This window comes from Camelus ferus, chromosome 11, assembly GCF_009834535.1.
Source record: "Camelus ferus isolate YT-003-E chromosome 11, BCGSAC_Cfer_1.0, whole genome shotgun sequence".
NCBI lineage: Eukaryota > Metazoa > Chordata > Mammalia > Artiodactyla > Camelidae > Camelus > Camelus ferus.
In genome coordinates, this window is record NC_045706.1 from 29892294 (window position 1) to 30022444 (window position 130151).

The window sequence follows — 130151 nt, forward strand, 5'->3', positions numbered from 1 at the left end:
AAAGACAAAGTTCAGGAATTCAATAGACCAGTAATTAGAGTGCCTAAAGGAAGGAGCTGGGCTTTTCTTGTCTCTGGTTTTCACTTCAGCCTTCAATCCCACTCTTTATTGCCAGCAGTCCCCTTTAACAAGTTCTTGTATCACCACCCCTACTCCTACCCCCGCACCTTCAGGATTTATTCTATACCAGCCATGTAACCACGTGATTCCTTCATTTCTGACTCCAACAACTTTAATAATTGTATTTGTACAAAGTTTAAGGGTTTACAATGCACATTCCTCATAACCATCTTCGGCAACCTCATAACACTGAGATTAGCAGAGCAAATTGTTTTTATTCCTACATTACAGGTGATAAAACTGATGCTCACAGAGGATAAATTGACTTGCCCAGAGCCTGCAGTCACTTTGTGGTAAAACAGTAGCCAAACTCAGGTCTTTTGAAAACTAATTCAGTATTAAGGTAAACTATAATTTCCACTAATAATTACTCTTAAATCCTACCTCTTTCTAATTAACCACCATAGCTATCAGTCTCTCATTACTAAAATTTTTGACCTTCATCATACTAACTCCAAAATTTCTTTCCCCTTGACTTTATAGGATTTTCCCCTAATGTACTGAAAATCTTTTTGTCTTCTTTTGAACTCAGTGGTGCCCCATGTCTCAAAATCTTTCATCTGTTGCTTTTCTCTGTATACTTTTTTCCTTGTAGCATTTGCTCTACAGATTTCAATGATCAGCTCAGGGCCAACAATTGCTTCCCTTCTAATTCCTCAGAGACTGAATGGGGAAGATTTGTCCAAAAACACATGGGATGGAATTCCAGGCAATTTCATCTGCTTCTCAAAGGTCAGAAATCTCATCTAACATGTGACCCCACGCTTAACACAAGTTGCACTGATGCATCTCCTGACACGTTTACCACCGTGCAGCCTCAGAGTGGCTGTGAAAAGTTTCATTCTTTCACTTTTATGTAAGGGTCTACATTTAAATGTCTCCTGGGTACCTGGGACTTTTTTAGGTGCTATGCAGCAATGAACCAGACAGACAAGATCCCTGTTGATAATGGAATTTACATTCCAGGAGTTGAGGCAAATAAGTGTGTGTGAGAAGTACTCTGCAAAATATTAGAATAGAGTGACGTGAGAATAACTGCATAGGCAGACTGAGTAATCAGGTGTCTGAGAAAATGACAGACATTTAAGCTGAGAACCAAATGTCAAGCAGCAAACAGCCCAGGGGAAGAGTGGTCCAAACAGAAGCTACAGCCAGTAGCTAGTGCCCAAAAAGACAAGACATTGTTCCTGACCTCAGAGTTTACACTGTACTGGAAACAACAGACACCTATATAGAATAATTGTCTGCTAGTGATAAGTAATAGATGACAATAAAGAAATATGAAGTAGAGTAAGGTCATGAGAATGGTAGAGGATGGATAGTTAGAGAAAGCCCAACTCTGAGCAAGTGACATTAAGCAAAGACCTAAATGAAAAGAAAATACAAGGCATACAAAGAGTTAGGCAAAGAACATTTCTGAAGGAAAAGCAAAAGCCCTTAGGTAGACAGAAAATTGGGAGATTTGAGCAGTTAGGTCCACAGTGAAGTTAATAAGGTTGAGTGGCAGTTGAAATTGTAGAGATAGGTGAAGACCAGAATATATAGGACCTTGTAGAGCAGGGTAAAGAATTTGGATTTTTATAATGAGGAATTTCACTAGAGGGTCTTGAACAAGGAATGATAGGATTTGATTCACACTTTTGAAAGATCATAAAACATGTAGTCTAAATAAAATTTTGATGAGAATTTAAATACCCTTCCAAAGGCTCACATAAGTGGCTTTAAAAATCAAATCATAAGAAATATTTACAACTAAGTAATGACAAATTACCTTATTGCAATACTATTTAAAAATCACTTTGTGTAATTTAAGAATTTAAAAAACCCTACTGATACAGGAAAAATGGGGTACAAAAGGATAGTTGTGTCCCAGGTCTTGGGCAAATCCCTGGGACCCGTCCCACCAAGTGAGGATCCTTGGCTTCAGACAGAGAAGAATCCAAGAGCGAGCCATAGCTGGGTAAAGTAGATTTATTCAGAGATGCACACTCCATAGGAAGAGTGTAGGCCATCTCAGAAGGCCAGAGAGGCCATGAGGTGTGGGGCGAGTGTTTAAAGTAAAAGTAGATACTTACTGCATAGTACAGGTAGTTTCCGAAGGGAAGAGAGAGCGACCACGAGGTGAGGGGTTGTTAGTATTTATGGGCAGGTAGTTTCATATGCTTACAAGTGGGAGGACAGTTCCAACTACTTTGGGGAAGGAGCTGGGATTCCCAGGAATTAGGCCATCACCCACTTATTGACCTTTTATGGCCAGCCTCGGAACTGGCGCCTGTGGGTGTGTCACTGACCATGCTAATATATTACGATAAACGTATAATGAGACTCAAGATCTACTGAGTCAAATCTCCCACCATCTTGGGCCTCAAGGTCTACTGAGAGTTCAATTTCAATTGCCGTGTCATTCCTTTAATGGCTGTGCCCTGCCCTCTTCCCTCCTGTCTGATCAAACCCTTTCCAATTCATCTTTTCACCTTAAAAGTCCAAACACAGGCATTCAAAGCCTTTTACAATCTACCAAATCTGTTTTTTCCTTTTTTGTTGTTGTTGTTTGTTTTTTGTGAGGGGAGAGGTAATTAGGTTTATTTATTTATTTTCAATACCCAGGACCTTGTGCATGTTAATAAGCATATACTCTACCACTGAGCCATAACCCTTCCCCATCTATCAATGTTTTAATCAAGTTAGTACTTCCCTTTCAAAGTTTAAGAATATAGATGCTAAAATTAAAAGACCTAGGATTTATGTGATAATCAAAATACATCATGTACTTACAGTATTATCAATATTGTTTAGAACAAGAAAATTTGAGCCTTCACTTTATGCTTTTATAATACCATTGTGTACATGTAGTCCTAAACCTAACGACGAAAAATGAAAACATATATACCCCATTGTTGTCAATTTTATATACTTCTTCACATCTGTATTAGTTTATCATTTACATTTTATTATAACAATGATTTTCCAAATATATTGCAATAGTACAAGTCATTTTGAGACAGGAAGGAAGGGGGCAGGGCACAGCCATTCAAGGAATGACACAGCAATTAACACCAAAATGGTAGACAATTCAACTCCCAGTAGACCTTGAGCTCAAGATAGCAGGAGATTTGGCTTCTTGTAGACCTTGAGGTTCAGTATACACTTATTGTAATATTTTAGCATGGTGAATGACACTTCCACAGGTACCATGACCCTTCCAAGGCTAACCATAAAAGGTCAAAAAGTGGGCAGTGGCCCAATTCCTGAAGGGAATCTCAGCCCCTTACCCAAAGTAGTTCGAATAATCCTCCCACTTGTAAACACATGAAGCTATTGAGCCCATAAAAACTAACAACCCCCACACCTCGTGGCCACTCTCCCTTCTGAGTAAGACGGTCTGCACTTTGTCTATGGAGAGTGTATCTACTTTTACAGCACCCAGCCCTGACACTTCGTGGCCTTTCTCTTGCCTTCTGAAATAGCCTGCACTCTATGGGGTATGTATCTCTTTAAATCTACGTTTACTCAACTGTGTCTTTCCTGCGTGAAGCCAAGGATCCACACTTGGCTGGGCATGTCCCAGGGACTCAACAGAGACCGGAAACACAGCCATCCTCTCACTCCATATTCATTTTTCCTGCATCAGTTTTACCTTAAATAAGGAAAGTACTGTTTACTTAAATGTTCAACAAATGAAACACTTTTGCAATGCAATTTTTTTAAAGTCAAATTTCCTTCTTGGAGTATTTCAGAAAATAAACCCATGAAATGCACAAAATAGAGCCTTATTAGTTGGAACTGAGAGAAAAATCAATATAAATGGTAGAATGTTTAGAAAGAAATGCAATTTTGCTAAGTTCCCATGCCTTGTAACTTTATGCAGCCTATCAAAATACTAAGGGGCAGTGCTTGGTACATAATCAGGGTTTACCAAGTGTTCCTGCATTTATTTAAAATACCAAGGAGCTCACTTCTATTGCAATTGCACTGTTAGTAAGCAAACTTTTTAAAGGGCAAGGCTTTCTCCTTTCTCTGAAGTGGCTAATTTCCCTGAAATTTAAAAAAAAAAATTTAAATCTTTTAAAAAATGATATAATTTTCATTTTTACATGTTGTGTAGCAGACTAGTACAAATTAATGATTTTACTACTATAAAAAAGCAAAATTTGCCACCCCAAAATGTGTCTCTTTGGCATGAGGATTAATTTAGGCTAATAATTTTTAAGAAACAGAAGACGCAAGAAGTTTTTCTTGTTTCTTCCCCCTAAAACTTCCTAAAAGAATTTTTATAGAGGGCCTGTTCTGGAATAGAACTAAGAATATGGACTAGGTGAGGTGGGGGAAATTAGGCAGAGCCTAGAAATCAGAGTCCATTCTGTGTCCCACCCTCTCTGCAAGGCCCGGCAAACATTTGTTTACCGAACATGTGCTCTGCATCTCCACATGAATTGCCTTACTCTGCCTTTGATGTCTCAAACCTTACCTCCAACATCTTTTGTTTCAGCTGAAGATGGTATTTAAGGTGAGGGTTTCAGTTATTTTGTTGAGTTACTCAGTTTTCCTGAGTCTCTCCCATGTATACATGTTATTAAACTTTTGCTTTCTCCTGTTAATGTGTTATATCTGTTAACGTGTTTCATGTTAATTTAATTATTTGGGGGGGGTGGTAATTAGATTTGTTTGTTTGTTTGTTTATAATGGAGGTACTGGGGATTGAACCCAGGACCCTGTGCAGGCACTCTACCACTGAGCTATACCTTCCCCCTTCAGTTTAACTCTTAAACCTGCCAGAAGAACAAAAGATACAGGAAAATTTCTTTCTCCCTGACATGACATTTGGGAATTCATATTTTGGACACTGCTTTCACAAAATCAAAATAATATGAATTGAACAGAAAAATAACTTCTCACCAGAGGTAAGAACTTTGTTTTCTGACAAGATATATGTCAACTATCATGGCAAATTAAATTCTGATTTTCCATTGCTACCTCTCTTTTTTTTTTTTTTGCCTCTTTTTTATCAGCCAGTCTCTGCTGTCTGAATATACCTGTGGAATACAAAATAATTTTACCTTATCCAAACAAAAATAGGAAATGAAAAATCACAATAAACCATATGGCATTTTAAAGTAAGACAAATTATTCCATGATTATATGCTTTAGTATCATACCCTCCAACAGTGTAAATTTTAAAAAGTTGACAATTCTAGATAAAAATAGCATTAGTTCCTAAGCTACAATGAAAGCTGTTATTCTGAAATCAGAGGCTTTGAAAATCTCAATGCTCTTTCACAAATGCTACCTAACTTCTGTAGAGTCAAAAAATATACTCAAGCTGGTAACATTATATGAAGGTCATCAGTGTGAAAAGAATCAGCAAAACTATGACTATGTTCTATGACTTTAGAAAACTATGCTAATTACTGGAATTTTCCAGTAGCATTTAAATGATACAATGTAGACCTGGGCTAAAAGGACAATGAAGTGAGAAATATTAAGTATACAAGCAAATGAAACACCATTATTAAATTTCACATTATCTTGAGGATTTTAGGAAAATGTTAGTTTTTAATTGAAAATATACTTTAACCAAAAAAAAAAAAAAAAAAAAAAGAATAGCCCCATGTTTCCTGTATAGGAGCTTCAAGGGAAGATATAGTACTATATTTTAGCTGCCAGTTCTGTCAGTCTCAAGAGGCTAAAGGCCTTGTGCATCCCCAAGAAAAGTTCATTCCTTTTTATCTCCATATGTAGTTAAATATCCCCAAAGAATTTAAGACTCATTTCAAGTAATTACTCTGCTTGCAAGTTTTATTTACACAGTAATTGTTAATAGTGGTTTTTAGTGAATTCGTTGTATTTACATTTTATATACACATTTATACTTGAAAGGTAAAGAAACTGTACAAGTTTAAAAAAATGAGAAAAAGAAATACAGTAACTGAGGTCCAACTCAGGAAACAAATACATAAAAGTAAGATTAAATTTAGGCAGGTAATATAACCTCAATGAGATTACTGCCAGGGGTTACATTCCTCTATCAGAGCCACCAATACCAAGGAAGTAGTTACCAGAGTTCAAATGTCATTCTAAAACCTATTAAGACCCTGGGTACTCCCTCAATATTTTACTACACTACTAGTTTCCACTAAGCAAGCTCCTATGATAGGAGTTAACTTCTGAAGGTTCCATTAGTGGTCCCTAGGCTAGAATGACCCATGGGGTAAAAAAATATGGGTACCATCTGGTCCCATACTCTAAAGAGGCAGTCACTACACTAACAAGGTTCTCAGGCTTGTTAGTTTGAAGACTATATACCACTAACAGAAATAGTGTGCTTAAGTGTTGTTTCAAACCACACTGCAACATAAAAGCACACTGTAAGTCTAATTATTACCAAATAGCATGTTATATAGATATCACTCATAATATTCAAGTGATTTATTTTAGGTTCAAGGATTAAACATATTATAATAAATTCAATGTCAATTTACCAATAACTAATCATTCCTTTATCTATTATACCATCAAAGTTAGACTCATTAGAAAAAAATTATCTTTTTCTTTAACTCTTATTTCCATTGATTAGAAAAATTATACACAGTGTTTTACAAGTCATGGACTTGGCTACATATTAAGATTTCAAATTTCAAGTTGAAATCAACAAATTTTGTTTCTACATACAGTGAAGGAATTTTAACTAACAAAGCTGAAGTTTTGCCAAGTACCATGCTATTTAAGAACTCTCAGAATTCATCACTTTTTACTCCTACCAGTGAAAAACCTCATTTATATTTATGGACTTACTCCCCAAAACAGTCTTCAGTCCATTAAAGTGCAAAGAACTTTCTTTCTACCAGTTAGCTTTCTTAAATTACTAGATGAACAATTTCTTAAACTAAAAACAGGCTAAAACTTTTTTGAGTGATAGAAACTCTGTAAGGAAAAGAAACAACTTCCCTTCAAAAACTAGACTTGATACTGTGGAAAACACCTAAACAAATGCTAAACAATCTCCCATCAATATTTCCAGTTCCCAGATAACCCTAATTTCCCCCAACCTGTGAGTGAAGATAAACAACTTCAGTGACTTAACTAATTTACAATAAAGTTGCTCATTCTTGGTCTATAACATTTTCAAAGGTTCGGAACTGAAGATAACACCTGTACTAAGGTATTTATTTCAAATAGTATTTTGGAAGTTAAAGTAATATTTAACTCTCCTGTTCTGACCACCAAAGTGCCTTTATGCTAATTGTTAAAAAAGAAAAATTTTTTAAATTTAAACTATCTCCAAAGCTGTTAAAAAATTTTATTGCATTAAACTGTTCACTCCAAATTATGGAGTATGAACTAGCCATTTAAACTTTTTCCTTTGTAAAATGGCTCTCCCTACAAAATACCGTTGTTTTTTTTTTAATACTGTCAATAGGTTACTCATTTATTTCAGCCATGGAATTCAAAATCAGCAGTTTTCCATGTCTTGCTTCTTTCAGCTTTCTTCAACATTTTCTTCCATGCTTTTTACATAGGAAACAAAAAACTTTTATAAAAAAAATTTTCTCTATTTCAACTAGTCTGTTAATTTTGAAGATTAGCTTTTCAGAGCAGGACTATTATTCTTTTCTCCTTCTTTAATATCCTTCATTACAGATGCAAAGACCTGGAAATTATATAAAGTAAACATTAATCCTAAAAAAACTACCATGCCGATTAAAGAGATTTAAATAACTGTAGTTTATTAACATGAAAAAGCTTTAGTATACTTAACTCTGCCCCCTTAAAAACTGCCATTCTCAAATCCTCATTTGTTTCAACCCAACTTTATGGCATATAGTTAGATCCTAGTTTTCATCATTTGCCAAACATTCTAAAATTAATATTAGGTAACAAAATATTTTCTGGACCAATATTCTTATATTTTCATTTGGATAAGCAATAAAACTGTGAGCTTATAATGCCTACTGTCTATCATTCATGGAGCAAGTTTTAACACTACTTTTATGTAATTTAACTTTAGACTGCCAATGCATTTGCTTCCCTAACAAGGCTAAGCATCTAAAAAGTCAGGATCATATATTATGTTCTTTCTGTCGCAAACCCTTAGTGCACATCAGGTGTTTCACACAATTGCTGTCTACTTGAAATACCAAGGTAATTACATAATTGCCCTGGCAAATACATGACTATTGTAGGCTGCACTTCACTAAACTCATGTATCTGGATTTACATAAAAATAAAACCATAGAATAGGTGAAAGAGAAGCAATCCATTTTTTTTGAAAGTGAAATTTTTTAAAGTTCTCTTTTTAATTTAGCACTAACATTTGAGAAATACATACTTTTTTTTTTAACAAGTAAACTGTTTTAACACATCAATTACAAGTAGGAAAATGTCACTCTACCTGAGTCCATTTTTTGGTGCTATTCTGCATCTGAATGGCTGCAATACAGCTGAATAGCTTTTCTGATGTGATATCTTCCGGCAATTTAGTTAGAAACTGTGCTATATGAATAAAGTCCATCTGTAGGAGAATATCTTCATATAATCGGAGGATTCCTAATCCAGTCCTAAATAAAAATTCCTCCCCATCTCTGCAAAATACATCCCAGACTCGACAGGCCAGATCAAGTGGTAGTGATTTGCTATACAGTGTGAAGATCCTAAAATTAGGGGAAAAAAATAGTCATTCAGATTTTTCATTCACTTACTCGTTTACTCATTAAGCATCTCTATGTAAAAAGAACAGTGCTTAAGTAGAGATAAAAAGGCAAATAAGATATGGCTCCTTCCCTCAAAGAACCTCAGTCATGGGAAATTAAGTAATAAATAACAAAAGCCGGTGAATTTATAACCTTAAAGTAGAGATATGGTCCAGTACGAACCAGAGTGGCAGAATAACCTCATGGTTAAGGGTATGGGTGCTGAAACCAGAATACCTGAGTTTGAATCTTAGATTTGCAATTGATTGGTTGTGTTACCTTGAGTAACATAATTATCCCTGCTGTGCCCCAGTTTCCTCATTAGTAAACAAGATAATAAAACTACCTTTCAGGGTTGTTTTGAAAATTAAAGGAGCTAATAAATGTAAAGTGTTTAGAACAGTGCCTGGCACATAAGAAACGCTCAATAAAAGTTACTTATTATTGTATGAGGAACCCAAGTATTATCTTTTAGTAACTTAAATACAAAACCATAAAGTCTGACTTCTCTCTTTTCTCTTTCCACAAGCATCCACTGCTTTATTTTCCCTTCACTGAACTTTACTTACTACTTCTTTTGGAGCATGTATACCCTCCAACAGAATCACCAAAATGGTTTTTCCCATCCTTTCTGACAATGTCTGATCATATAAGTCTTTATCCAGTAGTACTTCAGGGTGGCATTCTGGCTGGAAAAGTAGGGAGAGTAGGTGCTAGAGAACTTCTCTTGAAGTTACCTTGACAAAGAAGGTACATATTTTTTAAACAAACTGTGTGTATATCTGAGGTAGTGCTGATGAAACGTGAGCAAAGGAACTAAAGGCTCTCCTGCCAAAAAAAGAAAAATATACCCTGTAGTACTGCCTCTTATTTATTCCTCTTTTTTTCTTGCATCGATTCTGGGATTTGTATGTTATAAGCTTAACAAGGCAGTGAAACAAATTCACATATACTTCTTAAATTATAAACCCATATTTGACTACATAACAAAAAGCACACATACTCTTGGTAGCACAGAGAATGCTAACTCACTGTTCAAAAAGAGACAGGGTACCAGTAGTGCCTAGGCAGTTTCTATTATACAGTACTCACTTGGTATTAATTCCATCCTGCAAACTTTAACAATTGTGATCCTGTTTTGCCTAATGTTCACACTCCTTAAAATGAACAATTGAGGGTTTTCCCCCACTTCTTTACAGATTTAGTATTTGATCTTGGTCCTCTGGGTCCCATGATATAAAATCCTTCTCCCCATGATCTTAGGTCTTACCCAGAGGAACTCTAATGTTCCTAATGGGAATGGGCGGGAATACATCGAAAAATAACTTACTTTTTTTTAAAGCCTGAATAAAAGAAACCCCAAACAACTGGAAAGATATTTGATCAATGCCATTATCTATCTATCTATCTATCTATCTATCTATCTATCTATCTATATTAAAACTTAATGTCATTTATATAAAACCTACTGATTTTTTTTTTAGAGGGGGATTAGGTTCATCTCTTTATTTATTATTTTTGGTGGAGGGACCAGGGATTGAACCCAGGACCTCCTGCATGCTAGGCATGCACTTTGCCACTGAGTTATACCCTCCCCACCCTGACTTTTTAATGATTACGATTTAAGGTTTAAATATTTAATAATACTCTTAACAATCTATCTTAAGAGCAACAGCTCCATCTCTTGGGAAAAATTCAGTCCCCTTTCTATAATCAACTGGCTACTGCTCACCAGAGTCCTAGCAACAGAAAAGCTAGAACTGGAAAGTTGAAAAAAGACATTAGCACTTAAATAAGGCATCATTACTCTGTCAGAAAGCTGGATAAGGTCTTGACAAACACAAAGCCCTTGGTAAAGAAATACTATCATAACTTTCATAAGCCTTTGTGTGTTAAGAATACTAAAGGAATAGCAACTAACTCTTTTTGAGAGTTCAGTATGTACCGGGCATTGAATGAAATAATCCACGTAAAACACTCTCACTACACCTCAAGATACAGATATTATTATTCCCATTTTATAGTCAGGAAACTGAAATACAAACTGAGGGATTCTGATTTCAACCCAGAGTCTATGCTCTTAATCAAATGCCTCCCCACAAAAATGAGAGTTTCTCTATATGTAAGAGTTTTTTATATGTACTATCCTGTGCATAAGATTTACTCTAGCTCCCAAAACATAAAAAAGTTACACTTTGTTTCCTTTTAATTATATTTTACATATGTATGTTATGACTTACCAGTCTATCAAGTATATGTCTGGTGTAAGACTGTAAGATTTGAAATGAAGAAATAGTTTGGAGAGATTTTCTTCAAAAAATACTTCAAACGTTGCAAAGTATTTCAACATCTACAGATAGAAATTTCAATAAAATTATTTAAGAGTATACTCTAGAAATAGAGAAATTAAATCCTTAATCATAAATTAATAGAAAACCTTGCTTAGCACCTCTGACTCTTTTCATCAAGCATTCATAAAACTATAATTCCATGAAAACTTTATTTTACATCAGATTATCTTAGTCTTCTAATTACTGTTTTTCACTCTAAAGGGCATTTAGACTACAGAAATTGACAGTCAAAGAAAAACATGATTCATTCCAAATGTCCATACCATGCTGTGATCCACACGAAAAAAGGCTAATTGGCATGGCTTATTCAGAAGATTTGCAAATGCAATGAAGGCATCTGCCTCTTCCAAATTGAGAATGAGAACTGCTGCTATGAAGGACATCCCTTGAACCTTCAAAGGGAAAAGAAATTAATCAAAATGTGCTTACAATAATAATTCTATACAGTTTATTTTATCATATTCCTCAAAAATGACAAAGTGATATTACAAAGTAGAATTAAACAAGATTTCTTATTTCTTTTTATCTCCTAACAAAGGTAAATATAGAGAACCACTAAAAATTATGAAATTCTCCCTAATTTTACATTTCTTGTTCTTATAGTTTAAAAAGCATTACAGAAAATTTTGGAAAAAAGAAAAAAGTATCACCTTTTACTTGCTACATACAAAAGCCTATCTCAGTATCCTACTCTAGTTTTCATTTTCTCTGTCTGAAGTCTTTCAAAGTATAAACTCACAAAATTTAATGAAAATGAGGTGATTGTCCTCATTGTTATAACATATCTGCTGAGGTAGAACGAGAACAACTAAGAATAAAAGATCTATGAGAGGTGCTGCTGAAATTCCAAGAAACAAGAGGTTGTGGGGGTTAGGCTAGTAAGGCTGATTCCTGGGAAAAGCAGGAGAAAGAAATCAAGAAAAACCATTCTAAGGAGGTGAGCAGAGACATACAGGACCAGCTCAGTTGGAGCACAAGATTTATGAGAATAATGGGGGAAATTAGAAAAAGTAGGATGTATTTACAAACTGTGGAAGGTCTTCAGTAAAAGGCTCAGCTATATAGATGTCTGCTTGTGAGTTATAAGTAGCTCTTGCACATTTCTGAGCAGATAAATAAATTAGAACTGCTACTGCAAAAATACTGATTCTTTCATTAAAAAAAAAGTTTATCAAGTACTTCCGGTAGAGATTTGCATAACAGACTTATACAGTGGCCACTGAGAACATTTGCAATGATACTTCTGTCTCTTCCTCCCAGCAAAAAGTTTTGAAAGGGATACCTACAATCACTATGTCTACTTTCTCAGCTCCCTTTAAACTCTTTAGCGCACTTCAATCTGGATTCCCACTCTATTACTATATATACTATCATGAAATGTCTCTTGCCATGACAACCAATTATATTCACTGTAAAATCCAATGGACACTTTCCTACTCTCTTAGTAGAATTTCCTTAGCTTCTGTGATCCAATATTTCTTTATTCTCCTCCTATTTCTCTGGCTTCTTCTGAGTACTCTTTGCAGACTCTGTAGTAATTACCTATTTGATTTTCTAGAATATAAATTCCATGAGGACAGAGCCTGTGGTAGGTAGAATAAATCTGCCCGTGAAGATATCCACGTCCTAATCTCTGGAACCTGTGAAAATGCTACCATACATGGCAAAAGGGACTTTACGGACACGATTAAATTAAGGATCTTGTGATGGGAAGATTATTTTGGATTGTATGGCTGGGCCCAAGGTAATCATTACAGACTCTTTATAAGTACAAGAGGTTGGCAGGAGACTAAAGAGATATTTGACAATGCTACACAATTGACTTTGAATTTTGGAGGTGGTGCATCAAGAGCCAAGGAATGCAGGCAGCCTGTAGCAGCTGGAAAAGACAAGGAAATGGCTTCTCCCCTAGAGCCTCCAGAAAGAACATAGGCTGCCAACACTCTGACTTGAGTCCAATGAAATCTGTTTCGGACTTCTAACCTCCAGAGTTGTCAGATAGTGAATTTGAATTGTTTAAAGACATTAAGTTTGTAGTAATTTGTTACAGCAAGAATAGGAAACTCATACAGAGACAAGATTGTGTCTGTTCATTCACAGTTGTATTCTTAGTACCAAAATATTTGCTGAATGGATGCGAAGGGCAAACTGTTAACCATCTGTAACAGAAGGGTAGCAGAACAAAAGAAGGGATTAAAAATATATTTAATTGAATCAATATGTTTATTATAAGAAACATTATTTTACATATCACAAAAAGGACAAAATGCTGCCAATTAAACAATGACAACGCTTTCTTAGAATTTATATTTTATGTTCACTGAGCTATTTAAAGCTCAGATTTACCATATATCACTCTTCTGAATATATGAAAAGGAAACAAGTTATATCTACAACATCTTTAGAGTCCAATTTTTCTGAATATTCTGTATTATTTATGAACTCATGGTATGATGCACTGAAATAGGCATTTAAAGGAGACTAAATAGATACAACAGCTAAGTGCCACACAGGATTCTGACTTGATCTGGAAAGGGGGTAACAGAACTCCTACAACTTTTTTGTTAGTTTGAAGTTGTTCAAAGTAAAAATTTGGGAAACAAACAGTAATTAAAAAAAAAAAACAAAAACCTATATATGGGCCACTCACCTTCAGAAATAAAACTTTACCAGTTAAAGCACCTGTGTAACCCACCTACTTTCTGCCACATGAAGTCTTTCTCTCCTCTCTTCCCCTATGCCTGCCTCGGATATGGGAGGAGGGCATCTACTCAGATTCCCCATTCTTTGTTATCTTTGCAGACATGCACACAGATCTTTCTTATTTTGGGGGTTTTACTGATATAATCACTATTGAGAAACAGAGTTACAATGAAAAAAATTAATGTGGGAAAGTTACAAAGCTTACAGATTTCTTATGGTAATATCTGACTTCTTGTCTACAGTTTCTGACTCCTGTAATGATGGGAAATTTAATCGGTCTTCTCACCTTCACTTTTATGATACACTCACCTTGGAGTCCCACCATAGTGCAGGCCCAGTTCGCTATATGTGCCAGCAGATACAATCTGGCAAAATAATAGCAACCTATCTCCTTGCTTCAAAGGAGAAAGCTTATATCAAAGGACCTACAGACAGCTGACACTCAAGACTCAAAGAGTTTTACTCTATTCACAAGTAATCTAGAACGATTTCCTCCTAGTAGGAAACTAACACAATTCAACAATCAAAATAGAGTGGGCTTAAATTGGGACAACCATACCCTGTAGAAAAAGACTTCCCAAAGAGCACACTGTATAGTCATGAATTATTTTAAGGGAATTCATTTGTTTAATTTACATATTTTTCTTTTCTTAAAATGGTCTGCCTAAGAATGTCATTAAATTCATAGAAGCAAATGATAGATAGTCACAGTCCTCACCCATTACAAAACTTACTATGGTGAATTGCTCTGAGGCATGAAATACAAAACAGGATAATTCTAAATACTGTTTTAGAAAAGCCTCTGGCTTCCTATCATATATAAATAGAAATATGATTGAATTCCATCATGTGATAGAATAGAGATGAGTAATTACAATTTTCATTTCATTTCATTACAAAATTCAATTACAATTCTTCATTCCATACCTTTTATCTAACAATATGTAACATTTGATGGAGAGTCGCAGGAAAATGAATTAAAGATAGCAATGCAAATTGGTGCCCTTTGTTATTTTAAATATAACTAGAATGTAAACCACTACCAAATTTTTACAAAATATACTGAAGAAATTCCACAGATAAAAGTTTTGGTGTGACTGATTTAGAGATTCAGATGTATTTTTTATTAATGTAGTTAAAAACCTTTTTGTCAAATCACAGCACGAAATATGTATTCTAATATAGTTGATACTATTTTTATCTCTTCTTATATGTCTGATTTGGCTGACTGGTTTGCCAATGAGGCATGCATGGCTTTACCAGTTAGGTTATAACATGGTCATTTTACATCAATCTAATGAGTTAATTAATTTGTATATCCTGTAGAACACTAACAAAGGGATTGTTTATACATTTTTCTTTAAATGGATGATGACATATATAAACTCATTGTAGTGTTTAAAGTGTTTGGCTACACTTTTTAAAACAGACATACATTTTATTTTAAAATGTATTTAACAAGTGCTGAAAATTAAACCCTTGACAATTACACTTATAATGAAAAAATTTAAATAAATGTTAACTTAAAAATGTGATGGGATTATTAATGTTTGTATGATTCTATTACAGAACACATGAGCAAGAGAGTATAGATTTTCTGTTCAAATTTTATTTTCTCCATAAGGACTACTTGATCACCTTCTTTTAATACTACAACTTGCTCCATCTCCAAACTCGGCACTTCGTCCCCTTTACTATGGCACACTTTTTCCATAGCACTTATTACCTTTTAATATAACATATGATTTACTTATTTATTTGTTGTTTATTGTCTGTCTCCTCCTTCTAAACTAAAAGCATCAGAGAGAGGAATCTTTCTTTTTGTCCACTGGAGTGAACAAAATGCCTAGAACAAGGCCTGGGAAATATCAATAAACACACAATAAATATCTGTTGAGTGAATGGATGAATATACAAATGAACATCAAACAAAATAATCTGTACCAGGCAGCTACCTACTGTGAGTGCTCTAAAATTCTTCTATTTTAAGACAAAGGCGAGAAGATGAAGGTTTTACGATTTCTAGTTAAACACGGCAAATTGAACGCATTGTTTTTTCTTTGTTCCCTTCGAAAGCCAACTAAAATAACAGAAAATGTTTTTCAAAATTGTCCTAGGAGGACAAAAAAAATCGAAAATAATATAAAAAGTAGATAAAAGATGTCAACAGCATTTTAGAAATTTTAACTTCACTAAATGTAGAATGTTGATAGTAAAATATATGTAGAGAAGGAAGCCAATAAGCAGTAAGCCAATTCAGCCATAAAATTCGGAAAGGCTCAGGAACTGAAGTTACCAGCTACTTTTAAAATTGAAAGGTAGGGCTAAAACTAGGATTGGCTGAAATCCATAGAAAGAGCAAATCCTCTCCCCTATCCTGTATGGACAGGTGCCTATCTTTCCCTCAACCTAGCAGAACATAAGAGGTTTACTGCTAAAGGAACAGTCAGGAAAAGGAGCATTAGGGAGAAGAGGATAAAGCACCACAGCAGGGACAATAAATAAACATTTACAAATTGAATGGTGAAATCCCCAGCTGCTCTCCCAGAAAGCTGGCGGTCTAGTAAGTCCCTGGTAGGAGATGGGAAGATTCCTCTCCAGGTAAGTTGACAGGACCAAGAAAAAAAACATGAGATACAGACAATTGGGAGCTAATACAATATAAGATACTATGAGATATGACAGTTAAATGTTTATATTCAAAAAACAGATTGAAACAAATACTTACATAACCAACATCAGGTCTGTAACATGTATATGCCCCTAATATACTATGTAAGACATCATGATATGGGCCACCCTTAGAGAAGAGAAAAATGAAATGTCAAACTGTACAAATAATTGTCTGCAAGTTAACTCTCAAAATACATGTTAATAAACTTTATACTTCCTAAATGACTAGTTTTAGTATATTTAATCATTGTCAAAAATATTCTAAATGCACTCTACCAAAATGTTTTCTAAGGAATGGATAAAAAGTATTTCATTGTGAATAACAAAAACCAAATAAACTAGTTTAATGGACACAAGCTATACAGTTTGTGTACAATGTTAAAGATGTCTACATTTGGTATAATAAGAGTATAAAAGATTGTTTTGTTTGATACAATTTCAGCAAAAGAAAACCATCAAGCTACACTAAATTAAGTTTATCAATAATTTAATCTTAATGATAAAAATTTTAATCTCATTTTATCAACCTAAAATAGAAGGATTCCATGAACAAAGGCTTGAGTCATATATACATATAAAATGTAATTATTTCTCTCCTCATAAAGTATAAGCTACTTTATAACAGCCACTGCACAAGAAATTAACCACTTCTTCCCATTTCAATAGTGATTGTGAAAACGTTTAAGTTTTGGAACAAACTCCTTCATATTTTAACAATTTACTAGGCAAAAATGTTAAAATTCAGATATGTTACAGAATAAAAATAAAACAAAGAAACTCACCTCAGTGAAAATTCATCAAGCATCTTTATGTGCTATGCTAACTGCAATCTATTCAATCAGTGGAATCAAATAATAGAGGGAGGGGAGGGTACAGCTCAGTGGTAGAGTGTGTGCTTAGCATGCACAAGGTCCTAGGTTCAATCCCTAGTACCTCCATTAAATAAAAACAAAAATAAACAAAACTAATAGAAATGCCTTAAAATTTTCCTACTAGTTTCACATTTTTTTTATTTAAATGTCCCTAATTTTTATAGTTTTGCCTGTTCTCTTGGATTTAAAAAAATAGTAGTTACAAGCTGGTTAGAAACTCTCACCTTCTGAAAGATGTAGAGAGATGGAAATGTACGAGATATGTCCAGCTTAATTAATTCCAAACTGGCTTCTCGATCAGCAACAGATACACCTGCATTTGCCAGGCAGAAAAAATTTAAATGATTACTTGACTATACCAAATCCAATCCTGTAAACACAGAATGATCACATAGCAGATATGTTACTTAAGGAAAGATGAAAGTTGAATAATCAAGAAATTTCAACAAGTGACACATAGCTTTTGGTAAAACTTAGAGCCCTTAATATGAAGAAAGTAACTAAAAATTTATCAGAAAGTTACACAGTGTAGGATTTCTGCTTTCAGATTTAATAGAAGGTGGGCAAAGACTATTGCTCCCACAATAACAACTAGGGAAAAACAAATACATTTCAAATATTATATATTTTAAAAAAGACAAGAGAGCTGTGAAACAAAGAGGTCTAGAGGATTTAAATTCCAGAAAGAATATTCTTTCATTTCCCAAGTGAGGGGACACCAGTGGCCATTTTTCTTTCTAGGGGCATCTGCCAAGTCTGGGCAGGGGCTCAGGACTAAGCTTGCCAATGACATAGGTATTCTGGTGGGGAAGGAGAAACCAGAGAGCTTTTTATGGCCACATTAAGTCTGATGTGAGAGATAAGACCTGGAGGAGACTGAATGTGTATTTAGTTTTCCCCTGTGGGACTTTTGAAAACTGAGTGCTACTGTAGTGCAGGAGGCTGGGCAGGGGAGGCAGAATGAAATCATCCTAAATCACATGGTCCTTGGGAGAATGTCTTGGGGGAGGGGGCTGTAATCAAAATAAGAAAGTTCTTCCTATCAACAAATTTGAAAATCAAGATGAACTAAATCTGGGGAAGGGTATATAGCTCAGGGGTAGAGTGTGTGCCTAGCATGCACAAAGTCCTGGGTTCAACCCCCAGTACCTCCATTAAAATAAATAAATACCTAATTACCTTCCCCCAAAACAAAATTTAAAAATAAAATCTTTAAAAAAACGAATGAAATCTATCTAAAGCTGCAATCTTGCCCCAACTTAGTTCAGGTTACTGACTGAACTGAGGTAATAAGTCCACTGCCTAACAGAAAAGAGCATGTGCCCTCTGCAGGGGAAACATCAGCTTCAGTTTATACATTCTTTTCATATGTAATGACTGACATACAATTTAAAATTTTAAGATATGTAAAGAATCAGGAAAATATGACTTAATAATCAAGGGGAAAACCAGCCAATAGAAGCAGACTTGCATTTCTGAATTAACAAACAAGAATATTAACTGTTATAAATATGTTAAAGGAAACAGAGAAAATGAAGGGGGAAATGTATGGGATAGAAAGATGAAGAATTTCCACAGAAAAATAGACTCTACAAAAGAAGCAGGTAGACATTCTAGAATTACAAAATATAATATCTGAACTTAAAGACTCATTGGACATATTTAACAGACATATCTAATAGATACGAGAAGAGAGGATTCATGTACTTGATTATAAAAATCATCTAATCTGAAGCATAAAAAGAAAAATAATTTTTAAAAAATAGTATGAGACTTATGTGACACTGTTAAATGGTCTAATACACATATAATCAAAGTCCCAGAAGGAGATGAGAGATAAGGCAGAATATTTGAAAAGATAATGACCAAAAAAGTTAAATGACAACTGCAAATTATAAACACTCAGGAATAAGAAATCAACAATTTAAATAGAACAGTGCTTCTGACTGAAAAAATTCTTCATTTATATTTAATTTCTACTAAAGTGTAACTTTTACCATTTAATCATGGCAAAATGTCTCAGAAGTAAATGCTTATAATTTTAATTCTTATACTTTTAATACTTTTTAAAAATGAGTTTAAAACTCAGGCTGAGACCCTGCCAATTAAAACTTCTTATATCTTCTTCCTTGTACTTTTAGTTTCCCATAAATAGCAGACATAGCACTAGGTCTTGGGATGAGTCAAGAAATCAAGTCTTCTCCCTAACCTTTTTTAGTCAATTTTCCCCACCCTACTGTTCACTTTTCTAAAGTAGAAAAAAAGAGTATTCAAGGAATTTAACAGAGTTGTTTAGATACTCACAGAAAACCACTTAAGATGTGTACCATTTCTCTACCCTAAACCACATTCGTTAACTTCTAGAGTTTTACTTACAGGCAAGAGAAAAATTTGCTTTTTATGAAGTAGAAAGAAAAGTGACTAGCAGACAAACAGCTCTCCTTTATTCAAGGACAAGAGATAACTGAATTAATTTACCTAACTTTAATAAACTATGATGACAGGAAAAAAAGTGTTCTTGTTTTTCCCAAAATGACAAGGAAAAAAACTAATGAATGAGATTAGAGGGAAAGATGACATCTATGTGTGAATTAAATGAAAAAAAGGTTAAGGTGCAATATAGAATTATAAATAATATAGTAGAGAGTGAATAAAAGTCAGTGAGGGGGGAGACAAGAGGTCACAAGTGAGGTGTAAATATTATCTGTCTTTAAGTTAAGTAAGAGTTGGGCTAAAAATACAGCACCCCATTAGTCTTATCGTTGTGATTAAATCCTGGTCTCTGGGGTCCAACAATCTGGGTTTACATTACACCTTCACCGTTTACAATTTAACTGTTCTGAGCCTCAGTTTCCTCTTACATCATTCAGGATAATACCACCTACTTAAGAATTACTACAGTTCCTGACACATGGAATCACACTATTATCTCAGCAACTGGATTTTCGAGAAATTTTTATTGAAAAGAAAAAAAAAATCACACCTTCTATATCATTCTCTGAACTTGTTTCACTAAAGCTTTTCCAACGTTCTTTTGCTCTTGAGAGGAAGATTTCATAAAGCTCTGGGGGAAAAAAGAACAAAAACTCATAAATAGTAGGAAAGAAATTTATTTACATATTTTTATTTCTACTCTTAAAAAGAAAAAGAAAAATCCTATTATAAGGTCAGGTCTCCCTTATGTAGTAGGCATCAAAAATGTGGCAAACTGAAGTATCTGATTCTACCAAAACTTCATTACACAACCAGAAAGGCAAAGAAGAACACTGCAGAGTGGTCATCCAAATAGCTACGATACAGAATGCATGTAAGAGGCAGGAAGAGATGCTTCTGCTAAAGTAGCATCATTGTAGTACAGCAGAAACATGATTTTTTTTTTTGAGTCAGTCATACCTAGATTAAAATTCCAGCTCTGCCACTTACTACCTGTGGAACTTCAAGAAAGTTACTTGATCACTTTCAAACGTGGCTTTCTTCATCTGTAAACTGGAGAAAAATAACACCTAATCATGGGGTTACAGACGATTAAAAAAGATAATTTACATAAAGCTCCTGACACCTTACAGACCCACAATAAATGCTAGTTCTTCATTTCCTTCTCTCTTGAAACTAGTTTCTCCATTATAATATTGCTATCTGAAGCTACTGAACTTTACACAGATTTGGCCAGAGGGTCTACATACAAAAATCTCTACCCCTATCTTTTTTCTTCAAGTGCCTGATCACTTTCTGAGAATGCCACTCTGTGCTTCCAAATGCAGAATCTGATTAAAATGTCAAGAATAGAAAAAACTAAACATTTTCCCTCAGTTCTCAAATTTTAATTGTTCCTCCTTTCTAACTAAACAGTGCAGATACTATTGTTTATTTTTCACTTTTTTAAAATTGAAGTATACTTGATTTACAATGTTGTATTAGTTCTGGTGTACACAAAAATAGTAAATTTCAATGACAAAACAGGAAAAAATATTTCTTGCCCACACACCAACATTTATATATTGTCCCAAATATCAAGAACATTTTTTGCTTCAATGAATCTTTTTAAAAAATGTATTTGTTTTTAAAGATAATACATGAACATGATTTTTTTAAAATTCAAACAGTACAAAACAGTATAGAGTGAAAAATAAATTTCCTTCCCTCCAATGCACCTATTCTTACTAAAGCTCTAAAAATAAACACATGCATCCACAAGCATTTATATAGTTTCCTTTAAAAAAAAAAGTGGCAACATATTAAATGCACTGATCTGTGTCTTGATTTATCATATTGGAAGTTATTCCATATCAGTAAAATAAATCTGCTTTAGGTTTTTTTTTTAACAACTGCACAGTATCCCAATGTATGACTGTACTATAATGAGTACTCTTATATTGCCAAGAACCAGATCATTATAAAATAGTTGACTAGATATATTTCAAAGACTCTTACTATTCTGATCCCTTCTCCCTTCTGTTCACTTTCCATTTCTACGAATGGTTTGGAAAGAAGAAATTAAAAAAAATTTTTCCATTATCTGTGCCCAGCTCCGTCAATGATTTGATATATGAGGTAGATATAATCTTAAAATTTAGATATACAATTTTTTTGTAGTTATCAAGTATCAAATTGAAGTTTGCGCTTTTTGATTTCAAACTGATTCCAAGCTATGTCCAGATTCATTATTCTATTCAAATTTCAAAACCGTCTTTGGGGAGAGGGTGTAGCTCAGTGGTAGAGTGCAAGCCTAGCACACACAAGGTCCTGGGTTCAATCCCCAGTACCTCCATTAAATAAATAAATAAACCTAATTATCTCCCCTCCAAAACAAACAAACAAAAATCTGTCTTGGAAGAAGAAAGGTTAACCAAGATCACCTTTGAAAGTCACAAAATTGATCCAATAATAAAAATGTGGCAATGCATTTCAAAATATCAAAGGACACTTCTCCAGGAAAGATTTACAGTGCTCATCTATAGTAAGATGATCTGCCTCTCAGTTCAATTCCACTCTTGACTCCATATGTCACACATTTTATTTTGTATCTACCAATGTAGAGCTTGAAGCAGACTTAAAGAAGTATCTTGGGCTTCAACAGAGAATATTCTGAGATCAGTATATGTTTCACTTTCTGATTTTCTGACAATAATGATTTGTATACACTTTCAGCAAATTTCACTTTCACTATAATTTTATGTTTCTTTTCAAAAATAACTGTTAGAACACTCCTTTGAGATAGCTAATAATCTTACCTCTATTTACAGATGAAGAAAACTAAGACTTCCAGATGTTAAGTAATTTGCCCAAGGTCAAAAACCTATTATATAGTGGAACCAAGATTTGAACCACATTTGACTGACTTTAGAATACTTATTCTCAGTTACTATTTTCAGATGGTTATAAATTTCATGATTAAAACCAATACAGCAGGTATAGTCACCAGTAGAGCCACTGAAAGTAATAAACAAGGTTATCCAAAGTAAATTTACTTCAATCGAAATTTAGCTTCCTTCTCATCACTAAAGAAGAGAATGAGTACTCATTCCATTCCCGAATACATAATTGTTTAGTAGAGAAAACCTAACATTACTTTGAAAATAAATCACCCAGTTATTTCAAACCTTATAAATTTCAAGCTTAAGAGAATTTTTTGATTATAGTATCACAAAAGGTTAATACCAACTTAACCAGTATTTTAATGTCTGAGTGAGTAGGACACCTAACATTGTAAAGCCAAAGTTCTCAACAAAACAAAATTGTAAACAAAATTTAAAATAGCCACCAATACTTCATCATCTCACCTGTATGCAAAACCGATTCCTAAGACTTTAAACTATTACAATACCTAAGTTTAAATTAAAACTCGATTCTTCTTTAAATTCTAATTTTTTAATTGAAAAAAGGTCCAGTTAAAATGACATATTCATTACAGGATATTTGTGAAAATCAATTTTATAAATCATACATGATAACGCTGTTCAAAGTTGGTATCATTTTTAAGACTAAAGATAAACATTAGGTATTTGTTATAAATTCATTCCAACTATATATAATGTTGGTTGCTGCAATGAATATCCTTGTGGAAAAGTTTTTGTACCCAATCCTAATTATTTATTCACTTAGAGTGTTAAAACCGGAATAAATGGGTCACAGGTTATGTTTTTAAAGTTTTTGATAAATAGTTCTGAATTATTTTCAGTCATGCTTTATGTGGATAATTTTCATTCATTTTAATTACTTTTGAGGAGTAAAAAAACAGTATCTTGATGTGGTTTTAACATATATGTCTTTGATTTAACTATAGCTAGGAAAATGGTTAAATAAATTATAGTACAGCCAAACTCTGGAATACAGTGCAGCTACAGTACATATAAGGTACATTTGTATGTACTGACACGGAAGGATGTTCAGAATAGACTACAGTGTGGAAAAAGCAAGCCACAGAATAACCTTAAAATCCAAACTGCCTTTTGTGGGAAAAAAAAAAAATAAAAGGAAGAAAAAAAGAAGCCTTAAAAATTATCATATGTAGATGTACACCTTTTTTATGTGCATAGAAAAAAGATTTGGAAGAACATATACCAAATTGTTAACTTGCACTTATAGTAGGATCAAGAACAGGAGTTTGAGTGGAAGAAGGGGAAGAAACATACAGTTTGTATTTTACTATTGCTTGACTCTTTTTCAATAAATATGTAAATGAAAAATTTTAAGTAACAATACATATTTATATTATTATAATAGAATCCCTAAGTCTTTCTGTGGTGCCTTTGTCTAGCATTATCCTTATCAGTCAGACCACTTAGCACCTTTTATTATTAACTATTTTACATTTTCCCCTATTTGATATTATCCTTATTTTATCTAATTTTTTAAAATATATTTTTTATTGACGTATAGTCAGTTTATAATGTGTGAATTTCTGGTGTATAGCACAATACTTCAGTCATATAGGAACGTATATATATTCATTTTCATATTCTTTTTAACCATAAATTACTATAAGATATTGAATATAGTTCCCTGTGCTATACAGTATGAACTTGTTGTTTATGTATTTTATATATAGTAGTTAATATCTGCAAATCTCAAACTCCCAGTTTATCCCTTCCCACTTCCTTCCTCCCTGGTAACCGTAAGTTTGTTTTCTGTCTGTAAGTCTGTCTCTGTTTCGTAAATAAGTTTGTCTTTTTTTTTAGATTCCACATATAAGTGATATCATGTGGCATTTTTCTTTCTCTTTCTGGGTATCTAATTTTTTTTTTAGGTCATCAAAACTATACTACATTTTACTCCTCTCCTTCAAGGTTTTTTTTTGGGGGGGAGGTCATTAGATTTATTATTTTTTTATTTTTAATGGAGGCACTGGGGATTGAACCCAGGGCCTCGTGCATGCTAAGCACAGCTCCACCACTGAGCTATACCCTCCCCATCCATCCTTCAAGGTTTTAAGAAACTTAATAAAAACAACTACTCCTTGAGAACCGTCTTACTTCTTTATGTTTTTGGTTAACTTAAAAAAATTTTTTTTAAATCCAGGAGGACTGGTTTGTGAAGAAAGGTAGGAAAAAAGGAAATTTCTAGCCTTCCCCCAATATTTATGTTTTTTTGAATAAAGAAGAAGACCGTTCCACAATTAGACCATAATTTTTCCTTGGATATACTTACTCAACTACTGCTACCTAGACTCCCAGAAGTTGTTGAATTTACCTACAGTTAAGGTATTTGGATGTCAAGATTATTATTGATGGTTGTAAACTAAGGGAAAACCCACAAATCTTATTTATAGAATATGAAAAATAGTAACTTATTAAATCATACCAGATTTTAGGGGGGATGGGGAATGAAGCATGCTCTTAAAATAACATATATGGTAGTGCCTTTTCAAATGCCCAATCCACTAATCTGTTTTGTAATTCTGGAGATAGCTATTTGCATGTGTGGGAGTAACTGAATACAAAATACAAACCAGGAGTGATATTTAGTTCATTTCCTACAGCTAGACTCCAAACTTTCCCACGAACACTAGGGGGCAATCCCTGCCACCACAATTCTCGAACTCTTCTTGTACTATGCCTAGAATTAAAGGGGGAGAAAAAAGGAGAAAGTTACTTTTAATACCAAAAATACTAGCTGCACGATGGTTTATCTAGTCTATGGCCAAGTGACTGAATGATTTTTTTCAGAACAGAGAGAGTTAAGTATGTGATGCATCCTTTCCTTAGGTTCATGCTTGTAGGCAAAAAAAAAAAAAAGCCTAAAAATATATAGTACCCCAAAGAGGGGCAAGAGTAATTTAAAAGGAACAGCCTTCTATAGCTGCCACTTACACTCAGAATACAATGAAAGAATCAGAAATACGGGGACAATTATGAAAAAACAGGATAAAAGGAAAGTTGTCATTTCAGTACCAAAAACAAAATCACAAAGTATTTACTGAGGGCAAAGCCCTTGTCTTTGAGAGGCAGCATAGTCTACTGAAAGAAATGTGGGCTTTAGAGTCAGATAGAGCTGAGTTCAAATCTGGTTAACCATTCACTGACTATACAACCTTGGGCAAATCACTTAACCTCTCTGACCCTGAGCTTCCCTGTAAGATAAATGGGAGCAAAGGTTGTAAGAATCAAATGTGATTACTTATATAAAGAGCTTAATAAAATATCTATCACACTCTGCAGATAGTCAACAAATTCCCAATCCATGTCCTACACTAGGCATTGCAGAAGACATCGCCTATCCTCCAGTCTAGAGAAAAAAATAAGGTATATATAAAAATATCATCAAAAAATAAAAGGCAGTTAGGCAAGAAGGATATCACTCTCAAAGTATAATGGGATATTAAAGAAGGGGAAGAGCATTTGTGTCATATTCTCTTGAGTATGAGAGAAGCATATTAAAAATCACTTAAATATTTAACATTTAATGAATGTATACTAGATTTAGAATGTACACATTTAATATTTTTTAGCCAAAAGCCTGCTATTGCATCAACAGTATATATTGCAATAGATGGTATGTTAGAATTAAGAAAATACGGTAGATGATGAAATTAAAGATTTCATAGATCAACTAGTATTTCAGATGGGACTCAAATGATAGGTAAAATTCTGACAGGCATAGAGGGTGGTCAATAAAGGAAGTAGGCATTAGAGATTGAGAGATTTACAAAAGCAAAGCACAGAGATAAACATGAAAATTTTCAGACATTAGTTAATCACAGTATAACTTAACCAAAACATAAGATACATGCTAGAAGTTGTAAAAACATAGAATTGGAAACATGAGATCTTTGGAGACAGACTGTAATTCAGGAAAAGTCTGCTTACTTACATTACTTCCCAATTGGGTAGTATTTCATTGATCCAAATAACCATTGCACTTGCAATATTTTCTTCCTGTTTAAAGCGTTCTTTCATTATTTTTTTTCTTTTATGTGCTTCTTTAATTTCTGTTTTAAACAAGTAAAAATTATTTCAAAACAAAAAGAGCTAGATTAAAATGCCTTTCTTCTACCTAAATCTACAAAAGAGGCTTTCTCAAAAAGAATACTCTGATAATAGGAAGGAAGGATAGAAAGGCAAAAGGGAAGGAGAAAGAGAAAAGGAGGGAAGGGAAAAAAGAGAAAGAAAATAAACTTAACATTATTTTAAAATAGCATCTATTCTACAAAAGTAAATGGAAAAAAGCTCAGAAAAATGATTTATCTAGAATTCTATATCACATATTCTATTTATACTTAATCAATGAACGAAATTTTTCATGAATTAACTATGTAAAAATAAACAACTGTTAGCAACTAACCAATACCATTTTTTCATACAAGGGGTTTATGAATTACCTCACATAAACCCACATGTCATTAAAAAAAGATTTTGCCAACAGCACTTATTACAGTGAACTCTTTTTAGTATGATGTTTCATTTAACTAATTAGATGGAAACTTTAAAATCCCCCTAATACACACACATACACACAACAACCCTCTGAAAAGAAGTTACAATCTTGGAATACAAGATGCCTCAAAAATAGAGAAATGATAGATATATCATTAATAGTGCTTAGTAAATAAATATTGTTAAGTTATCCTTATATTTTTGGTTGAAGAGAGAATAAATGAAAAAATGTGTGAATTTATACACATAAAAGTGCACACTTGAATGCCTGTCCAAATGACATAATCAGGATTCTAGAAACTTTGTAGGTCATAAAAGCAAATTTTAATTCCAAATCATATTCTCACAACCATATACAAAGTTACTGCAAAGTGTTAAAATTATTAAATTATAAAATATCAAAAGCCTAATGTAAAAGAAGTGATTTTCATGAATAAATTCACAAATAATACCTTCATTTATATATTAAGATAATGGTAGTCCAAGTTTTATGACTGTAATTACAAGGTCCCTCATAGATAGTCTGCTGCCTTTCTCCTCCTACTAGTTTTGTAAAAGTACTTACAGAAAAACTGTGATTCTAGTATGACATTTTATTTTTCTTTGAGAACAATTTTAGTTAGAAAAATAAAAAATCAGCATCATCTTAAAGACAGACTTGGTCAATTTCACTATCTGCCTCCCTGCTGATATTAACCAAGAGGTTGATTGCCTACTGACATCAATAAATTAAATATACCAATTGGAGTTCAATTTTATACCTCGTTTTTTAGCCTCAGCCACCATCTCATCATATTCTTGTCGGTGACGTAAAGCTTCTTCCACAGATTTGGCAGGAAGATTTCTGGAGAAAAGATAATTTAAGTCAATTTTTAGAAAACTTTTAAGCTTATTGACTTCTTCCTTTTTATAGCCAGACACAAAGAATTTCTAACAACTTTCACATTTCATACATTACAAAAGTAAAAGGTTGAAAAGAACTCTGCATCTTAGAAAAGAATCAGAATCTAGGTTGCTAATATTTGTTATACATATGTGTGTATATTTATGTCATACATATTTGTTTATATATTAAACATGTCAGATTTCAGCCAATAATTCTAGGTTGTTAAACTCATTTATTATAGTTCTTTTTTAGTCAACTTCTTTGAGGTATAATTTCATACTACAAAATGGACAAACATATTTTAAGAGTGTAGTTTGATGAGTTTTGACAAATGTATAACACAACAATCAAGGTACAGAATGTTCCCATCATTCCACAAGTTTTCTTTTCGATCCCTTTGCACTTAATACTTACCAACCTCCTAATTTAAGCAATCACATACCTGATTTCTATCACTGTAGATTAGGTAGTTGCCTTTAAGGAATTTCATATAGATTCTTTTGTGCCTGGCTTCTTTTATTGAGCATATTTTTGTCTTTTTTTTTTTTTAAATTGAAGTATAGCTGCTGTACAATATTATATACATTACAAGTGTACAATACAGTGATTTACAAATTTTAAAGGTTATACTCCATTTATAGTTATTATAAAATATTGGCTATATTCCCTGTTCTGTATGATATATCCTTGTAGCTTTTTTATACCTAATAGTTTGTACCTCTTAATCCTCTACCCCCACATTGCCCATCTCCCCTTCCCACTGGTACCCACTAGGTTGTTCTCTGTGAGTCTGCTTTTTTGTTTATTCGCTGGTTGGTTGTATTTTTTAGATTCCACATACAAGTGAACCATACAGTATTTGTCTTTCTCTGTTTGACTTATTTCACTTAGCATAATGCCCTCTAAGTCCATCCACGTTGCTACAAGTGGAAAAATTTTATTATTTTTTATGGCTGAGTAGTACTCCATTATAGATACAGACTACATCTTTATCCAGTCATCATCTGTCAATGGACACTCAGATTGCTTCCATATCTTGGCAATTGTAAACAATGCTGCTATGAACATTAAGGTGCATGTATCCTTTCAAATTAGTGTTTTTGTTTTTTTTTCAGATATACATGCAGGAGTGGAATTGCTGGGTCATGTGGCGGCTCCATTTTCATTTTTTTGAGAAACCTCCATACTGTTTTCCATAGTGAATGTACCAATTTACATTCCCACCAAGAGTGTACAAGGGTTCCCTTCTCTCCACATCATCACCAACATTTGTTATTTGCATTCTTTTTGATGATAGCCATTCTGACAGATGTGAGATGATATCTCATTGTGATTTTGATTTGTATTTCCCTGATGACTAGCAATGTTGAGCATCTTTTCACGTGCCTGTTGATCATCTGCATTTTCTCTTTGTAAAAATGTCTACTCAGTACTTCTTCCCACTTTTTAATCGAGTTTTTTGGGTTTTTGGTATTAAGTTGTATGAGCTGTTTACACAGCTCAGCATGTTTCTGCTATTCATCCATGTTGTTCTATGTATTAATAACATAGTCCTTTTAATTGGTGAATAGTGTTCCAATTAGCCACATGGATGGACATTTAGATTGTTTCCAGTTAGGCACTACTATGAATAAATGGTATGATAAATATTCATTTCAAGTCTTTGTGTGGGTATCTGCATTCATTTCTCTTGGTAAATACCTAAGAGCAGAATTCTTAGATCATATGGTAAATGCAGGTATATTTTTATAACAAACTGCTTTCCATTAGAGTTTTAGGGTAACATTCTAAATAAAAAATTTATAATCAGTTATTCATTTGCACACACTATATTTTGGTTTATAAAATCAAAGGCTTCACAGAAGCAGTGGCTTATATATATGACTACACAAAAAAATACACTAGAATATTATCACATATTCAAACATACCATAATAATGTCTAGTTTTTGGAATCAGTTTTTTAAATTATTTTCAACAGGCTAGGTGGGGAAATGTATGTGACAAACTTTCAAATTATACATTCTACTTCTCTTCTCAAGTTAGTCAGATTCCCTGGGTATGCGGCAGCAGGGAGGAATAAAGGGTAAGATTTCTGCTTCAGACCATTATGGAATACAAGGAATCAGATTTTCCCTCTTGCCCTAATTAGAAAAATAAGTATTAAACAACAGTTTTTAGAAATTGGAAAACAGGCAGCAACAGACCACGGTCCTTATGAGAAAGAAAACAAAGTAACAGTGCAAGTGCCTGACCTTACAGCTTGGAGTTTCCAGGTCTCCGTGCTGGGAAGGAGTGCCAAAACAGAGCCCACCAGGTCTTGCTAAGTTGAGGAAACAGAATTTGAAGTTGGGGAGTCCAAGACAGCTAGAATTTGCAAATCAGAGTACCAGAGAGGAGGGAGCTACAGAGGCTTTGGCTGGATACTGATTTGTGCATGCATGTGATTAAACTATAGTGGCCATGGAAAGAAACACCAGGAAAAAAACAAACAAAACATTCTCAAAGATCACACTGGACTGACCAGCCAGAGTGGAAAGACCTCCTAATAGACAGGGTATCAACTGGAGTCCTTAGGGTAATGCCTTGGTAGTAATGATAAATCAGCCCTAAACTAAAGGCTGTCCTGGATGCACTCCAAAGATTATTAGATCCAAAGGATCAAACCAATTCAAAATAACTTAACTATAAACCAAACCAAAAAATATTTAAAGTAATACAAAAAAGTCCAACTTCCAACCATGTAAAAATCACAATATCTGGTATACAATAAAAATTACCAGGGATGTAAAGAAGCAAGAAAATACAAACAATAATGAGAAGAAAAATTAATCAACACAAATGGCATAGAAGTGTCAGACAATAGGATTATAACTCAGGGATGATAAAACTGCTGTTACAAATATACTCAAGAAGTTAGAGAAAAGCAGGAGCATGATAAGAGAAACTAAAGATCCAAATCAAATGTATACAGATGAAAATTTCTAAAATTATAAATATAAAAGATGGAATTGACAGCAAATTACACACTGCAGAGGAAAAAATAAGTGAACTTTAAGCTATAATAATATAAAACTATACAAAATGAAATAGGGAGAGAAAAGAATTACTTCCCCCCTAAAGAAAAGCATAAATGAAATGTGGGACATGGAAAATATCAAGCAATGTATGTTTAATGGACATCTCAGAAGAAAGGGGGGACAGCAGACAATAAAACTGTTGAAGAAATAAAAGCTAAAATTTCCCCAAAATTGATAGAAAACTATAAATGCACAGACACATTAAGCTCAATGAGTGCCAAACAGAAGGAACATGAGGAAAATCCTACCACAGCATATCATAATCAAATTCGTGAAAATCACATAGAGGAAAGTCTTGAAAGCATTTGGTAAATAAAAGAATTCACTGAAGGCTGAAAAAGTCAACAAAGACTTGGAAGAAAGGAAAACGTCTAATCTTTAAAGGGTTACTAAGTAAGTAAGAAGTAGAAATATGATAACTGCCTTACAAGTGAAGGTAGTAACAAGAGCAAAGGCAGGAAGGCAGGAATTTAAAAGACAAATTTGATTATAAAATAGAGAATGGTATAAAGAAAAACTTGTTCCAAACATTGTCTAGAACAGGACTTTTGGCATAATATTTTTATAAACTCCTTCTGGGAAGAAATTACCATTCCTGGTAAAAAGCTTAATCTATTTTGGATGAATTTTAACAAGTTTAACAAAGCTTTCCTGGGAACTTAGCTATCTTCCTACTCAGCTGTCAATCAGTCAAGAGTCTACAGATCATTAGCCAGGTGTTCTTTTCTTATCTAATCACTCTTTCAACTGGCCTGGTTCACTCCTCCTTGGCAGCAGGATTGAAATAAAACTTTGACATGTTCTCAAAACTAAATTTCTAAAAAGCTTCTCTCATACCATGAAGTTTTCTCTCATGAAAGAATAAATATGAATACATTCACCAAATCCTACAAGAGTTCTGGGATGAAGGACTGTAATAAAAATTTTAAAAAATAAAGTACTTGTGTTCAGCCTTTCTTCTCTCACAATGTCTAAAGAATATTCAACCTCTGTCTGTTTGGCTCCAGATTCTTGTATTATTCTCATCAGGATCATGAATGGAAAAAGCTGTAGACCAGGAAAATGACCAAAAAAAAGTTAGGAATTTTTATACTGGAAGTAAAGAACAATCTAGAAGAAGAAAAAGATTACATTCAGAGAGCCCAAGAAGGGGAAAAGGAGTTAAGGACCAAGTTGTCTTGCTTTAGGAGAAGTGTGATTTGTTTGGCAGCAAATCAGAGACTATATTTTGAAGAACAGCAGCCTTGCAGAAGACTGAGATGGGGAAGGGCAGAAGCAGAAAGGGAAGAATTTAAGATGTTTTGCTGGGTATTAAGTATATATATACATATTTTAAAACATATTCTTAATAACAGTAAACCAACTAGTTGACAGCCAGTAGTTGTATGGCATAAAAGGCCAGAACAAATACATCTTAAGTACATATTAAATGTCAAGAAAGGAGAAATAACTGCTCTATCATGTTAAGAAAAGGCAGACGAGGGTGGGCAAAATAGATAAAGGGGAAAGGTACAAACCTCCAGTTATATAATAAGTAAGTCACAGGGATGTAGTAAACATTATAAGGAATATGGTCAATAACATTGTAATAACTTTGAATGGGGACAGATGGTTACTAAACTTATCGTGATCATTTCATAACAAATGCAAATGTCAAATTATTACATAGTGCACCTGAAACTAAAATAATATTGTATGTCAACTATATTTCAATAAAAATATGCATAACACTTAGGCATAACAATTCTTCCCTGCAGTTTTAAGATTCATCACTGGAATTAAAAAAAAATAACAAACCTATTTCTTTATCTAATTCCCTGATCTCTTTCAAGTGAAACAGTAAGCAAAATTAAATTTAAATTTAAAATATAAACAGTGTGCCTGATGATCACTAAAATACTTACGATGGTCGATCCTCAAGAATCAGGGCAGTAGTAGAGAGTGGCTCAAATTCAAAATTCTTCCGTCTTGAAGACTGAGGTGGTGGTTTACAGGCTCTCCCTGTTCGTGCTTCATATTCCTAAAGGAGATAAAAATATATTTATGCAGAGACTTTTCCAATTTTCAGTTTGTTTTCCTGTATTTGTATCATTAAAGATATTATGCTATAAGGAGTATATACAATTCATACATTAATTTGGTAAAAATGTCAGGTAGTCAAAAAAAGTCACTTTTTCTCTCTGAAGCAATCTAAATTATGAATTCATATTACATGCAAAGTATGAAAGTATGTTAAGAGAGGGGAAGACAGAAATGCACTAATTAGGTAAGGTTTTAGAAGATGTTCTCAACTGCCTTCTACAGTATCAGCTATGCCAACTGCAGCTCTGAATAATGTACAAGAAGGAAAGTCTAATTCTAAACTTTCAGGCAGATCAATGATGGAAATATTGACACGAGATACAGTTACTCCCACTGGATGCTTTAAAGATCTCTCTCAATGGTGACACTGAACCTCTTATCAAATGCTGGCTTTAGATTTCAATTTACTCTGAAACTAACTACTGTAAATCTACCTACTTACTGTAAATTTAAACAATTCACCAACAAGCCTTATCCAAAAACATGGACAAAGATTGTCAAATACTTCACTAAAAATAACAAGTTGTTACTACAGTATTTTTCTCATTCGACTGAATTGATAATCCTCTTTTAAAAGAAAAGAAGTTAATTTGACATGATATGTTCTTGGTGGACACATTTAAATCTCTACATTTGAGAATTTTTTCATAAATGTTCACAAGCTTTTGCCGAAATTTATTTCTAGAAATCTGCAAAAGATCAGTAACAAGATTATTGGCTTGTAATTTTCAGAACCCACACTTTTCCCTTTCTTAAAAAAAAAATAATCAAGCTAGTGTTTGATCATCTCCAGATAACAAATATATTTTTCATGACATTCACAAAGACTACCCAGTGATTTCATGAGTAGATCTGCAAGTCCATTGGCAGCTAGAGAAGGCATTAATTTAAATGAAGAAAATTAAATGCACTTAAAGTGGTCAAGTGTTTCACCTGCTAGCTGCTTTCCTACCATAGCCTATAATTCTTCTAAAATTATTATCCTTTCTAACCCAAAGACTCTTTCTCCCTACTGAATCTGACAGTGGCAAAATATGAACTGATGGTTCTATCTCTCTTAAAAATTTGATAATCTTGTTGAAGCTTAATATTATTTGACATTACTTTAAAAAACAATTTATGTTGTCCTAAGCATTTTCTGTAAACTTCAAACTTGCTTTATGGTTCCTGCCACTGCTTATAAAGGTTTATACTATTGTTTTATAATTGTCTTCAGTTCTGCATCTCTCCTTCCAGCTACTAAATCTACGCTGTTAATCTGAGAGTTCCTTTGCACGACTGCATTGGATTTTGAGAGACTTTTTTTCTCAAATTATTTAGGACTGTGCATGCTGATTTTTTACTAACTCCCACCCCAAAGAATTGTACAGTGTCAAAAGCCATGGGGTCACTCTTCTCCACTCTTAAAATTTTCTTTCCTAATATCTAGGATATACATGTAATTATGATCAATGTTTCTTTTCTTCATTACAAACTCAAGTGTAACAAATCCCCTTTTCGGCTAGTGTTTTTCTTATTAAAAAATCATAGATGCTAGATACATATGAGGTTTGTAATCACTTAAATGGCACTTTGTTTTCCCACAGCATGACCTGGTCTCACTGCCAGACAGAATGCATTGAGTATTATCCAGTAAAGCATTTTCCATGCAAACAAATGCCAGTGCATAGACAGCAAAATAAAACTTCTAAATCAGTATATTAATAATAACAACTAGCATTTACTGACACAGCATACTACGCACTGTTTCAAACATTTAACATATTTAATCCTTGAGACAATCTTGTGAGGTACCTAACTCACAGTAGAGGAAACTGAGACACAAAGATGTGCAGTCACTTGCCAAAGGTCATAAATCGCAGGCAGGGTAAGCTCCAGAGCCTGGCCTTTTAACAATCTATTATCTTACTATATTAGCAGACAGCCAAGTAGCTATCTATGACAATTTAAAATAATGAGGTAGATGAAATCATTCAGTGAGAGGATAATGGGGAACTTTAAAATGGGGAGATCAGGCTAACAATACTTCAATCACCGATCCATCTAAACAGTACCAAAAAAGACCACCAGATAGTATGTGTTTTCTGATGCAATATGAAGTACATGCCACCATTCTTGAAATATTCTTACCAAAAGAAAAATCAAATAAATATTAAGCCTCTAGAATTGTGCTTTCCAATAAGGTAGTCAAAAGAAGTGATAACCAAATAAGTCATATACTCTCAAATATAAACAGAAAAATATCAAGGAATTTGAACTATTAGGAAGTTCTCCTCTAGAGGGCTGGACTAGAAATGAAGGGCACTTGTCCAACTTTATAAAGTACTGTTTGACTTTTCTTACAAGAGAAAATAAAGTTGTTTGTAAGATTATTTATACTCATGGTGGATAATTGGCAAAGATTTTATTGAAGGGTTGGAATCAGAACAGGGGCAAAAATAATAGGTATTAATTACACAGACAGAAAGTATTGGAAAGAACAATCCAGGGGGAGCAAGCAAAGGCGTGGATCAGGGAAATACATTAATCTCACTGAATATGAACAAGGATGGGAAATAAGTGTAGGCTAAATTAAGGGGCCCTTCATTGGCAAAAATATTTGGAATTCATGATGAACAAAATGGAGAACCACTGAAAGTCTGAACAAAAAAATGAAAAGTCTCCTATTAAAAATTAACTGAGTAAGTACACATTTAATATAAAAGGCAACACAAAATGAAGTACATAAATATTTATTTATGTATTCACCTTACGAATGAGCCTTATTCAGAACTGTCACTCAAATATTTTTCACATGAGAAAAAGAAAGTTGTATTCTAGTGTTTCCTATCAGAGCTCCTTAGCTTAAAAATGCTTAAAATTTCTAGACTGTAATTTTTTTTAAAAGCTTAAAACATGGTATCAATTCATCCATATCTGAATATAAGATAGATTTATTTATCTTTAATGATTCAAATATTTGCCAAATAAAGATGTTAATGTGATTAAAATTGCAAATTGTATTAGAAATAGTCAACTGAATTAGAAATAGTAAAATACTAAGTATCAGCACTTTCAAAATTAATCACAAAGTGATATCAAACACATTTAGGCAAACTGATTAGACCACAAGACTGAATAGTCCATACACTCAGCTAACTTTGGACTCTGACTAAGAGGCTCATAGCGTCAGTCAGACTCCACTGCTCTACCACTCTCAGCTAAGCCCTCCTGCTTCATGTGGAGGCTGGTTGCTGCTCAGAGAAAGGACTGCACAGCAATGCGAGTTGTCACATCCTTATAGTGTAACTTTCAAAGATCCTCCGGTTGCTCTTTTAATAACTCTCACAAAAGAGAAAGAAAAGATCCTTCCTGGAAGTTCCCAGTAAACATCCCATTCCACAGGCAATTACAAAGACCTGAGAAAGACAGACAACAAGTTTCTTCTGTATAGCACAGGGAGCCATATTCAATATCTTGGAGTAACCTATAATGAAAATAAATACGAAGAGGAATATATGTTCATATATATATGACTGAAACATTATGCTGTAAATCAGAAATTGACACACTGTAAACTGACTATACTTTGATAAAAAGACTTCACATCAAAAAAAAAAAAAAAAGACCTGAGAAATATGCTTTATCTATGAGTTAAAGTTAATCAAGGTGTATCCCTGTAGCTGAGGAAAATCAGATGACTCTTAAATAACTCAAGCAGAAGGCAGTAGAGAGAGATAACAGCGCTCAAATTATTGATAAGTAGTTGATATACATAAGCCTTCATTTAAAAATACAAACAAAAAGTATCTCATGAGTAGAATTCCTGAAGTCATTTTCACTTTAAATCTGTGTATCATGTCATAAAAAACCCATATATTTATTCTATAGAAATTTAACAATGAGCAAAATAATGATAATTTTCTTATTAAAAAAAAACTTTACAATAGTAAAAAGCAACTGGAAATATCATAGTCCAAGGAAAACAGTAAATAACTAGCTATAATACATTCACTGTTTGAAAATACTGTACCAATCTGCCTCATTTCCTGACAACAAAGGTCAGTTTTACCTGACTTATGACTGGTTGGGAGCTACTTACCAAGTGTTAAGACAAGAGGCAATCAGTTTTTCTTTTAACATGGGAATGTATTTCTATGAGGTGTTGTAATAAAGCCTGTTTCTTTAATTTATTCTTCATTTTCCACTCAAAATATTGTCCTATGACATATGTTTACTTTCACTGAGGTAATTAGAACAGTAGATGAAACCACTGCTAGGGGTAAGCTGGCAAATAACTGTAGGATAATTTATTCTAGCTACTGTAAGAAAATTTGAGTCAAACAGGCAATTAATTTTAAGCCTGATCAAAAGATGCTGTTATCTCCATGAGCATAAAGTAGAAACAATGACTTCTAATTCCAAGGCAAAAAAATACTGGATTCACATAAATGAAAATGATGTTTTTCCTCAAAATAATCTGTTAGAAAAGAGGGATCACATTTGTTTAACAACATCTCTAATAGTATGGGTGCTTTCTCTCTATTGATTTCAACAGCAAAGCATTATTTGGAGAAGGTGCATTATCCTGAGATTCTCCCAGTCAATGCTAGTTTGAAAGGTTTTTATAATTTTTACTGAAGTATAGTTGATAAACAATATTGTGTTAGTTTCAGATGTACTGCATAGTGATTCAATATTTTTGCAGATTACACTCCACTTTAGGTTATTACAAGATAATGGGTATAATTCTCGTGCTATACAGTATATCCTCATTGCTTATCTATTTTATATACAGTAATTTGTATCTGTTAATCCAATACCCTCAATTTTCCCCTCCTCTCTTCCCTCTCCCCACTTTGGTAACCACAAGTTTGTTTTCTGTATCTGTGAGTCTGTTTCTGTTTTGCAAATACATTCATTTATATTATTTTTTAGATTCCACATATAAGTATATCATACAATATTTGACTTTCTCTGACTGAAAGGTTATTTTTGATTAGTGGGTTTTTCTGCTGTTTTGTTTAATTGGAGTAGGAGAGGAAGAAAATAAGCAAGGAATACAAATAAGCAAGGATTCCAGGAGGTAGAACCATTCAATTGCAAACTATCATAAAGGGTCTTTTAAACATTACCTTCAAAAACAATATAGTAAGAGACTAGGTTGTAGAGATCAAAATTTTATACTTATATTTTTTAAGAAAGAGATTTAAAGGAAAATTTTTAGGCAGAAAGACTATATCTTATGGAAACATAAATCTACACAAAGAAATAAAAAGCAACAGAAGTAGTAAATACAGAAAGATATTTTAGAAAAGACAAATAAAAGATAAACACATGAAAGCCATTTTTTAAAGTATATTTGACTGCTTAAAGCAAAAATAATATCAGCATACTGAGGGGTTTACAGCACAAAATCAGAAGGGAGAGAATGGCAGTATATATACTGTTGTAAGGTTATTACATTGTGTTCAAAGTGGTATAACATTATTTGAAGATAGACTGTGATCAAGATAAATACCGTAAGTCCTACTGCAGCAGTTCTCAACAGTGTCCCAGAGATGCTTTCATGAGGTCTGTAGAGTCAAAACTATATTCCTAATGGTGCTAACAGTTTGTCAATGTGTTGACAATGGCATTAATTTTGCTAAAGCAATTCTGAATAAAACTATTGATGCCCCAGCATAAATCAAGACAATGGCACCAAACAGTATTACTAATCACTGTATTTATTCTTCATGACATGCACTCACAATTTAAAAAAAAGGGGGGGGGAGGGTGCTAGCCAATTCCTCTTAAGATTGTCCATGATAAAACAGTAAAATGTATTAATTACATTAAATCTTGACCTATGAGTAAACATCTCTTAAATATTCTATGTGATTAAAGGAGAAGTATACCTAAGGAACTTGTGCTACACACCAAAGTACAGTGGTGTCTAGAGGAAAAGCACATGTGCAATTATATGAATGGTGAACTGGTCAAACCCCTTTTATCATGAACACTATTTTTACTTAAAAGAAAAACTGATTGCAAACTATATTGTAATTCAGATGTGAATATATCTGGCAGACATTTTCTCAAATTCAGACAAAGTGAGCACTTCATCTCTGTGGTATTCCTCCCCAAAAAACAAAACTCAGTCAAGTCCTGTGGAAATCATCAGACACACCCAAACTGAGGATGCAACATAATAAGAAATACATATTTGGTCTCTGCCCATTTCCTGGCACATAGGCTTTGAAACCCTTGATATCTCTAATGTGTCTTTTTGTATGCTAATGAGATGACTAGTGGCTGAATGTCCCTGGATATTCTCAGGATAGGGGCTAGTTGCCAAAGGTACTAATCATATAATTACAGGGTTAGAAATTTCAGCTTTACCCCCTGACTTCTGGAGGAGTTTTGGAGGTTGAGCTAATCACTAAAACCCAATGATTTAATCAAGTGTGCCACTATAGTAAAGCCTCCATTAAAAATCCTAACTGAAGGGGTTCAGAGTGCTTCTGGGTTGGTGAACACACCATAGTACTAGAAGGGTGATGTACCCAGAGCGTGCGTGGAAGTTCCATGTCCTTTCTCATAAACCTTGCCCTGTGTATCTCTTTCATCTGGCTGTTTACGAGTTGTCCCCTTTTTATAATAAACTGGTAATCTAGTGAGCCATCTATTTTCGTGAGCTCTGTGAGTGGTTCTAGCAAATTAACAAACCCAAGAAGGGTGTCACAGGCATCTCCAATATACTGCTATTGGTTAGAAGTACTAGAAGCCTGGATTTGTGACTGGCATCTGAAGTGGGAGGCAGTCTTGTAGGACTAAGGCCTTAACTTGTGGGATGTGATGGTAAGTACAGGATAACAACGTCAGAATTAAATCAATTTGTAGGACATCCATCTGGTGTTGAAGAATTGGTCAAAGTGGAAAAAAAACCTGACATAGTCACTGTCAGAAATACTGAGGGAAGAAAATAAATAATAGTTCTTCTTTTAAAAGACATTTTGGAAAATATCTGACCAGTATTCCCCAAAAGTGTCACAGTCATAAAACCAAGGAAAGATTAAGAAACTATTAAGGGGCATAGAGACAAAGAAACATGATAATGAAATACAGTGTGGTATCCTGGACTAAATCCTGAAACAGAAAAAGGACATTAGCAGAAAAACTGGTGAAATCCAAATGAAATCTGGAGTTTTAAATGTTGGCTTCTTAGTTTTGACAAATGTTCAAGGTAATGTAAAAAGTTAACATTAGGGAAAACTAAGTGAGGAGTATACAGGAACTCTCTATATTTTCTTTTCAACCTTTCTGTATATCTAAAATTATTCCAAAATAAAAAGTTCATTAAAACAAACAAAAAAGATGAATTGATCCAATGATTTCAAGGAAAGTAACTGAAAGTAACTGTTGCCAATAATCAGAGTCAATTATTCAAGTGAAAATTAAAATTCTGCAAAGATTGCAAAGCTTCAACATATGTTTCACAGTTTCTAGTACTTAAAATTTTCAGATGCGATCAATGGCGATATTACTGTAATGTTCTGATACTAAATAATGAAATGTTACATTTGGGTTATCTGCATAATTTGATGAACCAATATTTTCCAATACATGATATTACAAATCACATATGGGTAAAAACATCTATTCAAAAGTGCAAGGGAGGGGATTTCAGTCAAGATGGCAGAGTGGTAGGAAAATGAGCTCAACTCTCATTGCGAAAACAACAAAACCACAACTGAATGCTAAACAACCATCGGAAAAAAGACTGGAACCCAGCAAGAAGGATCTTCTGCAACTGGAAACATGAAGAGGGAACCACAGCAGGACGGTAGGAGGGGTGTGCTCATGATATAATTGGGCCACATACCCCCTGGGTGGGCAACCCACAAGCTAAAGAATAGTTAAGTCCCAGAGGCCCTCCCATAGGCATGAGAGTTCTGTGCCCCACGTCAGGCTTCCCAGCACTGGGAGTAGAAGGAGACCCCAGGATATCTGGCTTTGAAAGCCAGTGGGGCTTGGCTCTGGGAGCCCCTTTGGGACTGGGGGAAACGGAGACTTCATTCGCTTGGGAAGTGTACACAGAAACTCACGTGCACCAGGTCAAAGGACAGAGGCAGTGATTTCATAGGAACCTGGGCCAGGCCTGCCTGCTGGTTTTGGAGGTTCTCCTGGGGACGTAGGGAACACGGGACATAAAAGCTGATGGCAGACATTCCAGGAGTGTTAATCTACATGAGCTTTCCAGGAGGCTGATATCTTGATTGGATCATCAGCACCAAGACCTAGCCCCATCCAACAGCCTGCACAGAAGCCTCAGGCCAAACATACAGTGTGGGAACACAGCCCCCGGTAATCAGCAAAATTCCTAAGCCACAAAAGCCTCTAGATATGGCCCTACCCACGAGAAGTGCAGGACCAAGCTTCACCCAGCAGTGGGCAAGCACTGGCTCCTCCTGCCAGGAACCCTGCATAAGCCTCTAGTCCAGCCTCATCCATCAGAGGCAGATACCAGAAATAAGAAAACAACAATCCCAAAGCCTGTGGAAGGAATCCAGACAGGCCAGACTCTACACTGGGACTGGCTGGACCATGACCCTTGGGTGACAAGAGAGGAGTGTACTGCTGGGATGCATAGGACATCTCCCACAGAGGGTCACCTCTCCAAGGTCGAGAAACGTAACTAACTTACTTAAAAATAAAAATAGAAAGATAAGCAATACGAGGTGGCAGAGGAACGTCTCCCAGGCCAAGGCATAAGATGAAATCCCAGAAGAAGAAATAAGTGATGAGGAGATAGGCAAATTATCTGAGAAAGAGTTTAAAGTAATGATGGTGAAGATGTTCAGAGAACTCAAGAGGAGTAAAGATGCACAGAGCAAAGTTTTTAGCAAAGAGTTGGAAAATATAAAGAATACCCAAACAGAGTTGAAGAATAAAATCGAAGTGCAAGGGAGACTAACGAATTTTAATATGACAGAGTTGTATGACTTCAAATTCCACAATATAACTTACCTTTAAGAAACTACGACTTGATGAGTTTTGGAATGGTATCAAAGAAGAATAGACTCAATTATCTGAAAAGGTTATTAAAATGCTCTTCCTTTTACTATCTACACAACAGTGTAAGGCCAGGGTTTCTTCACATACTTAAACTAAAACAACATATAAGCAAGAAATTGAATGCAGGAGTAGAGGTAATCCAACCTTCTTTTTTTTTTAAGCCAGACATTAAAGAGATTTGCAAAAATGTAAAACAACATCACAATTCCCATCAGTTTGTTTTTTTTAATAGTTTTTTCAATAGAGTTAAAATAAACATGTTATTTATGTTAACACATAACTTTATTACTGCTTTTTTATTATTGCTATTTTAATTGAATTAACAATATTTTAACATTTCAGTTTTAATTCTGGGTATAGTAATAATTAATAAACAAGCCCATAAACAAAAACTCTTTAGAATTTTTCATACCTAAGAATCAAAAGGAGCTGTGTAAATAAAACATTCGGAAACTTTTGCCCAAGAGTAATCACCGGAAAACTAAAACAAAGGTATATCTAATAAGCCAATAGTGGAAATAAAGTAGAATACTAAAAATACTCATTTAATCCAAAAGAAGGCAGTAAATGAGAAAAAGAAAAAAATACCAGATGGGACAACTTGAAAAGTAGCACCAATATGGTAAATTCAAACCAAGTCATATCAATAAATACATTAAATGACATGCCATTTAAAAAAGAGGGTATCAGACTGCATACAAAGACCCAAATATATGCTATATACAAAAAAACCCACATTAAATATGAAGATGGATAAAAAGTAAAAGGATAGAAGAATAAATATCACACAAACACTAACTGAAAGCAAGCTGCAGTGACTAAATTAAAGTCAGAGAAAAACTTCATAGTAAGAACCATTACTAGACCAAAAGGGACATTACATTAATGGTAAAGAAGTCAATTCATCAAGAAGACATCAAAACAAAGATTCAAAAGAAAAGAAGAAGAAAAAAACAAAAGGAGAAACAGCCAAGTAGATTATGGTATACATTTTATTACTCCTCTCTTAGTAATTCACAGAACAAACAGAAAATCAGCAAAATTATACAAGACTTGAACAACATTATCACCTAACATGACCTAACTGACATTTATAAAACACTAACCCAACATCAGCAGGATGGCTGAAAAAGAATGAAACTGCATAATATATATTATGAGCATAATGGAACTGAATTAGAAATTATTTACAGAAACATACCTGGAAAAGTTCTGAAATATTTGAAAATTAAAACAACACATTTCTCACAGACAAGCAAAAACTAAAAGAGTTTAGCAACACTAAACCCATGCTAAAAGAAATATTGACAGGTCTACTCTAAATAGAAAAGAAGGAGGATGCTACAAAAATGAGAAACTCATAACTGGAAAGGTGATAGCTACCATGAATTACAAGTAGAATAAACATAAAATTGTAAAAGAAGACATCTAAATCATTAAGAGTGGGAGAGGGAAGCAAGGAAAGCCACTGTGGAAAACAGTATGGAAATTCCTCAAAAGACTAGGAATAGACTTACCATATGACCCAGGAATCCTGCTCCTGGGCATATATTCAGAAGGAACCCTACTTCAGAAAGACACCTGCACCCCAATGTTCATAGCAGCACTATTTATAATAGCCAAGACATGGAAACAGCCTAAATGTCCATCAACAGATGACTGGATAAAGAAGATGTGGTATATTTATACAATGGAATACTATTTAGCCACAAAACCTGACAACATAATGCCATTCGCAGCAACATGGATGTGCCTGGAGAATGTCATTCTAAGTGAAGTAAGCCAGAAAGAAAAAGAAAAATACCATATGAGATCGCTCATATGTGGAATCAAAAAAAAAAAACAAAACATAAATACAAAACAGAAACAGACTCACAGACATAGAATATAAACTTGTGGTTGCCAAGGGGTAGGGGGGTGGGAAGGGACAGACTGGGATTTTAAAATGTAGAATAGATAAACAAGATTATATTGTATAGCACAGGGAAATATACACAAGATTTTGTGGTAGCTCACAGTGAAAAAAAAATGTGACAATGAATATAAGTATGTTCATATATAACTGAAAAATTGTGCTCTACCCTGGAATTTGACACAAAATTGTAAAATGACTATTACTCAATAAAAAAAATTAACGTTAAAGAAAATAAATTAAATGGGTTCAAATTTGAAAAAAAAAAATGTACATCTATTCTTCATAAAAACTCAATCCTTAACATGATTAAGTAGATCTATCTTAACCCAAAAACCATCATTATACTTAACGGGGAACCACCAGAAATATTTCCATCAGAGTCAGAAACAAACAAAGGTTATTTAATCACTCACACTGAAGCAAATGGTAAAGTTTGTGGAATTTTGCATTCAATTACCAGGGTTCAAATCCCAACCTTGCCACCTAGAACCTACATGACTGTGGGCAATTTACTTACTATTTCTCTGCTGAGTTTCCCTCTCTGTAAATGGAGATATGATAATACTTAAATCTTAAGGCTGCTTGCTGTGAGGTGTTAATAGCTTGATAGGTCTAAAGTACTCAATAGGTGCATGTAAGTATTTGGTAAATATTGACTATCATTGCTACTATTTAATATTATTTTTGAGATACTAGACAAACCAAACAAAGAAGAAGGGAATTAGAGGTGTTAAGAGATAAAATTATCTACATTTTAGTTACTATAATTGTAAAACTTGAAAATCCAAGACAGTCTAAAAAAAAAAAAACACACACACACATTTCTGAACAATCATGAGTAAAAGAAATAACAGAAAATATTTTTAATCAAGTGAAAATAAAAATACTGAAACTTGTGAAACACAGCTACAGCATAGTTAGAAATGTATAGTTTAATACACATATTAAAAAGATAAAGATCTAAAATTAATGATCCACCTTAAGAAAACTAGAAAAAAAAACGAATTCAAAGCAAGAGGAAAGTAAATAATAAAGAGCAAAAATAACTGAGACAGAAAAAGCGAAAGAGGTTAAAATCAATGAAACAAAAAGTGTTTATTTTTAAAGATCAGTAAAACTGATATATTCTGGTAAAACTGACCAAGAAGAAGACACAAATGACTAAAATTAGGAATATATGAGAGATAATCTCTATCCATATCACATAACCAGTAGACATTAAAATAAACATTATTAACAACGTTATTCCAATAAATCCTACAACATAGGTGAAATCTAAAAATCTCTTGAAGATGTAAGTTGCCCAAACTGACTCAAGAAAAAATACATCAATTAAAATATTAAATTCATAATTAAAAACCTATTCAGAAACAAAAACACTCCACACTCAGTTTATATGTTAGAAATTCTCAATGGGGGTCGATTTTGGCCCCGAAGAATGTTTGGCAACATCTAGAGACATTTTTGGTCACCACAACTGTGAGGGGATGCTACTGACATCTACTGGGCAAAGGCCAAGGATGCTGCTAATCTTACATTGCACAGGAAAGGCCCCAAGAACAAAAATTACAAGGCCTACAATGTCAGCAGCACTGAGGTTGGGAAACCATGGCTTAGATAATGTCACTGATTGGAAAAGGAGGAACAAAAACTGTTTTTGTTTGCACATGCCATGACTGCCTATGTAGAAAATCCAAAAGAACGGTCAAAAAAATTCCTGGAAGTAGTAAGCGATTACAGCAAGGTTGCAGGATATAAGGAAAGTCAATCACTTTCTTATATACCAGCTATGAATAAAAGGAATTTGAAATCAAAACACATTAATATTTCCATTAGCATACAAAAATGAAATAATTAGGTATAAATCTAACAAAATATGTACAATATCTACATGAAGAAAATTACAAAACTCTGATGATACCAAAGAATGACTAAATAAATGAAGAGATAATCCAATTTCATGAATAGTAAGATCAAGAGATACTGTCAAGATATCAGTTCTTCCAAACTTGATCTATAGATTTAACACAATCCCAATAAAAATCGCAACAAGTTACTTTGGGGACACTGACAAAGTGATTCTAAAGTTTATATGTAGAGGCAAAAGACCCTGAATAGCAAACACAATATTGAAGAAGAAAGTTGAGGACTGATACTACCTGACTTCAAGATCTACTATAAAGCTACAGTAATCAAGCAGTGCAGTAATGACAGAAGACTAGACAAATAGATCAATGGAACAGAATGGACAGCCCAGAAATAGACCCATACAAACACAGTTAACTAACTTTGGACAAAGGAGCAGAGGTAATAAAATGGAGCAAAGACAGTCTTTTCAACAAATGGTGTGGGATAACCGGATATCCATGTGTAAAAAAAAAATGGATCTAAATGTAGACCTTACACTCTCCACAAAAATTTTAACTAAAAATGGATTATAGACCTAAATGTAAAACAAAAAACTAGAGAACTACTAGAAGATAAGAGGAAACCTAGATTACTTTTGGTATGATGATGACTTTATTTAGATATAAGACCAAAGGCATAATCCATGAAAGAAATAAATGAGAAGCAGGACTTCATTCAAATTAAAAGCCTATGCTCTGTGAAAGACACTGTCAAGAGAATGAGAAGACAAGACAAGACACAGACTGGGAGGAAATGTTTGCAAAATATATATCTGAATAAAGGACTGCTATACTAAATCTCCTAAAACTCTACTGAGTTCTTTTGGCGAAAGATCAGAAAAGAAACCTCACTAAATAAGATATACAGATATCAAGTAAACATTAAAAATGCTCTACTTCATATGTTAATTGAGAATTGCAAATTCAAACAACAATCAGATACCACTACACACCTATTAGAATGGTCAAAATCCAAAATGCTGACAGCACCCACTACTGGTGAGGACGTGAAGCAACAGGAATGCTCATTCATTACTGGTCGAAATGCAAAATGGTACAGCTACCCTGGAAGACAATTTGGCTGTTTCTACAAAACTAAAATGCCATACAATCCAGCAATCAGGGCTCTTTGGTATTTATCCAAATGAAATGAAAACTTACATCCACAAAAATACTTGCACACAGACGTTTACAGCAGCTTTATTTATTATTGATAAAACTTGGAGGCAACCCAGATGTACTTCAGGATGTGAGTGAATAAATGAACTGTGGCACATTCTGACAATGGAATATTATTCAGCATTTTAAAAAAATTTCATGTCATGAAAAGACATGAAGAAAACTTGGATGGCTATTACTAAGTGAAAGAAGTCAATCTGAAAAGACTGTACTACTGTATAATTCCAACTATATGACATTCTGGAAAAGGCATAACTATGGAGATAGCAAAAAGATAACTGGTTGCCAGGAGTTAGGGGAATAGGGAGGACGAATAGGCAGAGCAGAGATTTTCAGGGCAGTGAAACTTCTACATAATACTATAATTGTGGATACATGTCATAATACATTTGTCATAACCCATAGAATGTACAAGAGTGAACCCTAATGTAAACTGTGGTCTTTGGGTGATAATGATGTGTCAATGTAGGTTCACTGTTTACCACACAGTACACAAATGTACCACACTGTGGTGTAGGATGTCAATAGTAAGGGAGGTTGTATGTGTAGGGAGAGAAGGGACATACAGAAACTCTGTAATTTCTGCTCAATTTTGATGTGAATTCAATACTGCTCTAAAAATAGCTTATTCATTAAAATATATATAGGTGTGTGTGTAAAGGAAATTGAATCCAACAACATACAAAATGGATAATAACTGTGACTAACTGGAGTTTATCCCAGGAATGCAAAGTTAGTTTAACAATCTGAAAATTTTACAATTTAATAAGAAAAATGGCCAAAACAGAATGCATCTGAGCTTTATCTCATCTGGATGGACGAAAAAACTAGATAGCTAGTGCCATCAGGGACCTGAGAGACATAAATTCAAATCTCTGAAGGATGGTCACCTTAGCCTTCAAATTGTTTTCTACATATGATGTTTCAAATATCACATCCAGCACCCAAAAGGTAACCAGGTACACACAGAGATAAAACAGCATCTGATGATAAAAACTAGAAGAATCAGTATTCAACATAAACAGACCTACAGAATTTCCAGCCATTGGAATTATCAGACACAGACTATGAAACAACTATACTTACTATGTTTAAGAAAATAAAGGTCAAGCTTGAAATGTCAGCAGGGAACTGTAAACTGTAAAAGTGATATAGTAGATTTGAAAAAGAACCAACTACAAACAACAAGAATTGAAAATCACATAACTGACATTAAGAACTCAAAGTATGGGGCTGAGAAATCTGGTTTTTTTTTTTTTTTTTTTGGTCCTGTTTGCAGTATCATACATGATCATCAAATGGCTGCTAGAATGTTCACACCTGTTACTGCAAATTCAAAACCCAGGGAAAAAGTCTCCTGGGAATTTACTTTAGGTCAGGGTTGGGCTGCCTGATACAAGGTTGCACTGAGGAATCTGTATTCTTAACACATTTCCTAGGTATTCCACTGTGGGAATCAGAATCATAAAGTACCATAATTAATCTTAATGTCCTTGTTTGCAAACCTACTCTTTTATAACTTCTATAATGCCTCCAGAATTTTTCTAATATATGGATTTGATGTCTTAGTGCCTTATATAGAAGTATTTTGGTTAAAACTCAACTTTCTAGCTTTGTGGCTAATGACCTTCACTATCTACCCTACCTCCCTGAAATACTGACCTAATACTAAGCTAAACAATAAACAAGTCTTATGCATTCCTGTTGCTCATTCAATTGCCTCTATCTGGAATGGCTTTCCCATCTTGTCTATCTAGTGAACTTCTACTAGCACACTTCAGAACACAAATCACCTGTCATCTGTGCAGAAAATTATTCACTCTTTCATCTCTACTCTCAAACTTTGTTCACAATTCTACTACAGCACTTACTACACTATATTAAAACTATATATGAACCTTCCCCCTCATGTCCACAGTTATACTAGAATAACTGAAAGGCTCAGACTTATATTTATCTATATTCCAAGAACCTGAATCATGTCTATTGTAATGTTGAATACATTATATATTCATCAAAATGAAAGTCAGACCATCTTAGGAATCTAGGATCAATTAAAGAATTTTGTCCTTCAAGGTCTGCTAGAGAAAAGGTTTAGAGCTTGCTAATATGAGGTCACACAGTGAGTAAGTGGCAGAATGGTATTCCACCACATTCTGATGCCTTGGGTTCTGTATCTAAAGGGATTCACCAGAAAGAGCGTGTACTAGGAGCGAAATGTGAGACAAGATCAGTCTATGGGTTCAAAGGGAGGGAGGCAGGAGTCTTTGATTAGCTTCTCAAAGTAAAATATAGGCTAGGGAGAAGAAATAGAATAGGAGCTTCTCTTCAAAAGACAATGTCAAAGTCAAAATAGCCTGATATACACACTGCCGTGACTTTTGAGTTTCAGTGGACAGTGAGAACACTCCTCCTAAAGGGATTAACTATTAAACCCACATCAGTAAGTAAATCCTCCTATTTCTGTATTCTGTGGACAATTTACAGAGAGCCAGAATGATGTTTCAGAAATGGAAGAAACTCCTCATGTGGATATCTCTATCACCTCAAGACCATGTCTGCTCAAGATAAAGAAGCACTCTTATACCACTTGATCCAAGAGCCAGGGAAATTAATCATGCTTGGAGTAGAGAGGGTTTAGCTGATTAGGATGCCTTTACTGGTTTATTCCAGAATCTGTTTATTAGAAGAAATAGAACCCATTCCAGAATTCAAGCTTAACTGAAACCTTCAGGCAAAGCATTTCATCACCTCTGGCATATAGAAGTCCCTTAACAAACTTCATTTTGGCAAAGTTATCAGTACAATCTTGTTTGTTTAGTGTAATCTGAAGCCTAAGAACATACAAATCTGACATAAAGATAGAATGAATACAACTTCTACTGTAACTCTGATATTCAAACTTTATGTATGGAATCAAACAACAAGTAAGTATTTTCAAACTGAAACTCCTTTCCAAGGCTCTGTCTCTAACAATATAAAAAAAATTTCCCCCAAATCCTGTCCTGTTCATTTTATGGGAACTTATTATTTTTATTCATTTAGTTTTAACTAATTTAACCTTCCCTCTTAAAGTTCATACTTTCCCCCCTCCCAGAAGCACAGGCCCAGAGCTGTTATAAATTCCTCTCTCAATCTTCAGACCGCAAAAATTAACTTTTATGAAATCTATTTATTTATACATAGGAGAGATATAACTTATTAACTATAAATAAGGAACACACATGCAGCTAGAAAGGTATTAACTACCTTTTCAAGGTGAGGATACATTAGGTAAATAAAAGTGAAAAAAACATGCAAGTGTATAACAATTTTAAGGACTTATCAAAAATGAATCCTGAAAGTAATCCAGCCCCTCCACAATTAACTGCAGTTCTCAAATTTTACACCTGTCGTATCTATATTTAAGCATAATTAAAACCAACAAGCTGTTTTCAAGCGTCCTAATGCTACACACACCAACAAAGTTAGTAACCAGAAAATTAAGCTCTACCACTTGCAAGATGTTATATATTTAACATAACTGCTCACAAAGGACATGTATGTATTCTAGTCCTTTCCACAATGCTATTGTTCCCAAAGCAAAAAATTTTAAAATCAAAGGCTTAATTGAGGAGAGTGACCTATTCTACTTTTAGACAGTATGAAATGCTCAGATTAAGAAATCACTGTTTTAAAACATTTTTTCCCTTGCCTTTCAAAAGTTATGTGAAGGTGATTCAATCACTGAAGTAAAACATCACTCAGAAAAAGACATGAGTGATGAAAAACATGAAACATCATCTAAGTACCACAACCTTCTTTTCTCATTAAAGATGCCAATATAAAAACTGCCAAGCAAAAAAATCACTTTCTACTGCAAGATTGTCAGTTTGACATAAATAGAGTATACTCAACTAATATGCAATCATGTTACAATTATACATAACATGGCTCATTTGAAATAATTCTCACTTGCAGTTTGGAAATCATGAAACAAACTATGTAGCTGCATTCCAACTTCAGCCTATTAATTTAGAAAAAACAAAAACTTAGGTCAATTGAACTACCATATAACTGAAATATTATTTATAATTAATAGATGCAATTTTTAACATGGCTCACCAACTGGTTCAAATGGCCACAAGCAGGAATTTCACACCTGCAAGAGAACACATGTGATAATCCTCATAAAATAACATTATGAATATTCATGTGATTTGGGAGTTGATTGTCAAATTAAATGCCAAGCTTGAGTCAGTCTGATTTTGCTGTTACCTAAAGTGATTTTTATATTTGTTTGCTATTAACATGGAAAGCACTAAAGTTGATTTAGACATTTAATAAAATTTACTACAAGAATAAAATTTAAAAAATATTTAATCTACAAGTATCTTCAACTTTTGAATTTCATAAATCTTCAAAAAGTTATAGGTGCAAAACATGGAAAAGTTAAGTAAGTCCCCCCAAAATGTATATATAGTAACATTTTGTTCTTGAAAAAAATACATAACACCATATACGTAAAAATATACACACATGAAAATAATCATGTTTTCCACACAAAAATTGAATTTTAAAAGGCCTAAAAACATGTAGGGAAAGTGAAATGAGACATACATTCCTATAATGTTTTATATTTTATATAGAGAACATAATCGTGTTATTTCTGTAATTAACAATTACTAGGGGAAAAAGTTTGTATATCAAAACTTACTTACTCTCTCGTTCACTTTATAATCTTACAGGTGTCTTTCCACCAAAAAAAAAAAAAAAAAAATTCTAGCCCCAAAACATATACTTATCCTTAAGAGTATAGCAACTCCTTTCTGAATATTTGCTATAAAAATAATTACCCTATAAAATACTTCTACTGCTCTAATACTGTAACAAATCTTACTGTTTTGCCACTCAATAACCAAATGAGGCATCTTTAGAAAGCTCAAAGGAATCTAACTTTCCTTAGTACTTTTATCACTGCCTCACTTTTTCAGGCAATTTTACACTGGGATTACTGTCTACCTTAATTTTCTATAACATGAATGGCTTAAGACTGTACCCTAAAACATGACAGACATGTCCTAACATTCTTCATGGCTTTAGTGGTAAGATCATTTTTGATTCCTGATTCCAAAACACATATTTAACACATATTGTAACACATATTTAAAAGGAGTACATGATCAAGGATCTCGAATACAGTTTTACATTCATAATGTTTTACAGAGTTTATAAATCAGGTCTGTGAAAAAATGTTTTCAAGTGGGAACAGAGACGCAAAGCTGTAAATTTACTATTACTAACAAAAGAAAATGCTGTCGACTTTGAAAATGACAATTGCAGGGAAGAGGACAGCAAAGTGAGACAAGTGGGGAGTAGAGGACATACACAGGAGGGAAGGAGAAAGCAGGAAGGGAGAGGCAGAAACATATTCCATCACATGGTGAAAGAGATATATTTTGAGGGTGGAGAACGGTCAGAAGAACAATGACTTTGCTATCCATCACACCCTCCAGAAAACAAACAGAACCATGAAAAAGACACCATTGTACACACTCGTACCTACATACGACTGGAAAGCTCAAAAACTAAAAGAAGCAGCGAAGAGAAATCATCATCCATAAAAGGCCAGAAAAGGGTTTTGGAGGATACCAACTGCATTTCAACTCCACTCCTTCTTCCCTATGGAAATAAGAGTTGTTCTTTTCCTGACCACTCATCAAATTTTCAAACTATATATACATTATATACATATAAAGGAGAAAGAATGTGAGGCCTTGGCTTTCCAACATGAAAACAGCAGATTAAAGGCATAGGCATATCAGTAAACAGATAATTATCCGGCTAGTAATTTATTTAGAGATGTATGGTCATAAAATATCACAGAATGTTAGTTTACATAAAGATATAAAAGTATATGCACATGCATATTTAAGGTAAACCACCATGAAGTCAAGAATACAAACCTTCAATAGCAAGACCCCTGTTTTTACCTCTAGAGGGCGAACTTGGTCTTCTGAAAAACTCTAGATGAAAGAAGTTACTTTCAGACTTTACAAAAAAAAAGTTAAAATTTAAGATGTCCGGATAGCAAAGATTCCAAAACTTTCTTGATTTACAGTGACCTCAGTATCTCAGTAATTTTTTTATGGCACTCCCTAAACCAACAGAAATAACTAATCATTCTGTTTAATAAGTAGTTATGCCAAACAGTTTAACAAAGATTTATGTCCTAACACTTAGTAGCAACTTGAAAAAATAGTATACATGAAAGGAAAAAACAGTTTTATTTCATTCTTTAATAACCACAATTAATTACTAATTGAGCATATAGTATGCCTGTAGTGCACTGTACAATTTCACAAACCTTGAAATCACATTGGACACCTCATTCACAACCTCATTTCCTGTTCCACAATGATTTTCGCACAGTATCTTACTTTTTACCACAGCAAACTCAGAAAAACCAGATTCACAAAGATACAATGCCACAGAAAATAATATATTACTATTTAATGTTGAAATTATGTACTACCTCAAGCTTACAGACTATACCATATTCAACAAACGTGGAGTAACACTGAATTTGCCACGGTTCCCTCTCTGTGTTAGCTGGAGCACATGGGGTGCCTGGGCATACAGCTTGGGAATCACAGCACTATAGCTTTAAGTCCCAGCAGCATATAAACTAGTCAATATTTTAATTACTTGTAAATAAAATTAACTATAACAAACGCTTTTAAAGATCTAAAAAGTATTTTTAAAGATCTAAAAAGTATTTTCTTATTTACTTGGGAAACCAGTTTTTCTTTTAAGCAATTAAAAGACACTTAAATCCTTAAAGAATTTTTTTTTCCAATTTGAATAATGATTATAGCTTTAATGTAATTATTTTTATAAATATTGGTTGTGTTAAATCTGATAAACTACATACAACTGGAAAGGAGAGAAACAGGAAATTTATTATACATCTCCTTCTGAGAAACAACTTCTTTGAACTTAAAAATGCTGCAAATTGATCCAGTCTTACTGCTTTCCAGCCTTACTTATCTCCTAGCACTGAGGAATATAAGTTCAGGAGTCAAATAAGATCTGAAATTCTTTACAATTCAAGAATATGGATATTAATACAGATAGTAGAAGAACTGGCTCATAAACTACTAGAAACAGACTATATGCCCACCCATCTCACAAAGTCCTTGGTAAAGACAGAAAACCAGAAAAGTGACAAAGGAAAGAGTTCAATCCCAAAATCTACTCAGTTTTCACTGTATACTATTTCATCAGTTCACAAGAATCGTTATCCATAAAATCTGTGCCATTGGCAAATGCTACCATGTTCAATTAGAAGTCAAAGTATGTGGTGAGAATGGCTGGCGAAGAAAAAAAAAAGAACCTATCCTAGGAATAACTAGGAAAGGAAATCAATGTTCAATTATTGTAAAGAATTTTCACAACCATAAAAGATAACTGAAAATGTGTTGTGTTAAAACAAAAATTAAGGTTACTACAAATATCTGTAATCCCAAAATGTTATATATAAAAATATGAATGAGAGTAGAATATGGTTAATTATCTAGGAGAAGCTTTTTGGAAAGCTAAGACAAACCATATGGCTATACTAGTACTTACCTGCTGAATGATTTTGGAAGTTTTCTGAAGATTCTCTCTGGGAGGGACTTTACCAAATAATTTCCAACCAGGAGCACTATGTACAACTGATTTGAGTTCCTTTGTCCTTTTTGGAAAAAGGTTTCTGAAACACAGAAAGTTACATGAATTGTGTTTCTGGTTAGCAGGGAACCACTTAATAGTACTTTTTAAAGAATGATTATTCCCAAGATAAATACGAAATTCTTTTAAATTAAAATTATTTCTACTACTTATACTATTATTAGACTAACAAGACTCATTTAAAACTATTTGGCTTATACAGAAATATTAGAAGAATCATCAACAGAGATATTAGAGAGATAAATAAATTGGGAGAAAAATGACAACTATAAATTAAATATAAATATTTGCCTTGAATCAGCTACAAAATATACCAGAATTGACTATACATGTACTTGACAATAAAAGTCAATAATCTGAAAACAAAAAAGTTAAAGGGAACCTGTATACAACAGGCAAAAGATTAAGTAATACAATCTTTGGGGAAAATATTATTTAATTATTTCCAGTAATAATTTGTTACTGTTTATAATAAAAGGGTATCTACTGAGCATCCATTGCTATAACATATGTACATGTAAATTATTTTTCCTATGACAGGTATGCAGTACAAGAAAAGCTTACTGCAAGAGTCAATATGTAACCAAGGAAGAAAGTATCTGTCACTGAAAATCCAAAGAAAACCTGCACAAGGATCAAGGATTTTACTTATTATCTCCATGTCCTTAAAAACCAAATTAAGTATCTATTGCACATGTAAGTAGGAATGATATTCAAAATACGTATTCGTCAGCACAGAAAGCCAGGGCACCATGGACCAATGAGAAAGGTACTGATGAGTCCAACTGAATATCAGCCCTGCATATAAGCTGTGATATAAATGCTCATTAAGAAAATTTTAAATTTGCACATACACTTACGGTTACAAATTATTTGAAGTCCCAAATAACTTGGTTTGTCTACACTTAAAGTATCATATAAATACATCTGTTCTTAAAAGTATAGTATTGTGGTAAAAAGGAAGTAAGTTTTAATGTATAATGTTAAGGCTATTCTTCAAGTTTAGAAAGGTATTAAAGGCTCCTACAAAAGAATGTGGGCTAATCAATAGTAACTTAAAGAAACACTCTAATTTCCTTGAGTGTGCAATGGAAGTGAATCGACAACAATTTAGACCAATTTCTACTCAAACTCTATAGAGGTTTCACCTCAGAGACCATATATAGTAACTCAATTCTTTATAAGCTCTCTAGGTTGGAGGTTTTCAATAATGATTATACTGAGGACTGGTATATTTATAACAAAATTTTACGCTGCAAAGGATGGCCTATTTTTTTAAACAATATTTGGTATCTTGTGTGCTGCCTGTCAGTTTATTGCCTCTTAGTTCCATATTCACCCTGCAATATATGCTCTATGATAACAGAATTCCTTTCAGCATTTCTTCTTTTAAAATAAACATGAAACTGTTTAGCTTTCTCAACAGACAGCACTGAAGGGACATTGCAAGAGAAAGGGGGTCTGCTCTCTTGTGGTTTCCAGTTGCTGCAGAGTGGGTCAGTAGTTTGGGTGTAAGGACATCCAGTAGAACTCTGCTCAGTCATATGCCCAGAACATGAAGTCCCTCAGCAAACTTGCAGCCTCAGCAATTCATCCTGGAGATGGCTTTCCACAGCTTTGTTAACATGGAAACCAGCACCCTAAAGACTTCATGCCAGTACTGATGCACCAATCCTCTCTGTAAGCTCCACACAGCTCACCCACACTCCTCAAATAGTTCTCACCAACCCATGCTTCCCCTTAAGGCCCCTATATGGCATGCCTCCACTCCAAAGGTTTGACTTCCAACCATGCTAAACACAGGAGAAAAACTTTGTCACCATGATTTATTTGAAGAATTCTTGAACGTGACAAAAAAAAAGCATGATATATAAAAGAAAAAAAAAGATGAACCAGGCTTAAATTTAAAACATTTGTACTTCTAAAGACATCACTGACACAAAAGGAGGAGTAGGAAGATCTAGAAATCAGTCCCTTCACCAAAGTAAAAACTGAGCCACAAAGAGCAATTGGAATGAACTATTTTAGAACTACAGAACATTATAAGATACACTTATAACAACCAGGGAAATGCTTCAAAGGAGAAGTATTAAATTAGTTTAGCAAGTGGTTAGCTATAAGATCAAAGAACAAAATTTTGTCTTTGTATCCATTGACAACAGCTAAAAATAAACAAGTTGAAAGAGATACAATAACAACAAAATATAAAGTACCTAGGAATAAATCTAACCAAAAATTTTAAAAGATCTTTTGGAGAAAAGATACAATCATCCTGAAACACATCTAAAAAGACCTAATTACATAGACCATAGATAGGAAAATGCTATCATAAAACTATCAATCATTCCTTAATTTATCTACAGATTCTATGCAATCTCCATCATAAGTCCAACAAGGTTTTTGAAGAACTTGAAAAAAAACTTTAAAATTTATATTAAAGAATAAAAGTAACAAAAAGAGCCACAATACTTTGAAGAAAAGGTGAAGGCTGAGTTGCCCTACCAGATATTCTAATTCAATGATTACGGTTTTTAAGACAGTATGGTATTGGCCTAGGGATAAAGAAATTGATTGATGGAAATAGAATACACAACTCAGAGACACACCCAAGCATATATGGAAATAGGTGGCACTACAGATCAATGAGGAAAGGATAGATCATTTAATAAGTGGTCCTGGGACCTTTGGCTATCAATGTAGGGAAGATGAAATTGAATTCCTACCACTTACCACACAAAAGTGTCAGTTCTCAATGGATTCAATAGTTATAGCAAACTTTTAAAAGTTTTAGAAAGATATACAGGAAAACTTTAAAAAAAAAAAAAAAACTCACAGTACAAGAAGAATCTAAAAACAGAACCCAAAAGCACTAATCACTTTTTAAAACTGGATAAAATCACCAACATTAAAATTAAGGATTTCTGTTCAAAGGGCACTATAGAGAAAGCAAAAAGATACAAATTTGAAGGAGAAACTCCAAAACATATAAATGGCAAAAGATACAGAAAAATATAAAGAACTCCTTACTAATCATTTTCATGAAAGACAAACTGTCTAATAGAAAAAAAGACAAAAGCTATAATATAAAGAGGGAATACAAATGGCAAATAATGAAATCTGTCAAAAGATATTTTGCCTCATTGGTAATATAGGTGAGCTCACAAACTAAAACCAGAATAGTATTTTATATACTGGACTGGCAAAATCTAAGACTGATAATACCAAATTTAGAGGGAAAGGAATGCTGCTAGGAATTTACATTGGTATAATCACGTTTATTCCTAAGCTTATAGAACAACTGCATACATTACCATCTAGCATTATATTTCTAGCTACATACTCTAGAGAAAGTTCTGGACGTGCACACTAGAAGACATATAAAAGAACATTTAAGGCAACATTGTTCAAAAGAGCAAAAAACCTTTCAACAATTCAGAGATTCATTGACAGAAGACCAGAACACTTAAACTGTGGTATTTTATTAAATGTAACATTATTTCACAGTGAAAATGAACCAAAGCTACATCCATCCATATCAATGACTCTTAAGAACAAAGCTGAGTTAAAAAAAAAAAAAAAGGCAAGATGAAGAAGAGTTCACAGTATACCATTTTTATAAAGCTCAAAAATAATAAACAACAAAAATTTCATGGCAAAAATTATTCCTTAAAACATCAAAGGAATTCACTTTTTAGGGGTGAGCAGGATAGTAAGACATTCATAGGCAGTATATCTCAAAAGTAGTGTTGATAATGTTCTATTTCTGAGATTGGACAAAGGGTTCACCAATGTATACTGTTCATCATAATTCACATATCTGTTACATATTTTCTTTTCTATGTGTCAAAAAAACCCCACTAGTTTTTATTAAGTTACGTAAACCTATGTCCCAAATTGGAAATCCCTTGTAACATGAGAGCACTAGCTAAAACAAATAAAATACTTCATATTCTAAATCCACCATTGTTTAGAAGCTATAAATTTAGCCTTTTCCTACATAGTGTTAGACATCTACTTTTGCCACAAGCTTAGTATATTTATTTGGACCAAAGTTGATAAACGTCTCAGATTTTAAGAACTCCTCTTAGGGTTAATTTACATACATATATAAATTTGTCTTAATCATTATGATTATTGAGGTAGTTATTAGGTCAGAAGCCTTCACACTAACAATTAGCTCCTGGAGGGGGAAGTCTACAATGAACCACCAGTTTTGTTTATTTTCCAAAGCTACCAACAACTCTAATCAATGACCAGAATCAGATCTTTAACTACAATTTTAATTGTTTCAAATCTAAAAACCTGTAAATTGTTTTTCTCCTCACAACAATGCATGAACAACGTAGTGCTTATATGGAGGGAAAAACAGCACTTCATTTTCCATACTACAAACGTAGGGTTATATTATATATATAATATGTATAATTAATTAAAGCAGGGTAACCATAAAATAAAAAGGCATAAGAAATTTTTTTTTTCAAACTTGTGAATCACAGCTTCCAATAATGTGACCTGGCTGAGAACACAGACATAGCAACAGAATGAGGAGACCACAAGTATAAGATGCAATTATACCAAAGGACAGCAATAACTACAGATAAGAAAAATCTCCATGTGCAGGGTTTTATACAGATTCTTTGGGGGTGGTTATGTCTCTTTACCTTTACCTACAATTAGATACTATAATTACTACCAAACACATTCTCGTTTGAAAAACTAGAAGCTATACATATTAATACTGTACATCAGACCTGTATAAGTTACAAAACTCTTTAAAAATCCTAGCCAAAATGCCAAATATACGTAAATTTTTTAGTAAGGACTGTTAGAAATTATCTGTATCATTTAAAAAAACTTAAAATGTATGTATGTGTTTACATGCAAAATTAATTTATAAGGATATTCTGGACTTCTAAAATTAAAGTCAAAGAAAACTAACTGCTTAAACCAAACAACAGTAGGTCTTTCAATGGATGTAGTTTCTGAAGAATCTTGCCATCACTAGCAGGGATACAAAGGGAAAAAGAAAAAGAAATAAATAACCTCCACAATAAAAGGTCTGGTTTATGTCAGTGTTGAAGAGAAGGGTCATTAATTCTGTCTGTTTCATGTTTCAGGGGAGGGGCAGGGAGCCCTTAGCTTCTCCCTGCCCCCTGATTCATCTCCACCTGTTGGGTTAAAATTTTGGTGACAGACAACTGCTACCTATCAGCAGAGAAGATGCAGTTTGCTCTACTTTTCTAATATGCAGGCTGTTTCCTCTGCACCCCTCTGTCCCCCAACTCCACAGGAAAGGCCTGCTATGTGAGGGAATAGCTGGATAAATTTAATTCAGGTGAAGTATTAGGAGGCCCACTGAACCCAAAGGCATGTCTTTCAATCCAGATTTCATGATGTTTTGAGGTTCCCATTTATCTTTGCCCTATGTCTTTTTCTCTACTGATTCCAAACCCAGATGGGTTGATAAACAGGTGTTATTTACTGGTTCTCCCCAACCCCAACAGTCAAGTTTTTGTAATTTAAAAGGTGTCTTATGCTTCAGAAATCCTCAAAATATTAAAAACTATGTTTTCTAGTTTTTTTTTTCATTCTGTGACACATTTTTGTCAGTATATATAGGGGACAGGTAATAGTAGTGGCAATCCATCTTTCCCCCATTAAATTTACTCTCCGCCCCAACCAACACTATGTTCACATACACAACTACCTACACATACAGAGATACAAACACACCACCTTCCCACTCTCTACAATTTGTGCCCACTCTTTGTAACAAAAAGAAATTGAGGAAATCTATTGCACCACTTAAGAAACAACACCAGCTGAAAAATAGCAGTTCAGTGTTTCTATATTGCTAAAAACATAAAGAAAAAGAAAAGAGGCACACCAAGAAAACATTGATGTGGGGATTAGAAGAGAAAGAGAAAGAAGAAAAAAATACCTACCGTTCTCTCAGTGGTTTTTATAACAAAGGTTGATGAATGACTCTTGCTTGTTAATACTTGCTTCACATATCTGTGTCTTTTCATTTTTCCAATATTTCATTTCTTTTACCACATGAAAAGAGTTATAGATGATATAAAAGAGTCATATTCACTACACCGTATTAAAGGATACAGCTAACCAAAAAAGGGCAAAACTTACACCATGTAAGTTCTCTCCTCACGATTTCCAAAGTACAACCTCCAGTGCTTGGGTCTTTAAGAACTGGCATACTCATTTGTATATCTGGGCAAAAGCCATGTAAATTCCATATTTTCTCAGATTGTGAAATTTAACACTACAGAAAACTGACTGCCTAATCCTGAATCTTTTTACTGCCAAAAATTCTGTCAGTGCTAGCAAAACAAAATAAAACAAAACAAAAACATTGGTTTTGCCTAATATTTACATCTATATGACTAATTTAACTCTTCAGATTCATTAGATAAATTCTTAAATGGAGTTATACATTAAAAAGGGGTTAGAATACTTTCCCAAAAAGGAAAAACTTCAACTTTAATCAAAAGAGTAAAATCAGCTGAAAAAATTAGAAATCATGACTTGATCTTCAAACTCTGTCTCAGCAGAAGTTGAACTGTTGGAAACTCAGCAACTTCCTGGACTTTGTACTTAAGTTTCCCCAAAGTATAATAGAGGGCCAAAAACAAAACATTATCTAGTGAACATGGAATGTCACAGTTGACTACATAATTATTTCAAAGAAGTATAAGTACCGTCTCTTTAAAATGCAGTACTTTGGCATCCCTTAAGTATTTTGGATTAAAGATCTGGCATGAAGATTACTTAAATTCTTTCCAAACCTCAATCATTTTTCACTTGAAATAGACTTTCAGCTCACTATATGCAAAAAAAAAAAAAAAGTGGGTTTTTTGGCCAGATAACTTAGTTTTTTTTTTAATTCCAAGAATTTTCTTTATCAGGCTGTTTTTGGATCTTGTATTTGTCATTATTACAAATCCTAAAACTCAAAAAATAAAAGAGAATTTTATTTACAACACACTGCTTAACTATCCTAAGTAGTGCCATAGATCAGAACGATCAGAAAAGGCCAGAATTCAGTATCATCTATTCTTCGTCAAAAAAAAGACAGAATTTCAATGCTGAAAATACAAGGTTATAATTTTTTTTTTAAGTACTTTAGAGTTGCCAGGGACCTTAGAGAGTAACTAAGTCCAAGGATCTTCATCAAGAATCAGTGAATCTACAGGAATGGGCTAGAGGAGGTCCATAAGCCTCCTCAAACTGTATGCACAATTTGAAGTAAATGATGTGCTCATGAACATTCTTCTTGGACAAGTGTATATGGCTTTCATCAAACTCTCAGTCAACGTGCCACCCCACCCCAACCCAAGAAAGGTTCACAAGCCACTTCCCAAGGTCACATCAATACTAAGTGTTGGAGCCAGGTCTCTTGCATAGTTCCTCTTCTTTCTAACCACACCCACCTTGTTCATGTCCTCCACAGAACAATCAAGGTGTAAGAGCTTCATAACTATGCCTAATCTCTTTCATCTTACACATTGCCAAAATGCCTCTTGATATTCATTTAAACAATTCAAATATATAAACTATTTTCTTCTTCCACCTGTGCTCATGTCAGCAAGTCACCTTATGGTATGTCTTACTTCTTTTAGTAAATGAATTTAAGGCAATATCTTACTTATATATATATTTTTTATTCTTTTGTTGCAGGGAGAGAATAAAACTGAATACAATTAAAGAGAAAAGAAAAAAATTATAAAAGTATTCTTGCTTTGTGCTGCATACTAATTACACCATGTATCAAAGGCTTCACAAAGAGAATCCCCATTGCTTTAAGCCTAGTGTAGTACTAACACATTCAGAGGAAAGACAGAAACCATCAGAAGAGGAAGGATAAGGAAAGAACTTTTAGGAGAGGAACATGGGCAGCAACAAGGAACAACATCAGCAAAATAAGAGCTAAATATTCCAGTCACCAGGAGGCAGGATTTCTTTTAACCCCTAAGATAAAGTTGGAAAAGAAAGGCAAGATAATGACTGATAATGATGAATAAAACTAGCCACATATGAATTTGCCACTAGCTGCATTTTCCATTTATGTCTCTTATATGAATAAATAATGTTAGTGTTTTTGTTTACAATAAAAGTAAAATATCTTCACATATATTTAATCTTCATAATCAATACATGTTTTTTTAGAGGGTTATAAAAATGTTCCAAAATTGTGGTGATGACTGTGCAACTGTGAATATACTAAAAATCACTGAATTATACAATTTTTTTTTTTTTTGCATTTCTAGTTCTTTTTTTTCTCTTTTTTCTATTGAGGTATATAGTCAGTTTACAATGTTGTGTCCATTTCTGGTGTAGAGCACAATTCTTCAGTCATACATGAATATACATATATTCATTTTCATATTCTTTTTCATCATAAGCTACTATAAGATATTGAATATATTTCCCTGTGCTATACAGTATAAACTTGTTTATCTATTTTATATATACCAGTCAGTATCTGCAAATCTCAAACTTCCAGTTTATCCCTTCCCACCCTCCTCCCCGCTGGCAACCACAAGTCTGTGTTCTATATCTGTGAGTCTGTTTCTGTTTTATATATAAGTTCAGGAATTATACACTTTAAATGGATGAGTTGTATGGTATGTGAATTATAACTCAATAAAGATTTTTTTAAGTGAAAAAAAAGTGCAAAATGTAAAAAGAAAAATAAGGCCAAGTGCAATTTATCTCAGGAATGCAAAGCTCATTCAAAACTCCAAAGTCAATGTAATTCACCATATTAACAGTCTAAAGAAGAAAAAACACATGATCATATCAATTTATACAGCTGATAATATCCCAAATCCATTCTTGGTTTAAAAAAATACACAGAAAACTACGAATAGAATGGAAGTTCCCTAGTCTATTAAGGGCATCTACAAAAATAACCTACAGCTAACCATACTTAACTATGAAAGACTAAATGTTTTAGAGATAGGAAAGTAGGTAAGGATGTCCACGCTCATCACTCCCACTTAAAATCATACTGAAAGTCCTAACCAGTACAATTTAAGGCAATAAAAATAAGTGTTACAGATTGGAAAGGAAAAAATTAAATGTTTCCTATTTGCAGACAACATTATTGTGTACACAATCCCAATGAATCCACAGAAAAGCTCCTAGAACTAATAAGTAAGTTTAGCGGATATAAGGTAAACAAAAATCTATCATGTTTCTATACAGTACTAGCAATGAATAGAAACTGAAATTTAAAAAAAAATCATTCATAACAGCTCCAAAAATATTAAATATTTAGATATAAAACTAAGAAAACATGAGCAGAATATGAATGCTGAAAACTACAAAACACTGATGAAGGGAATTTTAAAAAGACCAAAATTATAGATATATGTATTCTATGGATGGAAAATTCAACATAGCAGAGTTGTCAATTCTCCCCAAGTTAATTAATAAGGATTATCAGTAAATACAGATAAGCTGACTCTAAAATCAATATGGAAAGGCAAAGGAAGTAGAATAGCCAAAACAATTTTGAAAACTTATTTAGTTGTCATTTTCTGCAGTAGAATGTAAGCTATAGAATGTAAGAATGTTGCCACCATACTAGACTGTGAGCTCTGTATTAACCAATGTATCCTAGTACTGTGCTTGCATGCATGAATAAAAGTCTGCTAATTTGGGGGCTACAGAGAAAAAAAGTAACTGCTGTTCTCAGATTTAATTCTTATCCATTCATGGATGCTACAGCAAAATACCATAGACTGCTGGTTTATAGACAACAGAACTTCTTTCTTATAGTTTTAGAAGCTGGGAAGTTTACAATCAAGGCACTAGCAGATTCAGGGTCTGGTGAGAGCCTGCTTCCTGTCTTTTCACTGTGTCCTCACAGGCAGATGGCATGAGAAAGCTCCTATGGGCCTCTTTCATAAGGGCATTAATCCCATTCATGAGGGCTCCACACACAATCTAAGCACCTGTCAAAGGCTCCACCTCCAAATAGTATCACACTGGGGATCAAGTTTCACATATGAATTTTAGGGGGGACACAAACATTCAGTCTATAGCATTAGTCTAATGTATGAGTGCAGTCTGGTGAGCTATTATTTCTATGAACCTTTCTCTCTCCAAGCCATTTCTCCTACAAATTATTCTCTCCTTATACTTTTTAGTTGCTAACCTTACATACTTATCTGAATGCTACTTTGAAACTATAAATGCATTGAAAGTGAATTTGTGTGACTTTCACAATACCTGCATACAAGGTAAACACTCAGTAAATTTTTATTTTTTAAACTAACAATATTGGCATACAGTTATACAGTTTTTACCGTATGTATAGATTTGTGTAACTACCAGCACAATTGAGGCAATATAAAGTTGTACTATCCCCCAAAAAACTCCATCATGTAACCTCTTTGTAATTATCCCTCCCCTAATCCCCATAAAGCACTGAAATTAGAAGAGGAAAATGACCTATAACTCATTCTGGCTAGAATAAACTTCAACGTACAAGCAGAAACAGATAGAGCATTTCATTTCTTGTCTCCAAATCCTCAACCCTCCTTAGTATCTACAGAAAAGTTTTAATTCTTTATCTTCACAATTTGGACCCAAATTATTTTTCCAACATTATTTCCTACTACCCTTTTCACAACTAGGAGAAATACATATGGCTTTAGCATACCTGCAACCCACTCCCATTTCTTTGACAGAGCCTTTGTTCTAACCCTGACTGAAGCAGTAGCCTGACGTGGCCATACTTATATTTCATGGTCTTGCCCCTCAGTCAATACTGATTAAATTGGACTGCTGATAAAATATGAACAAATTAATATGTAGGCTGAGACAATCAGATTCCCAGGATTTTTAAATAGAAGACTTAGAGAATGAGTCAGTCAAACGATGGCAGATAAATCATGCACAATTGGGACAGCTGTATAGGGCTTTTGCTGGTAGAAATCATGCACTGAACAATCCAAAGACAGAAAAGAGATAAGAAAAAAACATACATCTCTAGAAAGGTAGAGAAACCACTATTCCAGGTAATCTGTAGCCCAAGTATATTTTCTTTTCTTTTTTTCCCATTTATTTATTTATTTATTTATTAACATATATTTTATTTTCTATCTTCAGAATGTGCACAAGACATCTTTTATATGCCTACAATAAAACCTCCTTCATTTAAGGTAGCTTAAGTGGGCTTCTGTTCCTTAAAACTAACATATGAACCCTAACATTTTAGCCAAACTGTACTCTTTTTCACACATTCTCTACCTTCCTGCCTCTGTGCTCTGGATAGCTATATACACATCTTATCTTTTTTTTTAAAATTTTTATTGAACTATAGTTGATTTACAATGGTGTACAGCAAAGTGATTCAGTTATACATATATAATCTCTTTCAGATTATTTTCCATTATAGGTTATTATAAGATACTGATTATAGTTCCCTGTGCTATACAGTAGGGCCTCGTTGTTTATCTATTTTATATATAGTAGTGTATATCTGCTAATTCCAAACTCCTGATTTATTCCTCTGCCCGCCCCCCGCTCTCCCCTTTGGTAACCATAAATTTGTTTTTTATGCCACATCTTACCTTTCAAAGTAAAAACTAAATTGGTTACACATTCTTAGAACTATATTACACCAAATATAAAAAGTTTCTACTTTTGTGCACCAAATGATACTATCAAGAAAGTATAAAGACAAGTCATAGAATAGGAGAAAATATGTAATTTGTTTTACTAGTTAGAACAGCTAAAGAAAATATTTACTTCACAAGTAGAAAAAGCATGAAGGATACAAACTGGCAACAGCATTAAGGCAATACTTACAAAGTTCGATACTTCTTTAACACTCTCAATTGCAGATGCTGTATCATGGATTTTACCACAATCTATACAAGTTAGTCCTTTAAATATGGACTGTTTTGCAAACACACTGTTAACAAAAGAGTTGTAGGCTTCACCAAAATTAAATTGATATAGCTAGGTCTAACCAAAAAAGACTAAATTCAGGGGTGGCAGACCCTCACATCACTAACTTTACTAAATCCTTCAAGAGAGTACCAGAGGTGAGATCATTTATGGTTGTTTATTTAAACCTCAACTATTTACATATTACGTGTCTATTTGCCTGGGGATTAATCTATTACACCTAGAATATTAGAATACTACAGTTAACATACAACTGAACTTGCTTAGTTGGCTTCCTATTTCAGCGATAGTTCCCCTCCAATGTTCAACTCTTCAGTCCTATCTTACATTGGCCCAAATGATTTCTCTCCCACAGAAACATCTCCCAGAGACAGGTACCAAACATACTTTGAGAAATGGTACCACTACTTCCAGAGTGACAACTTCAAAGGTTCCAATCATTTGGCTATGTAAGTCCTGGTACTTTTTAAAAAGCATTTAATCCAATAAATCTTTGCATTCCTATATATAAACAGCTCTACATATCTACGCAAAGACAAAAAAGCAAAAAAGATGTGCTTCCTATCTGCAGGGAGTTTGCACCTTAGCAGAAGAGACACATATACATACAAGTAATTATGGAAGTCTCAATACTTGGTCTTTTTTTTTTTTTTTTTTTTTTTTTTTTTTACAAAAAACACCTTTATTGTGGTATGATTCCTGTACAGTAAACTACACATATTTCAGATGTACAATTTCTATACTTTGTCTTTACCTCATTTAGTCTTCAAAAATGGGTGATGATTCTTCCACTATTCATTTTTAAGAAGCAATGTATAGAACTTGTGTTGTATTGGAGGTAAAGACTTGATTTTACCACAACTTTACTCTCACAGGGTTTTCCCTGAAGTTGTTTCCTTTCTGATCCACGACAGCTACAAACCAAAAGGTATTAAATAAATAAGATACAAGGTTGTGATGTACAGCATAGGAATTATAGCCAATTTTTATAATAACTTTAAATGGAATATATAAAAATATTGAATCACTATGTTGTACATCTGAAACTAGTATAATATTGTAAATCATCTATATTTCAATTCGGTGGGGGAGGAGGGGACGGGGGACTGGCCTAACAGCTATTCTGGCTCTTTCTCCCTCATCAAATTCCTTATAAAACATGGTAGACATAATTTTTCACTTGATTCTCCATTTTTGTATCATCCCATTTCCCTCAAAACAAAAACCAGATTCAAAGTTTACATTCATGAGAGCTTCACAAAAAGGCTACTGTGAGCTACCTCTTCTGACAGGGACTGAATTTAATGTTGTTTACATCAACAATCTGGCTATCTCATTTTAATAAAGAGACTGACAAGGACCAATAAACTACCACGAATGTACCCAAGCCTCAGTTTCTCAAGTCCCAAATCATCTGCTACACTGCTATAAGAGTCACTGTTCTAAAACACAATCTTAAGCATGTTGCCCTTGTTTTCAAAATCCATCAAAGGTCTATGCACTGCCACCTCTCATGGAATCCATTCAAACTACTTAGTTCTAACATACAAACTCCTTCATAATTTAGCCCCAACCTTTTTGCCTCAGTTTCTGACACTCCACCTCACCAACCCTAAGAGTAGTCATACTGAGTATCTCCAGTCCCAAAAGTGCTGTGCTATTTCACATATAATTCTGCATATGCTGTTACGTGCCTGTGCTGGCCTCAGCCTCATTCCAATCCAAACCCTCCTCATAAGCAAAGAAACAAGCATTCATGTTTCATCTACTGTGAAGAATTCCCTAACTTCTCATCCCAGAGTCAATCACTTCTTCAGTGCTACTGATGCATCCCTGTATTTTCTTTTCTAACACTAATCAGGTAATATTGTAAGTACTGATTTACATGATTCTCTCATCTTAAGTTTATTAATAAAATAGTGTATCTAATTTCTTAGCACCTCGTATAACAGGGTTTACAGCATCTGCTGAATGAATAAATGGTAAGAAAATGGCAAACTAACTTATAAGAACTGTTTATGCTTAGTTTAGAGGATCCAAAAACAAACAAAAAGATTCAGTAGCAATCTTTAAGTTTCTGAAGAGTGGTTACATAAAAGAACTGACTTGTTCTTTGTGGCTCTAAAGGGCAAATTAGGACCAGGCACATTACAAAGAGATACACTGTGCTTCCACATAAAGAACCTTCTAACAATTAATATCCTCAATAGGCTGCCTTAAGGAAACTGAGCTCCTTATTAGTGAAAGAATTCAAGCAGAGGCTAAACAACATCTCGGGTGCCTAAAGTCTCTAAGAATAAAGAGGCAGACACTCTTAGTTTTAGGGTTGTTGTTATTTTGTTTTGTTTGGTTGACATTTTGTTCATCTGACCTGAACTGAAGGTATGCAGCAGCATAGCTGAAATACCTCTCCTGACAGAGGTAACTTTTTTTTTCACATGGTGTTATGTATGGTTCCATCAAATGGACAACTAAATCAAAACATTATATTTCTTATATAGGAGAAAAACAATCTTACTTCCTCATTAAAATGTATAGCTGGTTGTTATTTCAATCAAGAACATTTTACAGTGGTTATCTTCTAAAATTTTTCCTTCATGTGGTATAATTCTCAGTTATTTTATTAGTATGCCCAATTTTCAAAGTTAATCACCGTCCTAGCACTGCAATCTCGACAGTATTAATGTGCTTCTGGAAGAATATCACAAAGATGGACATCTCTGGTTGTACATTCAATTACTGTGCTGATTATCTTATACAAATATTATCTATCAAAAGTTTTATTTTATTAGTCTTTAGATAACAGATTTTGGTGCTTGATACCCAATTATGAGTCACAACAAATCTTTTGTTTTCCGAACAACACACAAGGATTATCAATCTCTTTAATTCTAGGTAGTACCAATGAAATTAAAAAGTCAATCCAATAGGAGTGAAGTGAGGAGTGTCGAGAGCCATACAAGCAAACAAAGCGACTTACATTTTATTGCTTCTCAAAAACACAGAAATACTCAGTTGAGATCTTTCACTGACATAAAACTTCAATAACTTACCTTCAAACCTAAATTTCTATACAATATATATTCCTGATATTGAACAATTAATTTTCTCCTCATGGGCAAAAGAGATTTACTTATTTGCTAGATTTACCATGGTGCTTGTAGGAGAAATCTGCCTCTTAGCACTAGAGCTCAGGTAAGAATACCTGGTGTAAAACTGTATATTGCATTTATCTTACACTCTGATACATGTGCTTTTTAATATGTGAATCTGTCATACTAACAACCTAAATTTTTAAAGTCTAAATTAAATCTTACATATACAACCTGTCATTAAAAATATTTCCGTTGCACAATATAACCTATTAGGAAGCCATGAGGGGATGGGGATATTAGGGGAAGAAGCTGCTATCTTTAAGAAGTTGCTAGACACATCCACAAAGGCATCAAGGTAAGTAGAGTAGAAAAATAAACATGGAATTAATCTGTAGTAATACTCTGAAGCCCACAGGCCAATTACAGAGCTAACTTCCAGCTAACATTTATTCTCTCCAGCAATTTTTCTCTGTATAAATCTGTTCAAACTCTCTTAACAGTTTCTCCTGCCTCTAGTCAAACCTTCAAAAACCTGATTTTATCTTTTTTCCATTTTAGCTGAAATAGTATAAAAATAAAGCATTTATAGTTAGTTTTATTTTATATTCTCTGTCTTACATTTCAAAAGCAGATAATATGAGTATTTTATGTTTTTCTAACAACAACAAAACCCCACTATACTGTTGTAGTCTTTGAATAACTTTATCCTGGGATAAGAGCAGAAAAGTATTTCCCCTACTTAACTAGAAAATGACTACAAACAGTCTAGATGAAAACCAGATTTGGAAATTCTAAGTGTATGATGAGTAGTCATATATTACAGTATTTGGAAAAATATGAGAAAATAGCACAGAATCTGATTTCAAAACTATCATGTACAGTTCCAAACTTAAAATGTTTAATCCGTGTGGGGTTAGGGACAGGGAGAAAGAAATATTTTTTAACCAAGAAATGTACCCCAAAATAAAATTCAAATTAGAAAGAAAATGAAAAGTCAAATTAAAAGGTAAATTAAACATATTACCAAGTTTACTCTCAAACTAGCTCTAAGTAGGAACATGAGTTGTAGCTTGGTTTTCTAAGGTAAACTTCTCTTAATTGCAGGAAAGAGCCTGCTGAAAACCCAGACAGTCACATGGGTTTTCCTCTCTTGTTTTTGCCACAGAAATAAGAAGTGCAAGAAAGGCTGAAGCAGCAAATTCTGGAGAGGGGATAAGCCATGTGCAACGTGCAGGATTTTTTCTTAAAGGCATGGAAAAGAATTATAACTACCAGTGGAAGGAAGGAAAATTAATACTTTTTTTTATAAACTATAAATAAGGAGAGGTAAAGTTATGACTGCACGTTGAAGAGACCTGAATAAAGGCTTTGTAATTAAACTTTTCACAGAACAGGTAAGCATGGCTATCTAGACCACATAAAAGAAAGTAAAAGACCTCTCCCATTAATGAAAAGGAAACAGATTTAATTAAGCAGAGATAATTTCTCAACCTAGTGAAAGTTAGCAAAATACTTCTACATTTGTATTTATATCTATTCTTTACTGTTTCTCTATACTCATCAATTACATAGTATCCAAATATGACCCAATTCTAATCAATAAAGCAATCTGAGCTATAAATGTATGTTGTACCTTCTTTCAGTTATTACCTGAGTAGACCTGCTTATTGATAATTACAGCTGACCCTTGAACAACCCAGGGATTAGGAGCACCCTCCCTCCACACAGTCAAAATTCCAAGTATAACTTTACAGTCTGCCCTCCATATCTGTGGTCTGCATCCACGGATTTAATCAATCAAGGATGGTGTAGGACTGCAGTATTTACTATTGAAAAAAATCCACGTATAAATAGACCAACGCAGCTCAAACCCCTGTTGTTCATGGACGGGTGAACTGTATTTCACTAATTATAGTCTGGGAGCCACCTGCATCAGAATCACTTGAGAATCCTTGTTAAATATATGGATTCCTGTTCGGCTCCACCCAAGAGCTACCGAATCAAGGCGAGGAAGACCACCTCAAGGAATCTGCATTCCTAACCCCTACCCCGCGCCCCCCCTCCCCCGATAATTTTAAACACTAATGTTCAATGTTCAATAATTACTGACTAGGGTCTAAGTATCTACCAACCAGAACCACCTGGGGACATCTTTTATTGTAGCTAATAGTGTTCCTAAGGAATAAGCCAACTCAAAAAGGATTGGCTTTCCCTTTCTGAATAGTACATTTAGAGATAGGTAACAGATGTATCACCTCTAAAATCTCCAAATGTTTCCACTTTTCCCTAAAGCTTTCCTACCACAGCATACTAAGTATAAAATGTATGAGTAAGCCAAGTTAAATATTTCTTGAATTTAAACTTAAAAAGTGGCTTTGCCTCCCTGTAAAAATTCCTTAAAACAATAAGATACAAATATTTTAATCTTTCTCAACATTCCCTCCTTTCAGTTTCTTCTCTGATTTGCTTTTTAGTCAAAGCTTCAAGACTTCTGGAAAGTTTATACCACCAAACCAGAGTCCATTTTAACACCCATACAATCCCAAATACAAATTAAATTTTAAAATCTACTACACAAGTTGTGCAATGTTTCTTCAGGTAGTGCACAAAAAATTCATTCCAATCTCTTCCTTTCTTTAAAACACTGCATTTCAGTGATGGAGTTGGGGGAAGGGGCTGTGGTGGTCTTCTGCAGTTTGGATAAAAACACTGGAATCCTCACCATATGCCACATAATAAATACAAGGCACTTAGAATATTACCTCATTTAGCCCTCATGACAATCCCACGAGGCAGGTTATTACTATTATCCCCATTTTACAAATGAGTTGCCTGAGGTCCAGAGAGGTCAAGTAACTTGTCCATAATCACCCAGCTAGTAAGCTAATTCAAACCCAGGCAGTCTATCTCTAGAATCACCAACTTTAACCACCACACTGTAGCCTATGGTTTGAAGATGCCACCTGCCAAAAGCAAGTCCCTCGAATCTGACTAGGTAGGGGTTGTGAATTCAAGAGAATCTAATTTGTTTAAATGTGCTTTTAGGTGATTTTGACAAAGGCCAGGAACTACTGCACTAGGCTATTAGTTCTCCAATGTGGAACACTGGCAACCTTTGAGAAATAACTCATGATCTAAAGTCTCAAATTCCAGTTCACTGATTAACTAGAATTTACTTATTATTCTATTCTCTCTTTCCTACTCCAAAAAAAATGATAAGGAAAAAAAAATCTACAATTTGCTAAAGAAAAAAAAAAAGAGCTGCTTCTCTGTACTTCTACATATGAGAAACTAACAAATCACTGATGTTTAGCATGTTCAAGGTAGAATATAATGCTGAAGGGGATATTTCTATGTCTGGCAACCTTCTCATTTTAAAGATAAAAAACATGCTTTTTAAAAAAGCATCCTCTTTAACTCAGTTCACATTTATCGTATTTAGCCAACAAATATTTGAAGTCTACAAAAGTGAGTGCAAAAGAATTGTGCAATATCACGGTGTACTGCAGCTAAAAGGGACTCTGAATCTCCTAATTTCACAGATGAGGAAGCTGAAGTCTAGAAATTTAATGATTTGCCCAAGGTCACACATTACTTAATGTGTAGGGCAAGCTACCCAGGACAAAAGCCAAGGTTCTTATCTCTCAAGCCAGTAGTATTTTCACTACACCAAAAGCCACATTTCCATTCATAAACTTCTTACAATTCAAAGAAATCAACATATTAGCTCCAAACCCTAAGAATCACATGTATAGTTCAGTCTGATTTTTTAATTAATTATCTGACTCTGGGAAAATAACTATAAAATAAAAATAAACCCTACCCTTCTTATGTCACAAGAATATTTCAAGAATCAAAAAAAAAAAAAAAACACCTTGTAAAGGAAACTATGAAAATAATTTTGGAAAAACTGAAATTATGTAGAATTAAGATATATTTTTACATTTTTTTCTAGAGGCAAATAGGTATTGGTTGTTAAAACTACTGAATGTTGCCATAAATACTCTGAACTGAAAAAGCCTTGAAAACCATTGCTCTAGATCACCTGAGGAACAATTCATTACCATGTCTAACTCATTTCCAATATTAAACTAATACCACCTCACTAGGTGATGTCTAACCAATAAAAGATTTCTCTGATGACAGCATCACTGATTTCCCATAGAGTATTAAAGGGTGAATACAGTGATTCTTGAAATTCCTTCTACTTTAAACATTTCTGATTTTATAGTAAAACACAACTGCTCCCCAAATAAAACTCTTTTCGTAAATATCTCTAAGCCAAATAAAATGTAAAGTTTAACTAGTAGTAATGTACAAATGTTGGTTTCTTAGTTGTGACAAATATACCACAGTTATGTGGCGCTGACAACAGAGGAACTGTTAAAGGGGTATACCAGAACTCTGTGTAGTACCTTTTCAACTTTTCTGTAAATACAAAACTATTCTAAAATTAAAAGCAGTTAAAAAAATAAAAAGTAAATCTCCATGTCCATTTTGAATTGTTCAGAAAATTTCTACTAAACAATTCCAAGTTAATATTAGAATAATAGTCTGCTTTGCTTCCTGGCGTTTATTGTTAAACAGTCAATTTAGTTTAGCACTTCAAAATAATATGTTTGAATGCTTAAAATTATCTTCATCCTACAAAAATTGGAGTTTACCAGTACTTTCTACTTTATTTATATTTAAATGATCACATCGCACACCTTAAAACCATGAATGAACTTCTAAGGTGAAGTCTTTGAACCAATGCTGTATTTCCAATGGTTTAGTGTAGATATCTAGAGTTTCATGGTTGGTTAGTTTGTTTTTTAAGAAAATGCTGGATCTGAGTAGGGGAGAGGGTCAAACACAAACAAAAGATTAAAAAAAAAACTCTTCAGCCATTAGCTCCCCAATCTAATATTATAATGGGTAGCTTCACAACACTCTAAAATCCTAAGACTCTTATTTTTATTCTAGAGCAATTAATTACACATTCTTTTCAGCTCTTTAAAATTTTAAACATCTTAATTACATTAATATATTATTAATATATAAGTAATGTCCAGCAGAGTTTCGTTAGTGACACATTAATGAATATTTTGCATTTATTTTTATAATCTTTGTATTAACAAAAAGTTAATATTCAGATCAAGATACTTCTCATTCTCCTTATAATTATAACACACCTGCATTAAAGAACTGTTTGCTTTGGGGAGCTGTAAAAATCTTAATACTCATCAGAAGTTTTATATTTTGCCTTTTCTTTATTGAGATGCTGAAAAGGGATTTTTTTTGAGAAACTGGTCTTGAAACTGTAGTTTTTTATTTCAGTTGACTGGGAGGAATACACATTGCAAATATAGGAGCCCTATCTGACACAGGTCTATGATGGCTCAGTCACGTGAATTATGATTTAGTCAACTAGTATAAATTCTGAGTAGGAAAAAAAAATGTGGTTGATGTTTTTGTTTCTGAGAGCCTTAAATTAAGAAAAATTATAAATGTTAGGAATCTTTAATTCTCAATATCATAATAAAAAGAACAAATATTCTCAACAATTTTCATGCTGGAGAGCATGAAGACTGCCTAGATATGAAAAGAAATCACTAAATGAGCCTTTAGTCTTCCCTATTCAGCCTACCTGTAGTAAAAAGAGCTCCATAAATAAAATTTTTTGCAACAACATTTAGGAAGTTTCAGAAGTCAGTAATTACAGGGAAAACTACATGGATCTCTGTTTCAGCACCTATAAAGTCAATTTTCTTTTCAAATAGAAGGAAAAAAACTTCAGTACTTTCTTCCCTACCTTAGCTATGTCCTTTTAAGCCACTAAATTCTTGTGATTCACCATGAAGACTTTGTAAAAAGCTATCAACACTATGAGACAGACAGATAGATACCCATGTTTCTAAATAACAGTAATTCTACCAGTGCAATCTGAACAAGCCTCAAAAGTATTGAATGGCTTTTAAAAATACATCTATAAAGAGTGTATCAACTTAAAAAATAAACAACTATAGTCTGAAAACAATTAAGATATAAATACGCTATAAACAAAGTTCCACTATATAGCACAGGAAACTATAGTCAATATGTTGTAATAACCTATAATGGAAAAAAATACGAAAAATAATATGTTTAATTGAATCACTATGCTGTACACCAGAAACTAACACAACATTGTAAATCAACAATACTTCAATAAAAATAAATAAATAGATAAAAGACATGAATTTCCTTTAAGGACACATAAAAATGGTTTAAAGCTACTTTACTTTCAAAATACAGTAATAAACAGATCCTTGAGGAACAAAAGCTAGCCTGGAAACACAAGAGTTTTTGTTTGACTTTCATCTTCTTCTCACTGCTGAGTTGGGGACAGTGGAGGGTAGTGGTACTCACCTAGTATTTCAAAACTTACATAGGCAGGAAAGGGCCAAGGATCTAAGGGAATGTTACCTCAAGGCTCCCAAAGTCAAGTCACCATAAACACAGAGAGATGCCCAGGTGAAGTGGAGGCAAGCCCCCAACAGGGACTGAAATACAACTCACTTCATCTGGAAGGGAGGGCAAGCCGGAGATAATGAGGGCAGTCCCATCCTGGACCAAATTCCTTTTTCTTCTACATTATTTCTACCGTACTCAGTGAAGCTACTATCAAAAATGTGTTCTGATTGAATATAATTCTGTAGTAATGTAGATACATTACTATAAAATGTTCTCCTCTCTTTACTTATGTTAAAACAAACACGAAAATATTCTTTTTAAATATTTGTTACGGACATTTTGCCCAGTTAAGGGAAAGAGAGGAAGTGTAAAGAAGGTAAAGATAGAGAAGATAATCAGATGGGAAAGAAAAGAGTCGCAGGTGAACAGAAGTTATGATCGAATTCCTGGACTGAAAATCAGAAATTCTGGTTCTAATCCCAGCTCTGCCATTAGCTAACTAAACTACCTTCTTTAGACAGATTCTTCACCAAAAAATGAAGTGAGGGCAGAGGCTGCACCCAAGAACAAGAATGCATCCTAGAAAAAGGTATCACCAAAGGAAACCCTCACCTGGGCTTCAGAATTAAGAATGACAACTGTACACAGGAAGGAAAAAAAAAACTCTTAGGTTGTAGGAACAAGGGAAATTGCCGATCATTTTGTCTAGGGGTGGAAGATTTGTTCAAAAGTAGCCTACCTAGGAAAAAGTAAAGAGAGAGAGTCCATGAAAGTTGTCACTTCAACACAATCTGAGTGGGATTCTTCATACTAGCACTATGTATTGTAAGTAGATTTAGAAATGAATGTCAGTCTCTGCCTTTAAGGTTTTCAGAATCCAGTTAAGGTTTTGACTAAATGCTACAAGAAAAACTGTGCCTCTGTCTGATTTTGCCCTTTCCCAAGAATGTTATATAAAAGGAAGAAAAGACACCTAGAATCCTGACATTCAGATCTCAAAAATGAAGCTTAGAGAAATTGAATTCAGGCACCTAAGTTTACTGACTTCATATCCAGTGCTCTGATACACATGAAAAGTGTGGCCATATGAACGTCAACCAGCTATGTTAATTAAAGTCCTATTAGTCTACAGGTTAAGACAATTTTCTAGAATTATACCAAAATTCCTGCCTACTGTTAATAATCTAAAAGCTTCTTATAATAGATTTGCTTTGTTATTCTTCAAATATTGCAATACATGTATAGTATCTGTCTTCAAACTTAATCCCCACTAGCCTGCACTCCACCTCCAAGTCATGGACCACTGCTTAAATCACCTCTATTCCCAATGGGTGGCACAGAGCAAGTTCTGGGTACTGGTTCAATCAGTGCTCTCCAAAGCCCCTTCCAGGTCTGAAACTGCCTGACACCTGACATCAAAACATGACCAATAAACAGCCAAAGGTTTCACAAAGTCACAAATATGTAAACTTAACTTACGAGCTTTTAAAATATTGCCACCACAAGCTTTAAGTATATCTTTGCAACTGTGGGCACAAATTCATATCTAACTACTATATATTTTGTCCTATGAGTAAGACGTAAGTAGGATTTCCCAATTTGATTTAAACAACTTCATAATTTCTTTGTAAGTTTATACAAGCAGGAAAAATAAGGGATAATAAAGTGGAAAAAGGAATAAGAAGTTGCAATCACAAAATATGCATCCAAACTGTATAATTCTCTAAAAGTTGAGCTGTAGAATATGTTTTTCTCTTATTTCTGGTTTTTGTCAAGATCTCTGAAAAGGGAACAAAAACAGAGGAGAAAGAACTTCGAAAGGGAGGATTTTACAAGTTGGGAACAATTTCCTATTTGCCTGGAGACCTTAAAAAAAAAAGTGTTAAAATCTGACTCAAAGGAAATTTTTTCATTAATAATGTGCATTAAGATGAGTATTTCCTAACTGCTTACTTATCCTTATCAAAGCCCCATTCTGAAATCTGCAATGTCCAGCACCACAATTTAATTTCAAAAACGGCAGATAAAATCACATATACATACAACATCATAAAATACTTAAAACTTGCTTTAAAAAAGTAGAGGCCTATCTGGCAAAAAGTAAAGAGGGATTTTCTAGATAAAACGTCATAGTAATTTGGCTATATAGGCTGGGCACAAATTCTAAACACCATTTTAATAAAGGCCACTGAAACAAACTGTTTAACACTATGAAACACAACCATTTCTAATTTCAAGAATTCCCAAACTACTTGAATGGATTTGGACGCCACGCAAATAGCTGTGCAAAATGACTTCCCTTTCTTTCACAACCGCACCCCTACACACATACCACAACCCCTCCCCCCCGGAATCCTTGTAGTACAATTAAACCAAAAAAAAAAATGGGGACAAAGGTTGTCTGTTTTTCCGGAAAAGGCAAAACTGTAGATGGCACCAACACGCTGGCAGGACAGGACCTGAATACACAGAAACCAGGTGTGATTGGCAGGTATAGCCTCCAGTGGACAAGGGAACAGAAAGATTCGCTCCTCATCGCACTCACAACTTCTATACAGATCCACAACACAATGCAGACCCAGTTCCTCTTCCCCGGGTGACAAATCAAAGCTCAGTCCTAACTCCAGCGAGAGCCGGCGCGGAGGCGGCCCCCACCCTCTCTCCGCCAGCTCCGGGCCTCGGCCTCGGCCCGGGCCCCGGCCCCGGCCCGGAACCCGCCCCGAGCCCCGGCGTAGCCTGCGCTGTACCTGGCAAAGAAGTCGGCGAAGCCGCCACTCCGTCGAGCCCGGGCGGAGGTCCCCGCGGGCCCCTGCTCCGCGGCAGGCGAGGGCACCGGCGGCCCCGCCGGGGGCAGGTGGTCGCGGGCGCTCTTGCGGTGGCTCACCTCGAACGTATTCCGAGAGTTCGAGTGAACGTCGGAGAAGCCGAGTTGCTGCTTGGCGCCCTCGCCCCCGCTAGTCCTCTCGGCCGAGGTGACGGGGGACGCGCCCTCTGCGGGACCCCTGGCGCCAGCTCCTGGCGGCTCCGAGAACTCGCTGCCTCTGCCATCGCTGGCCGGGCTGCCCCCCGAGCCGCTGCCCTCTCCCTCGGGCTCGTCAGCGTCCGCCGCCGCCAGGCAGCAGCTCCGCAGCGGGTCCTCGAGTGGCGCGGCCCAGTCAGACGGGCTGCCCGCGCCGTCCGCGTCCTCGTCGGCCGACTCCTCCAGGCGGAGGCGGTGGTGGCGGGGTTCCCGGCCGCCGGCGCGGGCCAACCTGCGAGCCTCCTCCAGGTCGCGACAGTCCTGGCCCGGCAGAAAGCCCGAGTCCCCGTTGGTCATGCCCCCGTGCCGCGCCGCGCGGGCATCCGCCGCCTCCTCGCCGCGGTGCCTGGAGCCCGCGTCCGGCGGGCTGGCGTCCGAGCGCGGCGCTGCCAAGGGCGGCTGAAAGCGAGGCTGGCCGGCGGGGAGCGGACAGTAGCACAGCCCGGGCTCCAGCTGCCCCCCGTCCGCTGCGAGGTAACGCCGAAGGAGCTCCTGAGGCGGCGGCATCTCCTCCTCCTCCTCCTCCTCCTCCTCCTCTGGGGGCTCCACAGAGCCGACGCCTCCGCCAAAGCCGCCCGTGGCTCGAATCATCTTCCCGTCCAGGCCCGCGTGCTCGGGCGCCGGCACAGGGGGCAACTTGGGGTTTCTCCCCGAGCAGGCTCCGGCATCCTCCGGACCCACCATCTGGGACCGGCCGAGAGCCGCCCAAGAAGGCGGCGGAAGACTCCCCGGCGCAGGCTCGGCCCAGGAAGAGCCCTGGGTGCTGGGACCGCGGCGGCTGCCGCCGCAACGTTCCCAGACCCACCCCTCCCTCCCAGGGTTCGAGCAGTTGCGGGAGGGCGGGCACGCGCCTGGGCTCGCGCACGCGCAAAAGCCTGACCCGTCAAGCCCCGACCTGGAGATTCCGCGAACCATAGAGACGGTAGCTAGAGAGACCGGCTCCGTAATACTCGGACGGCCAATCTGGGATCAGCCGTCTGGATGGTGGAGGCTGGTTGGCCCAGTCTGTACATGACAGCGCTTACAGAAGTACGGGTATGGCTCGCTTAGCAAAAATTCACTTGACGTACTTAATTTATGGGAGTAGAATGCAGGCTGTAAGCCCTTCCAGCTCTAGTTGGTTACCAGTCGACTATATACTTTTACACCTACCGCTCCATTGCCATTGCCATAATTTACGGCTTCATCGCCTCATGCCAGCACCTTCCCTTCTCCACTTCACCATTCTCAATACTATCAAAGTTATTTTTCTTATCTAGCACCACGTTTCAATACATCGCTCTCTTAAAGATTTCCATTATCACTTAAGGAGAGAGAAGAAGTAGAATCAGGCAGAGAGGGCTATTGAAATAATTCCAGCACCCTATGATAATTGATTAAAACGGGATGATAATCAAGGAGTGGAAATGAAGTGTTTAGAGTAGAAACCACAAGATGTGATATAATGACTTATCAGATATAAGGAGTGACTGAAGACGGAGGAACCAGCCAATTAACTACAAAACTCTTGAGACTGAACTGATGTGGTTTGAAGACAAAAGTATTTGGATTGGTAATTACTTAATTAATAAGAGAAATGTATCTGGTCAAGTAAGAGACTGGGAATGTCCAGCATATGATTAGAGTTCCAAAAGTTGGTTTGGGGTTTTGGTTTACAGATGCAGATTATAGAGTCATCTGCATATTACAACTAGGTGAGTCATGAGTAACATTGCCTAGGAAGAAAGAATAAAGATGGAGGTGAGGTAGAGACTCAAAGGTGTCATTATTTCAGGACCGACAAAGAAGTTGTATTGCAAGGGATTAAAATGACACTAGTTGTGGATAAAATGAAGTGGCAAATAAGGACCACGCATTCTAGAAGCATGTCAATGAAAGGCTAGAAGTAAGAGATTGGAGAATTAGAGGAAGCAACATTGTCAAGTCTTTAAAATTTTTTTCATATATATATATATATATATATACACAAAAGAATGAATAAAATACATATGAGTGAAAATAAAATGTGTAAGTAAAATGGACATCCATGTACCTAGCACCCACTTTAAGAAACATCAAGCGTCTTTTATATTGTGTATTTTTGAAGGCCTTAAGGAAAGACTAAGTGGGAAGGGCATAGTTACTAGTGTATTTATTGTCAATACCTTTCAGAAGAAAAAAATGACTTCCAGGACACAGATGGAAAAGTTAACACAGGAAGAGAGAAAATATTTGCAAATCATACACCTGATAAGGGTCTAGTACCCAGAATATAAAAAGAACTCAACTACAAGAAAGCAAAGAACCCAATTTAAAAATGAGTAAAGGACTATATCTTACTCCTGGGCATATTTCTGGAAAAGATGAAAACTCTAATTTGAAAAGATACATGTACCCTCAATGTTCATAACCCTGTTATTTATAATAGTCAAGACATGGAAGCAACGTAAGTGTCAGTCAACAGATGAATGGATAAAGATGTGACACACACACACACACACACACACACAAATGGAATATTACTTAGCCACAAAAGAGTGAAATATTGCAATTTGCAGCAACATGGATGGACCTAGAGATTATCATACGGAGTAAAGCAAGCCAGACAAAGATAAATATAATATGATATCACTTATATGTGGAGTCTAAAAAATAATACAAATGAACTTATTTAGAAAACAGAAACAGACTCACAGACATAAAAAAAAAAAAACTTATTACCAGAGGGAAAGGGAGGAAGGGAAAAATTAGGAGTATGGGATTAACAAATACACACCATTATGTATAAAATAGATAAACAACAAGGACTTACTGTATAGCACAGGGAACTATATTCAATAGCTTGTAATAACCTATAATGGAAAAAAATCAGAGAAAAACATATATATGTATAACTGAATCACTTTGCTGTACACCTAAAACTAACACAATTTTGTAAATCAACTGTACTTCAATTAAAAAAATGAGTAAAAGACTTGAACAGACATTTACCCAAAGCAGATATGCTAGTAGCTACTAATAAGTGTGTGAAATGGTGCTCAACATAATTAGTCGCTAGGGAAACGTAAATCAAAACCTAAGTGAGATAGCACTCACACCCACTAAGATGGACAAATGAAAAATAACAGGTGTTGTAGAGAATATGGAGAAAGTGGAACCCTCGCTTTACACAACGATGGTAGAAATAAAATGGTACAGCTGCTGTCGAAAATGTTTGGTGGTTCTTCAATAAGTTAAATATAGAATTACCACATGACCCAGCAATTCTGCTCCTAGGTATACACCTGAAAGAATTGAAAATAGGTTCTCAAACAAAAACTTGTACGTAAATGTTCAGAGCAGCACTATTCATAAAAAAAAAGATGGAAATAACTCAAATATCCATCAAAAGAGGAGTGGATAAACCAAGTGTGATATATACTCACAATGGACTATTGCTCAGCCATAAAAGTCAATTAAGTACTGATATAGTCTACAAAGTGGATGAATCTCAAAAACATTACACTAAGTGAAAAAAGCCTGACACAAAAGCCTTCACATATTATATACTTTCATTTATATGAACTATTCAGAATAGGTAAATCCATAGAGAAAGAAAGCAGATTGGTAACTGCCAGTGGCTGGGGGAAGGGGGAAATAGGGAAGGACTGCCTAATGGATATGGGGTTTTCTTTTTTGGAGTGATGAAAATGTTTTGGAACTAGATATAGTGGTAGATGCATGCCATTGTGAATGTACTAAATGCCCCTGAGTTGTACATTTTAAAATGGCTTTATTTTATGTGAATTTCACCTCAATAAAAAACTTTAAGTTAATATAGGAGATATCTAGACATAGATATAGTTATATGATGGCAATGATGAAGGTAGCTAAGAGAGTCTAATCTCAATCTTTTTGTCTTTTCAACCTCCTTCCTCTCTGTCTGGGGAATTTATCCTTGCAATTTTCTTCCTATTGTCAAACTTTCTCTAACTAGCTTGTTAACTTATTCCTTTTTTGCTACCACTCTGTTTCTCCCTCTATGAAATCATACTATTTTAAAAATCCAGTTTCTCCAAATTGTTTATTTGTTCGTCTCCTTTCTCTCCCATAGTAAACAGCAGCAAAAGTTTTATGAATGATAATAGCCCATACTACCCTACTATTTTCTCAGTGCAGGCTTTAAAACTGAGACATATTTATTTTTTATAACTTTGTATACAATAATATGTATTGCATAATAAATTATTAGTGGTTCTCGTTAGTGATTAGTGGTTCTATTTCCCACTTTCAATAACAAAAGTTTCTGTCTTATCTGATAAGTAATATTATATGCTGTTTTACAATGAAAAAAATCTGCTTTCAGGGTATAGCATATCCTTTCTGTGGTTCTTAAGAGTTTGACATTAAAGACTCTTTATATGTTACATTATTATAATTCTAGGCATAAGTTATACATCCTGGTTCATTCCCATTAATCAAATGAAACTCCTATTAGAAAGGATATTCTCAATCTCTGCTATAAAATATTAATTTATTTAAAATATGGAAAACTATTGGTATCCTTGGAGTCCTACATTTTCTAGGAAAATTTGATTTTCACTGAAATTCTTAAAATACATTTTGTTGGTCATATTCTATGTGTATGACCCAACTGTCATTACTGAAGGGTGAAATATGGTACCACTATCCCATATTATTATTTTGCTACAATTGTATGCAAGGAGAGTACAAAGGCCTCAAAAAAAAAAGGCCTCAAACCCCCTATATCTTTCTTTAATTATCAACTTTTTTCTTCTTACACTGGATTTCCAAATAGCACTCCAACATACTATACCTTCTATCATGTTAAGTCATCATCATCACCACCCATATACCCTTGGAGCAATGTTTCTCAAACTTAGCTGCACATTAGCAGCAATGTTTAGGAAGTTTTTTTTTAAATGCTGATGTCTGGGCCACAGCCAGGGTATTAAGTCAATATCTCCACATCTGGAGGTGGAGCCTTTACACTAGTATTAAAAGCCACTCAAGTAATTCTAATTTATAGCCAAGGTTGAGAAATACTGCCTCATAGCTACAACCTTATCTCTCTGCTTTCCTGAACAAGCAAGCTTCTTTAAAAAGATGTTTATGCATTGTGCACCTCCAGATGTGACACCCTGAGAAGATCCAATGTGACTGAGGGTGTATAACCTCAGTCTGATCCTACAGAATCATCAGATGAACTTGAAATGAGGAAAAAAATTTTTTTAAATGGAGGTACTGGGGATTGAACCCAGGACCTTGTGCATGCTAAGCATGTGCTCTACCACTGAGCTATTCCCTCTATCCCTGAAATGATGAAATTTTTATTTAAAAAAAATGAAATGGGGGGGCTCTTTTCTTCAAAAATGTCAATATCATAAAAGATGAAAAAAAGTTGTGGACATGTGTGAAATTAAAGAAGATTAAAACAACATGACAATTACATGCAAAACCTGTCCCTAAACTGGACTTCATACCAGGTAGAGAAAAGGAAAATATTTAGTGAAGGACATTATTAGATCAGCTGACACAACTGTCATATGCAAGGTGGATTAAATAAAGATGTCAATGTAAAAATTGATATTTACATATTTACAATGAATAATTGCTGTATTAGTTCTGTAAGAAAATATTTCTATTCTTAGGAAATGCACACTGAGTATTTAGGATAAAGAGCCACTATGTATGTAATTCACCCTCAAATGATTAAGAAAAAAAATGATGTATGCACACACATACACAAAGAGCAAATGGTAAAGTAAATGAGATAAAATGTTAACAGTAGGCAAATCTGGGAAAGATATATAAGCATTCCTTTTACTATTTTTTTTTCCTCTTTGTATCCAAGCTTTATTTTATTCCTTTTACTATTTTTATGTTTACAACTTTCCATAAGCTTAAGGTTACTTCCAGTTCTTTACTCTCATTAATGACTTCCCTGTCCCTAATTTAATAGAAAAATTTCAGTCTCCGTCTTGCTTGATCTTTCACCAGCATTCCTACTGTTGATCACTCCCTCCATTTTGAAACACTCTTTCTTTTAAAAGAAACACCTTTTCTCCTTAGTTTTCATTACTCTATTGTTGCCATACTCTCTTAGCTTCCCTCCTATCTCTTTGGTCACTACTTCTCAGTTTCCTTGGGGTGAGGGTCAGGTAGATTCTTCCTCCTTAACTGAAATTTCCTAATGGAACAGTTCTGAACCCACTTTATTCTTACTCAACCCTCTTTACCCTAAGCCATCACAATAAGTCCCATGATGTAGATGATCACCTATAAACTGATGACTCTAGAATTTATAACTATACCTCCAACAATATAATCCAAATGCCTTCTTGATATTTCCATATTGATACTTCCAGGCATCAGAAACATAATATGACTAAAATGAGTCTCTCCTACTTTTCTTCCAGCATCCTCCATCTTAATACATGCCACACCATCAACTGTTTTTCTAGATCCTATATGCCAATTCTGTACCCAGTATCGCTGCTTGGTGGTTTCAAGGTCACCTGAAACCCAGTATGTCCAAGTCTAAGCTCATAACTGCCTCCTCCAAATCTGCTGCCGATTATAATACTCCATCTCTCACCGAATGACAGTACTTTAGTTGCACACACCTAAAAACCAACAGTCACCTATGATATCTCCCTCTTTCTCATCCCCGTAACTGTGTGGTGAATTGCATTGTGTTCCCCCAAAAGATATGTCCATGTTCTAACCCCAAGTCCCTTGAATGTGACTTTATTTAGAAAAAGGCCTTTGCTGATGTAATTAAGGTAGGGTTCTCATAATGAGATACTCCTGAATTGGACATATTTCCTCTCCTCACAGAGACAATAGGTGTGATAAGTGTCCTTATAAGAGAAAGAAAAGGAGAAGGCACACAGAGACACAAAGAAGAGAGCCATGTGAAGTTGTAGGCAGAGATCAGAGTGATGCACATACAAGCTAAAGGAACCCAAAGGATTGCTGACAGCCACCATAAGTTAGGAGAGAGGCATGAAATTAATTTTCCCTCTGAGCCTTCAGAAGAAACCAACTCTACAAACATCTTGATTTTAGACTTCTGATCTCAAGAATTGTGAGAGAATAAATTTCTATTGTTTTAAGCCACCAAGTTTGTGGTAATTTGTTATCATAGCCCTAGAAGGCTACTGTAACAAGTAATATACCACTGAAGTCTGTTTTTTTTAACCCTCCTAATTATCTTTTTTTTATTGTATCATATGGTGTTATCAACTATAATTCACCATGTTTTACATTAGAGCCTCTGAAATTGGATAACTAAGAGACCCTTACAAACTTTCAGCTATAAGATGAGTAAGGTCTGCGGCTCTAATGTAAGTATCTTTTAAATGTATTCACTTCATACTATATCCACCCACCCAGACTAAGTTACCTTCATTTCTTTCCTGGATGACAGAATTAACCTCCAACTGGTCTCTTCACATTCACTTGGGGCCACATCCAAACAGTTCCTTACACTGCAGTCAAAGTACTTTTTTATAAACATACATCCAATCATGTCACTGCCCCAGTTTTTTAGTCATCTTCATATGAACCTTTCAACCTTTTAAAAGAAATACTTTTCCTTTAGTTTTCATTACTCTCTTGTCTCCATTTTTTTCTCCTACATTTCAGCCATTTCTTCTAAGTACTTTATGGGAGGGTTCTTCTTCCTTAATTCAAATGTAATGTTTCCTATTCTCTTAACACCAAAGACATTTGTGCAATCTTCTACTTCTAGGTTGTTCTCCATGATGACGCCAGTCTTTGTTGTAATGATTCTTATCTACCTCTCCAGTCTCATCTCACATTTCCCTTCTCCTCACTCATGTTTCAGGCACATCAACATTTTCTCTCTTTCTGAAATTATGTGCTAAGCCCTTTTCTTTCTAGGGGTCTTTATGCATGCTGGTCCCCTGCCTAGAGGGCTCTTCCTCGGTTTGTTAACCTGTTAACTCCTATTCTTTCTCCAGGACTCAGTTTTTGTTTTTTTTTTAACATTTTTTATTGATTTATAATCATTTTACAATGTTGTGTCAAATTCCAGTGTTCAGCACAATTTTTCAGTTATTCATGGACATATACACACTCATTGTCACATTTTTTTTCTCTGTGAGTTATCATAACATTTTGTGTATATTTCCCTGTGCTATACAGTGTAGTCTATTCTACAATTTTGAAATCCCAGTCTATCCCTTCCCACCCTCCACCCCCCTGGTAACCACAAGTCTGTATTCTCTGTCTGTGAGTCTATTTCTGTCCTTTATTTACGCTTTGTTTTTGTTTGTTTGTTTGTTTTTGTTTTTTAGATTCCACATATGAGCGATCTCATACGGTATTTTTCTTTCTCTTTCTGGCTTACTTCACTTAGAATGACAGGACTCAGTTTTAATGTCATCTCCTCAGAGAAGCCTTCTCTGATCTCCCCTCCAATTGCTTAGACTCCATTTACATGCTTTCATAGCACCATTTCTCTTTGTGGTCATATCACAGCTATAATTTTATAGTGTTGGGGGCTGACATTTGTACACACACACACATACACACTACACTATGAGCTCTATGAGGAGAAGGAGTATTGCTGGTTTGTTCACGTTCTTAGCAACACAATCAACCACAGTGCCAAGCACATAGTAGCAACAAACACTTACTTATTAAAGGAATGCATGGGGGGCAGGGTATAGCTCAAGTGGTGGAGTGCATGCTTAGCATACACAAAGTCCGGGGTTCAATCCCCAGTACCCCCTCCATGAATAAACAAACAAACAAACCAACCTAATTACCTCTCCCCTGCAAAAAAAATCTTTTAAAGGAATATATGAATAAATAGATGAATAAAACCACTATCAAAATATGTGTCTAGTCCCCAGGAATTTCCCAACTTAAAAGACTAAGCATGTCTATGATCCTCAAGACCATAATCCAAAAACTGCCTGATGCTGCTTCCTATTTAAACTCTTGAACACGCACAATTTCATCACCCATGAATGAACATTTGCCCTAAAGATGGTTTGTTTTATATGAGTATGCACTATTAAAACCTAAAATAACCATAGGTTGTCCTCACTACATACTGATCTGAAAGCTGGGAGTCTTTGATGATGAGCTGATTAAGAAAAATACGGTCAGTATGTCTGTTTGAAAATTGATTGACAAGATGTGGAAATAATTTAGTATCAAAATCCAAAAGAAAGTTCTTTAAGGCAGGGGGAATGAACCATCTTCTGTGGGACTATGCGGCTTGGATTGCTACTGAAATCATCTTCAACTTCCACAAATGATTTAAATTCCACACATGCCTGGTAAAGCCTCAGCTGGTAAGAGAAGTGACTAGGACTAAGGTTGTGGATTATAGCTAGATAACAAGTATCGAAAAGATGTGTATTGCAGATTAACTTAGCAGGGTGAGACATGTGTGGGAAATAAATGATAGTAAGATCACAAAGCAGCTGCTGTTTGGTAAACCACAGCGGGACAGCCACAAACCAAGAGATAGATGAGATGCTTTAGAAATGCATACCAAGCCTTTGGGGAAGCAAATTGATGCCACATATCAAGAGGCACTGTAATCCTACTCCTGGGAATCTGTCATAAGGAAACCATCCAAAAGAAAAAAGAAAAAGAAAAAAAAAGCTATGCCTGTAACAAAATGTTTAATAGTTAAAAACTAGAAATTACTTAAATTGTCAGTAATAAGGGAGATGTTGGAAAAACTAGGTATATCAGTGAAATATTATGAAGATAATTTAAATTATTAAAATGCAGACTTATGTTTTAAAAGTTAATATTAAATAATTCAGTATTTATTTATTATTAATTTTCTACAAATTAATATTAAATAAAAGGTAGAGATGTACAATTGCATATAATTTCAATGATGTATAAAACTGTATATATCTAGCTTCAAAAATGTCAAAAAGGATATAAATATGAAAAAAAGAATGATGAAGGGGTGGGGATATAGCTCAGTGGAGCACTTAGCATGCATGAGGTCCTGGGTTCAATCCCCAGTACCTCCATTAAAATAAGTAAATAAAATCAAAAAAATTTTTAATTTAAACATAGAATGATGGAGTTTTTCGGATTTTTATACTTTTCCTTTCTATGATACTTTAAGAATTGACTAAGTGGCAAAAGAGTGCTTTAAAAGAATGCTCTGAAATGCATTTCCAAATTCATGCCATAGCTGTGAATTGTGAAGAAATAAGAGTTGCAAATATTTTTTATGCTGCAAGAGGGCATTCAGCTACATTTGGAGGAAAAAACTATACACAAACCTGCAAAAACAATCACAGGTTCTGCACATAGTTGCTCCTGCTATTATCAAATGAGAGTTCTTACATAAATTCACCTTAAGGAGGACTAAAATTTGTCGTTTTTTTTTCAGAAATAACTTGTTTGGGGCAAGATCTGAAGTAGGTTAAATATTTCTTTTTTTCCAATGATGTCTTTATTTTGATTACAAAAGTATAGCAGGAAGCCATTTTGCAATAAAACAGAAATAGCAAAAAAAATTTTAAGCCAGAATCCCATTACCCAAAATTAATCAAATTCAATGTTAATTGAATATTCTTTTATAGATGATTTAATTTGCTGTTTTGTTTTCTAATCTGTGGATGAAAAAAGTATATTTAACCAACCTCATTATTGGACATTTTGATGGCTTCCAATTATTTACTCTTATAAACACTGCTGTGGTTTAATTTCTTGTATATAAATATTTATACATATCTTTGGTTAGTTTCTTAGGAAATTTTATCAGAAATGAAATTGATAGGGGAAATCATACAAACATACATTTTATTTTTTAATTAGACTTGAAGTCCAAAAATTTTGCATTGCTTTACATGTTATCATCCTAAGTGCAATTAAATCTTTCTATCCATTAAATTCTCACCATAATCCCAAACCTAGCTTTAAGCTTTATTTTCCAAGACAATTTCGGTGAGTCCTACAATGCTAATTTCCTACATCTTTTATTATTTTTATTTTAAACTTTGAAATAATTTTAGACTTACAAAAGTTTGCAAAGACAGCACAAGGTATTTCCTATGCTTTTGTTTAGATCCCCCCAAATTAATATCTAACATAACTACAACACAATTATCAAAATAATGAATTAACATTTCTATACTACTATTACCTGATCTACACACCTTATTCAAATTTTTCATTTTGTCCTACTAATGTGCTTGATCTGGCATAGAATCAAGCACTCTTTAGTTTTTATGTCTCCTATCCCTCCAATGTAGGACAGTTTCTTGGTCTTTCTCTGTCTTTCATGACATCGGTGCCAGCTTCATGGACATGTTACTTGTCCAGTTACACAGGGCCCTGCAACTTTTGGTTTAATGCTCTGTTGTTGCTATCTTGAAATTCTTCAGCATTTTAAAATATTTTTTTTTGAAAAATTCACATTTTAATTTGAACAGGGCCCTGTAACCTATGTAACTGATCCTGAATGACCTTGACATTTTCGAAGAAGATTGGCCACTTGTTTTGTAAGATCCTTCCATTTAGGTTTGGCCTAATTGTTTCCTCATAATTACATTCAGGTTATGCATTTTTGGTAAGAACATCACAGAAATGATGTTGTGTCCTCATACATTGTAGCAGGAGGTACATAATGTTGGTTTATCCCAATACTTGTGATATTAACTTTAATAACTTAGTCAAGATGATGCCTGCTAGGTTTCTACACTGTAAAGTTACTATTTTGTCCTTTGATACACATTTTCAAACTGCTTTGCAAAAACGTTGTACAGTTTTACATTTCCGACCAGTACTATGTGGAAATGCCTATCTTCCCGAACCCTCCCGAAGATGGATTACATCTTTTAAAAACTTCCCAACTTTGTATGAGTAAAAGGACTTCTCTTAACTATTTCAAATCACTTTTCTTTGAAAAGTACTACTAATAAAACTAGACCTCCCTCCCACCCCTCACCCCCACTCCCATATTACCTAGTCATTTATATTTCTTTTCAGACTAAGTCAAAAATTTCTTTGGTCCAACCTGCTTCCAGTTCACCTTCGTGACTAGATAACTAGATAAAGGGGACCATGGAGAAGTGCACAAATTATGGGCTACAGATCATCTTACAGTACTTTGAAGTGTTCAAGAAAAGACAACAGATGGTGATTTAGAAGATGGCGATTATCTTATCTTTACAACTGTGTGTTGTAAATTCCTGAGAGGGATGTGGTAAACTGGCTCTGGATCTAGGCTACAGGGAGATAACAGAACCCCAATGCCTTGCTCAAAATGGACGTGTGAAGGATAAAAGATGTAAGGAGAACAAAAGAACTGAATAGAATCCAAGATGCTCTGTTGGAGAGCAGTGGGGAAGAGGTGACCATATAACAGAAAATCTCTGATAACTGAGCTCTTCTGGAAACCTAGCTGGCATGACCTAGTCAAATCAAGTGCATGCATACCTATGACCTAGCAGTTGCATTCCTGGTTATACCCTTCAAAGGAATTTTCTCACAGGTCCCTATGGGGATGTGTTAAAAGAACACTCATTAAAATGTGTTGTTGTCGTGTGAGGTGGAAAAGGACTGGAGATAATCCTGAATTGGAGTAAATATATAATAACCATGATGTAGAACCATGCAATATTAGCAACAGCAGATTAGACATACGCAGAGCACTTGGGTAGATATTAAAAAGATGGTGCCTTTATTCCTTTGATAACTATGTAAATTTAAAAAGCTAAAGCTCTAAATGTTCTTAGAAACAATGAACAGTACATATGTGTAAATTAAAAAAATATGTGCAGTATATTGTGTATATGTATTTACATACAATATATTGTATATTGCAGTCAAACTGTAACAATTCTACCTATCAAAAATGGAAAATGAAAAAAATAGTGCCAAATGAGAGAAAAAAATGAGAATACTAATACAATATTATTAACATAAATTAATCATACATACATACAAAACAAATACAACTTTTCACAAGAATATAAATAAAAATTTTAAAGCTACATTAAAGTGGTTGCACATGGAAGAGGGGAGAAAGGAATTGCTGAAAGGGGGATAAAACTGAGTATATTGATAAAAAATTTAATGGAGAGCCTTTGCATGGATGAATAATGATAACTGAGAAAAGTGTTAACAACTCTCTGCATTCAAGGAGGAAGAAAAATAAAGGAAGGAAAAGGAAGCAAGCAAGCAAGCAAGTGAACAGCAAACTCTGACTAGTAATAAGCTTCAGCTCCCTTTCATCACAGGGCTTTGCACATGCTGTTCTATTTGCTGGAAATTCTTATCACCACCACCACTGCACACACACGTATACACACACACACACACACACACACACACACACACACACACACACACACACACAGAGTTAACTCCTCTTTCCTTCAGATCTCAACTCAGTCATCATTTCTTCAGGAAAAGCCTTCCATGAGCTCTCCGGTGTGAGGCCATATACCTCTATTATAATAAGTCTTAACCCCATCTACTCTCTCCTTTTTGGCATTAATTACAACCAAACATTTTAGAATGAGAAAACTTTACATTTATTTGTGTGGTTCTTTGATTAATATCTGCTTCTTGCTAGTAGACCACAAACTCAACAAGAGCAGGATAGTATCATTTTCTGGTTCTCATCCCCTGACACAGTGGCTGATAGAGTAAGTGGCTGGTTAATATTTGTGACATGTGAATTAATAAAAGGATAAATGAGTGAACTGACAAGAATAAAGATAGGAAAAGAGAATCAAAGTGGAAGAGCTATGCAAATGACCTCACAGAAGATCATGAAATGATTTATCAGAAAGAAGGAGGGACTGTTTCTTAAGTTCACCCCACCTTTCCCATGCCAGGTGCTATACTGTATACACTGTCTCACTCACAGGTAGGCATTGTCACCCCCATTTAAAAATTCCATAAAAACTAAGTCTTTCTGCCCTCAATGTTCATGCTTTTTTTCTATATATCATTTAGGACATGGGGATTAAGATACAGGAAAAGGAGAACATTCTGCAAGAATGCTGACGAGGAGGGAACAAAGAGACAGGATGAAAACAAGAGGGGATACTGACTAAGCTAAAAATGAAGGTGGCTGCCAGAACTGTACTTCTGACCAAAAGCCAAAAGTGATCTACAGGAAAGAGCTCACCCTTGGGATGGAGAATAAGAATAGGTTATAATAATAATAAGTAGTGTAATCCTGAGATTTAAAACCTAGATGCGTGAATCTCACACTCAAATGCCCTTTGGGACCCATAAGGCTGATGGATGTCAGATAACAGGAGGGAGTGGGACCGTGGGGGAACAAGAGGGTGCATATTGAGTGTACACCCCACATAAAGGATTCAAAAATCAATGAAAAATATCTCACACACATAAACACACGCAGAATTTTAACCAAACAAAACTATTCCTCCGGCAGAATTTGGCCCATGAGCCTCTGGTTTGTGCCTATGTGACTGCTCCAAATTCTGGAGAAAAGAGCTGACCATGCCAAAGACATAAGTAACAGAAAATATCCAGAAGAAACATAGTAATCAAAATCTGTAACAATCAGATTGGGTATCTAAGTTTATACTTAGGGTTCACCTTAATTCATCAGTTAAATTTAACTCAACAAACCTGCAAATATTTACTGATTATTTGTAGATACAAAGTAATAACCTCAGTGTTTGGGCTTAGGAGATGGAGTAAGTCACTGCTTCTGTACTTTGGTATTCAGTTCTCAGTTCAGGTCCTTTGAAGTTTTCTGAATGGACCATCACACTTGTTACAAAATATCCTTCCTCATTTGTTCAGGAGAAAATCAGTCCCTCATGTTCTCCATGATTTAGATCTCATCTTCACATCCATTCAGCTTTGAACCTATCATAGTCATGTTATGGCCTATAATCTAAAATTGCCTCCTGTCTATCTACATAAAAACTCTGATTTCTGTAGTCATAGGTGACAGGAGAATAATTTGTGTTTAAATTCCAGTGCCTACCCAGATTCCATTAAAGATGCTCAATAAATATTCACTGAACCCAACACTGATGTTTTTTAAAATGTATTCAAAAATTCCTTGATTCTTTCCTTCAAAAAAGTGAATTCTAATTCCCCTATCATTGAGAGTGGTCTGAATTAAGTGACTTACTTTTAACAAACTGAACAGTGGAAGTAATGACTTACAAGACTAGATCTTAAAAGGCATTAGAGCTTACCCCTTGCTCTCTCTTGGATAACTTGCTCTGGGGGAAGCCAGCTACTGCTTTATGAAGACATTCAAGCAGCCCTATGGAAAGGTTCACATAGTGAGAAACTGAAGCTTCTTGCCAACAGCCAGTAAGGAACTGATGCTTCTTGCCAGGAGTTATACAAGTGAGCCATTTAGAAGTTAATTCTTGAGCTCAGTAAAGTCTTCAGGTGACTGCAGCCTTGACCAACAACTAGACTGCAACTTCCAGAAACAGAACCATCCTGCAAAACCACCCCCTAAACTCCAGGCCCACAAAAGCTGTGTGAAATAATAAATGTTTATTATTGTTTTAAGTTGCTAACTTTTAGGGTAGTTTGTCAAGCAAATATATATAACTCACACATTTACTGAAAGTATCATTATATTATGATACACACACATCATTATATTATGTTGAAAGCTGTTTTGGAATCTCTTTCACTTACCTCCATCCCCTCCTCCACTGCCCATTTTTGTCACCTCCAAAAGCCACTGATTCCCTTTTTTTCTGGATGTTAAAAATCCTAAATAGAACATTAAAAAGTCCTTTTACTCCTTGTGGGCCCAAGAAAGAGATTCATTAGGGGCAGATCTTTATCTTCTTTCTGGTAGGACAGATGTAGGAATTGATATTTTGGACCATCCAGACGTCTCATCAATGTATTCATAAATATCCTGATTTCACTTATGTATCGATTTATTCACCCAAGTGGATTTAAGTTATAATCAGAAGTATCTGAAAAAATGAAGGACAACAATCAGAAGCATAAATGTCACCTAAGCAGGTCTTCAGGGTGTATGTAGATAAATCCACAAGTGGAAGTATTTCCAAACTTGTAACCAGAGGAAGGACGACCTTTGGTGACAGATGGAGTAGAGAATATTAGAATCAACAGGAGCAGCATTGTGAGAGACGTGAGAATGGTATATAGAATACCTTAGATGTTGGTTTCATTATAGTCTCTTCCCTGCTCAGCATACTTCCCAGCAGCTTTAGAACAGAAGCAGAAACAATGCATCCTTGTTTTGCAGAACATTGTTTCACAGAGAGCTCCTAGCAGAGTCTGGTACAGGCAGAAGAGTGAGCAACTATTGCTGCCAAAGGGACTGTTAGAAACTGTACATGACTTTGTGCATGGAATCTACTTCCCTTTCCTAGAGATTTTTGAAAGTAATGAGTAAATAAAGTGGCTCGGAATGGCCAATGCAAGTAAAGAAACAGGTAACATTAGGTCTTAGAAGTTTAATTTATCAATAAAAATCTTAAGTAGTAGAGAACTTATATCACAACTCCAGGAAAATTCTTCTTTAATTGTTTCCTGATCTGTAATATGGCAGATTAGAAAAAGAGCTTAGGTATTTGATCCCTTTTTCTAAAAACCACTCCCACTGGTGGGACTGAAATCTTATTATATTTCCCACCTGGCCTAAGACACACTTGATTACACTATAATATCTAATCCTCAGGTTTGTTAACTTTAAAATGGAGCTAATATTTATCTCATAAGATTGTTGAGAATTAAACAAAGTAATTTATGTTTAGAGATATACAAAAAGTGCTTAGTGATAACTGTCTTAGGTTGGGGTCCCTCGAATCTGACCCTTTGTCAAGGTGTTATGGGTTGAATTATGTGCCCCCTCAAAAGACGTTAAAATCCTAACTCCCAGTACTATGTATGTGACTTTATTTGGAAATAGGGTCTTTGCGGATGTAATGAAGTTGAGATAAGTTCATCAGAATGGATCCCTAATCTAACTAGTGCCCTTATATGAGAGGAAGATGGCTGGTGAAGGCAACAGAGACACAGGGAGAATACTATGTAAAGGTGGAGGCAGAGATTAGAGTGATACATTTAGAAACGAAAGAACACCATGGGTTGCCAGCCATCACCAGAAGCTAAGAGAGAAGCACAGAATAGTTTTCTCCTCAGAGCCCTAACAAGGAACTAACTGCAGCAACACATTTATTTCCAACTTCTAGACTCCACAACCGCGAGAGAATAAATGTTGTTTTAAACCACACAATTTGTGGTACTTTGCTACAGCAGCTCCAGGAAACTAATATACAAGGATTGGAGTATTCGTGGTTTGTTTTGAAGGAGAGACCAGGAGCCACTGATGGCAGGGTAGGGACGTGAGACAAGGAAGAGAAGGATGGTAATAGAATGGATATGGATTACCTCTGCAGATGGGGCTCAGTCCTTTTGCAGACTCCTGGAGACAATGTGCAAGATGCCTCAGAGTTGTCCTGTCTCTGGGGAATGAAAACATGGATATATTTATTAGTATAAATATTGGTGTGTTAGTGCTCTACGGCCCCTGTAACGAATTACCATAAATCTGGAGGCAGAAAACAACAGAAACTTATTCACTCACAGGTCTAGAGGCCAGAAGTCCGAAATCAGTATGACTGGAATCATGCAGTCAGCAGGGCCATCCTCCCTGCAGAGGCTCCAGGGAAGACTGTTCCCAGCCTCTTCCCTCTTCTGGTGGCTACCGCTCGACACGCTTGGCCTCTGTGGCCAAATTGCTTCCTCCTCTTATGTCTGTGTGAAGTCTCTCTCTGCTTAGCTCTTACAAGAACACAAGTGATTGCATTTAGGGCCCACCTGGACGGTCCAGAATGAATCTCCCCATCACAAGAATCTTAACTTAATCATCACACCTTTGGGTCCATGATGTCTTTGGAAAACACTTTTCTCATCCATGTATTTATCCATGAGCTTCCATTTGTCATCGGATGAATCTGCTCTCAGGGGTGAAAACTTCTTGGCACTTCTAGCCTGCCCTGCAGGAGTTGAGAAAAAGTCTTCAAGTGAAAAGATTCAAGTACTTGCAGAGGACTTTTTTCTGGCATGTAAGGAATGACAAGTGCTGAGAGGATGTCACTGGGACAACAAAAACATCTACTACATTATTATTTTATTTTTTGTTATTATTTAGTTTTTTTGTTAACAATTTTAAATTGAGCGGGGAAGGGTAGAGCTCAGTGGTAAAGTGCATGTCTAGCATGCACAAGGTCCTAGGTTCAATTCCCAGTACCTCCATTAAAAATAGATAAATAAATCTAATCATCTCCCCACAAAAACAAAAAAACAAAACAAGTTTGCAAATGTAAATATCTAAATAAAAAATAAAAATTGAAAAATTTTTAATTGAATACTTAATCATTAGTTTTAATTATTGTTATCAGCTCTTTTAGCCTAATTTCCTGATGACCCACAATATAAATTATTTGCACTACCTGTGTAACCTTGCTTAGAAAATATTACCCACCTATCTGAACTTTGTCCTTTCCATAAGGGTCCATTTAAGTATACACTGCTCTGTCCTTTCTTCCAAAGTAGCTTTCTTTCATCTTTTTTAGCACCTATGCAATCTCTTATTAGTCTCTATTTGGTCACACATAATTATCTTTCTAACTATATATATGCATTTTTTTTCTTAACTGTATTTTAACATTGTCAAAGGTAGAGGTCATAACATATCCATTTTCAAATTCTTGATGTTGGGGTTTTGGAGATTTACATTTATAATCTGGTCCCACTTAATAATTTCTCATAAGGATACATGAAGCATCTACTTTGAGACTGTTATGCACTTTTAGTTTCTTCAATGTCCCTTGTTGTAACTTGTATAAATTATCTTGTGGGACAGGAACACCAGAAGCCTTATTGTCCTATGACCACCTAGTGACAGTTTTCAAAGCAGTTTGCTGGTAGAAAACAGAAGAACTGTAATATGGTGAATGGCCAAGAAAGCCATGGCTTATTTCCAAAGATCTCTGGAATGTCAGGATTCTAGCTATGGGTAAATGAATGAAATAGGGACTGCTGGAAGAGGCACAAGTGAAGAATATAATTTGGTTTTGAACACGGTGATTTGATGTTCCATGGAGATGTCCAGGAAGTAGGTGGCTACAAGACTGAAGCTTGAGGGAGAGGTATGGACTGGACAAACTATTTGGGAGTCTCTTTGCAGTAGGTAGATGAATGAGATCATGCCTGAAGAGCAAGTAGAGCAAGAAGAAAAGTAGAAAAGTAGGCCAAGAGTAGAACCCCGAGAATCACCTGCATTGAAGAATCAGGAGGAAGAGGAATGGAAGGAGGAGAACCTGGAGAAGAGACTGTTAGGGGAGTCAACAGAGTCAAAATTCTAATGTGAGAAAGGAGAAATGCAGCAGAGAGATCTAGTGAGGTTACAAAAAAAAAAAAAAAAAAAAAAAAAAAAAAAAAAAAAAAAAGAAAAGAAAAGAAAAGAAAAGAAAAGAAAAGAAAAAAGAAATAAAAAAAAGAAAAAAGAAAGAAAGAAAGAAAGAAATCTAATCCACATACACTTAAAAAAATTTCACAACTTGAAAGTTTTTGGTGATCTTAATGAGAACAATTTCAGTGGAATTTTATGGGAAGAATCTCCAAAGGGCTCACAGGAATCTCTTGGGACAATCCCTGTGAAGATAGCTTGGGGTAGCCCAGTAACTCTTCTTAGCTCAAGTGTCCAGGAAAGCTGTGGAAGATCCAAGGGTCTAGAGCCCAAACTGAGCTCAGCAGTGGATTGACTGAATGGGAGGTGACACAAAGCTGGGAATGATATAACTGAATAACCAGATTACATTCGTAGGAATCATGTAAACTTCCATTTGTTGAGTTTAAAAAATAGTTCGCTCAAATTCAAGATGGGAGAAATTTAGCTTGGCAACAATTGCTTAAAAATGATCCAAAAGTTTTAGTTGATTATAAACTTAAAATGTGCCAAGAGTATGATTTAATTCTTAAAAAAGCTAGCACAAGCTTGAGCTGTGATACTAGAGAAGAGGAAGAGGAGACACCAGGAAAAAAACTAGGTTTTTTTGGAAGTAAACACAAGCAGGGAAGGAGGAAAATAAAACAGTAAACAAAAGGAGATGGGTCAACTATTCTCAAATTTTAAAAAAAGACAGAGAAAAAAAAGGAGATGGGGTCATTAGAAAAAAAATTAAGGATGGAAGAGATCTGAATATATTTATAGGCCAAGGAGAAAGATCCATACAGAAGAGAAGGGATAATTAGTGATACAGGAGTCTGAGGAAGCTGGGAGAAGTTGGTTTTGAATTGAAATGGGGATGTCTCACCCTTGGAGAGACTGGAGGGAAGGCTTGAAAAGATAGGAGTGACCACAAATAAGTTGTTATGTTTGGAAAGGAATTCAGACACTTGGGAAGAGCACAGGCTAATGTTTTCAATTTGATGAAGTAATACCCCAGTGGGACAGGTTCTGCTGTTTCTGAGAGTGTGTGCGGAAGAAGAGAGAGCAATAGGGAAATTGGGGGAAGCTGGAAGGGAGGGAAAGAAGAGTTCCAGATGGAATGGGATTCTTGGTCTTTGAAATGAGATCCAGCAATTGGTCTCAGTCTCTTTAAGACCAACCCACTAGGGAGCTCAGAATCTTTTGAGCCTCTGCTGGCTTTTCTCCCCTGGCTCAGGAATGCCCCGCCAGACTCAGTGTCAGGGATGCGTTCAGCATCACAGACTTCTAAATTATTTTTATTTTATTAATAACCCGAAGTGGAATTCTTAAATTTATTCATCAAAAAAAAAATCTTTGAGAGAACCGTTTTGAAAAACATATTCTCATAATGCATAAATCATCCTATTAAAACTAATGGCTTTGGCGAAATTACTAAGCAGACAGAATTTACAGAAAGGTAACAGTTGTAAAATACTGAAATGCAGTCATAACTGATTTAACTCTTTACCAGACAATGGTTAAAATTAAGGCAAAAAGTGTTTCAAAGTAAAACATTAAGAATCAGAGACTTTTGAGTGCCGGAAGGTCCTGAGAAATCATTAGCCATTCCACAAACACGCCTAATAGGGCCTACCGAGGGCCAGGCGAGAGGGCGGGTATTACACAAAAAGAGTAAGCTCTTCTCTGTCCTCGCGACTTTACGGGAGGAAAGCTGACTACAAAAATTGGAACCTATAACAGAAAGATGAGACGAGCTACCTCCTACAACAAGATGAACATGAGGAGAGGCACAAAATGCAGTAAGGTGATTGAAAAAAAATCAAGTCCTTTCGTTCTAAGAGAAGGAGTCTGATTTCCTGAAGAATTTTAAGGAAATAGGACGGGAATCAAATATTCAGAGACCCTGTAAAGTAACCCCTGGGGACCACTCGCCTTCGGCGGTTCAGGGTTCCGTCAGGGGCGTGCAAACCCGGGCGCCTCGGGCCCAGGGCCGCAAGAACGCGACCGCGAGAGGGCGCGCGCCCGCCCTGTCTACGGAAGTCCCGCCCCCATTTCCGGCGGCGGCGGATTGAGAGGGGCTGGGACTAGACGTAGCTTCCGGCTTGCACTGTGTTGCTGGTTCCGCACGTGTGTCGTCCTTTCGGGATTCGCGGGTTACAGCTGCGCCTGGTGGATTTGTCCGGCCGGGACCACCTGCAGACTTCAGGATGAAAGCCGTAAGTGTCTCCAGAACCCTGGTCTCCTCAGCTAAGGACTCCTTTGCCTGACAGTCGCTGCTTGGTGTAGCTTTTCGGCGAGTTTTCGCCCTTATATGGAGGATGGTGGCCTAGATTAGGGGCTCCCTCTTGGCTCTAGGAGCTGTCAGCTTCCCTGCCCTTAGACCTGGCTCCTCCTTCATGGCTCACTGTGAGCGCTTGGCTTCAGGGGGCCGCCATGAGAACTGAGACCTGAAACAAGTCCATTTCCCCGTCCCGCCCCGCCTGAAGTATAAGGAGATAGGAAAGCAAGTAGTTTCTGAGTGAGAGGTCACCAACAGGAAAGTTGGAATCCACAGACCTGTATTCATTTTTGTTTTCTTTAGTTTAAGGGTCTTTGACAAGTCACATTATGTTTTTAAGCCATAGCTTCATCAGTAATATGAGGATAACAGCAGTTACTAATTAACTAGGCTGTTAGAGGTAATAAGTTAAGAGCACTTTGTAAACAGTAAAGCGATGCATAAATACCAGTTGTTATTGTTAAACAGTCAGCATTTTACCCTTAGTATGCCAAACTACAGGTGTTAAGCTAGCTTTGAATAACGATTTACCGCTAGCTCAGTGGTTCTTCACCTTGTTTTGAATCTTAGACTCCTTTGAGCAGCTGTGGATTCTGGTCACAGAAAGAACCTCTGATTGAGTAATTGATGACCTAGTGCCATTCTGTAGGATTAATGCCATAGTTTGGTTTTAACTCTTATGTGTGTAAGATCCATGACTGTGAGACATTAAAGTTGTGGAATTGGTCCGATGAAATTTATATATCAGTTCTCTTTAATCTGATTTTAAAAATGAAGTAATATAAATTTCTGAGTATGCAGTGTGCCTGTTGTTGTTGTTTCCTAGAGAAGAAATAAAAAACAGGTCCCCAGCTTTCGGAAGTTGCTAAAAACTAGTAAAGTCAAACTTGAAAACAAGCTAAAAAACAAACAATTTAAACAACAAAGCACTCTCAAGAAGTACCGAAAAGAACAGAGGAAACTAAGGCAAGCTGTAAGAGATGCTGTGTCTAAGAAACCTGTTCCACTGGAGGACCCAAAAGAAAAACGACCAGGTAATTGTGAGAGCATTCACGTGCTCCAGTTTCCATTGATTTGTTCTAAAATGCTCTTCATGGAATAACTTTGCTTTCTAGTAATCACTCTTCTTGTTCTCAGATCTTCTGAAGAGAAGGTAAAGATAGTAGTCCTATATGAGGATCACAATCAGTATGAGAAAACATTTCAGTACAGTATTCACAGTAAGAAAGAGCTAGCCCTGCTTTTAGTTTGTCTGGAAAGTATATCTGAAGATACAATACATACTTAGGAAAACAAACTCAGAGTAGCCATGTAAGTAAATGTTGGGCAGCATGCCAGTGCTGCCACTTTCCCATTAGTGAATGGCACTTAGTTAAGGTAGGAACTTTTTGCTGGGGCATTCTTTGCTGTGTTGCCAAGATTCACTTAGTTTTCTGGACTTCTGGCTTTCTTTTCACTTGGAAACTTGGAGTGAATTTGAGCAGTAATTGTCAAGCTTATTCTTTTGTAAACCTATTTAGGAACTCCCAAATACTCAAAACAGGTAAGGATTGTGACTATTTTGAGTCAGACCAGTTTTTCTGCAACGTTACTGGTACTTTCAGGGTATTCACATTTGATTATATCCAACTCTTCATTCTTCCCATGCCCATCTCATTCTCTTATCCTAACCTATTTAGTTTGAGCCTTTGGTAACATGTTATTGTGATACATAAAAGGCCACGGGACTGGAAGTCAGGAAACTTGAGCTTTTCTCTTGATTTTGTTACTTACTAGCAATGTGGCCTTAGTTGGTCACTTATTTAATCTCCAGGTATTTCATCTATAAGTGAAATGCAGTGGTTGAGTTAGATGCTTTTTAAGATCTCTACTGGCTAAATTTCAGAAGAATTTAAAGAGCATGATGTGTTAATAATTATATATTAAAAATAAAAACAAAAGATTTCTTCATTCTTACATGTTGAGCATCTAAATGAAGTCTCTCAGGCAGTTGTATATAGGAGTATAAGGTTCAAGGGAAAGATCTGGGTTGGAGAGAATAGTTTTGGAAATTATCAGCATATCCATGGTAGTTGAAGCCTCAGACCTGGGCAGAATCATCATGGAGACTGTGTAGCAAGAGAATAAAGAGAACTTCAAACAGAATTTTAAGGAACCCTAGCATTTAAGAAACAAACAGAGGAAGAAAAACCTGTATTGGGGTTTGAGAAAGAGCCAGAGTATTAGGAAGAAAACTTGAATTGTACAGTGTTTCAGAAATCAAAAGAAGAATAATTCAAAAAAAAGAAGGAAACTCTTTATGTTCTAACATGAAATAGTCTGTAAAATAAATTTTTAAGTTTAAAAAAGAAGTGAAAATTTGTATTGAAGCGTTCACTCACTTGAAATTATAGGCTATCACCACATGTGAGGTAGGCTTACACCATTTGAGTGAAAAAAAAATATGTATGTATACTCATAAACTCATGTAAGCTGTCACAGGAAGGATTAAAAAAAAATGAACTTTCCTTTGACCCAACAATCCCACTTCTAGGAATTTGTTTTGTAATTATTTGAAAAAATTTGCCTAGAGTTTATATGCCCAAGCATGTTCTTTGCAACATTGTTAACGTTAATAATGGCAAAAAAAGAAAAAAGGAAGAGAGAAACAAAGAAATACCACAACCAAAAACTGATTGTTAAAATAAATAATATAAATGTACAATATGGTGGAATACTATACAGCTGTTAAGACTGAGGTAGAGCTGTATTCTAGCTATGGTATACGAGATCTATGCAGCCAGTGATACAGTTATCCTCATTTCCTACTTTGTTCATATTTTTTCTTAGCAGCCACTTATTTTTCTCTTGTATGAAAGTTTAACTAGTTTAGAATATATTTTAAATTTTGGTAAGATATTGATGAATTGCCTGCTGGAAAATGACCATCCTAAAATGGTAATATAAAATCAATAGATGGGAGAAGTTGATGATATAAGGGGAGAGAGGACTTAAATGGTAGAACAAGTCCAGTGAAGGCAAGAATTTTGGGGATCCAGAGCACAGGAGGAAAAGTGCCTCTTCCAGTGTAATGTGAAGGAAAAAGGAAAAGATGGATGCAGATGCTCTTGAATTCATTGTGGGAAACTGCAGGAGTTTTTAGCTTATAACTTTTCTTAGTGACATAGGAAGCTGGATCCTCTGATGCTTGTGAAATGACGTAGGTGATGGGATTAGAAGTGTGATGATAGTCAGAGATTTGAAAAGGTAGTCTAGGGCAGAGAGAAAGTAGACCAGGGAAATAAATCAAATGCTGGTTAGTTTTGAGAAATGACAGACTCATTTAAGGTAGGTCAGTGTTTCATTCTGTGCAGCATGTACATTTGTATAATGATATTTACAAGTGTTAGTGGATTCAGGAACAATTATAAGGTTCATTAGGAAAGATGCTAAGATTGGCTTGTTTATGGGTGGATCCTTAGTGGTTAGAACAGTGCTGGCACTTGGTGGTTATTCATTTTTTACTGAGAGAGAGAGAAGGAGAACGAGGGACAAAGAGAGTAGTTAGAATGATCTGTAGCTGGAATCTTGTTAGATGTGAATGCCTAAAATGTAGAAGGGGAAGTAGTTGAGGATATTGACAGGAGGATGTTTGAAGTGATAACCATGCAAACTAAGCGACTATCTAAGTAAAGATAGAACACATTGGTAAATTAAGTAGGATTAACTGAAGGTCTATATATCTGGTCAGGAAGTGTAGTGAAATAACTGAGTGAGAGTCAGAAGGACAACAGGTTGTGGTCAGAGTGGAGTGAGCCAGGGTTTGGGGTGTGGCCCTGACAAGGGGGTGGCTGAAGTGGAATGGAAAGTCTTTGGAGATCAGACAGAGTTGAAGGGCTAAGTCATTGATTGATTGCTTCTCAGATGCTCTGAAAGACATTGCAGAATGGGTGGAGACATTTATTTTTTGGTTGTTACAGTGACCTAAGAATGCTGCTGGAATTTAGATTTCAGAGATCATTTTGCCTAGCCCACGACACCAAAGTACAACAGAGAATTGTCCTGCCTAGCGTGTCAGTAGTGCTTCCATTTGAAAACACTGGGCTAAGGTATTAGGAGCATAAGCTTTTCCTATTGGACACACAAAAATTCAGAGTTCTATATTTCTAATACTTGTTCCTCATTTTTTCTTTCTTTCTTTTTTTTTTTTCTGTGGAATAGGTAAAAGGATTGAGAGGGAAGAGGAAGAAGAAGAGGAAGCCCTTCCTTTAGATATGATGGATGAAGATGACTTACAGTTAATGAAGGATTTAGGACAAAGAGCATCTTTTCTAACGAGAGATCTTTCTTCTAGGTAATACTTCATTTACATTATGATCACTCACGTCCTTTCAGTGTTAAAAACTTGGTTGTGAATTTTGCTTAGGTGGTTATGGCAAGATGCTGCTCAGCTCTGAACACAATGTTTACAAAGAGTAAACCCTATTCAGTTTATTTCCTAAATAAAGAGAGTTCATGAATAAAACAAGTTGATTTTATCTAGTGCATATCTTTATTTCTTTTGAGTCTTAATAGTGAAATGAAGTGAATGGGTGAAGTATGCTGTTCTCTATGTCCATGATCTCAGTCTTTATTACCCTATTAAGTAGGTATTATTCCCAGTTATAGAGAGGAAACTAATGCTTTCCCATAGTCACAAGTAGTGGATCTGAAATTTAAACTTAGGTATTTCAATCTCCTAAGTCTGTGCTATGCTCTGAAGGTTTTTGGTAAAGTAAAATAGCATGATGTCACCCTTGGCTCTGTGGATTTTTCTTCAAAAGAAAAAAAAATCTATTTGTTATCTAAAGGGAAAACTAAATGTAGCTATGGTTGAGTCTTACAGTAGACTGTACAACTCATTTATTCATTTACTGTTTGAATGCCTGCTATGTTCCTGGTCTAGGTGTTCATATCTCTATGCCTTTTAAAGATTTGGTTATTGGTTTATTTTTCTGCACTTTAAAAATGATAGGTCTCTAGGTTCCTTTTTAAATAATACATTCAAACTAAAAATTAGGTTTTTTTTCCTTCAGTGAGCCTATTCACGCCAAGAAACGAAAGCATGAGCGTGTTATAGATAAATATGAAAAAATACCAAGAACCCTGCAAACTGCACCAGAGAAGGAACTGATTCACTTGCTTCCTATCAAAGATAAAAGTGGTATAATCCCACAAACCAGGGAGAAACCAGGTGAGTCTCATCAGCCCTTGTATTAGTTACAATTTTAGCCCCTTACCAACATCACATTTTTTTTCACTCAAAATTTAATTTTATTTTGACTTTTACGCATAGCTACAAAAAGGGGTAGCTCCAATTTGTCATATAGCAAGCTTAGTGGTTTTGGCCAGAAGTAGAGATGATTATCTCAGGTGCGTTATACTGTGAGTACAACTGAAGCCACAAGGTTCAGGTGATTCTTTTCAGAGTGTTTCATTCTAATTCTGTTGTTTCTAAAATTAGAGCATATTAGTCATCCCTTATTAGCCTTTTTTTCTTATATGTATTTTCTATGAAATAAACACACAAAAGTCGAGATACCAAAGATGTGAAATTACATGGTTTATCACAAAAACACACCCATAAAACTACCATCTGGGCAAGAAAGAAATACTCCCACCCAGCACCCAGAAACTTCCCTTGTGCTCCCCTCAGTCACTGATTGCTCCCTCCTAATAAAAGTAACTATTTTCATGAGTTTTTATGGTAATCACTTCCTTGCTTTACTTTGTGATCACCACTTAAGTATATTATTGCATTTTTAATTGCATGTTTTCTATATAGTTATTGACAGTAACCAAGATGAAGAGGATCAGGAAGAGACAGAACCTGAGGAAGGTAATAGGGTGCATTTTTCTAGTTACTAAATTGTTAATTGAGAATTACCTTTTTTTGTATAATAGTTAATTTTAGATAAAATCTGGAATGTGCAGTTTGGAGTACTGGTTATTTCAAGGTCATTTTGAACATTTTCCCACATTTTGAAAGTCTCACCTTGTGTAATTTGATTCTTTATTGCTTTTATTATGGAACATTTTGTGCAGTTATGTTTATGATGGCTAGGCATGCATGAAGAGTCTTGTGAATTGTTACTATTTTGAATTTCTTTTTAATTTTAGGTGAAAGACCTGCCTACAAATAACTATTAACTTTTTAGCTTTAAATTACAAAAGTGAATCTGTGTTATGAAACCATTTTGATTCTTTGTTACAACAATTTTATATATGCCTGCTTTATGTAATTGAATGTGGTTTTCTAATGGCTGGAAGAGTTCTAATCAAAGTTAAACTTAAAGAACATATTTTATTGTTTGAAACTGTATTTGTTTAGAATTTGTGATAGAACAAGCTTATTAAATTTTACTTTCTCTTAGCAAATCTTATTAGTGTAAATGAGATTACAGGTCAGCTATTTACCTGTTTTCAGGCCTCCTTTGTAAGAGACTCACTACAGAGCATGCTTGTATGCTTATTAAATTTAGTTCCCTGTGAATTTCTTAAGGCGGATGTATTTTATTTCAGATGATTGTATAGAGTTGAAAATGAAGGAGCATATTCTTTTTTATTTTTTAAAAAAATAAATCAGATTGCTTTTTTCCTTTAATTAGAATGAATTATTGTGGGTTTGTTAGCACAGGTAAGAATATGAACTGTCAAGTCAGACTACCTGGGTTTGAATCCCATTTCTGCCTGGTGTATGAGCAAGTTACTTTCTCTTTGCCTCGGTTTATCAACAAAGTGGAGTCAGTGATAGTACTTGCTTCATATGATTGTTGAGAGGATGATATGTAGTAATCATGGTCTATGGCAAGTGCTCGATAAAAGTTAGCTCTCATTATGACTATTTGTTACTACAAGAAAATTATTTTACTAATTAAGTAATGCTTGTAAATAAAGATGCTTGTAAATAAAGAAATGTTTAAGAGGGGAAAGTTAATCTGTTTCAGAGATCATTGAAGAACCCATTCGAGAGCTGACGTTAGAAGAACATTTAATTGAAAGGAAGAAGAAACTACAGGAGAAGAAAATGCATATTGCAGCCTTGGCATCTGCCATAATATCAGATCCAGAAAGTAATGTAAGTATAATTAATTTCTTTAGACTCTTCATATTAGATACGGTGTAAGTGTCTAATCTTTTAAGATTCTCTTGTTAGCTATAAGCACCCATAAGAAGGAACAGCATTAACAAAATGTAGTAACTGAGTTAGAATAAGAGAGTAGACAGAACTTTAACCTAATCCTACATCTGAACTTCATTTCTTCTGTGAGTTTAGAAGAGTCATTTAAATACTCTGAGTCTTGTTTTCTTCATGTCTAAATGAAGATATTGGACTTAATGTTGTAATTCTAAAAATGGTGTAAGTGTAAAAATTAGTAATACTAGAGAGGAAGTACCAACTTGCTGATTTGCTTGACTGAACTATAGAGTTATTAAGAAACATACTACACAAAAGTCAGTGAAATTAGTACATGGATATGTAAGTGGAAAATATTTTTAAGTGAAAAAGACTGAAGAATTGAAATGAATTACCAGTGGGCCTTGGGCAGTGAAAGATGGTGATAGTTATAACATGTGAACTCAAGAAACCTGAGGTTCAGTCTTGGCTTTACTCAGTACTGTCTGTTAGACTTTGGGTAAGGTGTTTTACCCAAGACTCATTTTCTTCATCTTTAAAAAGAGGATAGCACCTAATTTTAAAACTTTATTGTGAGGATTAAGTGATAAAATATACAAGAACTCATTTAAGTGGTACTATTATTCTTGTTACCTTTGTGTGCGCAGCATCCTACTGTGACAGATATTTGTTTATTGAGAGATAAAATATGTTATTTACATTTAAAGAAAAAATGCATGTGGCTTATATTTTCAGTAATGCTTGTCCTTTTCTCATAAACTGATGGGAAGGTCTGGAGTGGAATCGGGAATTGGAATTTGGAGTATTTTTTACCAGTATGATCTTGTTTAATCAGTATAAAACCATGGAGACAAGAACTATCAATCTCAGTTTATAGCTGAAAAAATGAGGCTTAAAAAATTCAAGTGATTTGTTCCAGATTTTAACAGCCACTTGATTGGAACCCAGGTCTTCTAACTCTGGATCCTCATGCTCATTTCGTACAAGTCAGGGATGTAGATAGGTGGTGGCATGTTTGTCCTACTTACTACTGTGGCAGACATTGCTGACAGCGCAGACCCTTGCTTTTCAAGGTATCCCTTCAGCTGGCAGTGGTCGTTCATCCAATCAAGCACATTTGTTGAAGCCAGTTTTTCACTTCTTCAACACATAATATAAATGATCTTTATTATGAGTCTTGCCGAAGCTAAAGTTAATGTGGATACATTATCATTAATTCCTGATTAGCTCATGTATAGGTGATTAATGTACATGATTGGTGTATGTAATGTTTTAGCATATTTCAGAAAGTGTTTTTAAGAAAATGGGATGCATGTGCTTTAAGAAAACCTAAGAATTACTAAAAAACATGTAGATTAATAAATTTAAACTTTTTAATGTGTATTTTTTCTAACTGATTATTTAACAAAAATATGATTCACTTATAACTTTAGTGATTTATCTGTTGTTAATGTGAGCAGTGTCTGGAGTGGTGTGTGGCTTGAGTCGACTATGAGCCATTGTGTGAATTCCACTTACTGTGCCAGATGTGAGGCTGTTGTCTTCTGTTTGTAATTGTTTTGCCATTTCTCTAGCTTTATGAGTTATTTCTTTAACAGATTAAAAAATTGAAAGAATTACGTTCTATGCTGATGGAGCAGGATCCTGATGTGGCTGTTACTGTTCGAAAGCTGGTGACAGTTTCTCTGATGGAGTTATTTAAAGACATTACTCCTTCGTATAAAATACGACCCCTAACAGAAGCAGAAAAATCTACCAAGGTAATGCTGGATATCACTACTACACAAAATAAGCTGAAAGTTTTGGAGAGCCTAGATTTGGGAGAAATAGTGCAGGGTTTTTGTTCGTTTGCTTTTTACAGGACTGAGTATAGACTAGGCATTCATTTTGTGCTAATTTAAAAATGGTTTCAATATTTTGATTTAAAAAGATGATCTTTTTTGGTCTTTTTAGATCCGCAAAGAAACTCAAAAGTTAAGAGAATTTGAAGAAGGCCTGGTTAGCCAATATAAATTTTATTTGGAAAATTTGGAGCAGATGGTTAAAGGTATCTTGAAACTATCTTAAACGTATGTGACACACTTAAGTTTGATCAGGAAGATGAATTCTGTATTCTGTCTGTGTATTGAGAGTCAGAATCATGCATGGTCTGGATCAGGGTCTAGAGTCACTCCCTGGGTTCAGATAGATCCTGGTTCACCTCTTAATATCAGTGTGATAGGCAAGTGACTTAATCTGTCCATGCCTTGGTTTTTCTGTCTATAAAATGGGAATAAGATTAGTACTTACCTCATAGGATTGTTGTGAGAGGTGAATTAATTAATAGATATAAAGTGCTTAGAATTGGGCCCAACCTGTAGGAGACACCGTCAGCTATCAGTATTAGCATTGTCGTTGCTGCAGTGCTTTACCTAGTGAGTAGTTGTATGTTTCTTGACTTCATGAATGGTTGGAATTTGTTCTATTTTTTATTTGGAGGGGGTAGTCAGGGGAGAAGGATGACTTGAAATGGATGTAATGAGTGCCTTGAAAATGGACTTACAGTTCAGTTACTTGGTATGATAAACTCTTCTACTGAACCTTTGTCCTCTCTCTCTTTGATCAGAAAGGGAAGAAAATAGGAAGCATTCGGGCATGAATGAGGAAGAGATTTAATTGCCAAGGCGAGGTGCTTTCACTTGACTCAGTTGGGCTTTTGTACTCAGTGCTGGGTCTATGATCACTTAGTTGCTAGCTCAGCTGGAACAGGACTGCTGACTCTCTTGGCTGAATGATGGCATGAAGGTAGGGGTGGGTGGCATGGGTATTGCTTCTGTGCTCTGGCATGCCAACTGGAACCTGTATACTAGCATTTGTTCTAAGGCCTGGGAGCTTTGTGTAGACCAGCACTGTTCAATAGAAGTCAAACATGAGACACATGTCATCTAAAAAAGTGTTAACCACACTGAAAGAAAAAGTAAAAAGTAATGAAATTAATTTTAATGGTAAATTATATATATATATATATATATATATATATATATGTATATATATATCCAAGTTATTTCAACATGTAATTAGTTTTAAAAATTAGTGCAATATCTTAGGTTCTTCTTTTTTTTTGGTACTAAATTCAAAATCTGGTGTGTATTTTACACTCACAGCACGTCTGAATTTGCACTAGTCACATTTCAAATGCTCAGTTGCCACATGTGGCTAGTGACCTCTGTACTAGACCGTGTAGGTGTAGGCCTTTTCTAAGCAGATTGAACCAATATGAAGTTCTTTTTTTAATGTATTTATTTTTATTTTATTTGAATTTTTTTGGAGGGTTTGTTGGTGGGGTAGGTAATTTTTTTTTTAAGTTTTTCTTTTTAAATTTTTTTTTAACATTTTTTATTGATGTATAATCATTTTACAATGTTGTGTCAAATTCCAGTGTAGAGCACAATTTTTCAGTTATACATGAACACTTAACTGTTGGTGGGGTAGGTAATTAGGTTTATCCATTTTATTTTTTAATGAAGTTTCTGAGGATGGAACCCAAGACCTCGTGCATGCTAAGCAGGCACTCTTACACTGAGCATACTCTCCCCCCTCTTTTTTTTAATTAAAAAAATCCTGATACTATATATAACATAAAATTGATCATTTTAACTGTTTTTAAGTGTATAGTTCTGTGGCATTAAGTAGATTCACATGTACAACCATCACTGCTATCCATCTCTGGAACTTTTTTATCCTCCCCAACTGAAATTCTGCAACTATTAAATGTTAACTCCCTATTTCCTCCTCCCTGCAGCCTGTGGAAGCCACCATTCTACTTTGTAATTTGACTACTCCAGGAACCTCATAAGTGGAATCATAGAGGATTTGTCCTTTTGTGACTGGTTTCTTTCACTTAGCATAATGTCTTCAAGAGAGTCATCCTTGTAGCATGTGTCAAATTTTCCTTCTTTTTTAAGGCTGAATAATAATTCTATTATATGTATGAACTATTTTTTTTTACCCTTTATCCATCCATTATGAAGTCTTGCTAGTTGTGAGTAAATGGAAGATACAGTTCTTACTTATGGTGAATACAGTCTCTTTGAGGAAGATTCATATCGATGAGAAGCAAGTTTAAAACAAAGACACTCTCATCCATACTGTCTTTCTCCTTTCTGGCTGTGTATGATGTGGAGGGAGGTATTGAACCTACTCTAGAAAAAAACCAGCAGATTTCCATCTTCTTATATTCAATATACTGTTACAGTACCAGAGTATGTATGTAGAAATTTCTAACAAAGAGATACTATGAATCATCAATTATTTTGAAGGAGAATTTAGATATCTTCTGGACCACCTGGGTAAAGATACCACAGTAAGCATCAGCAAGAAGCCAGGGAAAAAGATGTTTATGAAAAGCCAAGGTTCTTGTAATCGTGGTTAGAGTCAAAGGGTGGGTGATGGTAGACAAATTTTAATGATACTATTTGTACTCATGTCTAAGTGTAGACAACTCATATTGAAGAATTCATGTGATGTATTGAGTTTTCATTTTATTGCTTATTGCTGTCAATTTGAAAGCTAATTAACTGAAGTTTTGACCAATGAGTAAAATAACTCCAGTTATCTTTTGATTAGACTGGAAGCAAAGGAAGCTGAAGAAAAGTAATGTAGTTTCCTTAAAGGCATACAAGGGCCTGGCAGAGGTGGCGGTGAAGAGCCTGTGTGAGCTGTTGGTGGCCCTGCCTCATTTCAACTTTCACAACAACATCATTGTATTGATTGTTCCTCTCATGAATGACGTGTCAAAATCGGTGCGTTGCTGTTTGTTGCTATTATCCTTAACAGAAAATTATAGATGATGTGATTATTTTTTTTCTCTTGCTCAAAATTCTTCTAGAGCTATTACTTATTGCTAAGATAGGGTCCTTTGTTAAACACTGTCATTTTAAGAAAATTATTTGAACGTAAGTTTAGTGCAGTGGTTCTGTACAGGAGGCAGTTTTGCCCTCCAGAGAACATTAGGCCATGTCTGGAAACATTAGACCAGGTCTGCACACATTTTGATTGTTACGACTGCCATGGTTGGGGGACTGTTGCTTCTGAAATCTAGAGGGTAAAGGTCACTGAGGCTTCTAAACATCCTACAGTGCACAGGACAGGCCCCCACAACAAAGTTATGTGACCTAACATGTAAGCACTGCTGAGGTTGAGAAACACTGGTTTCGTGTAACATTTTATTTTTCAGATATCTGAAATGTGTTGTGAAGCAGTAAAGAAACTCTTTAAACAAGATAAATTAGGCCAAGCTTCCTTGGGTGTAATTAAAGTGATTTCTGGTTTTGTGAAGGGCAGAAATTATGAAGTTAGGCCAGAGGTAAGCCTTTCTTTTCTTACTTTGCATTGTGTTTGTTTTTAAATTGCAAAGTTAATTTTCAGTTGTTACAAGGAATTTACTTTTTATAGATGTGTGTAAAGTGAAAGTACTCAACTCTTCAAAAATAATCACTCAGTTTGGTATGTATCCTTTTGGATGTTTTTCTGTGCAGATATAGACGTACTTTGTTTATATTTTAAAATAAAAAGTGGTTTTATGCTATGGAAACTGTTCTGGAGCTGTTTTCATTTTACATGTTGTGGACTTAACGTAGAGGGCCAGCGCGTTCTTCGTAATCTGTGCTCTAGTATTCCGTTACGTGAATATATAGCCCCTATGTGATGGGCAGCTGAGTTGTATCTAGAATTTTGCTGCTGTAATCAGCATGGAAGAGAACGTTTTGGCCACATTGTTTTAGTACACTTGTATGAGTATTCTGTGAGTTAAATTTCTGAAGTGTAGATACTGGATCCAACAGTATACACATTTAAATATATGAGAGATAATGCCAGATTGTCCTCCAAAAACGTTTTATCACTTGTGTTCCCTACCTAGTGCTGAATATTTTTGCTATTTAATCTTTGTTAGTCTAGTAGGTAAAAATTTATGTATATTAGTAAATGTTATTTTGTTTATACACTTTTATTAGTGAGGTTTTACTTCCTTTCATACATTTGTTAGTCATTTGAATTTTTTGCCTGATTGTATTGTTTGCCACTTTTTCTCCTCAAGTATTTGTCTTTCTTAATGAATTGCTATAAATTTTTAAATATTTATTTCAGTAAATGTGAGCTATGTACTAGGCACTATTCTAGGTCCTGAGGATAAAATAGTGAACAAAAGAAACAAAAGCTCTGTGTTTGTTGAGCTTACATTACCTAGTAAGGATGTTAAGTCTTTGTTAGATAAGTTGCAATTTATTTGTTACTCTTTTAATTTTGTATTGTGGTCTTTTTACTTTATAGAAGCTTTAAATTTTAATTGACTTATTTTACAGAATTGATTTTTTGTATTCAAGAATATCATGTATGTTGCCATTTAGTGAAGGCTTCTTTTATGTTCTTAAGTGAAGGTTTATTGTTTCCTTCATTTGGGTCTTAGATATTTTCATAACTTTATTTTTAGTCATATGGTTTTGATAGTTAAGCTGATATTTTCTACTCTGTTTTATTTCCTAATTTCAAAGTCTTCCATTGCCATCAAATCCTTTTCGTTTCTTAAGGCTGATAATTTTAGTTGAACTGCTAAAATTATAAATAATTAAGTATTACTCAGAATTTTAGAGTAATCAGATAATAAAGCTTGAACATGAAATTGAACATATGGAGACAGTTTTACTTTAGTGATGCTAGCATATAAACTGCATTCTTTACTTCCTTGGGTGTTTGTTTTGTGTATATATAGTTTTTATGTTTTTTATCTTTCAGGTGTACAGTGTGATGATTTAATATGCATGTACACTTGTCTGTTTTTTCTTTTGTTGCCTGTGCTTTGGTGTCATATCTAAAAAATTATTGCTAAGACCAGTGTGAGGGAGCTTTTCTCCTATGTTTTCTTCTAGGAGTTTTGTGGTTTCAGGTCTTACATTAAGTCTTTAATCCATTTAATTAATTTTTGTGACTGGTGTAAGATAAGGGTCCGGTTTCATTCTTTGGCATGTGGGTATCCAGTCTTCCTGACACCGTTTGTTGAAGAGACTGTCCTTTCCCCATTGTGTATTCTTGGTGCTGTAATCAAAGATTAGTTGACCATATGCTGCATTCTTTGATTTGGAGTAATTTTTCATTTGTAGGTGATATTTTATGAGCACTTAGAATACCTACATAATACTCAAATTGATCTTTCTGAAACCTAGAATGACTTCAGGTTCAGTATTTATGCTTTTAGTTTTTCCTTGTTTCCATTCTGTGCTTTAAGTGAAATTCTCAACCTTCTTCCAAATGTACATATTGGAACCTCAGAATAACACAGATCTGTAGTTTCCAGTATATATATATATTTCCAGGAATGCTGTTGTGACTGCAGATCATTAGAGTGGTTTCCTCCTGAGAAATTGTAGGAGTTTAACCCCTCTTTAGTCTGTGTTTGGATGGTTGTTGTAGCACACAAAACACCGATTTCTAAATTAGTTTCTGATTTTTTTTTTTTTTTTTGAATGACTGAAGGCAGTGGTTTTCATTGTGGTCCCTGCATCAGCCGGCAATTAGAAATATAAATTCTGGGGCCTTACTGCAGACTACAGAATCAGAAACCTGGGGATGGGGTCTAGTTATTTGTGTTTTAACAAGCCCTACTGGTGATTCTGATGTTTGCTGAAGTTGGAGACCCATTGGTTTAAAGGAAAATAAGTTGTCTTAAAATTAATAACACTAGTCTTCTTGTCATTTTTTTTATTACTTTTTATTGAAATGTAGTTGATTTACAGTGTTAGTTTCAGGTGTACAGCAAAGTGATTCATTTATACATATACATACATACATGCATATAGTTTTAGTTTCTTTGCCATTACAGCTCATTGTAAGAAGTTGAATATGCTTCCCTGTTCTATACAGTAGGTCCTTGTGGTCCTTGTTTATCTGTTTTGTATATAGTATTGTATATCTGTTAATCCCAAACTTCCTAATCTATCCCTTATCTCCCCCCCCCGCCCCCAGTAACCACAGTTTGTTTTCTATGACCTGGTTTGTAAGTCTATTTCTGGTTTGTAAATAAAATTTGTATCTTTATTTATTTATTTTTAGATTCCACATATAAGTGACATATGATATTTCTTTCTCTGGCTGACTTACTTCACTTAATATGATAATCTCTAGGTCTGTCCATGTTGCTGCAAGTGGCATTACTTCATTCTTTTTTATGGCTGAGTAATATTCTGTTGATATATATACACACATCACATCTTCTTTATCCATTCATCTGTTGATGGACATTTAGGTTATTTCCACATGTTATTTTTATTGAGAAAAAAAGATTAGAAATCTTAATTACAAAACAGAATCTGATATGGGAAATTAAAGCTGGTTTAGAAATAGCTAATAAATGTCCTCTTCACCCATACTGGTCCAAACCTTTTTCTGGCCTGTCTGCTCTCTGTAATCCTGTCTACCAGTGCCGTGTAGTGTTAGTGTTCTCTCTTCCTTGTTCTTATTACACTGCAAAATAATATGTGTATTTAGACAAATACTAGTGTCCTTTCTTAGACACAAATTACTGAGTGTTTTTGGCAAAAAGATAATAGAACTTGTATAAAATGTGATTAAAGATGTTTCAAAGTTTTGTTTTGGCATGAAGGAAGGAAATAACATTGTTAAATGCTTATTCTGTTTAAAGTATTTGAGGGCAGTATAAATGTTAAGCTGTATATTTATGTTTTCTTCAATATTAGATGTTAAAAACATTCTTGTGCCTAAGGATCAAAGAAGTAGAAGTGAAAAAAGATACAGAGGATATTAATAAACCAAAAAAATTCATGACTTTCAAGGAAAAGAGAAAAAGTCTATCAAGAATGCAGAGAAAGGTTTGATTTCCTTTTTTATTTCATTTTAGATTAAAATCATGGAATATGTACAGGCAAAAACATAGTTAAATCATAAATTTAAATATTTTAGAATCTAACATTTAGGTAATTTTGTTTTCCCCAGTTATTGCAAACAAATGTTTTATTAAATCAACTTAAACTCACAGTTCACTGGCAAAAAGAACAGTAGATGAAATGGTTTTCTTGCCTTGCTGGCATTTAAGATCCTCTTAGATTCATTGTGATAACACAGATTCCTTCCTTAACAGAAAGGATGTATTCATGTGAAGTTGGCAATGAAGTAGGTTTTAACTGAATCATTTTTCTCTGTTGGTTTGTATTTGAAACCTAGGTTGAAATTCCAGCCTTTTGTTTACTTACTATGAGACTTTGGAAACTTTTAAAAAATATTTTGAGAAATGGAGCTAATAACACCACCTACCTTGCAGGGTCGTTTTGCAGTTTCAGTAAAATGATGTAGGTAAAGCACTTAACAGAGTGCCCAGGAGTGGGCGTACTTCATAACCGTTAGTTACCACTGCCGCCATCAATATTATTACCACTTCTCAAAACATTTCTAAACAGTTTATTAGGACTATCAACTTGTTTATAAAAACAAAAGAAAAAATAATTTCTGGGGATATCCATCTTTGTGTCTAATAAATTTTGAAGACATGGCAGGAATATCAAAATAGACTTAATAATTGTTAACAAATGAAGGTAAATATTTTTAATTGTTTATACTATCCTAATGTAAGTTGGATGTGCCTGTTAAGAATAGCATGTATGTGGCTCTGATGGGGAAACAAAGACTCAACAACATGGCAGTTCTTTAACAAGTTGATGTGAGGGAAGGAAACTATTCCTCAGTCAGTCCCCTGGGGCCCAGGCAGCTTAGCAACCATTGTTGCCCTTACAGCATAAAGGAGTGGGAAAAAATTGGTATTTTGTTGAATTTCTCTATATATAGCATCTGGTTTTATGCATTGTCTGTAAATGAGTTTGGGAAGTACTGTTTATGACTGGTTTCCATGTTGTAGGTGATTTAACAATAAGAATTATTTTGGGGTCAGCATGTTCTTCCCTTTTTTCTTTTTTGAAAAATTTTAATGTAAATTACAGAAAACTATAGAGGATAATAAACATATCCCATATATTCACCATTCTGAATGAGCAAATATTAATATACTTAGGTTTTTTCTTGAAAAGAAAGAAACCATTGGTGATAGAGTTGGAATCCCCTTTGTTGCCCTCCAGTCTTGTTCTGCCCTCCTCCTGAGAGGCAACCACTGTCATAAATTTGGCTTGTTATCCATGTTTTTTACTCTCTTTTGCTTATATTTGTATTCATAGACAATCTATGGTATTATTGTATGTGTTTCATAATATTTACACTTAATGCATCTCTGAAGCTAGCTTTTTTTCACTCAGTGCTACACACTCTTTTTTCAATCTATTTTCAGTGGAAGAAAGCAGAGGAGAAACTAGAGAGAGAGCTTCGGGAGGCAGAGGCTTCAGAGAGTACTGAGAAAAAACTTAAACTGGTAGGCAGTTTCACATTCTCTTACGCTTTTAAAATGTCTTGGTAAGTGATTATAACTAGAGATCTGTCGTTTTAACTTGTGGTTATGTAACTTTGGTTTATTTCATGAGGCTTAGTTGTGATATGTGAGAAATGACAAAGTGATCGACGCTAGTTTTATGAGATCATAGGATGTGTATCTTTATTCTGTTTGTTTATTTAGGTTTATTTTCTTGGAGGAGGGAGGTAATTAGATTTATTTATTTATCTATTTACCGGGGGGTACTTGTGCATGCTAGGCACGTGCTCTACCACTGAGCTGTATCCTCTCCCCTATTCAGTTTTGTTGAAACTCTTAAGATTGAGTTGTGGGGAGGGATGGGAAAGACCAGAAAAGATTGAGCTTTGAAAGGGACAGTTATGGTGACCCAGGAGAAAGTACTCTAGGTTATATCAAAGTCATTTTGTTTGTTTGTTCTGCCAGCACACGGAGACTTTGAATATTGTGTTTGTAACCTACTTCAGAATATTGAAGAAGGCCCAGAGGTCACCTCTCCTGCCAGCAGTTCTAGAAGGTCTTGCCAAGTAAGGGCTGTGTAGGTTGAAACCTTTTAGATTCTTTCTAAACACATAAGACTGAAGTAGCCATGAATTTTAAGCAGGGTTCACTAACGATGACCCAGCGTCCATCTCTGTTCATTCCTTTTTTATTTGTCACCAGCTTTTCCTTGAAACTGTCCGCAACCCTGCACTGTTTTGGTTTTTTCATCTCAAATGTTTTATTTTGTGAATCTGCTTCACTAACTCTTTCCTTCTGCTTGCTTGCTGCTCGCTATCCCTGAGGTTCGTCTCAGTGCTTGTTTCCTTCTGCTCTGTCATGAGTTTTCACCATCAGTTTGAATGGTTCACGCCGGTGACTCTCGGGTCTGTTCCTGCCCAGCTTGCACATAGTTTCTCTAGTCCTGTGTCATCTGTTCCTCTCAAGACAGATCTTTTTGTATTTTCTGTCAACACTGATGAACTTGTTAGGGGGTGTGAGCCAGGATAATAGTTGTCATGATAGTTTCCTACAGTTATTTGAGGTATTATCCTGTAGAACAGTGCTCGCCCATAGAAATATACTCTGAACTACATACCTAATTGAAAATTTTCCTTTAGCTACATTAAAGAAAAAAGAAAAAACAGGTGAAATTAATTTAATATATTTTATTGAACTCAGCTTATCTAAAGTACTATTTTGGCATACAGTCAGCATTAAACATCAGTGAAATAGTTGGCATTCTTTTTTTTCTTAACATATCTTCAAAAACCTGTGTACATTTTACGCTTAACAGCACATCTCAGTTTGGACTAGCCACATTTCAAATGCCTAATGGCTACCATTGTTGGACAGCACAGCTTTAGAAGTAGGGTTAATGTCTGAAAGATAGAGAAAAGGAAAGTTCAGTTCAATATAAAATAAATTATTTTCTAATGACTGCAGCTAGCTGGTGATGCGATGCTTTCCCTTATGAGGTAGTGTAGTCCTTGTCACTGCAGAGAGATCGGTCAGAGGTTCAAAGAGGAGGGATTATTCTTACATTAGGTGGGACCTGTTTGTTTTTCAGTGACTAATTTCTTTAAGCAAATTTTTAATAATATATACTCATTTAAAAAATTGCAATAATGTGATTAAAAATTTAAAAATCTTAAGTTCCCCCTCCTATGTGCCTTCTTTCATACAAATTGAATCTTTCACACAAATGTATACTATTCTGTAATTCCTTTTTTTTTGGATAAACTTATTCTCAGTATCCTTCCATGTTAGCACCTATAGATAGACTTTTTTTAAGTTCATGATATTCCATTTTATAGCTATATAATACTTTATTTGGTCAGTCCCCAGTGTTGTACTGGGAATATTCTTAACATACTTGTGTGCATATATGGCAGGTCAAAGGGTATGCTCATTTTAAATTTTAATAAATATTGCCAAATTGCTTCCCAAAAATGTTGTGCTGATACACAGGGAATGTGTGACTTCTAAGGTCCTTCCCCCTAAGATTTACGTAGTGTCAAAGGCTCTTGCACTAATATTGAAGAGATATCCCAACTTTAACTGCTTGGGTGCCTAATATTTTATAGTGTACAGAGTGCTGTGACATTGAGTAGCTCACATGATTCTTTCTCTTTAACACTATTGAGTGATTTCACTTATTTCTAGAAATAGAGGCTGGGAGAGTCAGTTTTTACATAGGATTATACAGGTAATTAATTGCTGAGCCTGAACTAGACACTAGGTCCAACATTTTTTCTCTTTTATTTTTAGAGCTTTCCTAAATTTTTTTATAAATAGCAGAATCTTTCCTCCTTTCCTTCTTCTTGCCCTGTTTTTCTAGAATCTGTTGCTGCTGGCTCCTTCATTGCTGGACACCTGGTAAACCTCCCTCAGAGAAATTGTTTGCTCTTAGCAACTTCTTTCTCAGAGGGAAGTATTTTTGAAAAATTTAGTTTGTCTTGTGCCACGTATATTCCTGCTGAGTATGGTGTCCAGTTGTGGTTGGATTGTCCAAAAGGGTGATCTGAATTAATAAAAAGTATTAATAATCATCATCATAATCATCATCATCTCCATCGTAGCTAACACTTTGAAATTAGGAATATTAAAAATATGGTTTCAAAGTCAAGTTTAATTTTTAGCTGTTCTGTTTCTGTGTTTAGGTTATCTTTTTAACTAAGTTTTGTTTGATTTTAGGTTTGCCCATCTTATAAATGTGGAGTTTTTTGATGATTTATTAGTAGTTCTGCATTCTCTCATTGAGTCTGGTGTAAGTAACTCTGCTAATGAATTACTTTTTAAGATATAAATGGTAATTATTCTTAATATCCTTTTTCTTTTCTTTAAGGACCTAAGCTATCAAGAAAGTCTGCACTGTGTCCAGACCGCTTTTCATATTCTTTCTGGGCAAGGTGAAATATTTTCTTGATCGGGTTTTGTTTGCTTTACCTTTGGAGGCAGTAACATACCTAATTAGTGTTTGTTGTCATTTCAAAGGTGATGTTTTGAATATTGATCCAATGAAATTCTATACACATCTTTACAAAACACTGTTCAAGTTACATGCAGGTATGTATGTTTAGATAATGTGTCTTTAGTAAATCTTTGTCTTTTAAGAATATAATGTGACCGGAATTGTAGTCAGTGAAAATTGAGAGATAGGAGCTGAGATAGAAAATGCCGGTCTGCCAGTGCCACATGTCTCTGTTTAACCATACGTGAGTCTTGGAGAGAGCACTTCCGGAATTGACTGGAGATGCAGTACAACTCAGGGCTTCATCTCTCGAGCAGTGTAGCACTACTTCATCGTTTAGGGAAGTGATGTGGGGCAGGTGCAACAGGTTCATCTTGGATTTTTTTCCAGAGTTCAGTGAAATTGTGTAATGAAACAGTAACGAGAACATCCCTGAAGAGTATACCTGCTGTTTTAGGTGCTACCAATGAAGGTGTTGAGATTGTGCTCCAGTGCCTTGACGTCATGTTGACTAAGCGCAGAAAGCAAGTTTCACAGCAGCGGGCCCTTGCCTTCATCAAGCGCCTTTGTACCCTTGCTCTTCACGTTCTTCCAAATTCAAGCATTGGCATTTTGGCAACTAACAGAATATTAATGCATGTAAGTGGTGATACAGATGAAAAGAGCTAAGTTCTTGCCATGCAGCAATGGTGTTTTGTTTGATGCGTATCTTTTTTCCTCATTTAATTATTTTAATTTTAAAAGTAATTCACACTTGTAACAAAATTAGGTGATAAAAGAAGAACATAAAATTACAAAAGGAAAGCATTCCACCCATATTGACACTCTCTAGAGATAACTAACCATTTTTACCATTTGGTAGGTATCCTCCCAGCAGACTTAAAATTTGGTTATAAATGTGCACAACAAACACAGGAAAACAACAAAACTTTTTTTTTTTTTAAACTGGAAAGGGGATTGAGGGGATTACAATATATATTACTGTTCTACAAGTTTTTTAAACACTTAATGGTGATGAACACATTTTTGTGTCAGTACAAATAAAACTATTTTGTCTCCTTAATGACTATATATAAAGTTATTGGTCTAATAAACACTTACATAGTTCTTATTATGCGACTTCCATTATAAACACTTTACAAAAATTAAGTCACTTAATTTTCGTAACAATAATGAAGTAGCTACTACTATTGTTCCCAATGTATAGATGGGGAAAACTGAGGTCCAGAGAGGCTAGGTAACCTGCCTAAAGTGACACTGCTAGTAAGTGGCAGAGGTGGGATTTAAATTTAGGCAGTTTGGCTTTTACACCTCACATTTTTCTTTTGGTGGACATAGGGTGTTTCCTTTTTTTTTTTGCTATTATGAATGATGCTTAGTGAATATTCTTACATGTGTATCTAATGTAATTATTTCTATAGGAAAAATTCCTAAAAGTGGGATTGCTGAGTGAAAAGAGTATCTATTTTCTTTTCTAAGAAAAAAATGAATTCTTTTCAAAACAAGCTAAGAAAATACTCTTCCAATTTTTGTCCTCTTACGGTGTAAACTTAGATTGCAAAAATTAAAACTAGATATAAAGTGCCTGTGCTTATAGCTCTTATGTAACCATAAAATCAAGTTATGTTTAAATACAAATAAAAGTACAGAACCCAATAACATTCATAAAATTAACAGTGTTACTTTAATTAATCCTTCCTTTTATTGATATTATTGCAGACTTTCCCCAAAACAGATCTGTTGCTTGACAATGAATCTCAGGGAAGCGGAGTTTTCCTTCCTGAGCTGGAGGAGCCCGAGTACTGCAATGCTCAGAACACTGCTCTTTGGGAATTGCATGCACTGCGGGTAAGAGTGCCCCCTCCCCGTCATTTTTTGTGAGTAGTTTTTTTTTTTTCAGTTTTCCCCCAAGCAGTTATAATTGCCATAGAACTTAATGTATTTTAATCTGCGACCACCTCTCCTAGAAATTTTTTTTTTTTCGTTTTTTTTTGTAGGGGAGAGGTAATTAGGTTTATTTATTTAACTTTTTTTTTTTTTTAATGGAGGTACTGGGGATTGAACCCAGGACCTTGTGCATGCTAAGCACACGCTCTACCACTTGAGCTACACCCTCCCCGTAGAAATCCTGTTTTAATAGTCTACATTACACTTTGCTCTTACTGTTAAGATGTTGAGATGCATTTTCTAATGAAGCAGAAAATGATGACAGTTTTGTGGGGTAAGATTTCTTAAAATCTTTCCCTAGCACTATTCAGATTTGTCATCAGGCACATTTCTATTGGGTCCTATCCAGGGAGACTTCCACAAGCCCGCCAGTTTCAAGAGGGTTTCCCCTATGTTGTGATCCTGCAGTGCGGGTAGCAGCTTTAGAGTGAGGCTCGCAGGAAATATGTTTCAGGAAACCTGGTGTAAAAGAACTTTTTTTTTTCATTCTGAAAGAGAAATTGCTTTGATTTTTCTTTTTATACTGTAAAAAGGAAGACTAAGCAGCATTACTGGTAACTTGGTCATCAAACAGATTTGCAATCTGGAATCTGTTGGAATCCTGTGAGCAAAGATAGTGTTTTTTCTGTAGGTATGTGGTTCTTATGAATTACTTATGCATATGTGTTTTTTTTTTTAAATAAGTGTTTATTGAAGTTTAGTTAGTGTTTTGTAAAATACTGACCTGTGCAAAATATGGTTGTCCTGTTTCCCCTTCAGCGACATTACCATCCCATTGTGCAGAGATTTGCAGCGCACCTCATCGCTGGAGCCCCTTCTGAAGGCTCAGAAGCACTCAAACCAGAGTTGAGCCGGAGGTGGTATTTAGCATTGCCTTATTATAGAACTTAAGATTTCAGTTGACAGCTATTTTTACTATGAGAAGTCTGTTTTATAAAGTAGTAGATTACAGAATGTAAAGTGCTTATTGGTTATTCTGGATTTGGTCCACTTCATACTCCTGAATTAGTCTAAAGATAAGACATGATGACTGTGATTTTGCTAGTTTGTTCTGTGTAATCACTTAACAATTTTGGGGGGGGGGCGGTCATAAAAAGTTTCACACATACAGATAAGTAGGAAGATAAGTAGAAGAAAGTGAATCCCCACACCCATTACTTAGGTTGAACAATTAATAAGATAATGCCATATTTGCTTTATGTGAGGATCCATGAGTCCAGCCACAGTGAAACTCCTTTTTTTTAATCTTCCTGAATGGTTCTGCTAGGTCCAGAAATGAAGTTTCTCTCTTTGGCCCTCATGGCTATCTCTGTCCAGTGCCTCCTGACCTGTGAGAAGCTTGGGCTGGTACTTCCAGCCCTTACCTTGCACTCTCTTCCAGATGGCGGAAAGGGCCCTCCTAAAAGAAGCTTCTTTCCCACAAGTATTTATTTTGAAAAATTTCAGAAAGTACAGAGAAGTTGAAGCAGTGGTAACTACCTTCTTCTCCCCACAAAATCAATTAGGAAATACTTCAATTATACAGAAAAGAAGGGAAAATGGTATAAAAGACACCCTTGTAATATACTCACCACTCAGAATTAATATTTTGCTGTAAATTTTTCTCCTTTGCAAGCACACTGGTTTATTTTTTATTTTGAAAATTCTTTGGAGCAGAGAAAGATTCATTGCATAGGCCAAACAAGGAGAATGGTGTCTTGTGCTCGGAAGACCTGAATTTCACTTACTGGTTTCTTTAAATCAGAGGTCACAAGAGACCTGTAGGCAAGATTTTCTGGCCTTTTCAGAGTTTGAACAAAAATCTAATTAGTTGCTATCTTTTAAATATTGAAAGAATTCACCTAAAAATCACATTTCTTGCTTCTCTTGAAATACTGAGAGATTTGGCAAAACAGGTCTATATTTTTACATGGCAATAGTCAGCTGCTGCCCTCTCTAAATGAGGCATAAATGTAATTTACCATAAACTCTTTTCCTTCTGGGTAAGATAGAGATAATCTTTGGCATTATTAAATAATAAAATGGACATTTACTTTTTTCATCCCTCATGCTTCCCACCTGTCCCCCAGCCTTGATTTTCAAAAGGAAAAAAGGAGAAAACGATTCTTTGTCACTTTCTTATGATCCTTTTCTGGCATGATTTTATCAGAGATCTTGAACATTTGCCTCATTTATGCCAGAGTTTCATTTCCTGGCGGAATATGAGGAATGGGTTTATCCCAAAGGCTTGAGAAAGACGACTTATGGAGGGCCTCCCCTGGGGAGTGGAGCTTGGGACGTGAGCCTCATTGCAACCTTTGTAGGCCCTGGCCAGTGTCCTTTGGAGAATGGGAACCAACCCCAAATCGTTAAGGATTCATTTACATGCTGTGGGTATAAACATTTATTCTGTCCTGATTGGCTTCTCCTTGCTTTCAGTCCAGGCAAACAACTGAAGGGTTGAGCTGTTTTAAATCTGTGAAGGATAACTCCATGCCTTATGCTCCGTGATTGAGTCACACTTAGTTGCATATCGTTCACATAACTGGTTGGGTTGGGATTTGATCACATTGAGCTTGAGGTCTTTTGCTCAGGCTTCCTTTTATCTAGGCCTATATTTCTAAATGTATTATCAGACCTTTCTGAGGTGGATTTAGTGGGATAATGTTGTCATAGCATGGGGATTTAGAATTTATCTTATATAAGTGTATTTTGTTGATGAAAGAAAACAAGAACACTAATTAGAAAAGATATATGCATCCCTATGTTCATTGCAACATTATTTACAATAGCCAAGCTATGGAAGCAGCCTAAGTCCCCATCAACAGATGAGTGGATAAAGAAGACACACATACATGCACACAATGGACTATACTCAGCCATAAAAAAGACTTAAATCTTGCCATTTGCAACAGCATAGACCTAGAGGGTATTATGCTAAGTGAGAAAGAGAAACACAAATACTGTATGATTTCACTCTAAAAACCAAAACAAAGAACAAACAAGAAATCAGAAACAGACATAGATACAGAGAACATGTAGTGGTTGCCAAAGGGGAGGGGGTATGGGGGAAGGAGAGAAGTAGATGAGGGTGATTAGGAGGTACAAACTTTCAGTTCAAAATAAATGAGCCACAAGTATGAAAGGAACAGTGTGGGGAATACATTAAATAATTATGTAACATATTTGATGACGGATAGTAACTAGACTTACAGTGGTGATCATTTTGAAAAGTATAGAAATATCGAAAACACTATGTTGTGTAGCTGGAACTAACGTAGTGTTGTAGGTAAATTATACTTCAAAAGAAAACAAACTCAAAGAAAAAGTGATCAGATTTCTGGTTAACAGGAGAGGGAATTGGATGAAGGCAGTTAGAAGCTACAAACCTCCAATTGCAACATAAATGAGTACTAGGGATGAAATGTACAACATGATAAATACAGTTAACACTGCTGTGTGTCATATATGAACATTGTTATGAGAGTAAATCTTAAGAGTCTCATTATAAGGAAACATTTTTTTTCTATTTAGCTTTCTATCTATATAAGATCATAGTTATTCACTAAACCTTACTGATAATCACTTCATGATGTGAGTCAAATCATGTACACCTTCAACTTACGCAGTGCTGTATGTCAATTATATCTCAATAAAACTAGAAGATAAAAAACCTGGGACAAAGAAGATTTTAAGGAGAAAAAAACAAAAGCAGGATTATGTTATACTTTAATATATGGGTTTAGAATAATAAACATTTGGGTACAATCTAATTATTTTTGAATTATACAGATACAATGATATCTTTACGTTTCTTATATTTGTGATTATAGATCCGCTGCAGAACTTTTTGAGGCTTATAGCATGGCAGCAATGACATTCAATCCTCCTGTTGAATCTTCAAACTCCAAAAAGAAGGTATGTGATACTTTTCATTATATTTTTAAAAGATAAAATAAAAACTAAATTAATATGTCTCTCAATAACTTATTTCAACTTGCTTACTTACTTTCTAGGTAGATTTTTTCATATTTAGCAGCTGATGGTAGGATGGATCTCTGGGGTTGGACTTCTGTAGAGGCAGTCATGAGACAGTTTTATTCAAAGTGAGACATGGCCCATATGTCCAAGACTTGACCCAGCACCTGTCATTGTTAAGTTTCATGCATTGGTTTGGTGTCAGTTGTTGCCATTTTTATCTTTGCTCACAGCTTGGGTTTTGCTTATGGCATAAGAACTTCTAACTCATACTTTTAATATTTTTTTAGGATAAAGTTTTACAGCGGGATTCATTTTTGCATGAAGATTTAAATCAACTAGTCAAAAGACATTGCAATGAAGTTTCTACTCAGTTGCCTCTGGATTTCACCAAATATTTGGAAACATCACTACGGTAGTAGAAGAATGAAGAATCATTGGACTTTCTTGTATATTTGTGTGCGTATGCAGATGCACATAAAGATAGATTGTTAATTTGGGATCTTCTCCTTTTATACAAGGGAAACTTCCCAAGAAAATGAACAGAGGAGGAAGAATTACCGTTTGCATGGCACTGGGTTCTGCACCAATTCTGAAAATGTGCACAGGAAAATCAAGACCCTGAGATTGCTTTTTACCATTCAGTTACTTTTTATTACTAAATACTCTTTATAACCAGATTAATCTATTTTTATTGCAGCACCATGATGGAAGTGAGAAATGTTCTAAATTTGAATGCATATATTTTTATGAAGATTTTTGAGAAAAGAAAAAAATAGCTTGAAATTGGAAGCCAGGTTCATTGGCTCTTACTGGATGATTTACTAGAAGTAACATAATTTGGCCTGTTTGAAAAAGAGAGTGTTCATCATGGCTACTTTCAAAGAAAGTTTGAATGGGATTCTAGTCTCTTCAAAGCTCTTCGCATTTTCTGACACTCTCTGGAGGGTGATGGGGGAAGAATTGCTCCCTGGTAGAAAAACCAAGTCTGAGACCTTAACCATTCTGTTTTAAGGAAAAAGGGTACCCAGTGTAGGGCTTTTTTTTTTTTTTTTCTTTTTGTATGGATGAAATGCCTATTATGAATATAATTAAAAAGCAGTATTTTATGTAATAGCTGTTGCCATGTTTTAGGAATGACCTATGAAATAAGTGTTCTAATGACCAGGTTGTAAATATTCTCTTCTGTAAATAGTTGAGTAACACAGCGGCTTTCTTCTTTTTATTCTTGTGACCTGAGAATCTTAAAAAAACTCACAGCAGTCCAACTGAATAGATTTGTTATTTCTTCAGAGCTATAGTAGCCTATTCTTTTGGTTGAGAGCTTGAAGTTTTTTCTTGTGAAGTAAATGAAAATAGGAAGTTCTTTTATCATTCCAGCGAAGTAGAGAATATAAGCTTTATATAGTGCATGTTGATCATTTAGCATATTATATGTGGTTTGAAAAAGTGTTTTCTAAGGTTAGTGTTTTGGTTTGAGCTAACAATTTATTCATGATTTGTTTTTGTATATAGTGTTAAGAGAATGTTCAATTTCAGTCTTCTACAGGTGGCTGTCCAGTCTTCCCTGCACCACTTATTGAAGAGACCGTCTTTTGACTCCATTGTATATTCTTGCCTACCTTGTTGTAGATTGACCATAAGTGCATGGGTTTTTTCCTGTACTTTCTGTCCTGTTCCTTGGATCTATTTGTCTGTTTTTGTTCCAGTACCATACTGTTTTTGATTACTGTAGCTTTGTAGTATACTATGAAGTCAGGGATCATGATTCCCCTATCTCCATTCTCCTTCTTCAAGAATGTTTTGGCTATCCAGGGTCTTTTGTGTGTTTTCATACAGAGTTTAACATTTTTTGTTCCAGCTCTGTGAAAAGTCTCATTGGTAACTTGATTGGGATTGCATTGAATCTGTATTTCCCTTGGGTAGTATGGCTGTTTTAACAATATTGATTCTTCCAATTCAAGAACATGGTATATCTTCCCATCAGTTTATGTCCTCTTCAGTTTCTTTCATCGGTGTCTTATACAAGTTTTTGGAGTACATGTCCTTTGCTTCTTTGGGTTTATCCCTTGCTATTTTATTCTTTTTGGTGCATTGGTAAATGGTATTGTTTCCTTAATTTCTTTTTCTGCTATTTTGTTGTGAGTGTATAGAAATGCAACTGATTTCTATACATTAATTTTGTATCCTGAAACTTTAGCAAATTCATTGATAAGCACTAGTAGTTTTCTGGTTGCTTCTTTAGGGTTTTCTATGTATAGTATCATATCATCTGCAAACAGTGACAGTTTTACTTCTTCTTTTCCAATTTGGATTCCCTTTATTTCTTTTTCTTCTTTGATTGCTATGACTAGGACTTCCAAAACTATGTTGAATAAAAGTGGCGAGCGTGGGCATCCTTGTCTTGTTCCTGATCTTAGAGG

The 130151-nt window shown here is 35.0% G+C and overlaps 2 protein-coding genes, 1 long non-coding RNA gene and 1 other non-coding gene across 7 annotated transcripts; 1 reads left to right on the plus strand and 3 right to left on the minus strand.

Moving 5' to 3' along the window:
- Nucleotides 1–5888: 5888 nt before the first annotated feature.
- TBC1D12 (TBC1 domain family member 12) lies at nt 5889–80404 on the minus strand. 4 transcript variants are annotated; one of them, XM_032491292.1, is made up of 14 exons: nt 79296–79425; nt 54977–55100; nt 51470–51506; nt 33148–33263; nt 28040–28122; nt 26716–26833; nt 25355–25461; nt 20390–20470; nt 17631–17719; nt 16590–16661; nt 11422–11550; nt 11048–11157; nt 8510–8768; nt 5889–7768 (listed from the first exon to the last, which is right to left on the minus strand). In XM_032491292.1, the coding sequence occupies exons 5-14, from the start codon at nt 28062–28064 to the stop codon at nt 7700–7702; spliced, it is 1059 nt and encodes a 352-aa protein (XP_032347183.1). In that variant the 5' UTR covers nt 28065–28122; nt 33148–33263; nt 51470–51506; nt 54977–55100; nt 79296–79425; the 3' UTR covers nt 5889–7699. The 4 variants fall into 4 exon arrangements, with proteins under 4 accessions (XP_032347183.1, XP_032347181.1, XP_032347184.1 ...); XM_032491290.1 differs by lacking the exon at nt 51470–51506 and having other exon boundaries at nt 79296–80404; XM_032491291.1 differs by lacking the exons at nt 5889–7768; nt 51470–51506 and adding an exon at nt 9377–9496 and having other exon boundaries at nt 8638–8768; nt 79296–80404.
- Nucleotides 48633–48795, minus strand: LOC116667378. Its single transcript, XR_004324267.1, has one exon.
- Nucleotides 80405–92500: 12096 nt separating the features above from the next.
- Nucleotides 92501–97552, minus strand: LOC116667111. The gene is made up of 3 exons (XR_004323868.1): nt 97146–97552; nt 96950–97023; nt 92501–95505 (listed from the first exon to the last, which is right to left on the minus strand). It is a non-coding gene; the product is annotated as an uncharacterized LOC116667111 (long non-coding RNA).
- Nucleotides 97553–101071: 3519 nt separating this feature from the next.
- Nucleotides 101072–128937, plus strand: NOC3L (NOC3 like DNA replication regulator). Its single transcript, XM_006174376.3, has 21 exons — nt 101072–101212; nt 102101–102308; nt 105475–105607; nt 106329–106486; nt 107078–107131; nt 108240–108370; nt 110029–110190; nt 110384–110477; nt 113036–113211; nt 113646–113774; nt 117160–117291; nt 118755–118835; nt 119298–119398; nt 121548–121620; nt 121699–121762; nt 121848–121919; nt 122282–122463; nt 123544–123672; nt 124531–124628; nt 127584–127668; nt 128019–128937. The coding sequence occupies exons 1-21, from the start codon at nt 101204–101206 to the stop codon at nt 128145–128147; spliced, it is 2400 nt and encodes a 799-aa protein (XP_006174438.1). The 5' UTR covers nt 101072–101203; the 3' UTR covers nt 128148–128937.
- Nucleotides 128938–130151: the final 1214 nt, after the last annotated feature.

Coding starts and splice junctions, on each gene's coding strand:
- NOC3L (XM_006174376.3), top strand. Junction 105,608..106,328: donor ACGAGAGATCTTTCTTCTAG/GTAATACTTCAT, acceptor TTTTTCCTTCAG/TGAGCCTATTCACGCCAAGA. Junction 108,371..110,028: donor TATCAGATCCAGAAAGTAAT/GTAAGTATAATT, acceptor TTTCTTTAACAG/ATTAAAAAATTGAAAGAATT.
- TBC1D12 (XM_032491290.1), bottom strand. CDS start 80,251: ATGGTGGGTCCGGAGGATGCCGGAGCCTGCTCGGGGAGAAACCCCAAG. Junction 26,834..28,039: donor GGCTGAGGCTAAAAAACGAG/GTATAAAATTGA, acceptor TGTTTAAAACAG/AAATTAAAGAAGCACATAAA. Junction 16,662..17,630: donor CTCTCTACATCTTTCAGAAG/GTGAGAGTTTCT, acceptor CTCTTCTCTAAG/GGTGGCCCATATCATGATGT.